Source organism: Engystomops pustulosus, chromosome 2, assembly GCF_040894005.1.
Source record: "Engystomops pustulosus chromosome 2, aEngPut4.maternal, whole genome shotgun sequence".
NCBI classification, from domain to species: Eukaryota; Metazoa; Chordata; class Amphibia; order Anura; family Leptodactylidae; genus Engystomops; species Engystomops pustulosus.
This window is the reverse complement of record NC_092412.1, coordinates 63,156,623-63,300,801: the sequence shown is the minus strand read 5'-3', so window position 1 is coordinate 63,300,801 and position 144,179 is coordinate 63,156,623. Positions and strand designations below refer to the sequence as shown.

The 144,179-nt window shown below is 41.7% G+C and overlaps 2 protein-coding genes across 2 annotated transcripts; one reads left to right on the top strand and one right to left on the bottom strand.

The window, feature by feature from the left end:
- The first annotated feature begins 59,622 nt into the window (after positions 1–59,622).
- Positions 59,623–71,665, top strand: CCDC89 (coiled-coil domain containing 89). Its single transcript, XM_072134925.1, has 2 exons — positions 59,623–60,371; positions 70,968–71,665. Exons 1-2 carry the CDS (start codon positions 59,706–59,708, stop codon positions 71,388–71,390), a joined length of 1,089 nt encoding a protein of 362 aa, XP_071991026.1. The 5' UTR covers positions 59,623–59,705; the 3' UTR covers positions 71,391–71,665.
- An 11,035-nt stretch (positions 71,666–82,700) lies between these two features.
- Positions 82,701–143,519, bottom strand: MYO1A (myosin IA). The gene is made up of 29 exons (XM_072134924.1): positions 143,382–143,519; positions 131,711–131,857; positions 128,195–128,310; positions 125,298–125,392; positions 122,875–122,979; positions 122,451–122,497; positions 122,025–122,088; positions 108,031–108,129; positions 106,742–106,845; positions 106,106–106,253; positions 104,717–104,835; positions 104,379–104,465; positions 103,252–103,317; positions 101,169–101,273; positions 100,908–100,970; positions 100,467–100,667; positions 96,493–96,719; positions 95,415–95,615; positions 95,046–95,145; positions 93,926–94,075; positions 91,878–91,946; positions 91,639–91,725; positions 90,803–90,877; positions 89,835–89,969; positions 88,195–88,301; positions 87,927–88,059; positions 86,201–86,350; positions 85,082–85,221; positions 82,701–84,098 (listed from the first exon to the last, which is right to left on the bottom strand). The coding sequence occupies exons 2-29, from the start codon at positions 131,834–131,836 to the stop codon at positions 83,978–83,980; spliced, it is 3,240 nt and encodes a 1,079-aa protein (XP_071991025.1). The 5' UTR covers positions 131,837–131,857; positions 143,382–143,519; the 3' UTR covers positions 82,701–83,977.
- Between the last annotated feature and the right edge of the window lie 660 nt (positions 143,520–144,179).

Sequence of the window (144,179 nt, the reverse complement as noted above, 5' to 3'; positions counted from 1 at the left end):
AAACCCTTACTTCTCAGAAATGCTGCACTTCTTATACATACTCAAAGAAGATAACTGCACATTGGCATGGGAAATGGAGGTGAGTATAAGCATCTACTATGAGTTATTTGGATGATAGATGTCCTTTAACATACAGATTAAAATGGGAATTACTCAAAAACAGCATAATGAGGCTATTTGGAAATCACATTCAATTCCTTTCCAACCTAATGCTAATAGATTATAATACTTGGGGAGGTTGTAGACTTTAAATAGTGAGCATGGGACCTGACCTATTTGAAACTTAACACTTAACAATTCATCATTTTACACAAGGGACTTAAGTTCGGTTTATTTGATTCTCAGTTAGACATTAAATGGAAACCTCTAATGCTGAATTGTCTATTATTGTCAATTATATATTATTTTCCTTAACAAATACAGCTCATGTACAACCAAGTAATATCTCATGCCTGGGGTAAAGCAGTCTAACCGTTTAATGCAGAGAATCTAGATACTGGAACACAATAGTCGCATGCATTATTCATAACTCCTCTACTTTGTGGTCTGGTCACCTTATCCTCAGAAAATAATGACATGTATAACATGCATCTCCGTCATTTCTATAGTCCTGCTCATTGATTCTCATACATGCAAAAGTGGTTAATGTTATATGTGTTTCTAAAATGATCTAGAGGTGATAAGGTCATATAGTTAGCATAAATGATAAGACACTCAACATTTACATGAAATCCCATTGACACTGAATACTGATGAGGTTAATGAGAAATATATGATATGATATATAACTGTACTGATAACATGGATAACATAAATGATTTCCAATAATTCCACATTAAATGGTCCTTCTAATTCTCTGTATAAAATATAATTTCTCTATTCTGGCAGATTGACAATCACATATGTAAATTTCTATAAGACCCACATGAAGTTATTTTTAGTTTAAGGTTCCTTGGGAAATTTTGCTGCTGAACATTTGAGTTACATACATGAAAAGAAAGATATCTGACTTTAAAATATTTCTTCCTTTTGAAATGATAATTGAACTTCAGAAAAGACACCTTTAAAGAGAATGCTTCTACAAAGGACAATCTATTTGCTCTGTATCATTGGATATATTTGGCAAAGGGTGAGTCCAAGATGGTTAAAGAGAACCTGTCAGCAACCTGGTCATATAAAAACGAAATATACTGGGCCAGATTTATTAAAGCATTTGCGCCAGTTTTCTGTCTGACTTAGCACTGAAAATGAAGTGTAAACAGCTATTTATAAAGTGTCTGCGCCAGTTTTGTGTCACAAAATTGTGCACCTAAAGGGGCGTTCCTGTGCTGATTCAGGCCGTGCTCCACATTTATTACAGCAACTCCTCAGAATTGTGTTGTGTTGCGTTAAAGGTGAATCAACAAAAAGTTGGTGTAGACTTCCCGAGCGGTGTATGGTGTAGGATGCACCAGGTTAATAAAGACTGTGTGCCAGTATTCAATAATCTACCGCACTCTGCACACTCACGCATAGGGGCATATTTATCAGGGTCTCTGCGCCACGTCAGGAATAATCGCAAATGTTAGTTTATTGCTATTCCTTGGGATTATTTAACCCAATCCGCCACCTTCACACCAGTAGGGCATGAAGGGGGAGCCAACGGTCGGGATTGGGCCTTCGTATGGTGTTACTGTCCCCACGCCCACGCACTCGCTGCAGCTGACGACTTTTCACATGTGAAACTTTGCCATCTCCCCGGGGTAGAAATAAATGCTGCGCATTTACTCTACTTTTGATAAACGGGGGCCATGGTCTTGTAAATGAAGCACCCTGCACTAAAAACAAAAAAATTTACTTCCTCATGACTCCATTGACTATTCCATGCAATCTACTGGGAATCTGGTAAAAATTCCAAAAATAGTGCAAATCTCACGCTTGCCTTTTACGGCTTTCACATTGTGGTCCAAATGACACTTCCTTTATTTTATAAGTCAGTACAAATCACTAAGATACCAAATTTATATTGATTTTGTATGTTTTAATACCTTAAAAAACTTCAATAATATTTAAAAAAATATTTTTATCAGATTCTAATACCCAGACCTTTTTTTATACTGCAGTGTACAGAGCTGTATAAGGGATCATTTTTTGCGTAGGAACTGACATTTTTATTACCATTTTGGAAACTTTTGATTAATGGACTTTTGATCACTTTTTATAAAATTTTTTGTAAGTGGTTAAATAACAAAAAAGTTATTAAAGGCATTTGGCGGTTATGGGGTTCACTGCATGGGGTAATCATTTTTATATTTTCATAGACAAGGCATCTCAGGATTTTGGTGATACCTAAAGTGTTTATGATTATTTCTTTTTATTTATTTCACCCCCTTTGTGCTGTGGTTGTATTCTATTAAAGCCTTGGGAGATTCAGAGAGGCTTTCGGTTGTCATACAAACAGCATGTCAACCACTCAACAGGACCAATATGAAGGTGCACATGCGTTGGCAAACCTCATTTGACTGTGTCATAAAAAAAATTAACACCTGTGATTGATGCCAAAACCGATTGCAGGTGTGTGCACAGGGTGTCTGCTGGACAATTCAGCATTCACCAACCCTATATGGAGTGGACTCAGTTTGTGAGCATGTCCAAACACCCTTAGAACTCATGCACAAGACCATGTGCAGAAACGGACCCATTTCACCCCTCTCATCTCCATAGGAGGTGAGTGCCATGCCGCAAAAAATAGAGCAGGTCCTATTCCTGCCCGTATTGCAGTGCACTAATCCAGCTCGATCATGGTGACCATGCACAATAGAGCTCTATGGGGATTGTAAGCTAAACAACGTTTGTGTGTGGGTAGTTCACAGCATCAATTATAATCGGGTACATGAGGCGCTAATCAGATCACTTCACTATTACCGTACATGTCATTAAAGGGTTAAAAGTTCCCTTTAACACAGACAAAGACCTGAACTGCTACAACTGTGATGTAACTAGTTATGTAAATGTCAATTTACCCCAGTAAATGAGTTAACACGGCGTGTCACCAAGAAAGAAATATGGATAGCTGTGTATGTCAGTGTGAGAAGACATAATTGCCTAGAGGGGGCGAGGTCACTTATGTATCTGGTGAAAAGAGGACAATCTGAAAAAGGCCAATCACTTCTTGATTATTGTGCTAAACCACATACCCAGATATGAGAATATGGCATCATACACAGCCACATCCTCTCTAGAGAGTGCTGTAGAATTGCTATTGAGTTATATCTGAAACGTCAAAAGGTTGAATGTCTCATATCTGAATCATATGCTTCTCGGTGCACAAGTCACCTTTACCACCTTCACACAGTATTTCATCAGTGCATGCTCCTTATTACGATGTCTAAGATCCAACCAGACGTACAGCATGACATGTACCCAGCGTGATGTATGTGAAGAATAACATAAGAGGGTGCATGACATAATGGTTACACTATGTTTTCTGTTCAGTGAGAACAGAGGGGCTTCCAAGCAGAATAACTACACATCTCTGACATTAGAAAGAACATGTCATTAGTGGAAGGGATGTTATTGAGTTTACCATTAACCCTGACACATCCTAATTTCATGCTGCACAGAAAATTTGTTTATTTGTGGTCCTCTAAATTTAAAGCTAATAAATCTTTTTTACACCATAATGACATCATCACTTTAGGTAAGTAAGAAATAAGTCTGAACAATAAAGGATAAAAATATTGATAAAAATAAAGTAATGTATATTTAACTCTCCAGTACCGGGTTCTGTATAAGATAGGTTCCATAGGTTTGTTCTTAAGTAGAATTTGTATGTAAGTCAAAACTGTATATTTTATAATTGTAGTTCCAAACTAAATTATTTTTTTGTCCCAGTGACAATTTGAGTTTCATCATTTTTAACTCTAATTGCACCAAGGTTTATCAGTAAAACTTCATTACAGACACCTTACAGCTGATCATTGGAGCCTGGGACTAAAGTAAAGCATGCAGAGAGCTTTACCAAAGGTGACAGTGGGCAGAGGGGTCCGTCTTAAACTAGGGGTCGTCTGTAAGTCGGGTGTTCTTAAGTAGCGGACCGCCTGTACAGGTCAGTGAAACCACGAGAGACACTGGAGAAGATTCATTATGCCTTCTTCATATGGATTTCCCCTTCCCTGATAGTTTCCAGGCTTCTCCATCCCGCATGCCACTTCGGGCAGGTCAAGGTGGAGAGGGGACGGGGAGTTGGGCGGGCAGATGGTTGGCATGGGCGAGAACACCATGCCTGCCACAATTGCTATAGTCTCTGACAGAAATCAGGGGAAGACTATAGTAAAAAAAATTCTGCATAAAACACAGAAGTAATACTGGTATTTTTAAAATTAAAGTGGATTTCTCTACAACATGCTGCCGACAGATTATAATCCTGGGGGAGGTGGTAGACTCCCTTAAATAATCTACCCACTCTACTAGACATTAAGTAACCGGACCTATTTGTTAATGGGCCGTCTTTTTTTATGACCATTGCTGAACATTTTATTATTTTCCCTCCACTGAGAACATCACAGAATATAACCTTCCGTCAGTCACTCCTCTTAGATAATTTAATACCCAAAAGCCAGCCACAAATAAAAGAGTTTGATCATCTAGAATTGACTCATCAATCATCCAAAAAATAGTTTTTAATTTGTTTTCTAGAATACATTTTCTAAAGACAGAGGGGAAGATTTATCATAAGTGTCTGAGAACTATTCTAGTTGCCCATGGCAACCTATCAGAGCTCAGGTTTCATAGTCCCACTGTTGGTTATGAAATGAAAGCTGAGCTCTGATTGGTTGCCAGAGTAAACTAGAAAAGTTCTACTCTCAGACACTTCTGATAAATCTCTAGACGAAGCTTCTTTACTCTTCAATGCATTGGATGAAGAAAACTGTTGTGAAGTATTTTTATATGTTTAATGAAAATGATTTTTATTTTATATACTTGCTGAATGCTGCTACAGATGATACCAGACTATGGATGAAGATTGATAACACTCTGCTGAGAATGTGAGGCTGCCTGGACTGATTTATGATACTAGTTATTCCAGGGAAAGAGATGTCTTTTGTTCCTGCGATATTATAATTTACTAACCAATGAACTATGGACATTACATCTTATCTTTAACAAACCAAGCCCGGTCCTGCCCACTGAGGGCTTCTGTAAAATCCTTTGTGATGTGAATAAAGTACACACATCTGCATAACCTTGCAGAGATTTAGATATTTTACCATACGTTGTCTTGGTCTGATTTCTTCTGAGCTCAACTCTGTGACTTTTATCAGTTATTAAAGAACCTGAGGTTGGCAAAACTTGACACTGCTAATGGATGGGAATAACTACCAGAACTAATAATTAATCCTTCTGAATCTATGTCAGCAGGACTTTGGGGGTGAATTTATCAGACGCATGCGCCGTGTATGATAAGGGCCATGTCCCCTCCGTCGCTACAGATATGCCTCTTGATGTAACCATTGGAAAGCAGTGCTGGCATAGTTTTGCATACAAACCTGCAAACATTTGCTTGCAGGTTTTAAAAAAGTATTCAGAGATGGAGCAGAACCACTCCATGCTGGTCCACTCCCCCCATGGCAGTGCCAATCCAAGCCCACATAGTATGGATGTGTGATAGCCGCATAAATAATCACAATTTCCCACAGTGCGCAAGAAATTGCAATTATTTCAGTGCTTCTATGCCAGATACTGGTGTAGTTAATTAGTATAAATTATCAATCCCTCACTAGTAATATCTCCATCATCCTACAAATTCCCATTGACCCCCTTACTAATACTATATGAAAACAAACTTGTATTTAAATAATGATTATAAGTAACTCTGAATATAAAGATAAAAATGAGATGTCTCCTAAGTATCTACTCTCTTAACATAACCTATTTTTTATGTCTTAAGGACCTGTTTGCCTTTCTACTCCCCTTAGTCCTATGAAATATTCAAGCTTCCTTTTCTGCAAATGAAACAGACAGTCACGACAGGGAGTCAGTAACTCAAGCACATCTGGAAGAAATGAGAATATTAATGTAGCTGTGTGTGGAAGGCAGGAGAGAGAGGATTACGCACCTGGGCTTTATATATTACCTTGGAGTGAGTAAACTATGTACCTTACTAAATCTGAGCACTCTCCATGAACATACTGTCACCTCATAACATTTATTAAAATGTCTTCAACATTGTTTTTAGGCACAAGCTGCTTCTGCCAAGGTAATGTAATATGCATGATCCAATAAACACTTGAACACCATCTAAGGGGAGGGCAAATTAAAGGATTCTCCTTCAGCTTGTGATATGTAATGTAATTACACTAGATTTTTTATAATATTATTTCCATCATTTGGGTGGGCTGTAACCTAATTATTACTTCAACTACCGTGACATGGCATGAAAAACTGGAAAATTCTGGAATCTGCCTACAAAAATGGTCAAAAGTTGGCATGTACTTTTTAACCAAACCTGTAAAAAGTAAAAAGATGTATATACATGGTAACATAGGGGTACATTTATCATACGCCGGCACTCATGCACATCATATCATACCAGACACATCAGGAAGCCTCTGGCAGCCACAGCCTCCTTTAAGCCCCACCACGCCAACTTGGTTTGAGGAGGCGTAAAGGGGGAAATAATCGCAATTATTTCAGGGCTTATACACCAGAAAACTGGCATACAAATCTCCCCAAAGTTTGTTACAACACACATTTGTTGGCTTAATATTCCTATTAACATAAGGCAATGTGCTGATAAATCACAGGACCACCCAATAAACTGGGCAGCAGATCACTGACACATTTCTATAATAAAATTACCCTAGACCCAATATTACTCCTGTATTTAGTCTTGCTAATGGCTACTGAGAATCAGATGAAACCATATATTACTTGTGTCATTAACCCTACATAGGCACATAGCAACCTGATGATTTAATAACTCATAAAATATTGGTGAAACTCTTAACAATAACATTTCTACTAGACATTTCTGCAGTCAGAAATCCTTTGACAGATTGTCAGTGACAGCTGTACCCTAGAGAGAAAGCATGAGAGGTGTCTGTCTGGTTCTAACTCCTTAATTCCAACATATACCTGTCTTAGTCAGATCCAATATTGACTTCAACAGCAAAATAAAAAAGGAAAGACTATGCAAACTATCTCTTTTAAATATGGCATAAACCACATTCTAAAAATCCATTATGGTAATACAATTATACTGTTTTAGGCTACATTCACACTGCCGTATGGGGGGGGGCATATATACAGCCGATATACGCCCCCCATAGATGAAAATGGGGGCACGGCGCCCTACGAGAGCGGTATGATGCCGCACACGTGCGACACCGTACCGCTCCGTACCCCGTGAAAAGTTAGGACATGTGAGGTAGCAGAGCTGAGTGTGTCAATGTGTCTTATATCCATCTCATGACTATTAAGTGTCTTATACTAGTAGAATCTTCAAGAGCTAAATGAAAGTGCAGCTAAATCCTGCACCCTGATAATCTAAGAACACAGCATCTGATAGCACATAGGAATCATGAAGTGACTTCTCAGCTAGTGCCTACCTACACTACTGAATTTACAATGACCATCTTTGAGTGATAGAACCAAAAATTGCAATAAAACTCAGTACAATTTAATTAAAAATTATCTTTATTTTGTAAATATCACTAATGGATTAAAATTTGAGAACTTTCTTTCATTGGCAAACCCCTTTAAAGAGAACCTGTCAGGCAAATTAAACACCCAAAACTAAATATAATTTCATAAACTGCCATTTATTTATGTCGACGGTTGCATTTATTTCTACGACAGGCCTTGCCTAAACTAAGGTTCTATACTGCTTTGTACAAGTTGTTAACACTGCAATGTTGAAAGTAACACCTATAGAAAGAGTGGATAAACCTAAAAGGGCGGGGATTGGACTAAGAAACTACGAGCCAGAGAAGCTTATCGTTTAGATCTGAAACGCGTCAGTTTTGCTTATTTTTTGTCATGGCATATGCTTTTAATAGTATGGAATAAATAGTGTTTTAAAAAGCATTATGGTATGGACTTGGCTGAGTGCTGGATAACTCCCTTTCTATCTCAACAACTTGTTGATGTCTGTGTGCCCGAGCCTCACATTCCATAGACTTTTCAGAAATAAAACTTTGTACTCTATCCATGTTCTGCAGATTTATGGATTGAGCTAAAAAGGATATTTCATAAATCACTGCATAAGTATATACGAGTTGGGCTCAGTGTTCTTTTGCAAGCGCTGCATGTCAGCTACAAAATAAAAAATTTTTATTAAAATGACCCAAAAGTCTATCATGTTATCCTCTAAAGAGACTCAACAAAGACCAAAGCACAATCCTATCATTACAATACGTTATACAAAGACGACAGCCGAAGAGACTCAGGCTGAATAAACCAGTTCTGAGACATATAAATCACTACGGTAATCCTGTAATAGTGTAAAGAAACATCAGATATATTAAAGGTGCTACACAGAATTAACATTCATTATATGTTACGTTTAGTTGGTGCCCTCTTATATAGTGTACTCTAATATAATATAAAAAGAACCATACAGCAAATAGGACACTATGAGGCTTATTTACTAAGGGTCCCGTGGCCGCATTTCCATCGGGTTTTCCAACGTTTTGTGGGGATTGCGCCGCTGGGACAGGGATTTAGGAGGGGAGCACCGGCTTTCATGCAACACAAATCAGAACACCGGGAAGAAGATGGTGAACTCAAACGGACCTGAGCGGGGAAGCGACACATGCAGGATATCGGGCGGACGATGTAAGTGAATCGCGGCAGAGTGCATGAGAGTCGGACACTCCAGATTGGGGAACGTGCAGGACTGGGTAAGTAAATGTGCCCCTATGTATAATAGGCACAATTTCTGGTGCAATTTCCCACTCACAACATTTCTAATTAAAGAAGAGTATATATTCCTAATGAATTGAAGGAGAACTATAGGAAGGCGGCAACTGAATATAATACAAATCCCAATATTGTAAATAGATATAGAATATTTGACTGTAGAACAATATTAGAACATTATTTGGACTCTGTCCATAGAGAATCTAAGTTCTGTAGGAAAAAGAAGTTCTTTTGGAATGGTAATAAGAGTTGTTAGTTATTAGTTAATATGGTAGGGAAAAAAGGGTATAGGACATATAGAGGCACTTAAAACTGAGCAGGGCGAAAAAGGTAAGTATGCTAAAACTATAAATTCTGTAATGGCTTACTATCACACTAAATTATATGAGAGGAAAACTGTAGATATGGAAGCATTGTTGGAGGAGATAGATTTACCAATGATTACTAGCCAGCAGCAGGAAAAGCTGTCCTCTCCTATAACTAATGATGAGCTGGGAAAAGTGAAAAAAATCTAGCTAAGAATAAAGTGCCAGGACCAGATGGATATACTTCAGAATTTTAGAAAGAAACATAAAGAAATATAGGAGTAGCCCATATAAAAGTACATTCACACGGCGGTCTGGGGCCGCATATACGTCCCCATAGATGTTAATGGCGGCCTGGCGGTGGTACGGTGCCGCATGCTCTATCTTTCCCCGTGCGTGCGAACCGTGCAGAAATGTTCTCTATGGAGAGAGAAGGGGTCAACTCTCCGGCGCACAGCGGTGTGCCTGCCCAGCTGCGGCCAGGTGGCATATGGCTGTGTGGATGTACCGTTAAAGTGATATGAAAATGGGAGCTTTATTAGAGCCTTCTTCGTGTGTTATACATCAGACTCAAAATGGTTTTGTTAAAAGAAAGACATGGGGTTAAGAACATAAGAGCGGTCTTGTCTGTCCTCTATTGGGCCAGGGCAGGGCCACAACAGACACAGGATAATGCAATTCTGTCTTTTGACACTGAAAAAGCCTTTGATAGTATTTAACTTTGAAATTGTGTCGCACACCCTATGTCAAAGATGCACCACAAAAAAAGATGGCGAATTCTGCCGGGCCTGAGCAGCGAAGCAACACATTCATGATTTCAGGCACACGATCTTAATAGATTGCCGCACGCAGCATTATACATGGACAATACACGTTCAGTGAATTCCAGCGGCAATATAAGTAAATGTGCCCCAATGTACAAGAATCCACAAGCACACGTGGTCATGGCATTATTTCAGAAAGGTTTAGATAACACAGGGGAACTAGACATTTATTTAATTTAGCCATTGACCCACTGATAAAAAAATATCATAATGAAATAGAAGGCATTAAAGTGGGAAAAAAATAGTTGTAGGATATGCACTTGATATGTATGTTATATATAAAAACGAATAAAATAAAAAAGAGAGAAAATCTTAGATCACTCACATTCTCCTTTATGTACATATTTCATTAAGACTTAATATACCCCCTGGTGATTCTGCCCCCATATCCACTAAGGCCCATTCCACATTTGCGAGTGTGATGCGATGAACTCGCATCACACTCGCAACGCATGCTGCTGGGAACGCGCGGCCCGAACGTTGCACCGCGGGAGTGAACTGACATTCTGAGTTCACTCCCGCGGTGCAGCGTTCGGGCCGCGCGTTCCCGGCAGCATGCGTTGCGAGTGTGATGCGAGTTCATCGCATCACACTCGCAAGTGTGGAACGGGCCTAAGAGGCTCTTGGCCAGTTCGGACCTGTAGACCAGGTCTGCACTGGTGAAGTTTTTTGCTATAGTCTCTGCCACTTCTCCGTTTCCCTCCGCCCGCCAAAATGGTGTGTGGGTAATGGAAAAAGCTGAAAACTGGTGGAGAAGGTATAATGAATCTCCCCCAGTGTCTTAGCTACATAGTGTCCTCCTGCTCCATTGTGTTGAGTACTTCATAGTTAAGGTGTCAGGCTCCTTTACATTTTAGAAATCTCAAACTCTGCTCACATAAATTATGACTAATGGGAGTAGTAACCATCACTGTGGTGACACAATAATCTTGTTTGCTCAATAACAAAGTTAATTATGTATAAGCTTATGCTGGAGAAACACTTACCAATTACAATGAAATCCATATGTTTTCCTTTGGGTCCCTGTATCACACTGTTTAAGGTGGCCTTATAACAGATGTGCTGCAAATGGATATAGACAAAGTCATTCAATAACTATACTGCCTATAATGTTTTTATTTGCATGTATATTCTGATGACTTTATAGTTATTTTATTTCGGTTTGGCAATATTTAATAACAATAAAAGAAAAAAAGCGGATTGTATTTCTGAATGTGGGACTTCTTAAGTACCAAATAGGCTGATTGAGCATCCCTTCACATTCGGGGATACACTAGGGGCCACAAGAGACCAATAACTCCAAAATGGGCATGTACTTAATAACATTTGGCAGATATTCCAAATGAATAACAATGGTGCATGCTGTGTGATTTGATGTTAAATTGAACTAGTTACTTTTTTCTTTTATATTTTATCCTAGTTGTTGTTTTTACAGGCTATTAATTTGTAAAACTGGTGCACACTAACAATCTGGTAATTTTGCAAGATTTGATAAAACCACAACATTTTGCCTATATATTTCTGAATGTCCAGGTTTTTTCTGGAGCAGTCACCAGTTTTAAGCCAATTAGAAGTTGAAAAGTGTGCCAGATTTTAGCTTAGTGAAATTGGGCAAATACTTTATTTGGGGCATTTTTGTGGAAATCAATAGGAAAACAGATTTTCACCAATTAGAAGCTAAAAAAAAACCTCTGCCTTTTTGCTGGTTAGTAAATCTGGGCCATTTTTTTGCATGTCCAGACTGGTAGAGATATCAGTAATGGTTAGATGATAAAATAGGCATCAATAACTATTTATCTTTATCATTGAATGTAAATTCAGCATGCTGTACCACAAAGCAAAAAAATCCCTTTTACTCACTGGGGGTTATTTTTCACTAGGCAGGCTCCTTGGGACAGTTCTACTGTATGTAAATTTTTAGAGTTTGGCTGCCCATCAGATTCATTAAAATGGCTTTGGCCCTTAAATAAATGTTCTCTGTCTGAGATTTTTTTTTTCAAAAAGTCCCAAAAAAGTCTCAAATTGGATAAAAGGTCCCAGCACATACACCAGCAGGGGAATGGAGTAACTATGAGACTTTGTATGAGACTTTTTACAAGTGTCCCAAGTCATGAATCTGGCTTTGCACGGTGTTGCACTAGCAGTAGTTCTATGTTTACACCAGATTAATGAAGAAGTGGAAATATCCTGGTGAGACTTTTTAGCCGTGAAAAGGCTCAAAAAACCTCAATGAAACTATTTTGATACTTTTTTATGCCAAATATTCCAGGAAAAAACTATGATAAACCTGCTCCATTGTTCGTATCTAGTCACAGGGTACAAAATCAGATTTTTTTTGCATGGTAATCATATCACCACTCAAAATTTAGGATAGATAATTCTAGTCATAATTCTCCTAATATTTTATTCATAGGTTGAAAACTTCCCTTTACTTGCTCTGTCCTCTTAGTATATGTAACGTCTGTGCTTAAACATTGCACTATCCGCAGTTGGCAGAATAGATGGTGTTTATTTGTGTGTGAACTGTGACTAAGTGTTTGTGTTTGGATTAACTGAGCCACACCCTGCTCCTTGCATTTCAGTCCTGACCAGCAAGGGTTACTAGCCTGATGGACAGTTCCCCCAGTGTGCTGCTGGAGGCGTGTCCGGGTACTGCCTTATATACCTGCCTACTCCCATCAGACCTTGCTGATTATTTCAAGTCATACCTGTGTATCTAGTGCTCTTGCTATCTGGTTTGGTATTTTGTTTTTTTTATCTGATTCTGTACCTTTGCAGCCATCTTGGTTCTGACCCAGTTTGTTTGTCTCCGCTTGTCTGTATCTGTTGTTTGTCCCTCAGTATCGTTTACCTCCTAGTGTTATTCTGCTTTCCCTGTCTCAGTCCTGTGTTAGTATTCTGTGCGCCAGTGTGAACACTGGTCTATACCTGTATTTCCGCTCCACCATCCAGCAGCTGCCAGACGAAGTAAGTTTTCCTGTCATCTTGTAGGGTTGCTCAGGGGCCGTCAGTTAGGTTTCTGATAGTGGGTTCGCCCTTATCAGGCAGGACCATAGCCCGCAGGGACGTCGCAGGGTGAGTTCGCCACCACTTACCTAGTCTGACAGCTAGCGCCAAGCCTGGTTGTGGTTGCGCGGTTTGCTGGACAGGTGCAGACAGTGTATTTGGAAGACTTCGCTACCAGGCTGGACCTGTTAAAAGAATTTAGAATAACAAAAAACAAACCATACATACTCACCCCCGGTCCCCTTTATTCCAACCCCGACACTGGTCTTCTTTAATATTGACACGCCGGGATCACCTAGAAAAAAGACTAATAATTAGCAGCACAGAGCGTGTGAACAAGAATTATGAGTCTGATAATTATAAGTCTTTTTTCTAGGCTTTCCTGGAGTGTCAACATTAAAGAAGACTACCGCAAGGATCGGAATGAAGAAGAGCGGCGGTGAGTAAGTCTGGTTTGTTTTTTGTTATTCAAATGTTTGTTTTCCTTTAAAGAACATTTACCACCAGGATGAAGCATTGTAAACCAAGTACACTTACATGCAGAAGTGTGCTCCCTCTAGCAGGATTCAATTTTCTTTAAGCTTTTTATGCCCTTGTTTTTAGGAATAAAAGGCTTTAAAGTTATGCAAATGAGCCTGAGCGGCTCCAGGCTCTATTAAAACCTATGGAATCCAGAGCCCCTCAGGCTCTATTGCATAATTTTAAAATCCTTTTTTAGGAAAAAACAGGGAAGTAGATTAAAGAAGAGCAGATCCTGCCATTGGGGTGCACACCAGTATGTCAATCTGCTTGGTTTACAATCCTTCATCCTTGTGGTAGATGTCCTTTAAGACCAGGTTTGACCTGGTATAGATTTCAGCTATACCAATGTGCGAGGTGGAAAACTCAAAACTGGTAGGTATGGGGCATTAAATAAATACCCTTACTACCAGAAAACAGGAATAGTAAATACCCCCAATGAGTCCTGAAAAACGTAGCCTTCATATTTCGACTGTAAAATAAAAAGAATGATGGTGCCTAGAAGATGAGGAAGAAAAATAGCTCAGGCTGCAGTTTGAATTCTGTATAAATTGATGGTGACCCTTAAAAGGATCTTATGGTCCCAAAGTACCCCTTGTCTGACATTGGATGGAAGAAGTTAACTAATAATAGACTTGTTCATAATCCAGGAAGGACTTTTTCATACTGTCACTCTTTGAACACCTCACTGGGATTGAGTGCTCATAAAGCATAAAACAGTAGGACATGGTCAATGTAGATCAGTAACTACAGCGTCCTTCATCTACTGATATAGTCTTGCATACAATAGCGATAATATCATTTCACTGCTCACTTGCTGGAAAGTGACTGCAAAGTACTTTCTGCTTTTCATAAAGTGTCATAAATTGAAAATTGTGATTTCAGCTGCCTATGATGCATCCTTGAATAAAGCCATTTTCAATTTATGGTAAGTACTTCCTATTACTTCAAATTCTTGTTGGATACTGTGTAAGCCATTTTCTTTGTAACTACATTTTTCATTCCTTATTATAAAATATCATCACATAATATGTCTATTCTGACGAAATAGTAAATTGTCAAACTGATTGTGAAGGAAAACATAACTATCTCTTCCAGGTACGATTATAAGTTTATATTCCAATACATTTATGTAGAATTATAACTCTGAAAATAGATAACACAATGCCCCAGTGCATTTTTGGAGTAGTAGTCTAACCTCTGAAGTGAGGTCAATGGGGCACATTTACTTACCTGTTCGAGTCGCGATCCCCAAGGTGCGTTCCCCGACGATCCTGCACTGTGCCGCAATCCACATAGATCCTGCGCCCGATATCCTGCATGTGTCGCTTCCCCGCTCTGGTCCGCCGGAGCTTACCTTCTTCTTCCCGGTGCATGTAAGTGCTTGGCTAGTGACACAAATTTGAATGTTAAATCCCGCGCTTAGTCCGAATCCATTGGAACGTCCAACGGCCCGCCCTCCCGATTTCTGTCACATGAAAGCTGGCGCTGATGCGCCAAAATCCGATCGTGTATGCCAAAAAACCCTTCTAAATGCGGCGCACATCGGAAATTGCTGGATATTCTGAAGGTAGTGTGGTCCGCGGACCCTCAGTAATTGAGCCCCAATGTGCGACATGTGATGAATTTAGAGGTCACAGCTGAGACCACTTACTGGCTCACTTGCAATATTGAAATATGTGCTCAGTAATATCCATTCAGTAGATATAGTTACTCTTGTGATTTGTTTGTGTTGCAGAAGAAATATTACATAACTATGCTGCTCACTGGTGGTCCACAGATGGAGCAAAGCTTGCCTATCTCATGAACAACAATACACTTGTACCTCGGATGGAGCTGCCTCACTTTGTTGGTGCTGACTATCCAATATGTGCGCGATATGTGGAGTTGTGGTTTAGGCCTCATGCACACAAAACAGACCGCAAACAGGGAAAGTTTGCAGCCCATATCAGCCAGAAGGAGAAGGGAAGTGGGTTGTATGCTGCTCTCTTATCCCATCTCCAATGGAGCTGAGTGGCCCAATGTACTTACCGCACCCTTACCCTGCAATATAGACCTCTACGGGTGCCATGAGCTAGGCACAATGTGTGACCTTCATACAATAAACCAATCCTTTATATTTACTGAGAGCAGAGACATGGCGAATCAGAGTGATCTCTGGAGCTCTCTGTGCCTACCCGCTGATTCAAAGAAGCCAATGTAGTACGGCACATGTGTTGTGAAGCTGGGGTCTACTATACCGCTTCATTACATCATTGCACAGGGGCCGAGTGCTCTGGACTGGGTTACATATATAAGTTATTTTTTTTTTATTCCTGACACAAAGAGAAAAAAGTATTTGGAACACTAAAACACCAGTCCATAAGATCCTGTAATTGGTTTTGTGTGTCAAGTTGTCCTGACAGGTTCCTTAAAATGTCTTTTTCTTCCAAAAAAAACTTCTTATATAATGTAAAGGTTGACAACATGCATGCCGTGTGCAGACAAGACAACTTAAGTAGCTAGTTATTAAATAATACTTCCAGATCATTGACATTTTACAATTTTAAAGTAATCTTAAGCTAGATCCTTGTTCACAAATTATGCCAAAATAATATTATGTGTCCAATTATCTCACATGGAATGTGTGATCTGAAAAACATTTTTTTTTGGATCTAGTTACTATGAGAAACATCATGAGAAAATAAAAAAAATAGAAAAATGAATATGTATAAAGGTTTGATACTTTCCCTTTAAGTGTAGACGGACAAGTCAGATATTGCTGTCGGGAGAGAATCAAGGACTGATTCATTGTATACATTACTGACTAATGCTTAAGTACTATATACATTAGGTGACAAACATGGGAATATCAATGTCAGTGTAACACGTCTGTCTGGAGGTGGTGGGTGTCAGATACTGCACAGTGCCATACTCCTGCTCCATAAAATCCTGTGTGATTTAGAAACAATTTGGAGCATCGCAGACTGACGTAAAAGTTAAGTGTGCTTATTCAGCTCACGGTCACGGAGGCTCCCGGAAGAGATGGGATGTGTAATAGCCCTATTATTAGAGAAAGCGCTGAAGCTCAAATTCTGTGTCTCCTGCTTATAATATGAACAGAAGAGACTCTTATTAAATTCTCTTCCAGTGTGTGAGCAGTTTTCCATCTTAAATATCTGCTCAGCTTGACCTGACAAGTATGGCTGCAGGACCATGTCATGGCAAAGTCATATGTGATAATATACCGTAATTGTTTCTTGTACACAGATGGAATATCTTGCAGCAAATTACCTATAGTGCAACCTATGGAAGACATCAAAAAGTCAATCTAAAAATCATTTAACACCATCTTTAAATGCTGTCACATCATCAGAGGGCACCGATTGTGGTGACATCTGGGAGCCTGTTTAAAGGGAACCTGTCGCCAGCAGTGGCATAACCAGGCCCAGCCCTAGTAAAGTCCCGCATCTGACGGGTGGAAGGTGCGGGCCCAAGAGAAGGAATAGAGACCCGATTCTATGCGCGCCCTTGAGAATTGATTCAGCGGCACACAGGAAGGCACGTCCATTTACTTTTCCAGTGTTCACTGTAAGGCGCCGCTATGATGACATCATCGTGCAGTATATTATTAGGACAGTATGTCATTAGGAGGAAGAGGGGCAATAAATCCTAGACAGTATGTGGGGTGCCGTGTGCCCATTGCCGTCTATGGGGGACGTACTGTATATAGGCCATATATAGATTGCCCGTATATACGTCCCCCATACAGCAGTGTGAATGCAGCCTTATTCTGCGAGTCAGTATCATTTGGACCATACCTAGTTTATAAACGTATGTTTTGCTAGTATTAAAAAAAAAATTTTGTTTTTACATTCACCAAAACTAATGCTTAAGGGCTTTTTTTGCGGGACATGCTGTAATTTTCATTGGTACCATTAAAGGAATTGTACAACCTTTTGTTCACATTTTGTATAATGTTTTTTGAAACAAGGGGATTTTGGGGGGATTTTTATACAGTGCTCACTTATTAGATTAAATTGTATTACATTATATATTGGGACATTATGAATTGCATCAAAACCAAATATGGGGGGTTTTAACAATTTTTTATAATAAAATGATTTGAATGTATTTTAGTTTTTTAGATTTTTAATTTTTTTTCCTATTTTTGCTTTTTATGTCCCAGGAGTGGACTCCTTGACTGTACCTTCAAACAATGGCAATAGTATGGTATTTCAGTGTGTTTTGGCTGTTATCATATAGCTAACAGCCAGTATATTAGGTTCTGCCTTGGGCAAGACCTAATACAGTTAACTTGCCCAAGGCAGTTAACTTGCTTTTACTAGGCCCCTGGCTGCCATGGCAGTGCACCTGCAAAACTGTAACAAATCTGCTGCATGTTGATGTCTATTCAAGGATTTTATAGTTTATATTGTTTAGTATAAATAAGATATCTAGGGGTGACATCCATCCAAGTCACCCTGGTTTCAGACAGCCAGCTTTCAAATCATGATTGGCTGGCCGAGGCAGGTCGAATCAGGGCGACAAGTCAGCTCCCACCCCTTGCTTGCTGCAGCAGAGCAGGGAAGCTTTTAGGTTCAGTTCTCCGCTACTCTCCTTCCATCACACAGGCCATCAGCATGCGGCCCATGTGATTGCGAATGCGGTGCAGCCGACATGTGGTGATGCTTCTGCCTGGTCAAAGGCTTGTAGCTGAAAATGACCCAGTACAGGTGGACATGTGAGGTCACCACGCCACTGGCTGCTGTGGCCTTATTGTGGCTACAGGGGGCTTCACTGTGATTAATGGCTACTTGGGACATCACTGTGACTACTGGTGGCATCACTGTGACTACTGGAGGCAGGCACTGTGGCTACTGGGGCAGGCACTAGGGCTACTGGCTACAGGCACAATGACAATTGGCTACTATAAGTGCTGGCTACTAGGAACAGGCACTGTGACCAATGGCTGCCAAGGACTGCTGGTGTGACTATTGGCTACAGTGGATGGCTGTGACTGTGCAGAGACAATGTGACTACTGGCTTCTGTGTGGGGGCCACTGTGATCAATTTCAGACATTGTGACTAGATTAGCTACTATGTGGGGGTACCACTTCTATTTTGGCGACTCTGGGGGCACTGTTAATATATTGGCTACTGTGTGGGGGCACCATTACTATATTGGCTACTGTGAGGGGAATGTTACTATATTGATTTCTGTGAGATTTTCTTCCAATCTGAGTTCTGGTTCTGTTTATATGTACTGAATTTGGTTCTGGTATTGTAAATACCTACAAAATTGGTTTTAGTGCTGTATTTATGATATTTTATGTATTTATGATTTTTTTCGTTCTACAATCTGGATCCATGCAGTTAACACAACATTTTTGCATTTATGGGTTGGTAAAGGGGCTTTATATGTCTCAAAGTAGAGAGCCTGTTGTTAAAAATTCTAATCCCACCCCTGAGGGTATCATTAATTTCATGATACTTTACAGATAAATTCAATGGGTATTAAATTGTATTCTAAGGCTGTGTTTTAGCCACATTTTGTCATATACTTTTGCTTTTTCGCTGCAGTTTACCAGAACTTTGTGGCAAAACTACGACACAAAATAGAAACTATGTGGTAATAAGGAAAACCACTATAACAGTGATGGCGAACCTATGGCACGGGTGCCAGAGGTGGCACTCGGAGCCCTCTTTGTGGGCACCCAGGCCATCACCCAGCACAGAGTTCACGATTCAGGACTCAAGACCTCGTCCTGCAGTCACAGACTGCCCAGGATGTGCCACGTTCAGCGTTATTTTAAAGTGACTTAAAGTGCAGGAGTAGCCAACTTGGTGAGAAACTACAATAATAATCCGAATTTCTCCTTCTTTCTGCTGTATTGGTGTCCTCAGGACGGCAATACGTTTGAAAACTGTGAAACTGTGGCACTTTGTGAAAAATATGTGGCTTTTGGTTGTAGTTTCGGCACTCAGTCCCTAAAAGGTTTGCCATCACTGCACTATAATATTGCAATAATACAACAGCTTGAAAACTGTTCAATCCCAACAAAATTACAGTAGCAAATAAAAGTCTGAAAAACAATTATTTTAAAGTTACAAAAGCTAAAAGTACAAATACATTTCTCTCACTTAAATATCATTTATAGACTCCCCAGCACAAACACTCAAGAGTTTTCATGTCCCCCTGAGTTCTAACCTTTTTTAACCTTTATGGGAAAGTTTTCTGCCGTAACACAGACTTCCTATTCCTCATCTGTTGTGTAGCTGTGGCTTAGTCTGGATTGCTGGGTGTTACTGAGTGTCGTGAGGCATGAATTGCTCGGTATCTCAGCAAATGACTTCCCTAGGGGTGAGATGTTTTTTTTATGAAACTCAATTTATGCTGAGATGCTGCTTTAAATTTTGACATTTTATTTACCTCCTACAAGGTAATGTCATTTATATACCCTGTCATTAGTATTTAAAGATACCTTTAATGATATAAAATATTAGATTATTCTTCCATAGAAATTCATTGTTTTCATTTGTAAAAGGTGTTAACCAAGAACATTGAAGTGATATATCCGAAGCAGGGATGTGGAGGCGGCAAGCCAAACTTCTGTCTCCACCTCCGACTTTTCTATTTCCCCAACTTCCACTCAACTCCACCAAAATAGTCATGACGCCAAATAGAGATGGTCGAAATGATTCTAACAAAGTGGAATTCGTTTAGAATTTCAGGAAATGTTTTACATGGGGCAGAGAACTCTGGAAAGAAGAAAGGAACACTCTCAATCACATGTGCAGACCTGTAAGCCAATCAGCGACCGGCAGGCTTATGTGATGTCACAGCCCTATAAAAACAGACGGCCATTTGGAATCCGGTCATTTCACACTGCATGTGCTGTCTCTAGCATCTTGCTGCTTGTTCTCAGTAGCTGATGGAGTGATTTTTGCTTAAAGTTCAGGGTGTCCGTTTTGGGGGATCTGTATATCCCAAATTTAAATTCTTTTTGCTGCTAAAGTAGATATCAAGAAATCTGTGTCAAATCAACATAGTTGATGGAGTGATTTTTTTCTCAAAGTCCACGGTGTCAGTTTTTGGGGTTCTGTATTCCCCAAATTTCAATTCTTTTTTGTTGCTAAAGTTGATATCAGGAAATCTGTGTCAAATGAACATAGTTGATTAACCAATATGTCAGACAGAGAGGTGGCAGGTGGAGTGGGCACAGGTCACAGCACAGTAAGGGGCGTCGCAGCAGGGATGACTCTGTGAGGCTGGGACTGCTGGTGTCATCTAGCGGTTGTGTGTTGATGAACAACCCAAAGGTTCTCGATTGGTTGACTAAATCATCCACTTCCTCCCAAATGACTGGAATTGTCACCCACCTCCACACTCTGTGGCCTACCATGTTGCTGCCACCACCAGAATTTGTCATTCCCTTTACATGCCTAATAAAGTACAAAAAACACAAAATCATGAAGAAATGCACATATTTGGTATCGCTGCATCCGTAACAATCTGTACAAAAAATCTGTAACATTATTGGACCCGCTTGGTGAACGCTGTTAAAACAAAACCCAAAAAACTTGCCAAAAATGTAAAATCCATTCACAAAAATGTTCCAAAAAGTGATTAAAAAAAATTATGTGCGCCAAAATGGTATCACTGAAAAGGACAACTCAATACCTCAAAAATAAGTCCTAAACAAGCTCTGTCAACTAAAAAATATATGTCTCCGAAAACATGGCGATACGAAAATAAATGAGTATTTCTCTATAATAAGTTTTCTTCAGTAAAATTGCAAAAATATATGAAAATCTAAATGAGGTATCACCGTAACTGTAGTGATCCATAGATTCACGCTTTCCCGACGTGTTACCCGAATATTTCCAATCTGCACCAATTTTCCCTGTATTGCCCCGGGATTTTGGTGCACGCGATCAGATTGTGGCGCATCGGCGCTGGCATGCATGCAATGGAAATCGGGGGGCGTGGCCAAACAAAAACGCGACGGATTCGGAAAAACCACCGCATTTGAAAAGAAAAAGTGTCGCGGAGCTTTCACTTACCTTCACTAGGAATAGGCGGTGAACTTGAGTGCATTCCGGGGAACTTCAGCGCAGCAGCGCCACCTGGTGGACGTAGGAGGAACTGCCTTAATGAATCCCGGCCGGACCCGAATCCACCGCAGAGAACGCGCCGCTGGATCGCGAATGGACCGGGTAAGTAAATCTGCCCCAATATGTTATTTTTATGGTACGGCATGCGGCTCCCAAAAAATACAAGAAGAAACGAAACCAGAATTTACGATTTTCTTAAACTAATGACCAACTAAATTGCCAAAAAAATTAAGACTGTATAGCCGTGATAAAGGGACAATGTATAATCTGCTCTGAATGGCGCAGCTTCCCTTGCATGCCCTGGCGTGTGCCTATATAACAGGTTACCACCACATATGGGGTATTATTATACGCAGGAGAAACTGGGGATCAAAGTTTGTGGAGTTTTTTGGTATTTTATCCACAGAAAATTTGTACATTTTTTGAAAAACACATTCATTTAGCCAAAAAATTAAAAAATTCTAAATTGCACACAATTTAGTTTTATCCCCTGTAAAACAATTAAAGGGTTAACAAACTTCATGAAAGTTGTTTTACATTCGTTAAGGGGCTGAGTTTCTATAATGGGGTAATATATGGGTTTTTACTTTTATTTAGGCCTCTTAAAGTGACTTAAAATCTGAGCAGGTCCCTCAAAATGTTTTTATGAAAATGGGAAAAATCGCACCTAAAGTTCAAAGCCCCATAACGTCCTACAAAAATGAGAGGATGCAAAAAAAACCATGTCCACATAAAGCAGACATTCTGCTAATGTTAGTTATAAAGTTTATTTGCTGTTATGACTGTGTGTGGAAAAAGTAGAACATTTTGAATTTTTGAGAATTTTTCCAAATTTTCACCAAATATCGTTTTTTTTCATAAATAAATGCAAAACATACCACCAATATTTTTCAACTAACATGAAGTACAAAGTATCAAGAGAAAACAATTTCAAAATCACTTGGATATGTTAAAGCGTTCCAAAGTAATACAGGCGGTCCCCTACTTAAGAACACTCGACTTACATACGACCCCTAGTTACAAACGGACCACTGGATATTGGTAATTTATTGTACGTTAGTCCTAGGCTACAATGATCAGCTGTAACAGTTATTACAGGTGTCTGTAATGAAGCTTTAGTGTTAATCTTGATTCTTATGACAACCCAACATTTTTAAAATCCAATTGTCACAGAGACCAAAAAAATTTGTCTGGATCTACAATTATAAAGTATACGGTTCCGACTTACATACAAATTCAACTTAAGAACAAACCTACAGACCCTATCTTGTACGTAACCCGGGGACCGCCTATAATCATTTATAGTGACACAGAGAAGATTTGAAAAAATTAGCTGTGTCAGGAAGATGAAAAGTGGCTTTGGCATTAAGGGGTTAACATGGGACTTGCTACACATTTCTGTCCGACTCTGCATGATAAATGTGTCGCATGCACAGGAACACCTCTTTATGTGCAGAACACCTTATAAATACACTAAAAAGAATGTGCAAAGTCAGACAGAAAACTGGCACAAAGGCTTTCAGAAATCTGGGCCAATGACTTGGTTTTTCCTTGGTTATAGGCCATAATCATCAACATTAAGACAAATAAACCGTTGAAAAAAATTCACTTTGTTTGTAATAATATCTGAGTTTCACTTTCTGAATTTAGTTACTTAAAAAAATATTTTTTTTTCTAATATACTAAAGAAGCTCCTGTATCTGTTCCCTGTCTTCATAATAGTATGAACAGGTCCATTCTCCACTCTGTGGATCTGAACATTCTTCATATCATGGGTATAGCAAGTTTGTTTAACTTTCAAGACTTTATATATTGCCTGTAAGGAAGTGTATCTGAAAAAGTCTGAGAAATATCTGGTTCATGGGGTTTACTGTAAAATTGCTGAGTTTCTTTTGAATATTTTGTCTTCCTTGTATTGTTTTATCTGTTGCCTTAGAAGACAGTCCCTGATAGGTACATAATCTAGACAACTTTATGAAGCACGATTGTCAGAATGTAAAAGTCTCATTTCCAGATGAGAAGGGAGCAGTAAGGTTTTAAATGTGAAATTTATTTACGAGGTTTAGTAGAGCATTTTACTAAGTAAAAGTGACAGTAAATGGCAAAAAAGAGAAAATACATTTAAAATGCTACAACTTCTATAACCTTTAAAAGGGTTGTCCACTGTTTGTATAATGAAAATTTATACAATTTACAAAATATACTTTCTGCATAGATTCCTTGCAGCTTTCTAGACCTCAGCTTGCTGTCATTCTATAGAAAGCTTCAGTGTTTACTTTCAGTGAATACAAACAGGCAGATTCACAAGCGGCTGGTATCAAACAGCTCTGATGATAATACTCTCTGTGATAAGGGGTTGTGCATCATGACCATGGACTGATTTCTATCCACCTGAAGTAAACATAGAAGTGGTGGTCGTGTACTCTGCCGGCCGGCTCACTGTACATGCGCGGCTTCCAGTTTAACACTAATTTTTGGAAACAGTGATACAGGTTCCCTTAAAGTTTACCTGGCTCCCTGCCAGCAAGTGTCTGGTGTCCCTGGGGAGTGTTCAGCACGGAGCAGAGTTACCCTTCCTCCCTCCTCTGGAAAATGCTGATCTGGGGGTTTGAAGTAAAAACCCCACCTACTCCCACTCACCTCAGCACGTCTCCCATATCTGCATGAGGAGGAAGCAGGGGTGGGGCAAGGAGTGACTGGGAGGAGGATTTTGCTCACAGATGAGCATTTTCTATAGGAGAGAGGGGGAACTGTGCACGCAGGATCCTACATTACAGGGGTTGACTCTTAAAAATTAGCAGACGGGCTTGGGAGGTAAGTTTAAAAAAAAAAAGGGTGTGTACAAACTATAAATGATTGGCTACATCATGTAGATGTTTTTTAGAATGGGGTTTCTTGCTTTAGTGGATGTCATAAAAACAGGACGCTCCAGCTGCAGAACATTGCTAAGGCCAGTGATAGGCTGTGGCAGCGATGGGGCTGTCAATATTATGGCCCACATTTATTAAAGCCCCTTTACCAGTTTTTGTCAGACTTTACACCTTATTTTTAGTGCATACTGCTTGCACATGTATTTATATTGTGTCCACGTAAATACCCAAATGTGTCCACTGCACTATACCCAACGCAACACAAAATTTGGCACATAAAGGGGCGTTCTGGTGCTCAGTTGGCCTGTGCCCAACATTTATCATGCAGTGTGTGACAGAATTGTGTTGCACGCCCCAGGTTAACACTGCACAAAAAAAAGTTAGTTCTCTTGGTCGGAGCAGTGCAGGGGGTACAAGATTCATGAAGACCGTGTGGCACATTTCATGAATCGGGCGCACCCTGCACACTCCACACACTGTTTTTGATATGCTGGACTGTGGAGGGGTACAAAGATGAAAGTAGAGGATTGTTTGTTATTTTATATGAGTCCTGTCTCCTGGCACAAAACTGGCACGCAAGCCTCAAAATAAGAAAGCTGGACAATCCCTTTTATAGTGGATACACACTAAGCTATGCAAAAAATATTTCAGACAAGCAATGTCTCTTGAATGAGCCCACCGTCTACCTCTACATGTTGTGTATTCATCTGATGCCCTCTTTCATCTGTTTCTATCTAAGTGCAAGTGAAATTTTCATTTAAAATGTAATGTGTGAACTCAGCCTAAAACATGCAGGTCTCTATCCTTTTCTCATCACTTTCTTCATTAAATTTGTGTATTGATCTTGCTGTTTTTGTCTCTTTCGGCTTAGCACTCAGATGTGACCTGATTAATTATCTTCAGATGGAATGAAATGTGAATTTTCTCTAATTCACATGTGAAGATGTAAGGAGATGGCGGACTCCTGTCTCAGAATTTAATAGAGTCTAATTCTTTCTTATTTCTTATATGAATAGCAAATAATTTTAAGAAGGGGTATGTCTACCCGATCAATGTCTTATTTGTACCATCCATGTTATTTTAAAAGTACCTGTATATTGAAGCAACATCTAAAATATATTCCAAGTTTGAATTACTTAACTTTGTGGAAAACTATTAAAGGGTTAATACTTAAAATAAAAACATATTTGAGTCCTGATAACCCTGTGTATCAAAATAAAAAGTATCCCCTAGTATCCCCTGATTGTCTATTGCATTACATTTCTTGGTTCAGAAAAAAGTTGAAGGGTTTGTAAACACTACTTGTAATGGTGATCAGCAAAGGATTGCAGCGATAACAATTCCCTGTCTTGGGACTTCATTACTGAAGCAGGTAAACCAGATGGTTGAGGACAAAGCAGTCTAGGGTAGGGCTAAAGGGGGTTCTTCCAGGATTCAAGTTAGACCCTATCCAGAGGATAGGACCTAACTTGCTGATGTGTGGGGGTCAGTGATGAGACCCCACAGATCACAAGAACAGGGTGGGGTCCATTAGGGTACCTCTGTCCAACCTCTTGTTGGTCAGACGGCCGCACATGTCCGTTCTGCTCCATTCATCTCTATGGAGCTGACGGAGATTGCTGAGCGTGGCCAATCTGCTTTATTAGGTTGGTCACCGATGAGCCTCTGTATTCAAAGGCCAGAGGCCAGTGGATATGAACAGCATCACGCTGACCAGGAGCATCAAAGAGAGGTGAGTGCAACTTATCTGTTAATTTTATAGTTAAAATGTTAATTAGTATTCTGCATCACATAATGCCCAATCTGCCAAAATAGAGAACTCATTTTCCAGTAACAGAAAATAGCATGCAAATGTACAAATTGATACTTTTTTGACACCCATAAAAATTTTAATCAAATGTGATCAAAAGGTTCCCAAAATGTCCTCAAAATGGTATAAATGAAAACGTCAGCTTTCCCACAAAAATAACGCATTAAACATCTCTGTATACAGAAGTATACAAAAGTGAAGGGTGTCAGAATTCTATTTCCCCCTTCACTGACCACAATGTGCATTTACAGCAGGTGTCGGTACGGTGGTTGAGTGGGTAGCACTTCTGCCTTGCAACGCTGGGGTCCTGGGTTCAAATCCCACCCAAGTTTGTATGTTCTCTCTGTGTTTGCGTGGGTTTCCTCTGGTTTCCTCCCACACTCCAAAACATACTGGTAGGTTGTTTAGATTGTGAGCCCCATGGGGTCAGGGACCAATTCGGCTTTGTTCAGCGCTGTGTAATCTGTAGGTGCTATATAAATAAAGAATTATAATGGCACTGATCATGACAGTTAACCTGTTAAGTCTTAGAAGTATTTGCATTAGTGTTAACTTATATTAATTGTATACCTATTTACATTCATGTTACTTCACACTACCAGACTTGCATCAGTGTTATCTTACACTATCAATCAGACCTATTTGTATCAGTGTACTTTACACACATAAGATACGATACCAGCTCACCTTCCCATATCATGCCTCTTGTGTCGGATGCGGCACGGACCACCTTGCTGCCAAGGTATATATAACATAACAAATACGATCACGGTTCAGCCAGGTTTCCCGACATCAATAAGTTTTATTTCGGTTGTATCATAACCAATCCATGAAAGCACAAACTGTTTCATGGATTGGTTATGATACAACCAAAATAAAGCTTATTGATGTTGGGAAACCTGGCTGGCCGTGATCATATTTGTTATATTACTTTACACACCCAGTATTTGCATAAAATTTAGCAGTACCTGAATTTTAACTTGAAATGGTCAAATACTGCAGTAACTGGATTTTAACCACAGTGAGAGGAAGGGAGTGTGGTTTTTCTAGTGCTTCGTTAACTCCTTAACACTCAATGATGTACCTGTGCACGGGGTGAGCCCTTGTCATAGAGACATGGGGTTTGCTGGATACTGCAGATATTAACCCTTCAATTGCCGCTGACCGCATTTAAAAGACGGTGGCACATATGCCATGCCAATTGCACATTGTAATAGATGATGTGAAAAGTCTATAGTATGGCATGGCAGTATACGGTAGGATCATTCAGACAACCTAGGGTTAAAGGGTTACGGGGTCTGAAAAATAATAAAAAAGTTTAAAAAGTACAAATCGCCTCCTTTCCCTACAACTGATACAAAAAGAAACAAGTTAAATCTTAAACATATAAGGTATCACCGCGCCCCCAGTCTGGGCTATCAAATTATAATATAACATATAAAAAGTTTTACAAAAAGTGAACAAAAGGTTGTATAGTCCTCAAATGGAAGTAATGAAAACGTCAGCTTATTTCACAAAAAATGACACTTTACACTGCACCATATGCAGAAGTATGAAAAAGTTATTAGTGTTAGAATATGGCGAAACCTTGTGAACATTTTGTACACAAGGTTTAATTCTTTAAATTGTATTAAAACACAATAAAACCAGTTAAAATGTAGCTACCGCCTTGATTGTACCAAACCAAAGAATAAAGTAGACATGGAGCGCACAGTGAAAGTTGTAAAACTAAGGTCACAAGAAAATAGTCCAAATGGGGTTTTTCACCCATTACACCGCATTTGGAAATTTTTTTTCTGCTTTCCAGTACAAGGTATGGAATAATAAATACCACCACTGCAAAGTGCAATTTGTTACGCAGAATAAAAGCTATCATACAGCTCTGTACACAGATAAATGAAAAAGTTATGTGGGGAGTGAAAAATGATCAAAAAAGGCTGCATCCTTAAGGAGTTAATCCTCTATGTAAATAACTGGATCTGAACACCAAGAGCACCATTAACTGCTGTGGCATTAGCAGCATTTTTTAAATGATTATTTCTTGTTCATTTGTTTGTTTTTATGCTATGTTCTTGCCCTTCCTACCTCATTTTACAGCCATTTTTGGGTGTTAAAAATTTGGGTCCCCAAGGGGTTCATGTTTCAGTTCAACTTAGTGCTGAATTTTAGATCCCAAACTGGATTTTCCCCCTCCTCAAAAACAAATTTCACCCAAAACATAAATCACCATTTACAAATACAAACTACATAAAAAAGCAAACATATCCAAGCCTAAATTATCCATTGTCGGGCAACAACAAATGGTTTACAGCAATACTTTTAAACACTATAAAATATAAGCTTGTTGTATAATCTGAAAACAAAAGGAATAAACAATAAATTACAATTAAAATAATAATAATTCATGAAAGCAGACTCGACATCCATTAACGTACGCTACGTCTCTTTTTGCCTCTGACATAGCACTAATAGGTTGACACAAAGATCTCAACACATTTCAGTTCCAAGTGGACTGCTGATAGCTATTGATTGCTTGGGTCTTTACGTGAAATTGACTTTAGCCGTCAATCTCAACTTGTAGCAAGGCTGAAATAATAGAAGAGAAGAAGACTGAGAAGACAAATCTGTTTCGTCTCTTTGTGCTTGGAATACAACACAGATAAAAAACACAATGAAATTTCCCCCATGGTCAACATGGCATCAATTAAGCAAAGCCACATAAACTTTGATGCTGAAAATGAAAGCATACATACATAATAGAAATCTATCACCTATTGATGAAGGGAATCATTTTGATAACAATAAGGTTTTCTTTAGTGATGTGAAGTTTTTTTTGGACTGCTATGGGTTACTGCATTATATAATATATAAAGGATATATTCATAAACCTGAGGCAAGGTGCACAGGAGGCATTTTTGGTGAATGTCTTAATGCCATTGAAAATCACATTAACCAAAAATACTCATGACACTGATTACACTAATATGATTAAAAAGGTAAAATTATATACTACAAATATTACGGTACATGTTTTCTAAGGTGTTTCTTAATTACAAACACATCATGTGAACCCAAATTAAACCTTATCCCTGGATCATGTGCTGGTTGGATTCCATGGACCGACCTCCATGCAGGCAACGAGAGTCCTTCCATCATAGTGAAATATGATGCAAGGAGTCCCTGCCCAGCATCATTGCATCCTTGCATCATATTTCACTATTATAAGCTCAGTCCATGGAATATGATCAGAACATGGTCTGGTTTTCACTTAGCAATTTCTAGACTGGCTTCAGAAAAAGCTTATTCAGTCTGTGATATATAAACCATATTATCGGCTATTTATTTAGGACCACCACCCCAAAATCTTGCGCTAAAGCATCCTGGACATCTATGATGCATTGAGTGCCTGGAGTTAAGCCCGGAAACACGGCTGGCATTTGTTCTGTATTTCATGGACTGAAAAATTGTATCGGAAACAGGGCTGTTAGTAAAATATAAATTACAATTCGGGCAGTCGGATCATATAATTAGGCTGTGAAATCTACAACCTTGGGCATGAGCCCATAGAAGTAAATGGGTTTTGACCAAAGTTCATTGCATGGTCTTAATGTGAAGCTAACCACAGACCATAAGATTGCTTGTGTTTGAGAGGAGAAGGATACTGCCAGAATGGAAGATATAGGCCTTTGTTGTTGGCAGTTGTATAGGGTTAGTAAAAGGACAGTGCTACTCATGGAGAGGTATTTTGTTCTGCATTGTTATATTGGTGGCATCTGGGTTGATGCTTTGTGCAGTTCAGTTAAAAATGTATATAAAAGTATATACAGCTGCTTCTAAACATAAAGAAATATATCATACTGCTATGCAGGGCCCTTCCTACCAACTAATAATAGGTCTTAGCACAATTACATCAATAAGACACATGTGGACAAGACTGTATACAAAACTCTAGATATTTCTATCCCCTATCTAGTCATTAAGGTTCTGTAAATCATAATTTTATGCAATGTTGCAACATCTATATCAGCAATCATCTCAGTTCAAGCTGTTGGACTGAGGATACACTGATTTTCTGAATGACTCTTAGTCAGAAGTCTGAACTATGTTCTAGTGCCTGGCTCTTTGCAGCCTGGTTCTGGACTGGCAGGGGTTAACTCACTCTGAATGAATATCTTGTGTGTGCTATGTGCTTTGCTGTTTAAAGTCATTTTGCCACTTCTATTATTTGTATTACTGTTTAAGCTTTCTCTGTATTTCTGGTTATCGATTCTTAGCTATTATTCTGTGACTATCCTTTTGTGTATGTGGTTTTGTACATTATATGCCATCTCAGTTCTGACCTGGATTATTCAACACCCTTATTGTGTTTGTTTGTTTTCTGTCTGCACTTTGGTGAAGGGAGGGACTTTCCTGTTGTTCTGTATGGCCTAGGAAATGCAGAGCCAAGCATGCAGGGCTGTTGGGCAGCTGGAGTTTTTATAGTGCACTGTTCTTTCTAGTGTCCATGCGTCGTGTCCCCATTACATTTTAACCAGCCCAACCCATTTGCTGTGTTTGTAAATGCAGGCAATAGCCTACATTTACTAAAAACAGTGCAAACTGAACTATGTGTGCCAGATTTAGGATTTCTGGAGCATGTTCTTCATGAATCTGGCACCCTCTGCCCTGCTGATAGAGTGCAACACTTTTTTTTTGGTGCATCTATAACATAGGGCGTGTGACACATTTCTGTTGGACTTTACATTATAAATGTGGAGCACGGTCCAACTGAGCACCGGAATGCCCATTTCAGTACAGAGATTTGTGTTGCATGAAGAATAGTGCTCCCGTGCCACAAAATGGTTGCATGTGACAAAAATGGCACTTCTTAAATACCTGTGCAATTGGTTTGCACCTTAAAGAATGTGCAAAGTCCGACAGAAAACTGGTGCAAGGCCATTAGTAAATGTAGGCCAATAGGTATTCACGTGGTACAGAATCTCACAGCGTTCCCTTCCTCCTTCGAGTCAGTCTGTTTCAGAGCCCAAGGATAATTATATCCATCCTACATGGAAGTCCTTAGGAATGGGTATTTTCCTAAGCCTCAGAATCCCCTCGTTGTCCTCTATGGATTCATTTTTTTTTAACATTTTATGCGAACCTGACAAAACTGGTGTCAGAACTCATAAATTGTTCTGATGGGATCTGGTTTCAGGCTTCTTGCTGGAAAACCACACCCAGAGCTGCCTGTGATTGACAGCTCCATTTCTGATCTTGGGAAAGCTGGGTGTGTCTTTGTACTCGGTTTATCTGCAGCTGCGGTTTAAGTGATGGACGGCTGAGCCAGTCAGTGCTGGAGGTAGTGTCCATTTCTGCCTTATATTCTGCCCAGCCCCTTCATTGGCTGCTGGTTATTCAGTCTTTTCTGTGTATCTAGTGCTCTTGCCATTGCGTTTCTTGCTATTCTGTGTATTGACTTCTGATTTGCCTACTGACCGTTCTATTGCTGTACGATTCTGTACCTTTGCCGCCATCTTGGTTTTTTCTGTATCTGTTGTTTGTCCCTTAGTATCGTTATCTCCTAGTGTGACCCCACTTTCCTGTCTCAGTCTTGTGTCGGTTTCTGTGCACCAGTGTGAACACTGGTCTATATTTATATTCCGGTTACCTGTCCGCTCCACCATCCAGCAGCTGTCAGACGAAGTGAGTTTTCCTGTCATCTTGTAGGGTAACTCAGGGACCCTTAGTTAGGTTCCAGATAGCGGGTTCGCCCTTGTCAAGGGCGTTTATCTGCTGCAGGCAGGGCCGTAGCCCGCAGGGATGTCGCAGGGTGAGTATGCCACCACCTACCTAGTCTGACAGCTAGCTCCAAGCCTGGTTGTGGTTGCGAGGTTGTTGGACAGGTACTGACAACTGGGTATAATAAAGGTCCTTCAAGTTGGAACGTTTGTGCTCTTGGGAACCAGTTCAGACTGGGATTGTCTCATGCACTTAAAGCTATGTCATTGGCATAAAGTTTAGACAGATGTTTTAGGTAATGCTAGCATGAACATATGTCTGCGATGATCAGAGATTATTTTCCAGGCAGGCTTATTGAGCATAGTTTTTTAATTGTTTTGTCATCACATTACAGGCTTGCACTAAAAATGCCTTTTCTCACAGTTTTTCAAGCAATGCTCCGAAAGGAGTAATCCGAGTATGTCCTGGCAAATTTGTGGAAGTTGGCAAGTAACTTGACCACTTGGTTCATCAACGCACATTTGATTTTGATTGATATTACCCATTACTGTATTTGATTTCAAAATTCACAGCTTTTTTTTTTCAAATTTTTAAAACATTGTCAGGCTGTTAACCCTTAAGGGTCTACAAAGAAAGCATTTCCGATTCACTTATTCAAGCCGATCTGACCTTTTAGGTGTTACGCAGATTATATAAAGAAACAAAAAGATCAATGATGGTGACACCCCACTTCACAAACAAAGCAGATAGTGTCCATCCCATTCAATTAGTCTGCAGATGAGATTCTCTGCAACCAATCTCTACTGAAAATGAGAGTGAAAAGAGATTGGGAAGAACATAAAAGGTTCTAGTTAATATACTTGTTGAAGATATTAACTCTATGTGTGCCAAGACAAGGAATAATCCTTATGGTCTTCGTGTATAGGGTTATTAAATAGACTTTAATGAGTACATTCAATACAAACAATCCTATGAGAAGTATTACATTGCTTATTTATATAAAAAAATTGTATGGCAAATTTATTTACCATCTGTACAGTATTTCTATGATGTTGTGTAGTAGATTTATTAAGAGCATTGATTTCTTCTGCAATAAAAACTTTAGTTCCGAAGAGGTATCTTGTGAAATTTAGTGTATTGGTGTGTGTACTCAAAAGTCTAAATCAACTGTACTAGACTAAGACATAATAATTGATCAATTTTGTACATATGGCTGTTACGCTTCAAGAATTGGGCTTTTTAAGTAGTTGCCTACTGTTTTCTGTAGATTATACAGAACTATGAAAGATGAATAGCCATAAGAGGCTGCCAAAATATAGCAAACTTTAAATTAAGGTTGGTGAAACCAACCTATTTCAGTGGGACCAGTCAACCGGTAATTTATGGCTTCCAAGCCAAGCACGTAGGATAGCTGACAACTGAATATGTATTTGATTGATGGTTGTCTCCCTGTATGTTTATGGTATGCCCATAAGATTTTTTAATGCATTCAACATATAAGGGGAAAGGGTGAAAAAAGCCATGCACCAGTGTCATGAAACCAGCTGAAATGTATCAGTAATTGGAAAGTAGCCTATGGTCCATTATGTTGTCTCATTACTCAGGTGCCACAGACAAAACATCTCATGATGGGTAAAACCATTGAGCTGTCTCAGGACCTCCACAGCCTTATTGTTGCACAACATCCTAATGGCATTCGCTACAAATTAATTTCAAAATTAGGCACCTTAATCCAGAAGTTCTCACAAGATTTCAGGTGGAAGAGGGAAAATAATTATTAGAAGAGTTGTAAAAGAGCCAAGGACAATCTGAGTACAAAAAAGACCTGGAATCAGCAGGTACAATTATTTAAAGGAAAGAAAATAAGTTATTTCCCCAGTGCCCATGGCCGGTGTGCCTGCTCAACCATGCAAGACTCTATTGCGGAATAGAAGGCATATTCAAGAATGTTTAAAGTTTTCTTAACAAGATTTAGACAAACTGTGAAATACTGGGAGAAAATAGTTAAAATTTAACTCTTTGGTGGCCGTAATACCACGTTTGGAGGTCTAGAGGGACTGCATATCACCGAATAACACCATACCAAGAGTTGACAGTCATTGCAATGATGACAGCAGTTGCCATGTTGTCAACCATGATAGCAAAGATTGCCAACACAGTAGGAACAGCACAGGTTGCCATGATGGCAGCCGTGACAATAGTCATTACCATGGTGACAGCCATGACTTCGCCATAACGATAACTCTGAAATAGCTATGACGACAGCTGTAACATTGCAATGATGAACATGTAATAATGACAGCCATGATGACAGCCTTCGTTATGATAACAGATGTTGTTATGATGACTACAATAAATACAGCCGTCACAATGACGTCAACCGTTTCCATGACTACAGTCATTGGTATGATGACAACCATGAAGTTGCCATGACCACAGCCGATATGACCATGGTTTCCATGTCAACAACCATGACAAAAGTTATTATCATGGCAGCCATTTCTATGACAACGGTTGTTGACTGGATGACAGCCCTTGCCATGATGACAGCCATAATGTTGCCATGACAACAGCTTTCCATGGATACAGTCATCACCATGACAAAAGGCCGTTGGCATGACAATTGACACAGCTTTTACAACAGCTGTGAAATTTCTATGACAACAACCTTAAGTTGCTATGACAAAAAGCTTAAAGTTGCCATGATGACAGCCATTGTCTTGGTGACAACCGTCATTAGTATGACTACACAAGAAGTCGTTTCCATGACTACAGCTGTTGCTATGATGGCAGCCTTGATGACAGCCATTGCCATGACGACAGCTATGACAACCCATTACAGCCCTGAAGAAAGTTGTTGCCATGATGACCGCGATTGCCATGACAACATCAATGACAACAGCCATGTCCATGAAAACATCCCTTACCTTGACAACAGCTGTTTCCATGATGACAGATAATAATTAGACAGATGTTGCTATAACGACTGCTAATATAAGAGCTGTGACGTAGCCTTGAGGACAGTCATTACTGTTCTATAACAGAGATGACATCAGTTGCCATGATGACAGTCTGGAGGCCACTGCTGTTACAGCCATTGCCATAATGACAGCTGTTATCATGACAACAGCCATAATGATGTAATTTTGCCATAATGACAACTGTGACTAAATTGTTTGCCATGATGATAGCCCTTGCCATGGGGAAAGCCATGACAGCCATTGCCATGACGACAGCTGTGATGACAGCCATTACCATAAGTACAGCCATTTCCATGACTACAGCCATTGCCTTGACGACAGCCATTGCGATGACCACAGCTGTGATGTTGCTGTGACGACAGCCATGACCTTGCCATGATGACCGCCAAGACAACAGCCGTTGCTGTGACGTTGCCATGACGAGCATGGTTGGCACTATGACAGCCACATTGGCGGAAATCGTTAGAATAATAAAAAAAGGGTGTTAATGTCACCGCGCTAGAGGATGGTATGGGTAGTAATGAGTAGACCCGACCAGCACTGTTTGTGGGAGAGGAGGCAGCTGTGTATTCCCAGAATGAAGAGGCCAGAAGAAGTCCCCTGTCCATGCCATCACAGGGAAGTGTTCTGCTTTCTATTACTTAAATGGATGAACCATGTGTGAGCACTTTTTGTGTGCACACCCTGCTGCTGCCTGTGTATCTGCAATGCAGAGGAACTTTGACCTTCCCACCCATGTGTCAACCATGTGTAATTCCACTTTACATTTGCTGAAAAGGGTGTGTGAGCATCAGCAGGCAATAGTTGGGTTACAGTTACAGAATGCCCTGGAGAGTCAAAGTACCAACCATCAACACTTCACCACTAACATATGGGCCTTCACGAGAGAACTGTGCAGTGCTGCAGTGGTTCCAAAATTACACCAATATGGTTCTTCTAGACAAAACTCTTAAGGCCCTGATGGAAGATGTAATAGTGGCACAGGAGGAAGAGGTGTCAGGCTAGTCCATACATGGCTTGTAGGGTGGGTTTGCTGGTCCAACAGAGGCCAGGTACTCCAATGTCCAGGCAGGGAACAGTTTCAATGAGGAGTAGGAAAAGGAAGAGGAGTTTTCCTCACAGCAAGGTGAAAACCAGTGTAGGCCCAGGCATACCTGGAGTGTGGCTTGGGGGATGTGGAGGGGCAGGAGGCACCTCCCAATGATAACAGCTTGCCCTGGCTATGCGTCCTGTAGCAGTTAAAACCTTCTGCAAAACCAATTTTTCATATTCTTATTTTATGTCATATAAATTTTATTTTGTTTCATAGATTTAAAACCCCAAGTTACATTGATTTCAACTTACATTGATCATTCCGATGCAACCTAAAATTGTAACTTGAGGTACTACTTCTAAGTCATTCCTACTCCCTCTAGTGGATCAACTAACACTTACACCTGAAACAAGCCAATTCAAAACTCAGTCTTTAAAAAAACAGAAAGTATCTTTATTTAATATTTTACAAAATAAAAATCAATAAAAGATCAATGTCAGGGGAACATGAGGACACTACATAGGGACACACAATTCATCTTAGGGACAAAATACATACATTGGAATTTGGCTCAATATACAGCTGGATCATTCAAATTCATTGCTTATCCATGTAGTACAGTGGAAAAACACAGTGGCAAGACACCTCAATGCACGTTTTCGGAGCTAGCCTTCGGCAGGGAATGATGTCCCTCTAGTGGATAAGAGAAACTTTCCAAGTTGTCAGTGGGCATGAAAAGCACATCATTGTATGATTTGGTAGTTTAAGAAAAAAAATATGGACATTGAGTAAAGGTAGGTCCACACAACAGTGAAAATTGTGCATGTGCTGTCAGTTTTCACTCAGCTTCACCAAGTGCAATACATTTTTTATATATATATATATTTTTATTGAGTCCTTAAAATCACATACATATGTCAGCAGTATACATAGGCTTGAGTTTTTGTTTGTTACAGAGAAAAGACAAAACATTTTTAACATTCACTAATGAATTGAACAATTTTAAACACCCCTTCTTATTATTAGGCTGTAGCCATTGAGGTACCATTTATCTCAGAAAGCACAAAGAAAAAAATGTAATTATCAGTGAGTTTCCGAGCACTGTATTATGAACAAAATGGCACAAGTCACTTATGCAGTTAAGTTGGTCTACGGACCACAGGCCAAGGGTACAAGAAAGGAAGAGCACTTATCTAACCGGTTGTAGTCCACCTTGCACACATGTCCCAAGGGTTTCAGCACGTGGGGGGAAGGGATTTCTGCTCTGACATTATCAGAAGCTGATAGCAAGGGACCCCAAGTTAAGATAAAGGCTGGAAGGGATTTCTTTCTGGGAGCCAGAATTTTCTCATAAACACAGTGTTGACCCAACATTTCCCTTAAGGTCGGTAACTTGGGAGGGGAAGAAGACTTCCATGATCTAGCAATCAATAGTTTGGCTGCTTTAAGGGTACGGTATTTTCTGTATTTGTAAAGAAATTCAATGATCCTTAGCATGAGTAGAGCTAGTGGGGGGTCAGACTGGAAAACCCAAGATGGATGGCAGCATTTCAAAGGTTTCGACCCAAAAGGGTTGCAGTATTGGACAGTACCAGAATAGGAGAGACTGAACCCCCTGTGCCCACAATTTCTCCAAAGCCTACCTGATGTACCTGGAAAGATCCTAGATAGGTGAGATACAACCTGGTTAAAATTATTTGTTGGACCTCAGTCAAATTGGTGCATTGTGAGGATTTGTTAGCCCAAACAAAGGCCTTGTTCCATTGAGTAGCAGAAAACTCCCTGCCTAGGTCTTTTTCCCAATCGAGAATATGCGCTTTCTTGGATGTCTCCTTCCCTCCTGCCAATGACTCATACACCTGCTTAGTGGTTTTAAATCTCTGAGATTCTTCTTTAAACAGGTAGAAGTACGGGTCTTTTGGCAGCGTTGATGTGTGTAGGTAAAGCGTGGACACTGTTTCTCTCATCTGTGCTGTGTAGAGGACCTGAGAACTTGGTATAGCAAACTCCCGCATAAAGGCATTAAAGGGGTTTTTCCATGAAAGGAAATTCTTACATCTTAATCCCCTAGTGATATTATCATTGGGGCCACTCTTGTACACACATTATATTCCATCTAGTTCTGTGGGGTGACAATGTGGTTACATTATCAGGGTGCAGGTGCATATGCACTTTCATCTGACTTCTGACATTGTAGTAACACACAGATAGAGATGAGACAGATCAGAGATGCATGTGATCCATTAGATGCCTATTACAGAGTCAGCTCTGCTAAATCTCTGTTCTCAGTCTCACAGCTATGTGCCTGCATTCCCCTTCCCCCGGATCACTATATCCGAAGTGAATCAGTGTCTGTGAGCTCTGGTGCTAGAACTGCAGGGGGCGTGGCTACAGGCATAAGACACAGTAATCTAAGCAGCACGATCTCATCCAAGATGGCGTTCCCAACCCTAAGTCGGAAATTACAGGGTCGGAAACCAGGGGCAACTGAAATTGTGTACACCAGGACTAATAGAGACAGGTTGGACTTATATCTGTGAAATGCTGCATTTTTATTAATAACAGTGAATTAGAGAATGTGCTATTTTGTTATCCTGAGTACATTTAAGAAACTTGTCTTCATGGGAATACCTCTTTAACTGCTTTAACCATTCTCTCTGATGTTATATCTGCTAATGTGGAGATTCCCCTATCTTTTCATACTCTTGATTGCAGAGTAGGTAGAAAATATTCCACACTCTTAATAGGCATATTTAAATGAATTTGGTTGCAATCCCTACTTAATTTTGTAGTCTCTTTCCATGGTGTATGCCCTACAACATGAAACTTCCAGACTTTTCTGTGCTTTATGGAAATCTTTTTGGGAGTTCGGGCAAGGGTGGCAAAAAAAAGAAATTGTACTTACCCTGGCTCCATTACGGCTCCAACAAGTATTTCTGTTTTTGCTGTGCAGCAATGAGCGCACAACATACATCAAAGTTATGGAATTCGAAAGTAGGGGAGCAAAAAAGTAAAACGTGGAAATGGCATAGGTGGCAAATGGTTAAAAGTGAACAAAGCGTCAAAAGAGACAAAGATGCCAGCAGATATTCATTCAATTGATTGTGTTTAGATATTACATTATTCAGAATATGTTATTCCAGGTCTTTCGGGCCTTCCTAATGAATTGGGAAATGCCATAACCCCTTACTGGTATGTTACATAATAGTACATCACACGTCGGGTGCGGGTACATGGAGAGAGCTCACGCGCTGAGCCCTCTCTATAGCCGGTAAGTTTTTGCAGCATAACACACCAAACCTCAAACCTGCCGGAGGCTTCAAAAAAAATCTTAGTGAGGATCGTCGCTCCCCATGACGTCAACGGGGGGAGGGAGGAGGCGGCGATCGGTCGCCATGACCACCTATATGCTAGGATCGATCAGACAACCTAGGGTTAAAGTACCCTAGGGAGTCTGAAAAATAGTACAAAAAAAGTTTTTAAAACAAATTATAAAAAGACCTAAAAATTCAAATCATCCCCTTTCCCTAGAACGGATATAAATAAACAGTAAAAATCATAAACACATTAGGTATCGCCACATTCAAAAATGCGCAATCAAAATATAATAATGGTTTTTCACTACATTTAACCCCGTGACAGAAAATAGCGCCCAAAAATGAAAATGGCACTTTTTTACCATTTTGAAAAATATTAAAAAAAACAATAAAAAGTGATCAAAAGGTTGTACAGTTTTAAAAATGGTAGCATTAAAAGTGAAGATGTACAGGAGGTTCTAATTTTTAGAAGCGTATGTAAACATTATAAAACCTATAGAAATTTGTTATCTCCGTGATCGCACCGACCCAAATAATAAAGTAGACATGTCATTTGGGGCGTACAGTGAAATACGTAAAATCCACGCCCACAAAAAAAACATCACAAATGCGTTTTTTCATCAATTTCACTGCATTTGGAATTTTTTCCAGCTTCCCAGTACATGGAATATTAAATACGGTCATTATGAAGTGCAATTTTTTAACAAGCCCTGACCCAGCTCTGTAAATGGAAAAATAAAACAGTTATAGATTTTTGAAGGTTGGAAGTGAAAAATTATATATTTAGATGTCTTTCAGTCCATGTATGATGTAAGATGCACCACACAAAACCAAGCACAATGGGCACAGAACCCCATCTGGACTCAATTATTTTTGTCAATAAAAGCTCCTTAAGTACATGTCCTGTCTAATTAGAGCCTCCTTGTCAATGACAGTAGAAGGGGCTGGTGTAGATGACTCGAGATGCTTTGTCATTGTGTAGCCTATGGTCAATTGAATGCAGATCTTAAATGAAGGACTAGTTGTTGTGTCAAGATTGTAATTACATTGCCCCTAAACAATAACTGAGGCCACAGATGTATGGAAAGAAAACATCAGATACCTCTACAATATAATCATTTATTTGTGTAATTTCTTCCTCTGGAAAATATTGAGCCACACTAGTGAAACCATTCACCTTGTCAATATGGAGTTTCCCTGGATGTCTTCACTATTGAATGAGGGATGCTGCATCCCATTGATGAGGGTGTTGGTGATACCAGTTTGATAATTTAGGTCTACATTTATTCCTTATGTAGTAAAGCAATGATATAATGCACAGATCTAAGAAAATAGGCCATTGTTATTTTATGGGGAATTTTAATTTAGCAAACATATCAAAAGAGAAAAAAGGTTCTAACTAATGCGGTTGTACCATCGTTGATTGTTATCAGGATAAGCATTTGATCAGATTTCGAGAATGGACTTCTAACAGATCAGGAGGGGTCCTGTGCCCACTAATTGATGGACCGGCATGTTAAGCATGTGACCTGCTGCTCTATGGGTGTCAGGTAAATGCTGAGTACAGCGCTAGCTATCTTTGGCACCCTCATAGACAGTGCTCAGCGATTTTCAATGCTCTCCTATCATTGAATGGAGTAGCAGGACACATGTTCATTCTGTCTCTCGTTCGTTCATGAGACCAGGACCCTTTGGATATGGGATGACAATCAAAAACCTTTAAAAAGTGCTTCTCCCTATTGTTCTTATAGTTGCAACACAATTATGGTATGTGATAAACTTACCGCAAATGATGGGTTAGCAGCTTTAACTATGTGCCCCTTGGAAGAGTAAGAGTGAATGCTAATTCCATGTTCACATGTCTTGTTGGCATCCATGTTAAAAATGATACCTAACGCGGCAAGTTTTGTAGATCCTGTGGGAGTGCTGGTTATTTGGCTTCTTGCTTTTTACGTTAGTCGCTCTTTGTGGACTGAGCTGTGGACCATGAACCGTAGGTGATCTGAACCTCTCTGCTTAGTTTATCCAGTCCCTATAAAGCTATTCACAATGACAAATTTTCTCACACACCAATGGTCTGGAATACATTTTTCTGCTTTTGGGAAACATATTTTTCAAAATACACAGAAAAGGCGCAGAAAAAATCCCTACAGTCAGATATACAACAGATCAATGTGTGATCATCCATGGACAATTAATCCATTTGTTTATGCCCACCTTCCAGGTTATTCTGAAACGATAATTTTTTTTTAATAAGCATACATCACATACAGTATATTCATGGGAGGTTAAGTACATTTGTCAATTTTTAACCATATTACGTTGAAAATTAGAACAAGACACAGGTGTACTTGATGAGCCAAATTATACTGTCATTGTTCTAATGTCAAGTTCGACGCGGTAGTTCAATCGTAAGGCCATTATATCAATTTGCATATTGACTGTGAGGTGTCAGTGGGAGCTGTAACTTATGTAAAATAATTATGTTCTTACTGTAATAGCTCCAGGCATGTCAGGATGCGCTCATTATTGACACAGGGCCAGAGTCTACTTCTCTAGCAATTGCTAAACTCCAGCTTGGAAAAAGCCAAAATAACAACAAATATTTATCCCCATAATAATATTAAATTTCACATTGGCTTTACAACTGAATGTATAGGATTTTTATGAAGCTTAATGGTAGTGACTGGCTGACCATCTAATACTCCAATAATCCAAGCTTGGTTATTTTTTGCACTTTTATACGTCTGAGCAGAGAGTGGCTGCACATGCCCAACAAACTCTCCATTCAATTGGACTAAGGGAATGAGTCCTATGTAAAATGGAGCATGGTTGTCTAATTTTGTGCTTATATACATGGCATCAGAAATGTTGACAATTGTTGTATATTAAGGAAAAATAAGAAAGAAAGTTTTAAAACAAAAAAAAACAGTTGGACTAAGGGAAAGGAATCAGTGGACTCCCGTTCCCAAAATAGTTGCAGGTTCCAGAGGTGGGACTCCTACCTGTGTGTATTTATGACATTTCTTGTGGAGATGTTAAAGGAAGACTGAAATGAATGGAGCTACTAGGGTTGATGATGTTGAATTTCACAGTGAAGTGATTGGCGCTACTCCACCAAAGTATTAGATATTGGGTGACCATGGGTTTTATATGGGAAATACACAGATTCAGCACTTTTAAATGTTTTTGAGCCGAGGGCAAATAAGTGGCCCACTCTCATATGTGGGTCACCCAGTACCTACCCTTGCTGCACTTAAGGAGAGGCATAGCACCTTTTCAAGATAAAGGTTGACAGACATTAAAAGGGAAATCAGGGCCTTGATTATTAACCTGTACAGTATGTACAGTATGTGGCTGAACTAATTTTAATTGTGATAAATATAATAAATTTATATTTAAAGGGAACTTGTCATCAGGCTTACACCAATGGCAAGTCTTCTTACTGTTTCCCATTCAGTTTTTATTATAAAAATCCATAGCTATTAAGTAATTGGGGCACATTTACTAAGGGTCTGCGGACAGCATTTCCGTAGGGTTTCCCGACTATTTTTGTTTTGCAACGCATTTAACAGGGTTTTTTGCTGCACGTGATCGGATTTTGGCGCAATCATGCCGAGCTGTACAGTATGTACAGTTATCACATAATTGTATCTTAGTAGACAAGATTAAAAATGTGCAGGGCCACCAAGACTAGTCTATACTAAAAGGTAGATACAATTTGGCCCATAATAGGGCATAATCTTTCCTAACTCCAATATAGTGGTCATAAATCCCTGGATCAACATCCCATCAGAATAAATTGAAATTATTTTTGATAAATCATTACAGCTACAGTAAATCACTTTATACTATATTTGTTCATTGTAAGCTAACATACCAATTTGGAGCAATTTGACATACTATGTATAGAAAACCTGTATTTGACAACTTGTGAAGAATAAGATAAGTATCACAGGAGGAGCAGTTCACAGATGCAGCCTCCTGCCAAACTAATGCACTCTGTTTCCAGCTATCTGTCAGTCTCCTTCCTGTAATTAACAGGAAAATACACCTATGAGTGCTGGGAAGGATGTAGCAAGTTCTATTTAAAGTTTGATCCACAGGTAGCCAGGAAGAAACCATGTGTTTTATGTCTTTTCCAATTCTGACAAAACTCTTATAAACTTTCTCTTAGTTTCATTGATAAAACTCTATTATTGACTATATCATAAAAACTGATATAACTAAGCCAAAACTGAATTTATATAGGTAAAGTGGTTTTCTGACATTGCAAAAAAATGTAAATGTAATGTCCACAGCAGAGTGCTCCCATTTGCGTAATGTCCACAGCAGAGTGCCCACTTAATGTTATGTCCACTGCAGAGTGCCCACTTAATGTTATGTCCACTGCAGAGTACCCCTTTAATGTTATGTTTACATCAGAATACCCTGTTAATATTATGTCCACTGCAGAGTGCCCGATCAAAAAAGAAAGTTAGTACTCACTCTCCTGCCCTGTCCCCCGGCGTCCTCTTCTCCCTGTAGCACGTCTGCATAGACGTCTGCATAGTGTTGCATAGACGTGTATCTGCCGGCCCAGCAGGGAACCCAAATAAATGCTGCGGGGAGAAGAGGATGCCGGGAGACAGCGCCAGAGAGTGAGTAGAAAGTATATTTTTTAAATACTCGAGTATGAGCACAAAAATTGTGCTGAAAAACTCAGTTTATACTTTAGTATGTGCCACTTAATGTTATGTCCACTGCAGAGTGCCGACTTAATGTTATGTCCACTGCAGAGTGCCCACTTAATGTTATGTCCACTGCAGAGTACCCCTTTAATGTTATGTTTACATCAGAATACCCTGTTAATATTATGTCCACTGTCAGGGCTCGGGGTCGGTGAGCAAAGCAGGTTGGTCTTGCTGCATCGTGGTAACAAAATCATGTGGTCAGGGACAGGCAGTAGGTCAATGCAGGTGGCAGAAGTTCAAGGTCAGAGACGAAGCAAGAGGTCAGGGCAGGCAGCAGAGGAGCGTAATCAGAACCGGAGTCACAACAGCAAATCACAATAACACCGCAGGGCATCAGACAAAGCTTTCTCTAAGCACAAGGCATGAAGATCCGGTGGGGAATACTGGGAGAGGCCAGCATTATATCAGTTTTCTGGAAATGGCCAGCACAATTAGTGGTGCACTGGCCCTTTAAATCCTCAAGTGCTGGCGCGTGTGCACCCTAGGATGCAGGGAAGCACGCGGCTGGCTGCCGGAGTAGGAAAGTGGACAGGTGAGGTATGGAGGGGAGCTGGGGGCTGCAGGGAGGCACGGGTGCGCCTGCGACCCAGAACGTAGGTCCCGGGGACACCTGTGACACCTACACAGACTATTTAGTTAAATATAGACAAATACAGCCCCTTTATTACTCTATTAATACACAAATACACACATTAATACACACAGGGACCAAACTGTTTAAACAATACAACATGTATGTGGGTGCGCAGACCCATTACATTTCATCTTCTTTCAGCAATGACTCATCTCTGAAGATTTTGCCATGCAAAAATTTAAGGTTTCTCACTTCATTATCATCGTCTCCACCTTTTTATCACAAACTTAAAGCTGTCTTAGTCCCTGCACCTGGACCAAAGTAGCCAATACTTATAATACCCCCACAATAACCCATAGTCACAGTTCTCCAGAACAGTAGCCAATAGTCACACTGCCCCACATGGTAGCTAGTCACAGCATCTGGCCCACGATAGCCAATAGTCATGATGCGTGCCCTCGCAGTAGCCATTACACATAGGGTTGCCTCCAGTATTTGCTTCCAGTAGGCAGGGAGAGCTGGATCCCATCCTTGGAGCAAAATAATGTGCATAGTAAGAAAAAAAATCCTGAAATTATTTTCTCTTTAACTTTGTTTAGTCCTAACTTTCCCATAGGATATAAGCACTGTCCCCTCCCTTCTCCTTACAGCCCAGACACTTGCCCACATTTATTAAAGGGTGCAAAGGGTGTCAGTTTTCTGTCTGACTTTGCACTGAAAAGAACATGCAAACTCCTTGTTGTATTTATAAAGTGTCTGTGCCAGTTTTGCTTCTCGGCTGCACTTCCAGTGCAGTGTCGGGGGCACCAGATTAATGAGGTCTCTCCTCCACCAGACCTCGAATTGGATTTGCACATGTTACAGATCTAGCTTGACAAATGTCAGGATGACTGAAACGTCGCAACTATTTCTATTGTGATCTGTTTTTTTCATATATTCACTCAATGGTGGAGATGTATATAAAACATTTGTACATAAAATACTTAAATTAAAATAAAAGCAAAAGTCTACAACGGATGAGTGCTATATTTTTTCTATACTGAAATAACACCTTCTTGACAACTGATTGTGCCATCCTCCCATCCTCTGGTGATCAGTGATGACCATGCACCGCTGTTATTAAATGCCACAGTGATCTTTTTTTATTTTTTTATTTTGTAATTAGAGAGGTGTTAGAAAAATTTGCACTTTCAAACATATGTGGGGTATTGCTCAGGTATAAGCTAGGTAGCGGTCGCAGACAGAGGGAAAGAGACAGTTCTCAGTTCAGTTCAGTGTTTATTCACACCGCAAAACAAATGGAACAAAAATCCAGCATTGTCTTCATGCTTGTTTAAAACATAAACATACAGACCAGGCTTGGCCTTCTCACCCAGTAGCAGGGTCTTCACAAATAGTCCAAATTGTTGGTGTATGTTCACACCTTGCAGAAGCTGCTGCATAGCACTTAGTCCATTTAAAGTCCAAAACAGCCAACCTGTCCTCCTAGACAGGACACGTGTTTGCTCTTGGAACAAGCTTCTCCCTCTGAGACTAGAGCTCACTCCACTCTCTTGTGCACACTTCCAGCTCAGCTTTGTTAGCTGGAACACCCTGAAAACCCGGTTTGGACCGGTGCTTGAAGTTTGGTCCGGTGCTTGATTTCAGCTTGCTGCATTACTCTGAGCAACACAAGCTGAGAGGATAATACCTCCCATCCAGCAACAAACCCCTGACTGTGTCACATACCCCCTCCCTTTGTTCAACCTTGAGGGGATGAACACTCGCCAGACAGTGCACCCGGGACAGGGCATCTGCATTCCCCTGTAGCCGGCCTGCTCTGTGTTCCACTGTGAATTTGAAGTTCTGTAGAGACAAGAACCATCTGGTGACCCGAGCATTCCTCTCCTTGGCCTGGCTCATCCACTTGAGAGGTGAATGGTCAGTCACCAGTCGGAACTTCCTCCCCAACAGATAATAGCGGAGAGACTCGAGTGCCCACTTGATGGCTAGGCACTCCCTCTCCACTATACTGTACCTGGTTTCGGCTGGGGTGAGCTTGCGACTCAGGAACCCAACAGGATGCTCTTCCCCATTAATTTCCTGAGATAGTACAGCACCGAGGCCCACTTCAGAGGCATCGGTCTGTACTACAAACTCCCTCTTGAAGTCGGGTGTCACCAGGACTGGTGACCCGCACAAGGCCGACTTCAAAGCGGAAAAAGCCTTCTCCGCTTGGTCATTCCAGCGAACCATCACTGTCTTACGTCCCTTCAGGAGCCCTGTCAATGGAGCCGCTACAGTAGCAAAATGGGGAATAAATCTCATATAATACCCCACCATCCCCAGGAATGACTTTATTTGCCTGGTGGTGACAGGCCGTGGCCAACTCCGTATTGCCTCTACCTTATTCATCTGGGGTTTGATGACTCCACGCCCAATGATATAGCCTAAGTACCGTGCCTCCTCTAGCCCTATGGCACATTTCTTTGGGTTAGCAGTTAGCCCGGCCCTACGGAGGGAGTCTACTACAGCCTGCACTTTTGCCAGATGACTCTCCCAGTCAGCACTGAAAATGACAATATCATCGAGGTACGCTGACGCGTAACGCCGATGTGGACGAAGCACAATGTCCATTAAACGCTGGAACGTGGCCGGGGCGCCATGCAGGCCAAAGGGTAACACTTTATACTGAAATAGTCCCTCAGGTGTGATAAAGGCAGTTTTCTCCTTGGCAGCCTCCGTCAAGGGCACTTGCCAGTACCCTTTAGTGAGGTCCAAGGTAGAAAAATACCTGGCCTGTCCTAAGCGCTCAATTAGCTCGTCCACCCGGGGCATGGGATAAGCATCAAATTTGGACACTTCGTTCAGTTTACGAAAATCGTTACAGAAACGTAGCGTCCCATCTGGTTTGGGTATCAAAACTATTGGGCTTGCCCACTCACTTCTTGACTCTTCAATTACGTCCAGCCGCAGCATCAACTGTACTTCCTCCGTGATGGCTTGTCGCCGAGCTTCGGGCACCCGGTACGGCTTTAGCCGGACTTTTGCCTGGGGCTCCGTGACAATGTCATGTTGGATTACGGAAGTACGTCCAGGGAGGTCAGAGAACACGTCCGTGTTCCGACTAATGAACTCCTTGGCCTCTTGAGCCTGTTTAGGGGAAAGGCTGTCAGCAATGCGCACTGTGGCAGCCGCTTCCCCGGGAACAGTTGGAGGTACTGGTTTCCCTTCCCCTAAACATACCGGCTGCGGGGTGCTCCCAACGCAGGTCTCCCTATCTCTCCAAGGCTTTAGCAAATTGACATGGTAGACCTGCTCTGGCTTCCGCCGCCCTGGCTGATGTACCTTGTAATTTACATTGCTTACCTTTTCCAGAATTTCGTAAGGGCCTTGCCACCTTGCGAGGAACTTACTGTCTACCGTTGGTACTAAAACCAAGACTCTGTCTCCTGGGTTAAAGCTCCGCACCTTAGCTACTCTATTGTAGACCTGACTCTGGGCTCGCTGAGCCGCCTCCATATGTTCCCTGACAAGGGGCAACACTGTCTCCATCCGCTCCTGCATCTTAGTGACATATTCAATGACACTCTTATGCGGAGTGGGCTGTTGCTCCCATGCCTCTTTGGCCACGTCCAGCAAACCTCGGGGATGTCTGCCATATAGTAATTCAAAGGGCGAGAACCCAGTAGAGGCCTGGGGCACCTCTCGCACTGCGAACATAAGATAGGGCAGAAGCAGATCCCAGTCCCTTCCATCCTTGGACACTGCTCTTTTCAGCATATTTTTCAAAGTTTGATTACATCTCTCCACCAGGCCGTCTGTTTGGGGGTGGTAAACTGAAGTCCTTAACTGTTTAATCCCCAGCAACTTGCAGAGTTCCTTCATGACCTTCGACATGAAGGGAGTCCCCTGGTCTGTCAGAATCTCCTTAGGTATCCCAACCCTTGAAAACATCTCCATTAACTCCTTAGCTATAAGTTTGGCAGAGGTATGACGCAGTGGCACTGCTTCTGGATACCGGGTTGCGTAGTCAAGGACAACTAAAATATGTTGGTGACCCCTAGCAGATTTAGGTACTGGACCCACAAGGTCCATGGCAATTCTCTCAAAAGGTACCTCGATAATTGGGAGGGGTACTAGGGGACTGCGGAAGTGCTGCTGGGGGCTAGTTATTTGACAGGTCGGACAGGACTTACAAAACTCTTCCACCTCTTTGAACACACTGGGCCAGTAAAATCGCTGCAGTATACGGTCCTGGGTTTTCTGCGGCCCAAGGTGTCCACCTAAAACATGTTGGTGAGCAAGATCCAGTACCATCCTACGATATGCCTGAGGCACTATTAATTGTTCAACATTCTCACCCCGTAGTTGGGTGACCCGATACAGTAAATTATGGTGAACCACAAAACGAGGAAAAACTGCCTCAGCTCCTGGTTGTTGTGGCTCACCTTCAACCATTAACACATTCCCCCAGGCTCGGGACAGAGTCTGGTCCCGGAGTTGCGCCGTACCAAAATTGTCACCAGAGACGTTTAAGTCTGACAATTCAGGGCCTGGCGGCAAGTCCTCTACTTCCCCAACCATTACATTCATTGGTAGTGTCTCCCCATCATCCACCGAAGTGGCGGTCACCCCTACCGCTGGCCCTTCCGCCTCGGGTTCCCAAGGTTCTGGTTCTAGGTCTGGAACATGACCTTCAGCTATTGCTCTCCCTGACCCCTGGGGACTGACATGCAGTAACGATGGCCATAGTGCAGAGAATAATGGAAAGTCTCTTCCTATAATTAGGTCATAGGGCAGATTTGATGCTACTGCCACCTCGTGGACTTTCCTCCCAGCAGGTGTTTTTATGACCACCAGTGCGGTTGGATAATCTTTTAAGTCTCCATGAATACACAATACTCGAACCTTGCGACTAGTGAACTGAGAGGGTAGCGCCAGGGTATCCCGTACTATGGTCACTAGGCTCCCTGAGTCAAGTAGTGCATTAGCCCTGCACCCATCAACGGACACTGGGCACATGGGAGGTGCCCTATCTGCATCCAGGACGTCAGCGGTACATACAGGCCGTGTATAGAAGGAAGTACAGCGAGCGTACCCACAGTCCATAGGTTCGGAGGCCAAGGGGCAATTTGCAGCCACATGTCCCAGGACATGACAGCGCCAACAGCGGAGTGTGGGGACCTCACGAATCTTTGTGGAACGTTGTTTGGACATCGTTGGGGAGCTACTCCCAGCAGAAGGTCGGGGCTTTTCCTCAGTCACTGCAAGTGGGGGTGAGGGACGGGGTGGCTTACGTGTAGGGGTACAGTCCCGCACAAAGTCCTGGGTGGCTATGTAACGTTCCACCAGACCAACCAGCTGGTCTAAATTACCTGGGTCACCTTGACCTACCCAGCGCTGAATGGCAACCGGCAGAGTGCGCACAAAACGGTCTACCACCACCCTCTCCACTATTTGGGCTGGGGTTAAAGTCTCAGGCTGAAGCCACCTTTTTACCAGGTGCAGTAGGTCATAAGCTTGAGACCTGGCAGCTCGGGATTCCACAAACCCCCACTGATATACACGTTGGGCCCGCACATAAACATTGACCCCCATGCGTGCCAGGATCTCACCTTTCAACTTCTTGTAGTCCAGGGCATCCTCCTGAGTGAGGTCAAAATATGCCTTTAACGCATCGCCAGTCAGGAACGGGGCCACCACTTCAGCCCACTGGTCAGGCTGCAGCCCCTCACGCTCTGCCGTTCTCTCGAACACCGCCAGGAAGGCCTCTACGTCATCCTCCGCTGTCAGCTTTCTCAGCGCAGTTCGGACTCTCTCTCTGGCCGCAGGCTGTAGCTGGGTCACCACTGTTGGAGTCTCACGCAGCGCCTTTATTTGTTGTAGCAGTAAGTCGTTAGTCTGTTGCTGGGCCTGCATAGCCTCAGAGTGTGCCATCTGCTGTTGAACATTAGCTTGCACAAGTTGTTTAATCAGCTCCTCCATCTTGTCCGGTGATGCTAGCTGAAACTTTGCAGGTTTAATCCACGACATGCAATGGTGCCCAGAAAAAAAACTCCGGTTTTGCACCACCCTCACTGCGTTTTGCCCGCATCCTCCACCAATTGTGGGGTATTGCTCAGGTATAAGCTAGGTAGCGGTCGCAGACAGAGGGAAAGAGACAGTTCTCAGTTCAGTTCAGTGTTTATTCACACCGCAAAACAAATGGAACAAAAATCCAGCATTGTCTTCATGCTTGTTTAAAACATAAACATACAGACCAGGCTTGGCCTTCTCACCCAGTAGCAGGGTCTTCACAAATAGTCCAAATTGTTGGTGTATGTTCACACCTTGCAGAAGCTGCTGCATAGCACTTAGTCCATTTAAAGTCCAAAACAGCCAACCTGTCCTCCTAGACAGGACACGTGTTTGCTCTTGGAACAAGCTTCTCCCTCTGAGACTAGAGCTCACTCCACTCTCTTGTGCACACTTCCAGCTCAGCTTTGTTAGCTGGAACACCCTGAAAACCCGGTTTGGACCGGTGCTTGAAGTTTGGTCCGGTGCTTGATTTCAGCTTGCTGCATTACTCTGAGCAACACAAGCTGAGAGGATAATACCTCCCATCCAGCAACAAACCCCTGACTGTGTCACACATAACAGAAAAAAATTTGCCACTAACGTTGAGTGCAAGTCAAAAATAAAATCTCAATCTCTTTGGTAAGTGTCTTTAAATCGTTACCCATAAAGTGACACACGAGATATTTGAAAAATTGGTCATTAAAGGAAACCTACCACTTGTAGTGGCAGGTTTCCGATGGCAATACCGAGCACCAGCTCAGGGTGAGCTGGTGCCGGAGCTTATTTTAGTTAGTGTTTTAAACCGCGGTATCGCGGTTTAAAACACTTTTTAAACTTTATAGCCTGCGCAGGCAGGTACGCGCTCGGCGCTTACCGTGCGCGCGGCTACATAGGAAGTGAATGAGAGCCGCGCGCATGGTAAGCGCCGAGCGCGTACCTCCCTGCGCCGGCTATAAAGTTTAAAAAGTGTTTTAAACCGCGATACCGCGGTTTAAAACACTAACTAAAATAAGCTCCGGCACCAGCTCACCCTGAGCTGGTGCTCGGTATTGCCATCGGAAACCTGCCACTTCAAGTAGTAGGTTTCCTTTAAAGTGAAAATGAGCTTCGGCCTTATGATTTGACATTGTAGATAAATACATCCATTACATTCTGGAAGATGTTACTGAATACTACATCTTTTTACTATGCCCTCCACAACTATGCAAACATTCCATTATACTACTTAACCCGGGGGTAGTACAACACTCATCATAGTCTTTGACCTGTCTCAATGTCATGCTATAGACCCAAAGGCGATAATTACTTTTCATTTAAGCCAAGCAGGATCTGTAGCCATAGCATTTAACGCTCAGCTTGAAGTGACAGATCCCTCTGGTCACATTTGAAGTTGTTGTCTTTTCTAATTAGCAAATGCAATTAATATAAAAAACACACACATGAAGAAGACTGTCCAACTCTGAGTCATAACTTATACACTGTAACCCATTTTAGTCACGCAATCATTTACAGATACCCATTTTCTCCATAATTAATCATATCCTATTTTAACACAATGACAGGTGAAAGCAGCTCATCTAAATGCTCCAAAAATAAAGAGAACACTTAAAGAAAATCTTCCATTAAAATCCATCAAAATAAATCAGGGGCACCTACTCATTAATTCCAGGTACCGTGACTCTGGTAATATTTGTTATTCGTGGCCTCCTTCCTTCCAAAATCAACTTTATGCTAATAAGCCTTAAGAGCTCTGGCGGTGTTACTACCCCCGCAGGGAAGCAGATTCCCAGGCTGTTACAATGAGCAGGAAGGATGTCATGGATAATAAATATAAGAAGATCATCACAGTCACGGTGCCTTGATCGATTTCCTTTAAACAACACAATGTAACTCCAAGTTAATCACACTACTCTGAAATTTACCTGCCCAGTTATGAATCAACACTGATTGTAAATCAATTCTCCTGCTGTTGTGCAAAAGGAACAGACAACAGGTAGAAATTATAGTGTATTGTCACAGAGTTGGGGGATCACTTATTTAAAAGCCAAATGGACCTAGTAAGACTTAGAGAATCAAACTCCTCTTTCCTGGGTACAGAAATATTGTAAAACTCTCTTGTTGCATTGCACTGCGCTATGGTATAACAGCACCACTTAAATGAGGTATTTATGATGTGCTAAGTATACACTCACCGGCCACTTTATTAGGTACACCTGTTCAACTGCTCGTTAACACTTAATTTCTAATCAGCCAATCACATGGCGGCAACTCAGTGCATTTACATGGTCAAGACAATGGGGCAGATTTATCAAGTGTCTGAAAGTCAGAATATTTTCAGTTGCCCATGGCAACCAATCACAGCTGCCCTTTAAAATATTCATGAGCACTGGTAAAATGAAAGCTGAGCAGTGATTGGTTGCCATGGGCAACTGGAAATATTCTGACTTTCAGACACTTGATAAATCTGCCAAAATCTCCTGCAGTTCAAACCGAGCATCAGTATGGGGAAGAAAGGTGATTTGAGTGCCTTTGAACGTGGCATGGTTGTTGGTGCCAGAAGGGCTGGTCTGAGTATTTCAGAAACTGCTGATCTACTGGGATTTTCACGCACAACCATCTCTAAGGTTTACAGAGAATGGTCCAAAAAAGAAAAAACATCCAGTGAGCAGCAGTTCTGTGGGCGGAAATGCCTTGCTGATGCCAGAGGTCAGAGGAGAATGGGCAGACTGGTTCGAGCTGATAGAAAGGCAACAGTGACTCAAATCGCCACCCGTTACAACCAAGGTAGGAAGAAGAGCATCTCTGAACGCACAGTACGTCGAACTTTGAGGCAGATGGGCTACAGCAGCAGAAGACCACACCGGGTGCCACTCCTTTCAGCAAAGAACAGGAAACTGAGGCTACAATTTGCACAAGCTCATCGAAATTGGACAGAAGATTGGAAAAACGTTGTCTGGTCTGATGAGTCTCGATTTCTGCTGCAACATTCGGATGGTAGGGTCAGAATTTGGCGTCAACAACATGAAAACATGGATCCATCCTGCCTTGTAACGGTTCAGGCTGGTGGTGGTGGTGTCATGGTGTGGGGAATATTTTCTTGGCACTCTTTGGGCCCCTTGGTACCAATTGAGCATTGTTGCAGCGCCACAGCCTACCTGAGTATTGTTGCTGACCATGTCCATACCTTTATGACCACAATGTACCCAACATCTGATGGCTACTTTCAGCAGGATAATGCGCCATGTCATAAAGCTGGAATGATCTCAGACTGGTTTCTTGAACATGACAATGAGTTCACTGTACTCAAATGGCCTCCACAGTCACCAGATCTCAATAGAGCATCTTTGGGATGTGGTGGAACGGGAGATTCGCATCATGGATGTGCAGCCGACAAATCTGCGGCAACTGTGTGATGCCATCATGTCAATATGGACCAAAATCTCTGAGGAATGCTTCCAGCACCTTGTTGAATCTATGCCATGAAGAATTGAGGCAGTTCTGAAGGCAAAAGGGGGTCCAACCCGTTACTAGCATGGTGTACCTAATAAAGTGGCCGGTGAGTGTATGTTAATGCTTATTTATGTTAAATATATCTTTTTAGAGGTAAAGCAGGCTATGATTGTCTGGCATGCTTTCCAGAGCTGAGCAAAAGTCTATAAATTTAGGCTCAGTTCTTCAGTTACTGAATCCAATCACTACAGATGTTGCTGATTGTATGCTGTTAATGCAGAAGAGTCAAACCAGCTCCATCTTCACCAGCCGAGCCTGAAGTTACTACCAGGCTGTGAGCAACCTTCCTGAGGACCAGCTATCTCCATTAACCTTCCAGCTTGCTGAATCTTCTGCTACTGTTTGGCCGATGCCTGCTGTTTGAAGTTGAATAAAGAACTGTAATTTGATTTGCACAATGTGCACAATTCCTGGATGAGGCTGCTTCAACATTGCGAGCTCCCCAACCTCCATCATCCAGAGACTCCTACATACACCTCAAGGGTTGCCCCAGGTAGAAACCTATTGCATCAGCCTCTCCCTCCATATTTCTTGCACACACCACCTGCTGGAGACCTGCCAGGCTGTAGACCCGTCCTCCGGTCCCCATACCAAGCACGTGCCAATAGTGTACCCAAGGCCGCATAAGCCAGCCACTCTGGTATTCTGGGCCCCGGCTACCGAAGAAAGGCTAGGCCCTGGTTGGGGACGTTGCACATACATATATAGCACTGTTCAGAGTAACTCTCTGTTGCAGCTTTAAGCTGCCATGTGTGACAACCACCTAGGCACAGCATACAGGCCCACATTTATTAAAGCCCCTTCACCAGTTTTTTGCCTAACTTTGAACGTTCTTTTCAGTGCAAATTAGTTGCACATTTGTATCACAGCTGCACTATACCTGATTCGACATAAAATTCTGCATAAAATTAGAAAGGGGTATTCCAGTGCACAGTGGGACTGTGCGCCACATTTATCATGCCTCATTTATCGTGTCTGACAGAAATGTGTCACACGCTCTTTGTTGTACCAAAAAAAGTTGGTGCACACTGTTGGAGCAGTGCAGGGGGTGTCAGATTCATAAAGAATGGATGCCATAATTTCAGAATCTAGCACCCCCTGCGCACCCCACAGACAAACTGCATCTAGTACTGTTTGCACTGTTTTTGATAAATGCAGGACAATGAATTCATCCCAATTCCAGCACTACTACACTGGTGGCTAGAAACATAACACTAACAGTTGCCATGTACAAAGGTCCTAGAATTGGGGTACGTGGGTGAGGGGTCGGGGGGGTTGTGGTAAGGTTCTTTTGCTGGTACCAGAACTTACTTATGTCAGCGGCTGGTTCAACTGCAGTGTGCAGCAAGGTACTGGCGCTCTATCACACCTGACTAGCGCTCTGATGTAATCCAGTGTCATTGACTTAAGTGCTGGTCTCATCATGGGTACCTCTTTCAAAAGGGGCAGCATCGTACTGGGAATTCCCCCTGGGTTGGTGGGGGCAATCATAACCTCAGGTATAAGTGCTGAAGGGGGCAGTAAAATCTTCATTATGTAGCCCACATGGGTCTCATTACTTAGCCTACTGGTCCTCATACGGGTCCACTACCTCTAGTGCTGCGGATTAGGAGGTGGTGGAGAGTCCTCAGAAGCGGTGCCATTTATGGGGTGGAACGTCCCCAGCAGAGCGGCATTCAGCAAGGGGCGGGAATCACGCCATCCCGCTGACATCTAGAGCGGGCTGTTGGTGGGTATGCTGCTGGTCTTCTGGAACCAACACACCTCTGGCGCAGGTCAGGCTGTACTCTCCAGCCTCAAAACCACATGGTCGTGGGAGCGTGGGGTTCATATTCTTTTAATTGTTATAGTAAGGTCATGTGATCAGATCAATTAGATATTCCCAGCTCTGTTCACTATATCATGGCTGCAACTTCGATTTAACGAACAAGAATTTAGCTCCAGTTCCCCAGTGTCGGCAGCTAAACAAGAGGTGGAGCAGTAGTTCCTGGTTGTTCATTGCTTTTCTCAGCAGATTTTTCTATCTAATATTGATGACATTTCCAGAGGACAGGATCGAAACTATTATCCCATAAAACATCTTAAAGAGGACCAGGTGGAATTGGGACCATAAACGAACTACAGATCTTTATGTTCTCGTGGTTTAGGGTCCCAAATCGACCCAAATGACAGCTGTATGTGGAGAAAAATGTTAAAATAATCTTTTATACTTATCTAGATGTGAGCCTGATGAGGCACATCGAACTGACATCTGAGGAACCCCCCGCATAATGGCTTCACTTGCCGCAACGTGCAGGTGTAAAATGAAAACGAGGTGCGTATAAAGAAAATCATACAGGGCTATTGGGACACTAAACCACTGGTACATAAGTTTCGTGGTTCATGTTCCCAAATCGCCATGAAAGGTTCCCATTAAACGAAGATTACAGTAGGCTTGTGCTGTGTCTGCAGCATTTAAGAGTCCTCATCAACAACACACACCTTGCCCGAACCCTGGATTAATATAGTAAGAATCATCAATTATTACTATAAAGCCTGGAATTTGGAAATATCCAAAACAGCTAATCCCTACACTGTACTGAAGAGATGCAGCCACATTGAAACAGTGCTGGGAATCTCCTTCTTCAGGAATAGATATACGGATTGGCTTTAATTAGGCTTCCTGAAAGTCATGCTTGATGTTATGGGGACTGTCTTACAAGGTAGCTAAAGAGGCATTGTTTTCCTTATCCCAAACTGGAAAACTTATTTGCATATTTCCTGGAATTCCCCAGTGGAGTGACGATGCCCATAAGTCTCCACTTGCCTACAAGGCGCCTTAACTGGCATAGTCTCTGTAAGAGAACTGTTACTCCCTGACTCTAAAATCCAGTGGAACATAAGCTACACTATTGCACCATCTAGTGGCATCACAGGAGAATGACCTCTACAATTATACTCTATGTCAGTGATTTTCAACCTTTTTTGAGCCGCGGCACACTTTTTATACTTAGAAAATCCTGGGGCACACCACCAACCAAAATAGCACAAAATGACACTAAAACAGTCATATTAAACATATAGTTAATAATATAGATTCTAAATTTATTTTACTCATTCAGTGTGAAACCTGGGCCTGTTTCGATAAACACAGGAATGGTGGAAAGACACACACGAAGCTCTTCCTCAAGAGTTCTCAGTTTCTCCCTGTTTTTAGTATATGGTGCTGATTATTATGTGGCTCATATACTGCAAAATAAAGGGGTACAATGAGAAGTACTATGGCCATGAGGCCAGAGTACAAGTGCCAGCTCATATATCAGCATATGAGCTGGTACTTGTAGTACTCCAGCCTCATGACTATAGTATTTCCCATTGTTATATGCAGTATACTGCTGGAGTACTAAAAGTACCAGCTCATATGCTGAGTATTCTGCCAACAGTTCATAAAGCTCATATAGTCAGCATTATTGGTGGGCATTATCTTGGCGGTGGGCAAATGCGAGAGTCTCTCCGCTCTCAGGATGATGCGCCGGCCTTGGTGACGTCATTTTGTCGCGCGAGGTTCAAAGCTTGCGCATGTGTTATTATACACGTCTCCTACATTGTAAGAAGCCGTGACTGTGCATAGCTGCGAATTGCCAGGAAACAAAACACAGAGGGCACCCTAGTTTGGGGAACTTTGCCCGCGGCACACCCGACCATGTGTCGCAGCACACTAGTGTGCCACGGCACACTGGTTCAAAATCACTGCTCTATGTTATGCTAAGCAGCAAGTGTGTGTCTGTTTTAAATGACACATTTTGGTGATATATTTGGAGCACTGTATAGCCCAGGTGATCCTAACAGACAGCAAAGGCGCTCAGCACAATCACATATTGTCTTTCTATAAGCTATAAGTATCTGGTCTGGATACATTGAAACACAATGACCTGAATGACCAGCAGCGTACGTATTATCCAACACACATGAGTATGGACTACATCAAAGCCTTCCTAAACAGAGGGGGTTGACCTCCGGTGATGAGCAGTGTAACGTCACTTTATGTTTAGTTTTAGTTCTTTAGGTAAGATTTCATTATATGTCCTCTTGTGCTATAACTCCCTAATACACCCCTTCCCTCTGAATACCATAGAACTAAACCATGACACTAATAATATAAGGACATTCATCATACTAAATCACTAAAGCTCCTGAACTTAGACCGGTCATGTGGCCCAATAATCACACTGAGCCCGGCCCCAAGACGTATCACATGGGTATCGAGTATCGTGATACTTTTTCAGGCATTGTATCGCACTCAAAATTTTTGTATCGGTGCAACCGTATTTGGACAAGAAAACATCCCAGACTGGGAAGGACTATATCCAGGCCCATCAGCACCAGAGTGAATTCTAACTTTCCTTCTTCCATTCAAGAAATGAATGCAAAGGTTTTGATGGCCAAAAAAGGAGCAAATCCAAACAAACCCATCTGCTTCACTGTGATAAATATGGCAGACCCGAGAGCCCACATCTTCTCTAAATTTTTACATCCAATTAGATGCAAAGAAAAAACAAGAATAGACCCAAAAAAACTAAGATAAATTACCTCCATGTGTTGCAATTGCCGCCCTAGTTAGTAATGTTCACTCACCAGGGACTCATAGGGACACATCCCGACCAGCACCAGGGAGATCAGTACCCTGACCTGGAGACTGCAAGCAAGTCACACCCTGGGCAGCCCATAGGGGCCGCTACCTCTGATGGCGTCACTAACTGTTCATGTTTCTTACAATCCTCGGCTGCTGTGCCTGCCCAGAAGTTTTGGTGGACAGGGGCCCTGCTTGGGCCAACCCATAGAACCCCCTAGTGGAGCGTCCATGGCTATAAGACTCCACTTGCCTACACGGTGGCCTTAATTGTCAGTCTCTGTAAGGAGAACTCTTACTTCCTAGCCCCAGTCACAAGCCTCTCGCTCACCAAACCAGTTCCCTAAGCTGTACTGATGAGACCTAACCAGGTAGAAGCAGTTGTGTCTATAGTTTGGAGTCTGTTCCTTCTAGAATAGATATACTGGTTTGGCTTAATCCCGCATCATGTCATAAGGCTTCTTGTAGGTCATGCTTGATATCAAGGGAGCTGCTATACAAGGTAGCTAATAGGCGTGTTTTTCCTTATCCCATCCTGGAAAACTTTGCATATTGGGCCAACCAATGACCTTCAATGGAAAAGTGCCCCATGTCATGCCAGTACTTCCTATCATCATCTACTGAACCTGGACAGAAGTCACAGAGACTTTTCCAAAAATTCCTAGAATACCTTTTTGACTTAATCACTTCAGTGAATTAGATGTTGCCCCCGCACCCTCTCCCAGTGTGTGGACATTGTGATATCCTGAGTATATAAGGGGGGAAACACCTTACAGTCTGGCCCTCTGCCTACATTGATGCCAGGAAGCGCTCCGGGCCTGGAGACGGAGCAGAAGTTGATATGTGACAATATGATCGCATGCGGTTGCAATGTGTTTTGGTTCCTATAGGTTTGGCCCCGCCCCTGACAACCAGGCACGCGGTGATCGTGGAGACGCGCCCGGGCTGCGCTGGTGCCGTTGCGGCGGGCAGGATGCCGGGGGAGGCCGGGGACGCTCCGGGCGATGTCTCGGTGCAGAGTGTCGGCTCCCCGGTGTGGGATGAGAGCACGGAGCTGGCGATGCTGCGCTCCCGGCTGGACGAGCAGTCTCAGCTCATCTGCCTGCTGAAGCGGCGGGCGGACGACTCCCTGCTCCGCTGCCAGGGCCTGGAGACGGACAAGCGGGAGCTGGAGGGGCAGCTGCAGGCGGAGCGGCGCCGGGGGCAGCAGCTAGAAGACAGGTTCGGGCTCCTGGCCGCCAACCACCAGGACATGATCCGCTTCAAGGACGAGTACAAGCGGCAGAACGAGGAGCTGCGGGCGGAGAGGCAGCGGATGCGGGAGGGCACGGACCCGGAGCTGCGGGACCTGCGGGAGCAGCTGGAGGCGGCCTGTGCCCGGGAGAGGGAGCAGCTGGAGGCGGCCTGTGCCCGGGAAAGGGAGCGGCGGGCGGAAGCAGAAGAACTACGGGGGCAGGTGGCCGAGCTCCGGGGACACATCCAGAGCAGCACCGGGGAGATCAGCGCACTCACCCGGAGACTGCAGGCGAGTCACACCCGGGGGGCCGCTCTCCTCCGCCTATGATTGACGTCACTAGCTAACTTTACACCTCACTTACTAGCTCTACATCTCACTTACTAGCCCTACACGTCACTTACTAGCTCTACACGTCACTTACTAGCTCTACACGTCACTTACTAGCTCTACACGTCACTTACTAGCTCTACAGGTCACTTACTAGCTCTACATCTCACTTACTAGCTCTACATCTCACTTACTAGCTCTACATCTCACTTACTAGCTCTACAGGTCACTTACTAGCTCTACAGGTCACTTACTAGCTGGGCACGTCACTTAATAGCTGGGCACGTCACTTACTAGCTGGGCACGTCACTTACTAGCTGGGCACGTCACTTAATAGCTGGGCACGTCACTTAATAGCTGGGCACGTCACTTACTAGCTCTACACGTCACTTACTAGCTGGGCACCTCACTGACTAGCTCTACACGTCACTTACTAGCTGGGCACGTCACTTACTAGCTCTACACGTCACTTACTAGCTGGGCACCTCTTACTAGTTGGGCACCTCGCTTACTAATTGGGCACCTCTCTTACTAGCTGGGCACCTCTCTTACTAGCTGGGCACCTCACTTACTAGCTCTACAGGTCACTTACTAGCTCTACAGGTCACTTACTAGCTCTACAGGTCACTTACTAGCTGGGCACCTCACTTACTAGCTGGGCACCTCACTTACTAGCTGGGCACCTCACTTACTAGCTGGGCACCTCACTTAGTAGTTGGGCACCTCTTACTAGTTGGGCACCTCTCTTACTAGCTGGGCACCTCTCTTACTAGCTGGGCACCTCTCTTACTAGCTGGGCACCTCTCTTACTAGCTCTACAGGTCACTTAATAGCTGGGCACGTCACTTAGTAGTTGGGCACGTCACTTAGTAGCTGGGCACCTCTCTTACTAGCTGGGCACCTCTCTTACTAGCTGGGCCCCTCACTTACTAGCTGGGCCCCTCACTTACTAGCTCTACAGGTCACTTAGTAGCTGGGCACGTCACTTAGTAGCTGGGCACGTCACTTAGTAGCTGGGCACGTCACTTAGTAGCTGGGCACGTCACTTAGTAGCTGGGCACGTCACTTACTAGCTGGGCACCTCTCTTACTAGCTGGGCACCTCTCTTACTAGCTGGGCACCTCTCTTTCTAGCTAGGCCCCTCACTTACTAGCTGGGCCCATCACTTACTAGCTCTACAGGTCACTTAGTAGCTGGGCACCTCTCTTACTAGCTGGGCACCTCTCTTACTGGCTGGGCACCTCTCTTACTGGCTGGGCACCTCTCTTACTGGCTGGGCACCTCTCTTACTAGCTGGGCAGCTCTCTTACTAGCTGGGCAGCTCTCTTACTAGCTGGGCCCCTCACTTACTAGCTGGGCCCCTCACTTACTAGCTGGGCCCCTCACTTACTAGCTGGGCCCCTCACTTACTAGCTGGGCCCCTCACTTACTAGCTCTACAGGTCACTTACTAGCTCTACAGGTCACTTAGTAGCTGGGCACCTCTCATACTAGCTGGGCACCTCTCATACTAGCTGGGCACCTCTCATACTAGCTGGGCCCCTCACTTACTAGCTGGGCCCCTCACTTACTAGCTGGGCCCCTCACTTACTAGCTGGGCCCCTCACTTACTAGCTGGGCCCCTCACTTACTAGCTGGGCCCCTCACTTACTAGCTGGGCCCCTCACTTACTAGCTGGGCCCCTCACTTACTAGCTGGGCCCCTCACTTACTAGCTGGGCCCCTCACATATTAGCTCTACAGGTCACTTACTAGCTCTACAGGTCACTTAGTAGCTGGGCACCTCTCATACTAGCTGGGCACCTCTCATACTAGCTGGGCACCTCTCATACTAGCTGGGCACCTCTCATACTAGCTGGGCACCTCACTTACTAGCTGGGCACCTCACTTAGTAGCTGGGCACCTCACTTAGTAGCTGGGCACCTCACTTAGTAGCTGGGCACCTCACTTAGTAGCTGGGCACCTCACTTACTAGCTCTACAGGTCACTTAGTAGCTGGGCACCTTTCTTACTAGCTGGGCACCTCTCTTACTGGCTGGGCACCTCTCTTACTGGCTGGGCACCTCACTTACTGGCTGGGCACCTCACTTACTAGCTGGGCACCTCACTTACTAGCTGGGCACCTCACTTACTAGCTGGGCACCTCACTTACTAGCTCTACAGGTCACTTAGTAGCTGGGCACCTCACTTACTAGCTCTACAGGTCACTTAGTAGCTGGGCACATCACTTAGTAGCTGGGCACGTCACTTAGTAGCTGGGCACCTCTTACTGGCTGGGCACCTCACTTACTGGCTGGGCACCTCACTTACTAGCTGGGCACCTCACTTACTAGCTGGGCACCTCACTTACTAGCTGGGCACCTCACTTACTAGCTCTACAGGTCACTTACTAGCTGGGCACCTCTCTTACTAGCTGGGCTCCTCACTTACTAGCTGGGCTCCTCACTTACTAGCTGGGCTCCTCACTTACTAGCTCTACAGGTCACTTACTAGCTGGGCACCTCTCTTACTAGCTGGGCTCCTCACTTACTAGCTGGGCTCCTCACTTACTAGCTGGGCTCCTCACTTACTAGCTGGGCTCCTCACTTACTAGCTCTACAGGTCACTTAGTAGCTGGGCACCTCTCTTACTAGCTGGGCACCTCTCTTACTAGCTCTACAGGTCACTTAGTAGCTGGGCACCTCTCTGATTAGCTGGGCACCTCTCTGACTAGCTGGGCACCTCTCTTACTAGCTGGGCACCTTTCTTACTAGCTGGGCACCTCTCTTACTGGCTGGGCACCTCTCTTACTGGCTGGGCACCTCACTTACTAGCTGGGCACCTCACTTACTAGCTGGGCACCTCACTTACTAGCTGGGCACCTCACTTACTAGCTCTACAGGTCACTTACTAGCTGGGCACCTCACTTACTAGCTCTACAGGTCACTTAGTAGCTGGGCACTTCACTTAGTAGCTGGGCACGTCACTTAGTAGCTGGGCACGTCACTTAGTAGCTGGGCACGTCACTTAGTAGCTGGGCACGTCACTTAGTAGCTGGGCACGTCACTTAGTAGCTGGGCACGTCACTTAGTAGCTGGGCACCTCTCTTACTAGCTGGGCTCCTCACTTACTAGCTGGGCTCCTCACTTACTAGCTGGGCTCCTCACTTACTAGCTGGGCACCTCTCTTACTAGCTGGGCACCTCTCTTACTAGCTCTACAGGTCACTTAGTAGCCCTACACGTCACTTAGTAGCCCTACGCGTCACTTAGTAGCTCTACAGGTCACTTACCAGCTCTACAGGTCACTTACTAGCTCTACTCGTCACTTACTAGCTCTACACGTCACTTAGTAGCTGGGCACCTCACTTACTAGCTGGGCACCTCACTTACTAGCTGGGCACCTCACTTACTAGCTGGGCACCTCAATTACTAGCTCTACAGGTCACTTAGTAGCCGTACACGTCACTTAGTAGCTGTATATTCCATGAAATAGCCATATACATTTCACTTACTAGTTGTCCATTTCCCTTACTTTCCATACACATTACTAACTAGCCTTACAAGTCATTTAATATCTGTACACATCACTTAAAAGCCATACAAGTCACGAACCAGTGGTACATGTCACTTACTTACCGTACATGTCAATACTAGTCATATTTGCCACTTAACCCCTTAAGGATGCAGCCATTTTATAGCATAAGGCTCAGCCCCATTTTTTGGATTCTGACTTGCGTCGCTTTATATGGTTATAACTTTTCAACACTGTTACTTATCTAAATGATTCTGAGATTGTTTTTGTACTTCATTTTAGTGGTAAATTTTGGCTGATAGGTTTTGCGTTTATTTAAAAAAAAAAAGAAAAAATGATGAATTTCTTGAAAAATTTGCCATTTTCCAAATTCAAAATCACGGCGTTTTCAGGCAGATCGATTTACCAACTAAATAAGTTACTGAATAAAATTTCCCATGAGTCTACTTTACATTTTCATAATTTTTGAAATGTCTGGATAATTTATTTTGACGTTCACAATTTAGCCTAATAATCCTGTTATCTTTATTCTATGGGACGATACGATTACGGGGATACCAGACATGAATATTCTTTTTCTTACGTTTTACTAAATTTGTCAAATAAAACCCTAATGTGGGAAAAATCCATAATTTTTGCATCGCCGTCTTCCAAGTGGCATAACATTGTTACTTTTTTGGCTACGGAGCTGGTTGATGGCTTGTTTTTTGTGGGAGATGTTGTACTTTGCAACAGTATCATTCTGGAGTACGTATGTTTTTTTTATCACTTTTTATTGCATTTTTTGTGTGATTGAATAAATAAAAATCATAATGTTTGGAGGGTTTATAACAGTTTATTTAAGGGCGTTCATTGTACGGGTTCAATAATTATTTACTGTTATTCTACGGGTTGTTACGGACGCAGGGATACTATATATGTGGGGTTTGTGTTATGATTTAGACTTTTTTTTAGAGTTATATATCTCTTTATATGTTATGTGGCTTATGGGCATTTTTATTGATTTCTTACTTTATTGTTTATTAAATAACCTTTTTTTTAACTTATTTACTATTTTCACCATGGGACATGGACAAGCAATCATCTGATTGCTTGTTCATTTGTTCATGATAATACTCTGCAATACTGATGTATTGCAGGGTATTAGCAGTGTCAGCCTATGCACATGCAGTTCTTACAGGCAACTCTATAGCTATAGCAATGATTGGGGCCCCCGAAAACGGCTCGGGGGGGGGGGGGGGAGCGATCGTGGGGAAAAGACCCCCCAAAGCCAAATTAAATGCCGCGGTTGCACTGACAGTGGCATTTAACGGGTTAAACACCCGTGATCGGAGCCCACTCCGACCGCGGGGGTTACACTGGGGTGCCGGCTATATGTTACAGCCGGCACCCCATGTTTCCTGATGCCGGTTCGGCTCAGATCTTGAGCTGAACCGGCAACGGCTCTGCGTCGGATATATCGGACGCTAAGCGCTAAGTCACTGCATTCAGCGTCCGATATATCGGACACAGACCTGGAAGGGGTTAATAACTAACTAGCTGTACATGTTGTTGACTAACCATGCATCCTGCACATCACTTGTCACTTACTAGTTATATATAGTTATATATGCCACTTACTAGCTGTACATTACATTACTAGCCATATTAGCACGTGGCTGTTTTGTGGCGCGACTGTAGTTTTCTTCATGCGACACAAATTTCTGCAGTAAAGTGGACGTTCTGTTGCTCATTCGGACTGTGCGCCTGATTTATCATCCAAAGTTCAACAGAAGTGTCGCACACCCCATGGTATAGGTGCACCAAAAAAAAAATGTGTGCATTCTGTCGGAGCAGTGCAGGGAGCACCAAATTCATGAAGAACGGGCGCCAGAAATCCTGAATCCTGGCGCACCCTGCACACTACACAGGCACATAGTACAGTTTGTACACCAAAAAAGGGGGGGGAAACTTTTTGTACCCCAAAACCAACATTAGGAAGACTTTGGCTCCTGATAATGCCTGGACAAAAAAAATCTTCGTAGACTACACAGCCCTTCCCCAAAGACTGTGGGAAAAATGCATATAATACTTAGAACAAGGCAGACGGTGAGCAGAGAATGATCACTACACAGGTAATGGGGCCATGATACAGAAAATGTAAGCAATACACAACACTTACCAGCGTTTATGTCACTAACTGTACTCTTCTCTTAATAGCCATTATTTTAACGGATCGGCACTATAACTATAAGCCTTGTGTCGACCAATTTCACTGTGCTGTATCGCTGGCCTAAACTTACCCCTTTCTACCTGTAAATGAACACTGAGGCATGTGCCCTGCTTTGACATATGTAGATGGCTGCAGTAGTAGATATGGATTGGAGGCTGAGGATGCGTGTTACCGGGATCACTGTGCATCCGACTGGAAATAACAAGCAAATTATTTTTTCCGTCTTCTGCCACCAGCAATTATCATCTTAGCTTGTCGTGTGATTTCTAGATGGTGCAATGGCTTAGTAATCCGGAGGGAAGGATATTGTTACCAATTCTTAGGGATAATATTTGACAATTTGTCAAATGGGTCTTGGGTTATGCAATTATTTAATGCAATTATTTAAACATGTGTTTAATGTCAGTGAATGGAAACCTTCATATGCATGAAATGTTTTTATGTATTAAACTTGGGCTATACATCCAGAGGCGGGTGATTCCTCACAGTACTAGGGATGGAGGGCACCCATGTAAGGGGTGGGGAAGGAGAGTATACATGTAAGGGGTAGGGAAGGAGGGTGTACATGTAAGGGGTAGGGAAGGAGGAGAGCACACATGCAAGGGGTAGGGAAGAAGGGAGGCACACATGTAAGGGGTAGGGAAGGAGGGTGCACATGTAAGGGGTAGGGAAGGAGAGTATACATGTAAGGGGTAGGGAAGGAGAGTATACATGTAAGGGGTAGGGAAGGAGGGTGTACATGCAAGGGGTAGGGAAGGAGGAGAGCACACATGCAAGGGGTAGGGAAGAAGGGAGGCACACATGTAAGGGGTAGGGAAGGAGGGTGCACATGTAAGGGGTAGGGAAGGAGGAGAGCACACATGTAAGGGGTAGGGAAGGAAGAGGGCACACATGTAAGGGGTAGGGAAGAAGGGGGGCACACATGTAAAGGGTAGGGAAGGAGGAGGGAACATGTAAGGGGTAAGGACAGAAGAGGGCACACATGTAAGGGATAGGGAAGAAGGGAGGCACACATGTAAGGGATAGGGAAGAAGGGAGGCACACATGTAAGGGGTAGGGAAGGAGGAGGGAACAGGTAAGGGGCAAGGACAGAGGAGGGCACACATGGAAGGGAGACACACATGTAACGGGTGAGTAAGGAGGGTACACATGTAAGGGGTAGGGAAGGTGGAGGGCACACATGGAAGGGGTGGGGAAGGAGGAGGGCACACGTGTAAGAGGTGGGGAAGGAGGAGGGCACACATGGAAGGGGTAGAGGAAGAGGACACCCAGGAAGGAAAGGATTGAAGGGGGTGGGAAAAAAACGTAGAAACCAGCGTGTGGTTCTGTCACATGTAAGAGGTGCGGAAGGACGAGGGAAGGGGTAAGGATGGTGGAGGGAACACATAAGTGGTAAGGACGGTGGAGGGCACACATGAAAGGAAAGAGGGAACACAAGGGGTAGGGAAGAGTAGAAGGGAAGGTAGGCACACAAGTAAAGGGGAGGAGGAGGGCACACGTAAGGGGTACGGAAGGAGGAGGACACCCAGGAAGGAAAGAAGTGAAGGGGGCGAGTGAAACGCGCGGTTCGGTCAGTAGTAGATGACCAAGCGTTCAGTGGCTCAAGTGACCCAGCTGTCCATACTGCGGGAGGTTCAAAATTGTATCTCCAGCCCCAAATTTGTAATAAAGTTGTACCTTGTATTCTGAGGCTGTGAGCTCCTCCATCCACATAATATTATGTAAGTCTGTTACCCATTTTCCCCTGGAGGAGGGAGCATTTGATTGCCAAAGTCTCACAATGGAGAGACGCACATCTATCAGAAAATGTCATAAAAGTCCAGGTCTCCAAGAGAGTAAAGAGGAGAGGTCTATGGGACTGTCTTATGGCAGCCTTTACCTGTAAAGAAAAAAGTAATTTGTGGGAACGGTTGATGGCAAATTTTACTGTGCAGATCCATACATACTCAGCACTTTCTAAACCCACTGAGCAGAACCTAACATTAGAGAAAGTAGGGGGACCAGAGATTTTACACTTGGTGGGAGTCTCCCCATAATGCATTGTTGTGGTTTACAGTCTCCTTCCACCTTGCTGCTTCTATTCCTGCAGTATAAAGCATTGTCCTACATACCGTGATCCCTCGATCAGGCTTCAGTACCCCTCTGACTCTAGGCTTCACTTACTGCTGATACAAAGAAGGGGTTATTATTTTATATATATTTCATATCCCAAATATGAATGTGTTACCTTTCTTTGGACAAAAGGGGGGACAGTGTGACGTGAAAAAATGTTGGGGCACATTTACTAAAAACAGTGCAGTCTGTACTATGTGCAGTTTGCCTGTGTATAGAGCATAGTGCGCCACATTCAGGATTATTGGCGCATGTTCTACATAAATCCGGTGCCCCCTGCCCTGCTCCGATAGAGTGCACCAGGTTTTTTTTGTGCACGTTTAGCATGGGGTGTGCGACACACTTCAGTCGGACTTTGTATGTTAAATCTGGTGCACGGTCCAACTGAACACCGCAACGCTCCCCTTCAGTGCAGAAATTTGCGTAAAGCATAGTGCAGCGGTGCCACAAAACGGTCACATGCATCAAATGTGATGCAGACACTTCTTTAATATGCGTGCAAGCAGTTTGCACCGATAGGAAACTTGTGCACGGCCCTTAGTAAGTGTGCCTCGTTGTGTCCACTTAATTTTATTCTCCATTTCTGTTCTTACTGTGACTCCCTCTACTTTTGGTACCCCACTTAATGAGCTCTATTAGTTACACCTCTACACACTTATGATGCCCTAGCTTTCTATACTCCTACTCCCCTCACATTTGGGCCCTTCTCTTCCTCCTCACATTGTGGCCCCTTTCTTCCTTCTTACATTGTGTCCCCTCTCTTCCTCCTTCTCACATTGTGGCCCCTCTCTTCCTCCTTCTCACATTGTGGCCCCTCTCTTCCTCCTCCTCACATTGTGGCCCCTCTCTTCCTCCTCCTCACATTGTGGCCCCTCTCTTCCTCCTCCTCACATTGTGGCCCCTCTCTTCCTCCTCCTCTCATTGTGGCCCCTCTCTTCCTCCTCCTCACATTGTGGCCCCTCTCTTCCTCCTCCTCTCATTGTGGCCCCTCTCTTCCTCCTCCTCACATTGTGGCCCCTCTCTTCCTCCTCCTCACATTGTGGCCCCTCTCTTCCTCCTCCTAACATTGTGGCCCCTCTCTTCCTCCTCCTCACATTGTGGCCCCTCTCTTCCTCCTTCTTACATTGTGGCCCCTCTCTTCCTCCTCCTCACATTGTGGCCCCTGTCTTCCTCCTCCTCACATTGTGGCCCCTCTCTTCCTCCTCCTCTCATTGTGGCCCCTCTCTTCCTCCTCCTCACATTGTGGCCCCTCTCTTCCTCCTCCTCTCATTGTGGCCCCTCTCTTCCTCCTCCTCACATTGTGGCCCCTCTCTTCCTCCTCCTCACATTGTGGCCCCTCTCTTCCTCCTCCTCACATTGTGGCCCCTCTCTTCCTCCTCCTCACATTGTGGCCCCTCTCTTCCTCCTCCTCACATTGTGGCCCCTCTCTTCCTCCTCCTCACATTGTGGCCCCTCTCTTCCTCCTCCTCAAATTGTGGCCCCTCTCTTCCTCCTCCTCACATTGTGGCCCCTCTCTTCCTCCTCCTCACATTGTGGCCCCTCTCTTCCTCCTCCTCACATTGTGGCCCCTTTCTTCCTCCTTCTTACATTATGACCCCTCTCTTCCTCCTCCTCACATTGTGGCCCCTCTCTTCCTCCTCCTCACATTGTGGCCCCTCTCTTCCTCCTCCTCACATTGTGGCCCCTCTCTTCCTCCTCCTCACATTGTGGCCCCTCTCTTCCTCCTCCTCACATTGTGGCCCCTCTCTTCCTCCTCCTCACATTGTGGCCCCTCTCTTCCTCCTCCTCACATTGTGGCCCCTCTCTTCCTCCTCCTCACATTGTGGACCCTCTCTTCCTCCTCCTCACATTGTGGACCCTCTCTTCCTCCTCCTCACATTGTGGCCCCTCTCTTCCTCCTTCTTACATTGTGACCCCTCTCTTCCTCCTCCTCACATTGTGGCCCCTCTCTTCCTCCTTCTTACATTGTGACCCCTCTCTTCCTCCTCCTCACATTGTGGACCCTCTCTTCCTCCTCCTCACATTGTGGACCCTCTCTTCCTCCTCCTCACATTGTGGACCCTCTCTTCCTCCTTCTCACATTGTGGACCCTCTCTTCCTCCTCCTCACATTGTGGACCCTCTCTTCCTCCTTCTTACATTGTGGCCCCTCTCTTCCTCCTCCTCACATTGTGGCCCCTCTCTTCCTCCTCCTCACATTGTGGACCCTCTCTTCCTCCTCCTCACATTGTGGACCCTCTCTTCCTCCTCCTCACATTGTGGACCCTCTCTTCCTCCTCCTCACATTGTGGACCCTCTCTTCCTCCTCCTCACATTGTGGACCCTCTCTTCCTCCTCCTCACATTGTGGACCCTCTCTTCCTCCTCCTCACATTGTGGCCCCTCTCTTCCTCCTTCTCACATTGTGGCCCCTCTCTTCCTCCTCCTCACATTGTGGCCCCTCTCTTCCTCCTCCTCACATTGTGGCCCCTCTCTTCCTCCTTCTCACATTGTGGCCCCTCTCTTCCTCCTTCTCACATTGTGGCCCCTCTCTTCCTCCTCCTCACATTGTGGCCCCTCTCTTCCTCCTTCTCACATTGTGGCCCCTCTCTTCCTCCTTCTCACATTGTGGGCTGACTGTGACATTGTATATACACATCCATTAGAGGATCCTAGTAAGATCTTAATATACTATTCAGAGTAAAAATCCCTTGGCACTTATTTGTCTGCAACTTCTGACTTTCAGCTTTCAGAGGAGACGTGTCACCAGTTACAAGAGAAGTTACGCCACATAGAACAAATGCAGAATAATGCGCAAAAAGAAGCTGAAAGGAAGATGGCTGAATTAAATAAGGAAAAGCAAGAGCTCCTCAACTTGTGCATGGAGCGTGGCCGTTCTCTACAAGAGCGACAAAAAGAAGCTGCGGACATGAGTCAGCGCCTACAGAGTGCGGAGAAAGAGCGGCGAGAGGCAGAGGAGCGCTATCAGAGAGACGTATCTGCTGTAGACGCAGATGCCCGAGTAGTGCAGCTGAATGCAAGTCTGGCACAGAGTGAAAAGGACTTGGCCCAAATGAAGAGAGAGTTTGAGGCCTATAAAAAGCACAGCGGTGAGCTGCTCGCCAAGGAGAGGGAGCTGAACGCCAAGCTCAGGCATCTGATTGGCTGACCACCATTGAAAACCAATCAATGCCCAGCGCAGCCAATGAGAAAACTGCTCCCCTTTTTCACCATGCCTTAGAAAAATTAAAGTTCAGTTTAGCTTTGGGTAACCTCACGATTTATATTTTCTTTCTTGGTTTGCCCTCACTAGTTATACACATGGAGATGTTCTTCACTTTCTATAGTTTTATATGTTTAGAAATTGCCAAAATTCCTACTATAAAGCGTTTTTTAGGGATATTTTTATTCTTTTGTTAAAAATTAAACATTTTTCTAACAAAATCATTGCTGATTGATGATTTATTTCTTATCTTGTGCTGTCATAAACTGCCAAAGTTGCTGTTTTCAGTCTCCTGAATAAAAAATCTGATACATTCACATTTGCATCTCTATTAGGAAATATACCACTCAGCAAATGAGAAAGCAGAATAGTAATATATTACCAAAGCTTCTTGTATATATAATATTTTACTATGAATGTTACTTGAATGTCAGAACCCAGTGATCTGATATTGGTGATGTGCCCTCAATACCCCTCAGGGGGATGTTCACACAAACTATTTGAGGGATACTCCAATCAGACAATGCTGCTAGCAGAAAAAAATAAGAAGCTGATATCACCTGAGTGAAGTTGGCCCCCCCCACCTTGTCCAAATCAAACAAAATTGGTGTCAAACGTTTGTGCAGCAGAAATTTTCATTTGTGCCGCTATCATTTTTAATATATTCATAAATGTTTCCAGAGGTCAACCAGCCCACCCCCCCCACATTGCCCAAACCAAACTGGTGCCGAACAATTCTGCTACGTTTGTGCTGCTCAATTTTTTGTTTGTGCTGCTTTTGTTTTGAATAAATGAACAAAAAATGAAAGGTCAAAAGTTCAAGCAGCCCCCCCCCCCACATTAACCGAATCAAACAAAACTGGTGTCAAACATTAGTGCTACGTTTGTGCTGGTTTGTGCAGCAAAATCTTTCATTTGTGCAGCTATCATTTTTAAGGTGTGTTCAGGTGTTTACATAGGTTAAAGGTGTTTAGGCTGAACTGGTTAAAAACAAACCTAGTGACACTTCCCTGGTTTGATCACCAGGGGGAGCTAGCAAACACATTGTACTTTGGAAGAAATGAACTCTGATGACCTCTGGAAAAAATTATGAATATATTAAAAATGATAGCGGCACAAACAAAAATTTTTGCTGCACAAACGTAGCACTAATGTTTGACACCAGTTTTGTTTGATTCGGTTTATGTGGGGGGGCTGCTTGAACTTTTGACCTTTCATTTTTTGTTCACATATTCAAAACAAAAGCAGCACAAACAAAAATTTGAGCAGCACAAACCAGCAGAAATGTAGCAGAATTGATTGGCACCAGCTTTGTTTGGTTTGGGCAATGTGGGGGGGGGCTGGTTGACCTATGATGACCTCTGGAAACTTTCATTAAAATCTTAAAAACAATAGTGGCACAAACGAAAATTTTTGCTGCACAAACGTTTGACACCAATTTTGTTTGATTTGAACAAGGTGGGGGGGCCAACTTCACTCAGGTGCTGATATCAATATCTGTCGAGTGAACAAGGCTTTGTAAGAAACAGATGTATAAAATAGATCTTCAGCTCACCTATCTGGCAAAATGTTTCTATTCCAATATCCCACATCCAGAGCTGGTGTGAACGGTGCCCGAGTCTCAATGTAGAAAATCCTGTGCCGTTCCAGGTATGATGCTTCAGAAAAAAGTGAATTCGATCCAGCACTCGATCCAGTATCAAATAATTAAAAGCTTCATATTCTTTATTTTAATCCGTGGTAATAAGAAACAAAAAAAGAAAAAATTCAAGTGCATCTCATGTATAGAGCTGACATGCTCACTGTTAAAAAGTGCGTGCGGCAGACCTACACGTTTCGGACATAACTTGGTATGTTGAGACCATGACTAAGGACAACATACCAAGTTATGTCCGAAACGTGTAGGTCTGCCACACGCACCTTTTAACAGTGAGCATGTCAGCTCTATACATGTGATGTACTTGAATTTTTTCTTTTTTGTTTCTTATTACCATGGATTAAAATAAAGAATATGAAGCTTTTAATTATTTGATCTTTGTAAGAAATGTCACTGATAAGTGAGCTCACTTATATTCCAATATCCATTTGATTCTTATGTTGTGGCCAAATATTCTTATAACTGGTTAGAAAACACAACTAAAATCTTCTGTGCGAATAAGACGCCATTCAGACACGGAACTGCTAGACATATTCCTCTTCTAATATCCACCATTACAGTTTTATAATACATTTTAGTTTTATAGAAAATTGTTGTCAAGTATAACAAAAACAGCTCTAAAATAAGTTGGCAAAATATAAAAGACAGAAAAGGGGAAAAAGTCTGTCAGCTCATTGCTCAGAAAAGCCACAGGTATAATGTATTTAATGATGTTCATATCACTTTTCTTCTTATATGTGTATGGGACGCAAAACATTTTTCTAATATAGTTTATTAGAGGATTTTGGGAGTTTTTATTAAAAACGTACCTTGAAAATTTCCCCTGCCCTGTTTCTCCGCCGTGAAGTCAGTATGTAGCACACAGAGAAGGTTCCAGCACTAGTCGTAGATTAAACTACAAACTTTTAGAATTGCAATCCATTAAAAACAGAAAATCTTATCCTTTGTATGTGTACAGTCATCATTTTCTAATCCAAACAAAGTACACGAGGTATGGTCAGCTCACCTGGGACGTGTTCGACACAAGGAGGGCAGTCCCGAGCACGGCTACCTCCAGCTTCCGTGGAGCAATCAATGCAAGTCCAAAACACCGGCTCAAGGGAAAAAGCGCTTCACTCCATGTATGTAGTAAAATATAAATTCTTTATTCCAATCTTCATGATATCGTACAAAAAATGTAAAAAACAGTGGACACACAAAAAGGCACTGAGTCAAGACGAACAAGCCTACGCGTTTCGGATGAACACTACATCCTTATTCATGGCTAACAAAAACCGCAATGATCCTAGACTTATATTGTTGCTCGTTAGGTTGTCAGCTGGTGATCAGCCAATGACATTCGAGCCACATTTAACCAATACGTTCTCTAACAATTTAGGAAACAAAGCGAGTAACAATAAAACAAGAAATAATGTATTATATACAAAAAGTCTGTCAGATAAAATGAGAACATGCAATACTTTTATATTGATATACATAATTACCAGGTGGTACTATACTATTTTTTATAGCTGGCATATAACGTCTAGTCGTTTATTTAACCCCTTAGGGGTCCGAGTTTCCAAACAGAAAATCCAATAGGTCTCTCTATTGAACATTTTTTTCTTTCGGTCCCCTCCTCGTATTGGGTTAAAAATCCTCTCAATTCCCGTACAGGAGAATGACTTGCAATCCCCACCATGGGTCAACTGAAAATGTCTCGAGGCCATAGAAATGTTAACTGCATCTGCATTTTTTGCATCCGAGAGATGTCTCCTGATGCGGTTTTTGAGGGGGCCACTAGTACAGCCGACATACTGGAGCTTGCAACTTTCGCAAGTGATTAAATAAACCACATAAGATGTGTTACAATTAATGTAACTCGCTATAGTATGTCGTTGTTCTATATGAGTAGATTGGAAACATTTTTGTGGACCCGCATGATTGCAACATATACATCGATTATGTCCGCACTTAAAAAAGCCCTTTGTCGATAACCACGTATTTTTGTGAGGGGGTAGTGAGGAGTATAAACTAGGTGATAATATGTTGCCTAGTGTTGGGGCTTTCCTGGATACGAATTTGACTTTGTTTGCCAAAGAGCCGGAGATGGTGCTATCCATGTGTAGCAATGGTAAGAATTTTTTAATAATACGTACCACATCATAATATTGTTCACTATAAGATGTTGAAAAAGTTAATGTGCCTAAAGAGTTATCTGTATTGGAAGTTGCTCTAAGACTCTTATCCTTAATGAGATCTACCCTAGGTATCTTGTCCACTATATTGGTAGCTCTATTTAACATCCATGTAGGGTAGCTTCTCCGGCTCAAGCCACTATGTATTTTCTGATTGACAATGTCAAATTCTTGAGGATTGGAGCAATTGCGCTTGAGTCGGATGAGCTCACCCACCGGGACATTTTTAATTACATGTGTCGGATGACACGACGTGGCATCCAAGATAGAATTCACTGCTGTAGGTTTGATGTATGGAGAAATATGGACAGTGTGGTTTGCTGTCAAGGAAATATCCAGAAAGTGTATGGTATGTAAATGTGAGCAAGATGTAAATTTGAGATTCATGTCATTGCTCCCCAAGTATTGAACAAATTCCCTCTCCTCAACCTCGGTCCCCTCCCATATCAAGAGCAGGTCGTCAATATAACGGCCATACCACTTGATATGGGAGAGGAACGGGTTATTAGAGGAGAAAAGAAAATTTTCCTCCCATACAGCCATGTAGATGTTGGCCATGGAGGGCGAACATTTGCCCCCCATGGCCGCACCACACCGCTGCAGGAAGAAAATACCATCAAAAGAAAAATAATTTTTCGACAGCAAGAATTCCATTGATAAATAAATGAATTCCTTCACTGAATCATCATATTTACTGTAAGAGGTCAAAAAATAAGTGAGACATTTTAAGGCAACGCTGTGAACAAGTGAGGGATACAAGCCCACAACATCACACGACAGCCATCGGTATGTCTTCTTCCATTTGAAACCATCTAATAAAGACACTACATGTTTTGTGTCTCGAATGTATCCTGGAAGAGACTTTACCAATGGTTGAAGATGATGGTCAACCCATTCGCTGAGTTTTTCCGTGAGTGACCCTATTCCAGAAACTATGGGTCTCAAGGGGGGCGGGAAAGTACCCTTATGGATTTTAGGGAGAGAATGATATATCGGTATAACCGGATTTTCAACATAAATATATTCCCCAATTTTTTCACTTATAGCCCCCATATAGATACCTTGCTGTACTAAATTTTTTAGACATGTTTGGAAAGTTTTTGTTGGGTCAGACATGAGCTCCCTGTAAACTACAGTATCACGTAACATGCATAAATTAAGTTCTCTATATAGACCTCCATCCAAAAGAACTACCGCACCACCTTTATCCGCCTGGCGGACTATTAAATCATTATACAAATAGAGCTACCAATATAGTGGACAAGATACCTAGGGTAGATCTCATTAAGGATAAGAGTCTTAGAGCAACTTCCAATACAGATAACTCTTTAGGCACATTAACTTTTTCAACATCTTATAGTGAACAATATTATGATGTGGTACGTATTATTAAAAAATTCTTACCATTGCTACACATGGATAGCACCATCTCCGGCTCTTTGGCAAACAAAGTCAAATTCGTATCCAGGAAAGCCCCAACACTAGGCAACATATTATCACCTAGTTTATACTCCTCACTACCCCCTCACAAAAATACGTGGTTATCGACAAAGGGCTTTTTTAAGTGCGGACATAATCGATGTATATGTTGCAATCATGCGGGTCCACAAAAATGTTTCCAATCTACTCATATAGAACAACGACATACTATAGCGAGTTACATTAATTGTAACACATCTTATGTGGTTTATTTAATCACTTGCGAAAGTTGCAAGCTCCAGTATGTCGGCTGTACTAGTGGCCCCCTCAAAAACCGCATCAGGAGACATCTCTCGGATGCAAAAAATGCAGATGCAGTTAACATTTCTATGGCCTCGAGACATTTTCAGTTGACCCATGGTGGGGATTGCAAGTCATTCTCCTGTACGGGAATTGAGAGGATTTTTAACCCAATACGAGGAGGGGACCGAAAGAAAAAAATGTTCAATAGAGAGACCTATTGGATTTTCTGTTTGGAAACCCGGACCCCTAAGGGGTTAAATAAACGACTAGACGTTATATGCCAGCTATAAAAAATAGTATAGTACCACCTGGTAATTATGTATATCAATATAAAAGTATTGCATGTTCTCATTTTATCTGACAGACTTTTTGTATATAATACATTATTTCTTGTTTTATTGTTACTCGCTTTGTTTCCTAAATTGTTAGAGAACGTATTGGTTAAATGTGGCTCGAATGTCATTGGCTGATCACCAGCTGACAACCTAACGAGCAACAATATAAGTCTAGGATCATTGCGGTTTTTGTTAGCCATGAATAAGGATGTAGTGTTCATCCGAAACGCGTAGGCTTGTTCGTCTTGACTCAGTGCCTTTTTGTGTGTCCACTGTTTTTTACATTTTTTGTACGATATCATGAAGATTGGAATAAAGAATTTATATTTTACTACATACATGGAGTGAAGCGCTTTTTCCCTTGAGCCGGTGTTTTGGACTTGCATTGATTGCTCCACGGAAGCTGGAGGTAGCCGTGCTCGGGACTGCCCTCCTTGTGTCGAACACGTCCCAGGTGAGCTGACCATACCTCGTGTACTTTGTTTGGATTATCTTATGCTTCAGGTCATGCTTGCTGAAAGGACGGTGCTCTGACTTATGAACATGGACACAGAGGCCAATAATGGAGCAAGTTGCTTGGCGGACTTCCACAATATGCATGAAAGGATGAATAGAGCCGCCAGCATATTCGATGTTAACATTGCTGCTCCTGAGTCTAACGATGTTTTTAACTTGAGAACATGCATGCACCAGGTGGAGGATTTGTTGACCAAAGAACTAAAGATTTGGTGGGATTCTGTTACATTAAAATCCTATATTGACAAAAACATGGTGCCAAGAGGCTTACGCATCAAAAAATTGCCGACTACTATATACTCAACAGAGTTTTTGAAACAATGGAATTTTATCTTGTCTGAATGCTCCCTTAGATTAATGCGTCTAATAATAGACTATGAGGAGAAAGAGATGGCTATTGTAGGCTCACAGATTCAAAGCATGAAATCACACATGCAGAAGTTTGTTACTTGCAATGAATTTGAAAATTTGGACAGTAAAGTCAAGGACAATATTAAAAAATTGGAACAAACCATAATGGATGTAAAGAAGTCTAAATTCCATCGGGACACACAGGACTATGCATTGGATTGTGTCTACGATTGGAAAAGAAACAACAAAAAAACAAATGGTAACATAAAAACAAAATCCATATTGAAAAATAAAAATGACAAGAAACAGTCAAAAAAGGAGCAAAAAGTAAGCTTTTCGGATACAGAACAAGATACCTCGTTTGGAGTTACGTCTGATGATACTTCCGATTCCTCTGTAAATTCAACGGTGGATAAATCTAAGAATAAAAAGAAGAAACAAAAACAACAATCAAAAAACGACGAAGAGCCGGACGCAAACATAAAAAAACGGTATCCTTTAAGGCAGGGGAAATAATGGATAACCCCGTTATAAATATGTCAAGCTACATTGTCTCTGATGAACAAACCGCGGTCCTATCCAAAGGACTTGGTTTTTCACCCTCCCACTCGTTTAATTTGTTTCAAACATTGTTGGATGTAAATAAGTTTGCAAGGAACATCACATTGAAAAAACATTTCTCTAATTTGAATGAAGATAGTGTAACATATGAACACCAGGTTAACGATACGGACATACCTAACAAAAATGTATTGTGTTTGAATAACACTATGAATTCTTTTCAAGACCAAGTAAATATCTCAATGTGCAGGCAATTATCATATGAATCTGAGAATCATGAATGTGTTAATCTTAATGACAGCTTTAAGATGCGCAATTCCTCGTTCTACCCGATACAGTCGCGCCCAGCTATTTTGGACACGTTCCAGGATCGGGTCGAGCAGGAATTGGTCGCACTAAATAAGGATATCTCAAAAAGGGAACGTTCATCCAGAGGTAACCTTACTGCCCACCAAAGAAAAGCTATTCAAGAATTAAAAAACAATAATGATTTAATAGTCCGCCAGGCGGATAAAGGTGGTGCGGTAGTTCTTTTGGATGGAGGTCTATATAGAGAACTTAATTTATGCATGTTACGTGATACTGTAGTTTACAGGGAGCTCATGTCTGACCCAACAAAAACTTTCCAAACATGTCTAAAAAATTTAGTACAGCAAGGTATCTATATGGGGGCTATAAGTGAAAAAATTGGGGAATATATTTATGTTGAAAATCCGGTTATACCGATATATCATTCTCTCCCTAAAATCCATAAGGGTACTTTCCCGCCCCCCTTGAGACCCATAGTTTCTGGAATAGGGTCACTCACGGAAAAACTCAGCGAATGGGTTGACCATCATCTTCAACCATTGGTAAAGTCTCTTCCAGGATACATTCGAGACACAAAACATGTAGTGTCTTTATTAGATGGTTTCAAATGGAAGAAGACATACCGATGGCTGTCGTGTGATGTTGTGGGCTTGTATCCCTCACTTGTTCACAGCGTTGCCTTAAAATGTCTCACTTATTTTTTGACCTCTTACAGTAAATATGATGATTCAGTGAAGGAATTCATTTATTTATCAATGGAATTCTTGCTGTCGAAAAATTATTTTTCTTTTGATGGTATTTTCTTCCTGCAGCGGTGTGGTGCGGCCATGGGGGGCAAATGTTCGCCCTCCATGGCCAACATCTACATGGCTGTATGGGAGGAAAATTTTCTTTTCTCCTCTAATAACCCGTTCCTCTCCCATATCAAGTGGTATGGCCGTTATATTGACGACCTGCTCTTGATATGGGAGGGGACCGAGGTTGAGGAGAGGGAATTTGTTCAATACTTGGGGAGCAATGACATGAATCTCAAATTTACATCTTGCTCACATTTACATACCATACACTTTCTGGATATTTCCTTGACAGCAAACCACACTGTCCATATTTCTCCATACATCAAACCTACAGCAGTGAATTCTATCTTGGATGCCACGTCGTGTCATCCGACACATGTAATTAAAAATGTCCCGGTGGGTGAGCTCATCCGACTCAAGCGCAATTGCTCCAATCCTCAAGAATTTGACATTGTCAATCAGAAAATACATAGTGGCTTGAGCCGGAGAAGCTACCCTACATGGATGTTAAATAGAGCTACCAATATAGTGGACAAGATACCTAGGGTAGATCTCATTAAGGATAAGAGTCTTAGAGCAACTTCCAATACAGATAACTCTTTAGGCACATTAACTTTTTCAACATCTTATAGTGAACAATATTATGATGTGGTACGTATTATTAAAAAATTCTTACCATTGCTACACATGGATAGCACCATCTCCGGCTCTTTGGCAAACAAAGTCAAATTCGTATCCAGGAAAGCCCCAACACTAGGCAACATATTATCACCTAGTTTATACTCCTCACTACCCCCTCACAAAAATACGTGGTTATCGACAAAGGGCTTTTTTAAGTGCGGACATAATCGATGTATATGTTGCAATCATGCGGGTCCACAAAAATGTTTCCAATCTACTCATATAGAACAACGACATACTATAGCGAGTTACATTAATTGTAACACATCTTATGTGGTTTATTTAATCACTTGCGAAAGTTGCAAGCTCCAGTATGTCGGCTGTACTAGTGGCCCCCTCAAAAACCGCATCAGGAGACATCTCTCGGATGCAAAAAATGCAGATGCAGTTAACATTTCTATGGCCTCGAGACATTTTCAGTTGACCCATGGTGGGGATTGCAAGTCATTCTCCTGTACGGGAATTGAGAGGATTTTTAACCCAATACGAGGAGGGGACCGAAAGAAAAAAATGTTCAATAGAGAGACCTATTGGATTTTCTGTTTGGAAACCCGGACCCCTAAGGGGTTAAATAAACGACTAGACGTTATATGCCAGCTATAAAAAATAGTATAGTACCACCTGGTAATTATGTATATCAATATAAAAGTATTGCATGTTCTCATTTTATCTGACAGACTTTTTGTATATAATACATTATTTCTTGTTTTATTGTTACTCGCTTTGTTTCCTAAATTGTTAGAGAACGTATTGGTTAAATGTGGCTCGAATGTCATTGGCTGATCACCAGCTGACAACCTAACGAGCAACAATATAAGTCTAGGATCATTGTGGTTTTTGTTAGCCATGAATAAGGATGTAGTGTTCATCCGAAACGCGTAGGCTTGTTCGTCTTGACTCAGTGCCTTTTTGTGTGTCCACTGTTTTTTACATTTTTTGTACGATATCATGAAGATTGGAATAAAGAATTTATATTTTACTACATACATGGAGTGAAGCGCTTTTTCCCTTGAGCCGGTGTTTTGGACTATCATTTTCTAATGGTTGATCAAATAAAGGTTTGATCTATAATTCATGGTTGGACCTTCTGTTTGCTCCTCAGATATCTACTATAATAAACGCATACAAGAAAATGAGCAGCACTCCAGTGGCAGTGGTAAACCAAGTGTAGTCTTCTTCATTCCATAATAAGAGACCATAGCAATGTTTCAGCTTGAAAAAGTCTCTTTTTGAGCCTAAATGTTGCAATTGTCACTTATTATGCAATAAAGAAAACTACACTTGGTTTACCACTACCACTGGAGTGCTGCTCATTTTCTTGTATGCATTTCTGGAGGACTTGAGGCCCAGTCCTGGGATGCCCACCTGGATATTTTATTGTGTGTTGTTTGGACTTTCCTACGGTACTATATAAATGGTTATGAACACTTCACTGAAAGCCACATGTTGCTAGCATATTTCATGAAAACATATTTAGACCATAAAGGGAACCTGACAATAAACCACCCACAGCTCTTTATTGACTGGTGTTTAGTGTCCCCATTCGCTTGGTTTGATTTTTGGGAATTCAGGTAGAAAACTTTATACTTACCTTGTCCTTTTTTCCCCTAAGCAAGCGAAGCCGGCGTAATACTTCACTGTGCTAGCGCTGTAGGACGACGCATGTGCAGTGAAGCTGGGATACTATCCAGCGCCAGTGCAGGATTTTCTGACGTGAGTCTGATGTGCCTCATCGGAATTACATCTAGGTAAGTATAAAAGTTTTACTTTTTAAGAATAAAAGTATATTTTGTTTTACATATGAAGACTTAAAAAAAGGTCAATTTGGGACCCTATACCACAGGACCATAAGGACTTGTAGTTGGTTTAGGATTCCAAAACGTTTTTTAAAAAATTGTTTTCGGAGAATTTTTTGAGGAACCACAGTGTAGTGAGGTTCTGGGGGTGCTTAGTCTTTGTTTTTCATGCCTAGTATTGAAGTTGAATAGAGCAGCGTTCGGTAAAGACTGTACACCACGTCTCAGACCTCTTATCAGCAGGCACGCTGGGAAATGGACCCCCACCTGTTTGTAGTTTTATTTCATTCAGTTATGTCCAATATATATATAACAAACATAATATAGACCTTTAAAAACAAAGAAGAGTCAAAGTAAAACTTTCCATGAGACACATTTTAGGTTTATTAACGCCATTTCATGAAAATCTCGATGAGATATTTTATTGATAATAAGAGCACATTCAGTGTTTCTCCATCCATGAATTCAAAGAAATATTCCTCCCTTGGAAGTTTTCTGGATGATTCATAGAAAACAATAAGAGATATGTTCCGGAATATTCACTGCACTCCTCAAAAATGCTGTCATCATTATTTCTGACTATGGGTACGTTCACACAATGGAATTCTGTGTCAAATTCATCTGTCGTGCTTCCCGATGCCCAGTTTCTTGATCATGAGAAAAAGAAACCCAATGGCCTCCCATTGATTTCAGTATGAGAAGGAACATACCCTAACAGGGCCCTGGTGAAATACATTACAGAGTGTAAAGTCCTATATGCCCATATGTCAATCTTTGAAGCTGGGACCTCCAATAAACTTGTTTAATCAAATGAAATTACATATTAATAAGTGATCCTAATGTGTGTCAGTGCTGAACATCATCATCTGATCTATGAGCTTATGTACATTAATTATATATATAATTCAATGTCTATATTTATAAGATATTATTTTAATCCGAGTTAACAGGGGATATGGTGAGACTGTAGAGTATATGCAGTTGATGATATTAAGATATCTTCAAGGTTTTGTCCAGGATTTTACAAAATAAAATGTCTAGGAAGGAATAGAATAACCAAATAACTTATATTCACCTACTAAATCCCTTGTCGGTCCAGGACTACTCTGAGGGTCCCATCCTTCTGTATTAGGTGTCCGGTAGTTATTAACGCAGCTAATCACTGGCTTTAGCAGTAATGACATCACATGGAAGTATTAAGTATGTGGCTACTGTAGGGCAGCAGAGCACAGTGGGACCATCAGGGCAGTGGTGCTAGAATGACAGAGAATTTACCAGAGGAGTATAAGTATAAGGGTAAAAGTTTTTGTGCTTCTCACAGTGATCAGTAAGGTATCTAGTTTTCATAAGATGTCCTGGGTGTGCATGAAATCAAAGCAGAAAGGGATATCACTTTCTTCCAAATAATTTTTTCCTCAGTCTTAAGGCACAACCAAGTGTTCCAGGCGCCAATGACAGCACAAGTTTGAAGGTAATACCTCAGTGTTACAAGCAAGCGTGTGCTGTCTGGTCATACCCTTAGGATAATGTTAATGAGCCCACAATGGAAGCCTTTACTTATTTACGTCTACACATCTGCTTCTCACGAAGGCGACCTCTGGGACAAAGCTCCTTCCTGCAGACCTTTGTGACTACAAGAAGACCTCTAGTCGTTGACTTCCTCTCTTCTTGAACACGGGGCCTTTTCCATTCTGTCCTGGTGTTTCAATTAATTTGACAACCACTGGATCTTTCTTGAACTTCACTGAGAACCTGGAGTAGGAAAATATGGTGTATGTGTAAATATACCGAAATAAAATAAAAGATTGCCAAAATACTGAAAATATCATATGATATAAGGAATAAAAAATCCATTGTAAAAGAAGGTAAAACTAGATTCTCAGGAAAGGACATCAATCTCTGATTGGTGAGGACATGACAACTGGCCCATGAAACAATCTACTGTGTTCACAAAACATCAAAATGGAGTTGGAAGGAGTTGTGTCCATTCGTTTAACAGCAAAAAATAGACAAATGGAGGCAGATTTACTTACCCGGTCCCTTCGCGATCCAGCGGCGCATTCTCTGCAGTGGATTCGGGTCCGGCCGGGATTCACTAAGGCAGTTCATCCGATGTCCACCAGGTGTCGATGCTGCGCTGAAGTCCGCCAAGGCCCGCCGGAATGCACTGAAGTTCACCGACCTATTACTGGTGAAGGTAAGTGCGAGTCCAGCGACACTTTTTTTTTAAAAATGCAGTGGTTTTTCCGAATCCGTTGGGTTTTTGTTCGGCCACACCCCCGATTTCTGTCGCGTGCATGCCAGCGCTGATGCGGCACAATCCAATCGCGTGCGTCAAAATCCCGGGGGCAATTCAGGGAAAAGCAAATTGGAAATATTCGGGTAACACGTCGGGAAAATGCGAATCGGGCCCTTAGTAAATGACCCCCAGTATGTTCTCGACACACAGGCCCAACCACCCTATTCTATTTGTAAGAACCAGACTCCCAATTCAGAGAACTGTGAAGGTTAGTTCTCGTGATCAGTGGGGGTCCCAGCAATAAGACCCCCACCGATCAGATTATATCCTATGGATAGGGGATAACATTAGCATTTGGAACAATCCCTAGACAATGTTTTACATTCCTAGACAACCCTTTTAAAAAGAGATTGTTTGAAGGGATTATTGGAGAATAGTAACAAACACAGATATACAATAATAGTAATATAATGTACAATAACTCATAGATACATACTCGTCAGTAATCTGAATGTTCAATGCCTTTTGTGTTTTTTCTAGTACAGTCTTATGAAGTTTTGTCACAATCTCGATGACATTGTCACTGTTTAGAAGAATATCTCCTACCGCTCCTCCCTTTGCTCCTGGTGTGGCTGTCTGCAACATAAAGAACAATGTTATGGCTATGGAAAGCACTAGACATACCACACATTAGTAACCTGGATGGACCAGGATGATGTGTATTGTCATCTTTGTACTACAATTCAGCTCAGGTTTAGAGTCCAGTGCATGAATTGAAGTCTGACAGCCTCCCAACAGAAGGAACAAACTGGATTGGGCATGCTGAAATCCAACATGCCCAATCCCTTCTGCCATCAAGATCTGCTTGTAGAATATATAGATAGAATACATAGAATGTATAGATGTATTTACTGTTTATGTATATACTTTTACAGTATCAAAAAACAAAATGGGAAGATTGTTGAAATTGATGGGAAGATGGATAAAGCCAAATACAGGACCATACTGGAAGAAAACCTGTTGGAGTCCGCAAAAGACCTGAGATGGAAATTTCTTCAAACAAGACAATGATCCCAAACATAAAGCAGAATCTACAATGGAAGGTTCACAAATAAATGTATCCAAGTGTTAGAATGGCCAAGTCAAAGTCCAGACCTGAATCTAATGGAGAATCTGTGGAAAGAGCTGAAAACTGCTGTTCACAAACACTCTCCATCCAACCTCACTGAGCTCCAGCTGTTTTCCAATGGGCAAGAATTTCAGTCTCTTGATGTGCAAAACAGATATAGACCTGATACCCCAAGCAACCTGCAGCTGTAAACGCAGTAAAAAGTGGCGCTACAAAGTATTATCTTAAGGGGGGCGAATAATATTGCATGCCCCACTATTCAATTTATTATTTTTTTTACAAAAGTTTAAAATATCCAATACATTTTGTTCCACTTCACAATTGTGTCCCACTTGCTGTTGATTCTACACCAAAAACTTACAATTTTATATCTTTATGTTTGAAGCCTGGAATGTGGCAAAAGGTAGAAAAAGGGGGCAAATACTTTTCAAGGCAATGTAAATACCAAAATAATTCTGAAAATGTTAGTGTTTTTAAGATGAGTACCTGGGTCAGCTGAATGAGAAACAGTCCATCACTGAACTTGCTTACAGAAACAGCAGCAATCTCTTCCATTTTCACTATTGCCTTCATCTGACCTTTTGAGTCCGCAAGGCTAAACTGTGTTTTTGTTAGTAAAAATAGCATGGCTGTTTCCTGGAAGAAAATTAAATTAAATGTAAGCACATTTTCCTATACTCTTTTAAGGGGTTTTGGGGTTTTAGGTCCTGTGTTTAACATTGGTCTGACTAGAAAGTTGTTACAAACAGACAATCTTACTCTGGAGGACCTGTCTGGTCCTGCATTAGACAACCTAAGAGTCTGAATGTAAGAGAGCGAAAGACAATAATACAAACTTGAATAAAAAATAAATTGTGAAACTTCTTCCCATTAACATTTATCATTGATCCACGGGATGGCATATGTCATCTACAGGTCTCAAGTACAAATAAAGAAAAATACAGTAGCCCACTATCCTATACATTATACTAACGTGCAGGATGAAATAAGATCACTCTTTTGCCCTCTATTGGATCTCTTTGGCAGTGCCGGGATGAGGCATAGGCGAGGGTAGGCGATCGCCTAGGACGCCACCCTCGCCTCCCACTCAGGGGCGCTGTCCTGACTTCTGGCCCTCAATGGTGATCAGCGCTATGAGTATATATTGTAAAGCACATTTAATGCTGGTATATATCTATCTGTGGTTATTTACTCAGGATATACATTTATGTGTGCGGTGTATTCATTATTTGATAAATATTTATATACACTATGCGGCATAGTCATTGGTTTCTATGTGTTTGGTACATTCATTGCTGTTATATAGCTATGCCACGTGTTTGCTACAAAATTACGGCGCCAGGGGGAGGGGCAAAAATTTTCGTGCTGCCTAGGGCACCAAAAATGACCCTTCCTGGCCCTGTTCTCGGGGTCAACATAGAACATTTCATTGAAACAGAACATAGTATAAAGGGCAGCCTCATTCTCATGTGGCCAGCATGTCTTCCATCTACCATACAGACCCAGTAATCGTGGGGTCCTAGTGCCAAAGATTTTTCACCTGTTTCCTAAAAGATAGGAGTGCTGGACACAGTTTTCATTATCACAAAGCATGGATTATATAAGGCTACTCTCCGCATGGGAATGTAGCTGAGCAATGTTACCCTGTGTTCTGCAAAGGTTTCCACTGTAGGGCTATCTGTAATACCCAAGTATGACCTCTGCTTGTGTTACCTGACTTTGAACCTATTTCTAACCTGTGGCAGACTATTCTATTGGTTCTTTGGAGCTTGCCCTGACCTTGGCATCTCAGCTAGTCCCTTTAGAAATGTGTGTCTGTGCCTGTCCAGGGTTTTTGGGTGAATGCCAGGGAAACACCTAAATAATGTCCTTAGGACAAGTAGAATCTGTTCAGTGGCACAGAGAGTCAGCAGTGAATATGCTGCTTTAGGTGATATTCGTTATACAGGTCTAACTTATCCTTCATTTCTATTAGATTCCCCTCTGAATGTAAGGTGTGTTGCATTTCCTTTCTACTAGTGAAAAAAACTGCTCACAAGGAAAAGACCTATTAATTTCAACAGGAAGGGCACAAATTTTCCTGGTGGAAAAATCAATTAGCCATGTGACCCAGCCCACTGTAGATATCATTTATCATAATGCTTTTATATACATAAACATTTAATATCTCGCTCCTGCAATGTTCTCAGCTCTGTAAGTTAGGATACCATACCTTGCCATCAGTTTTGCTAATTCTTCGCACATTGGCTGCTACTTCTAATCTTTCTGCAATAGAAGACATCATTTTTTGATATTTAGGGTTTTTCTGTAAACCCACAGCGTCACCTAGGAATGGTCTTGGAACACTAGAAAGAAGAAAAATATTTGACTTAAAGAAGAATTTCTAGAAATAACCGTACATCCTTACATCCTTTTACTCAATTACCCGCCTGATCATTTTATACATAGGTCCCTCTCTTCGCTATTTTAGAAAAACTCACCTGGCTGGGTAGGATTTCTTTTTACCCTTGAAGAGTTCACTAGCGGAAAGTTTATCTTGGAGCATTGCCTTACGTTGAGGGGTTAGAGTCTGTCTGTATCTTTTGCACTATTCAAAAACAAAATGATTGATAATAAAATGTGCATTGTGGTTGCATATTATAGCATATATTTATATTAAAGACCTATCTTTTATACATTACTGTATGTATTTTTTAAAGTAAAATAATTAAATACTAAAAATATAGAAAAAAATTATATTGTAAAATATAAAAATACATTTTAGGGCACTTTCATACTGCCAATATGAAACATACCGTAGTCAACACAATATCCACAAAAGAAATTCAAGGCTTTACAGTATATATGAGACATATGTTAGACAAACACGGACCCCCGCGTGTTATGATTATGGTTGCTTCTGCATGTGCAACTAATGGAGAAAGCCACAGCCAGACACCTTCGGCAGTGGCTTATTTCCAAACCACAAAGGGTTCAGACAAGTGAATTCCAACTTGCCTGATCCTCATCTCCCCCTACATCTGCAACCAGAGGAAAGCCAGGAGTCCCATAATCATCAGAAGGTTGTCCGATCCCACTGAAATCTAACGTCTAATGTTTCATCCATAGGTCTGTTGCAGGTGGGCAGCAGATTGGCACAGAATTAAGACACTTGCTCTTTCATGCAAGTAAAATATCATATATTTACTGCTGATTTTTCTATTTCAAGCAGCAAAAATCTGTCTTGGAAATTTGCTCTTGTATATGGGCAGGGTTACCAAAATCCCATACATGGGCTGGGGAATTTACCAATGTGACACAAGGTACCCCAGTGCAGAGTTAGATAGGACTATTTTTTTGTTGTGCCAGAAATATCACTGAGATGAAAATTCTGGCACCTTGTACGACAGTTGAGTTCTGTTTTTAGTCTAGTGCCTAGTGTGTACTACATGTGGTGTACTGTCTTTTTTTTGACACACAGACTATTTGACTCCCCATTTCAGAGAGCACGTCCGTTGGTCGTGGCCTTGCAAAATAAAAAGTGTTAAAGCTTTGATAAATGTATTCAAGGAATTTTTCATTCGAATGATACCAGAAGTCATGGAACAAGTACAGTAGATTATTAACTTCCACCCATGGTATCTAGCGGTTTATACTTTTATTTCAAATAGGATTTTGATCAGGTCTAAATGAATGATGTATTTAACAATATAACGTGTTTGCATAGTGAATTCTAGTGTTCTGACTACGAAGATGTGAGCATTGGGAACTTCCTCTTTCTCAGTGGGCGTCACACCACAATCCCCTAATGTCAGATTCTTGGTATTACAACTAGCAATGAGCGGATCCATTCAGCTTTGGTTTCACTGAGTTTGGTAAAAAATTTGGTTGGGGAGAGCCTGAATACTGAACCCGCAGTTCTGGCTGAAGTCCGGATTCCAACCTGCAATGTTTGGCACGGACCCATTGCAGTTTAAGTCCACTCATCCCTTATTACAATGCAAGTCAGCCCGGGCCATAGGACTGCTCCCTGCATTATTTCTGGTGTTTTGGTGGGGTGCCCAAGTGTGACTTGATTTTATATAGTTGTACTGGAAAACTGATTAAAAATATTATAACTTAAAACACTTTACTATCTCACCTTCCAAATCTGGAACATTTTCAATAATTCTTGATTTGTATTGGTAAGAAACTTATATTTTGGAGGTGCCCATGTTTTGTCTATAGGGGACATTGATGGAAGGTTGTTCTTCAGTCCCAGGAAATACTTTTGAAGCTGAAAAATAACACAATACAATAAAGAAAATCAATATTTAAACTCTATGTGTAGCTCAAACCTACCACAACTACTTGAGAAAAATGTGGACAAAGATAACATTATTTAGCTTAATTAGCCAATTTGAGCTCTTTTTATACCCATTCCTATAGCGTTGTACTCTTGTCCAGCAGAAGAGTATTCCTCTCTACTATTCCTACATATACATATATATTCAGCTTTCCAAGTGTGTGAGCATCGTCAGTAAGGATAATGGTAAGTCACTGCAACACCTTAATTGTTACATTATTTCCCAAAAATAAAAGGATCAGACCTTGAAGTTAACCCTCCAATGACCAGAATTGAAAAGGTCATAAGAATCAGATACTTTTTAGAGTTTTGGGGGACATGGTGGTTTAATAGGCATTTTTTGATCTGGTGGGCTACCCAATAAACATTTATGTTGTTTTTTGGGGGGCTGACATTAATGAACAAGGGGACTAAGGGAATGTTTACTTTAGTGTCAGCAGGTTTTCTCTGGCTCTTTTTAACACTTTTTTTTGTCTAGTACTTGTGCTTTGTGTCTGTTTTTAATACATTTAATATGTCCCGCATAAGTTTATAGAAGACCACATAGGCAAATGTATATGTCAAAACACAGCAGACAAATCAGGAGAGACTCAGGAGGCACAATACAGTTTTCTTGTTTTTTTGAAAAAGTCATCTTTTCTAATCCTGGACAACCCACTTAAAAGAACAGCTACATAAATTCATTTCAAGGTAATGTTTGGATTTTCTACTTTTTTGAAGCAGCCCTACATGATAAAACAATGTCACTCCCCCCTAAGACTTACAATCCTCAAGTAGATAAAGTTGGACAGCTTCTTTAATGCACTGGATCGGAAATATTTCCTGTATTCTTTTCTCACCTGTAGAAAGAAATGTATATATGAGATGCAACAGTTTCAATTTTTTGGTGTTCAAACGTGTAGACAGATGATGGATAGATAGAAAAACATGAGATAGATAGATAGTTTCCACCTCATGTGACCAGAGGACTTGGAGGTACCTTTTAACACCTCCCAGTATCAGGTAATTGCAGTGGCATCACTGCAAAGGGCCGGTTACATTATAATGGCACCCCCTTGCAGTTCTACTTCACTTGGTATCTCATTGCAAGAGGCTAGTTTTTGGCTTTCTGTGCCATCGCTAACCTTTCCCCTTGCAAGCATGTGCCATATGGATGGAAAGGGACTGAATGCAATGATGGAGAGAGCAACTGAAGTATAGAGCTACCAGATACCTTAAAAAAAATTGGGCTCCCGAAATGAGTATTTATGGCTTGGAAATAATCAGGCTGCATAAACAACCTCTGTTCAATCTTTCTTAAGGTAAGGAAGAGGTTTTGTTATTATTTTATAAGTATCCCGGATAACGCCTTTAAAGGGAACCTGTCACCACATTTGCTCATATACAGCCAGTGACAGGTTCCTATAGAGCTCTATTATCTAACTGACACCCCACTGGCAGCTAATTTTACGGGAGGACTGTTAGTAAGGGGAGTCAAAATCTGGTGACAGGTCTTCTTTAAACCTTTTAAACAACAATTTCCCTTTTGCAACAGTTTCCCTTTTTTGGATAAAAAAGTGAATCTAATCTAATCTTCTAGAAGCTAAGAACAAAGCGTTACCTTGTATCCCCTCCAATAAGCACAAATAACGGATGATGCGTCTGACTGACGGTTTTGCAGTTTTATTTTCCTCAGTAACACACGTGCCTAGAAGCAAATTAACACTAATCAAAAGTGCAACAGATTAAATTAATTATATCCAACAAGAAGACATGCTTTCTATTCACCATAATCAGCCATGACATGATCCAGTTTATTATTTTTCTTGGCATAAAACTGTGCATATCATGAGTCATTACCTTCCAGCCTCGGACATAGGCTTGTAAGAGTAAGGCAGAAAACCGGATTTTCTGATATTGTTTCTTTTGCTGCAAAAGAAAAAACATACATAAAACATGCAGTACACACAAAGAATTGTATCTCATACATGAGCAGTAGCTATGCTTACTACAGTTTTTGTATCTCCAGTATAGTCTAGTCTAAAAGCAAACAATAGCTTATTCTAAAGAGCTCAATAAATTCAGTTGTGATACTGAAATATGATGCTATTGCTGCTGGACAGTGAATGTCTTCCCTTGTATATTTTCCATGACAAACTCTGATTGGTAAAGTTTGGTGGAATAATATTAGGACAACTTTTTTTAGGTGTTGTCATAATGTGCAATTTTATACTTCCAGCTTTGTGAAAACAGTTTGGAAAGACTTCATGACTGTGCCTCAGTGAACAAAGCAAGTTCCATAAGTCATGGAAAGTAGGTAATAGGAGGTAGATGAGGGTTCACAAAAATGATACTCCTTCAAAAATGCTGAATAAGAGCTATAAGAAGAAAAATGTTCGTTATGATGGCTGACTGAGGGACCTGGAGAAGAGACCTCAACCTGGAGGAGCTCTTCATAAAATGAAACTCGTCAAAAAAGGAGTGACCTTCAAAGGGACCTAGTGACATACTGTCAACAACAGAATAAAGTTGTTACCTCAGATTATAACCCAGAAAAAAATACATATTGCAGAATAAATAAAGACCCAAAAATAAAAATTGCAACCTAAAGCCCCAAATAGGGACCAGCCACCTAAATAAGAAGAGATCACCAGCCCGACCCGCTAAATATAGTCCCTAGACTAGGTCTCCAAATAACAGGGACCCAAACTATTTAATTATCAACTTCACAGCTAACCACGGGCCTTCTTAATACACACCCTATACTAGACTTTATTACATTTCTACTGCTGCAACTCAACAAAGCTGTTGACTGCGTCCCCAATCAGTATTTAGATACATAAAAACCCCAAGATTCACACTTTTTAATTCAACTGACATGTCTGCGAAAATTGTTCATGGTGGAAGCAGTTCCCACATCTAAATCTAAACTGCAAAAGAGAAAGTTGATCCTACCTATTTTAAGTAAAGAAGGCCTAGGTCCAAGGTAGAACGGTCCAGTAGTTTTTCTGTTGTATAGGTGTTTAGCCTAAGTGAAGCTGCCTTGTTGTTCCAGATTGTTTTACAAAGTTTAATGAAAATGTTCTCAAAGAACATCAAATTTGTAAAACAGATTACAGGGTTCTGCTTCTTCTATGTTTCTTCAGCTGAGGAGATGACTTACTTTTTCTATTGCACTGCTATAAGGACACCATTTGGCCAGGCAAATTATTCTTGATGCTTGGAACCAGGGGCATAATTAGGAGAGGCAGAGCCGCAAAGCAGACTTCTGAATGGGACCCCCTTTCACACACATTTATACACTCAAATATATACATGTTTATATACTTATATACATACAGCATATACACACCATATATACACATACAACATAAACATACATACAGTATATACCCACCATATATGCATACATACATCATATACACACATACAAACAGTACTATACACACCCATGCAGCATATACACACATATAGAGGATATACACACCACCATATACAGACATACAGCAGACACTCTAACAAATACATACACAAACCCACACATGCAGCATATAAACACCCAATACCCCATATTTTAGGGCCCCCTGACACTGTGGGCCCCATAACAGCTACTGTGGCTACTACCCCTGCTCGGAATATATTGGCAGGAGCAGTGTGGGAACCAGCCATTCAAAAAGCCAGAGCACATTTTGGCACATACCTCCTTTGTGCAAATGTTAGCAACCTAATGTCATATTTCTTTCACTTTTGCCACTCTCCAAAATGTGTGTGTTTCAAAGGGAGGGTTCCTAGTTGACATAGATTTGAATTATTTGCACATGGACAAGCGGAAAAATGTGACAGCCATAAATTAGGTAGGTTGATGAATCTGCTTCATCTTCAGATTTTGACATGATCTTAAAACTTACAGTGTGACCACGGTAAAATGCAGAAATGACGATCTGACTCTTCCGCATAAGCAAATAGTGAGCCCGGAGCCTCCATCCACGGAACACCTTCTGTATAAGGATGGCCAATTCATTCATTTTCTGCCTACGCTTTTCCTCCAAGTCAAAAAGCTACAAATAAATACAGTAATGTTTGCGTAAGAACATCTGAATTACAACTTGAAGGTAAAATTAATTGAAAACAATTATAGATATAATTTATAAGGAATTTGCCAGTTTAAATGATGAACTACTAGGCTTAAAATTTGACAAGATGTGTACCAAATCCAATTCCAGTAGTTTCTTTAAAAGGAACTTGTCAGCAGAAATTGACAAAATAGACCACTATCAGTATGTTGCTAAACACGTTAGCACCTTAAATGTTTCTTGAATGCCCCAGAGTGGTTGCATCAACTAGAAGTGATAACCTGACTATTGCCACTGTCAGACACTGCATATATGTCTAAGAAGTACACACTGTGGCAGATTTATCAAGCTGGATAAAAGTCAGAATGTTCTTAGTTGCCCATGGCAACCAATCACAGCTCCTCTTTAAAATACTCACCAGCACTGGTAAAAAGAAAGCAGAGCTGTAATTGGTTGCCTTGGGCAACTAAGAACATTCTGACTTTTAGACAGCTTGATACATCTGCCCCATTGCGTAGTTCAGGTGAGTTTCCCTTTCTGTGCAGGTACAGATAGTAGCAGAGATGAGTCTGAAGAGATTAGTATTAAGGTTCTAACAGACAAAGGATAGTTGACCATTGGTCACCAGCGTTGGATTCGCCTAATAGAGGAACTTAGGATACTCTAGTGAGCCCTCTGCATCAAGCTGTGACAGATTCAGAGCATGTTGAAACAGATTCCTGTGATCAGAACAGAGTCCAGTCCAAGGTCACCTCAAAAAAGTATGTATGAGTGTTGGGCCACTGCGTGGTCTCAGACTGGTAATCTGGTTCCCAATGGGCTGCTCAAGTGGGGGACTATCAATCCTCCACTGACCAGATATGTTGGTAGTTAAGTGTCACAAAAGCCTAAGACAGGTTCACCTTATATAACAGTGAAGAGAAGGGACATACAGTTACTGAAATGAAATACATACTGTGCTTGGGGTCCTGATAAATAGTTTGGTTCTTCCATATGCAACTTCATCAGATGAAATATTGACTTCTGGGTCATTTAGCATAACCTCTACCCCATCCCTGTCACAATAACAGGACACATTTGAGTAAAACTCAAAAAGAAATTCTGCTCCTAATTGAAATGAATCAACAGAATAGATGTAGAACAGTAGAAAGTGTCATCTTGAAAAAAAAAAGTCACTACTTGTTATAGTTAAAAATAATAACACTTATGTAACATATGTAAAAATGAGATTTTCATACTTTAACTACCATCTGCAATCTACATGTTTTTTTAAATTCTAGATGCCCCGCTAGATGCAGTTAGTTCTGGTTCCATATAACCTTACCGTGGGTCTCCTCTCCACATAGGCCACGTCTGTTTACTCAGCATCTTGTACCGATTCAGGAAAGAGCCATACTCCTGTCTGTAAGCATATCCGGCACGACGTACTCTTACATTCTCAAGCAGGCCTAGGTAGCGGACCTGTATCTCCATAAGCTTATCATCAAACAAGGATGGCTTCTTTGTGCCATTAGGCTTCAAACACCTGTTTTTTCATGCAAAATAGAACAAGTTACTATAAAAAAAACAATGTAAATAAACTATAATTATATTACAATATATATAGAGAAATTAAATATGCAGTATAGGTAATACCAGAAAATAATGGTCCTACTGGTGTTATGTTTTCTACAGTTCTTTAAGGAATCCGTAGCCAACAAGACTGAATGTTGCTCATCATAATACACTGAATCACTACACAAATATATAATGGTGTAAGTGCTGCTCAAATTGGGGGAAACCCAATGCGTTCCATAATACGTTGATGGGGACCATTAGACAGGGTTTTTAACTAAATGACGGATCTGTCAAAAATCTAAGAATGGAGTACAGAATATAGAAAAGTATCTATTAGAAGAAGGGTCTTTTGGGGTGGCTGTCTCATAGCTCCATGTATTGCTAAAGAGACTAGTGCCCTTGAGGAAAACCCAGAGCATGTCCTATTCTAAGCTGTGTTTTCTGGCTTAGACTTACATGGCCCACAAATACCGTTATTACAGCCGCAGACAGCGGGCATAGATAAACGAAAATCATGTGCAGTTAGCTTAATTCCGATAAATGCTGAGCTGTTTCATCCCAGCAGCACCCAGCGCTAAGGATCCTTACCTCCCTTTATGTCGACAGCAGATTCTATGAAGGAAGTGGCTGATTCAGTTAGTTCAGTAACTAAGCCAGGGTCTTCAGCTAAATCTAAGAATTATGTGCCGACACAGAGGGAGGTGGGGAAACTCAGTGCTGTTTCATATATAATATGAGTGTTACGGGATGTTGCAACTTTTCTCCGAAGCATATTCTTATGCTCATGAGATTATTGTAATATGTGATAACGGCGTCTTATTAATTTATTATAGCTAATATGTCACCTGATGTAATTGGGATTCTTAGCATACAGATTCTTCATAAGTGTTGACACTGAGCCTTTGAACTGGAAGCCAACAGTGGGTGGACGTTTAAGAGAACTATTTTTTGGATCTCCCTCTGGGAAAATAGATTTGAGCAGTTCATGCTTTGCCTTGAACATGGCCTGGGAGAGGTCTCTGAAGAGCAGATCATTGTTCTTGTCCAAAAATCCATTTGTGTTGTAGGTAACCTGCAGATAACAGATATTTTTTCATGATCACTACTTTTTTTCAGCCAATATTAAAAATGTCAGAAACTAACATGCAAAGGAGGTTGCAAACAAAAACAACTTATCTACAGGAAAAGAGAGAAGTTGTAAATTGCAGGTAGATTTATCACATGTGGTGACTCTCCATATGTTAGATCTATATGATTTGTAGGTGAAAAAAGTGTGTGGCTATTATTTATTAATATATTTCTATAGTTATCAGAGATGTTTACCCTGAGAGCTCGCTTATAAAGTACATCAGACACATCACTCATTCCTGGACCAAACAGGACTTTATTAAGCTCAGAAATCCAAAATCCTGGAGTCAAAAAGGTGTAAAAATTGATTTTTGGCAAGACAATTTGGTCTTTTGTGCACAAAAATGGCTACATTGTATATGTTTACCTCCTTATTCCCTCTTTATTTTTAAATAAACACCAATATACAAGTATCGGGAGTCGAACTTCAGCAGATTTCCTCACTACTTAAATAACTGGTCACCAATCCTACCTTATTCATACTATACTGAAACAAGAAAAGGGCCACACTTTAGTGGAAATCAAACTTTAGCAAACAGACAATAAAAATCTTAGACTTCACAATAAAAATGGCACCAAAATTTCTTATAGATAATATCTTATTTGGGTATTTGAATTGTTCTAAGAGAAGCCTTGGGTATTACAATGAATAAAAGGCAATTATTTGAAATAACAGACTTGGACACTAAAAACAAGTCCAAATTGGCGACCACACCCGGAAGATACTATCAACATCACAGACCCCAAACTCATTAGCACAGATACCAAAGTCATGTAGAAACATATTATTCACATCAAAATTATCAACGGGATCGCACACCCAGTCACCAACACTAACAGTCTCATTACCAACAATCTCCACCCCATTACACACAAACCACTGCAAGACAATTGGAGTAATTGGAGAAATTGTAATAAGGGACCTAAAGACAGCAATACAAGATATCACATCAGAGACACCAACTACTGAATACACAAGTCTCAGCACCAAACCAAAAGAAAAAAGAGGGAGGAAAAATAGGACAACCATCCGTAGTCAATCTCAGTAATATCTCAAACAGCTAAACCTATCCCAGTGATATAAAGGACTAAAATCCTCTTCCACACAAACTATTGTCAAGTTTCAGACCTTTATTGGTATTGGAAAATACATTTGTAATCTCTGCCTACAAAATTCTATATTGAAAACCCTATTAGAAAACACATTCTTAAAACTGATAGATATTTTCACACAGATCTGAAACTAAAGTCCAAATGGTAGCCTAAAAAAGAAGCTAGTAAAGAAATGGGAGCATTCAAACCAGCAGTAGTACGAAGCAATATTTAACCCCTTAAGGACGCAGGGTTTTTCGGCTCATTTCTCGCTCTCCAACTTCAAAAATCCATAACTTTTTCATTTTTACGTGTACAGACCTGTGTGAGGGCTTATTTTGTGCGTAACAAATTTTACTTTCCCGTAATGTTATTTATTTTAACATGCCGTGTACTGCGAAGCTGAAAAAAAATTCCAAATGTGGAAAAATTAAAAAAAAAAAACGTCACGTTCTTGTGGGCTCAGTTTTTTCTAATTTGACTGTGCACTCAAAATAACACCTCAGTTTTATTCTTTGGTTCGGTGCGATCGCGGTGATACCAAATTTATATAGGTTTTATTGTGTTTTAACACATTTTCAAAAATTAAACGAATGTGTACAAAAAAGAAAAAAAAATTTGCCATCTTCTGACGCTAATAACTTTTTCATACTTTAGTGCACGGAAATGTGTGAGGGGTCATTTTTTGCAAAATGAGCCATCGTTTTCATTGCTACCATTTTGAGGTCTGTGCGACATTTTGATCATTTTTTATTTCATTTTTTATGTGATGTAAAAAGGTGTAAAAGTCGCATTTCGGACATTTGGGCGCCATTTCCCGCCTCGGAGGTCACCGCCGGCCGTAACTGTTTTTATATTTTGATAGATCGGGCATTTTGGGACGTGGCGATACCTAATATGTTTGTGATTTTTACTGTTTATTATGTTGTATATCAGTTCTAGGGAAAGGGGGGTGATTTGAATTTTTAATATTTTATTATTTTTTTTTATTTTTTAAACTTTTTTTTTCCTTTTTTTCCCCACTATTTTTTAGACCATCTAGGGTACATTAACCCTAGATGGTCAGATCGCTCCTACCATATACTGCAGTACTTCTGTATTGCAATATATGGCATTTTTGCCGGTCATTCATTACAATGAGCCACTGGCTCATTGTAACAAATCTCCAGAAGCCATGTAGCCTCGTGTCAAAAGAAGAGCGGCGGCAATGACAGGGTTAATAGCCGCGATCGGTGCAAGCACCGACCACGGTTATTAGCAGTGGGGGTTTTCTGCAAAAACCCCCACCTTTGTATGAAGAGGACTCAGCCCGTGAGCCCTCTTCATACACTCCTTATACCTCTGCGCCGTAGAGCTAGCTCTACGGCGCAGTTAAGGGGTTAAGTAGCGCCTAAGTTTAAATCTATAAAAGACAAGAAAGTATACAAATTACTATATACCCTGCAGATAATGGAGGAGGTACTGTAGTGATGGACACCAATACGTATACAGAAGAATGTTTACGACAGGTAAATGACAACTATTCATACACTAAACTCACTAAAGACCCAATAGAAGAATATACCACGCAGCTAAAGCAACTGACACAGCGTTTGATGAAGGAATTTTAAATAAATCAGAGTACAGACGGACCCGTATTTAAGGAGACTAACAGATGACCCCTAGTTACAGACAGACCCCTCTGCTCACTGTGACCTCTGGTGAAGCTCTCTGAATGCTTTACTTTAGTCCCAGGCTGCAATGATCAGCTGTAAGGTGTCTGTAATGAAGCTTTATTGAGTCATCAGTTGTCTGCTCCATAACCCCATGTGCTTCAGGATTTCATGCACTCTGGAAGCCCCCTGGTTTGATTAGTCAGTGTGCTGCTGCAGAGTAGTGTGCCCGCACCAAGCTTCTTAGCTGATGTTCACTTCGATAGAAAGAGGTTCCCCCGAAATGTACAAGGGAAATATGCAATTAAGTTAAGGACAACATTGCCTCTTTTGACTAGCTTGTAAGGCAGCAATGGAGCATCAATGGCTGTAAGTCTCCCCATGCCTGAAAGGCGGCCTTAAAGGAAATCTACCACCAGGATCAAGGATTGTAAACCAAGAAGACTCAGATGCTGGTTTGTGCCCCTCTGGCAGGATTTGCTCTTCTTTTAACTTTTTTTGCCATTGTTTTTTTACAAAAATATATTTAAAAGCCCATCAGGATTATTTGCATAATTTTTAAAGCCTTTTTCTTAAACACAACAGTACAAGAAGCTAAACGAAGAGCAGATCCTGCCAGAGGATACACACACTAGTATGTCATTGTGCTTGGTTTACAGTCCTTTATCCTGGTGGTAGATGTCCTTTAAGTCTTCATAAGGAGAGCTCTTAGTTTCCAACCCAAAATTTACATAATAGGTAGTTATCATGTTTACTTCCTACAATTTAACCTCAGCAACCCTTGGGCAGTTCACAAATTGAGATTTTTCTGAAATACTGCCACCTGATGATCATGCAAAAATCACAAATTTTGCTATACATGTTGCGGTGTGTGTATTCTAACAGAATAAAACTCAGTTACAATGCATGGATATTTTTAGTATTATGGTATATTAATAGATTCTTACCTGACCAGCATAATGTTCTATTCGGAAAGAATTATCGGGCAGAGTCACATCCGTAATATTTTTGGCATTCTGGGTAATCTTACTCTTGAAGTGCTTATGGTTTCCAAGCTGCCTTCCAAGCTTTGTTAGGAAGGTGGCATCAGAGACATTTCCTGGGAGCAGGCACTCCTCATCCAGTATCGCTAGTATTCCCTTTGTGTTCTGCCGCAGGGAGACACCAAGGGTTCATGTAGAAGTATTAGTACAAGTGAACATTCTTTCCATACATTTTATAAAATTTAAAGGAACATCCAGCACATTGTGCAGTGCATAATAATAAATAATACAGGCAGAGTATTTGAGATATCCGGGATAGTTATATGTCTGTGCATCCAAATTATATGTACTATACTACGTATAGGAACCACCATTGAGAACTATTACTCTTGATTTGCTACTTACATCCTCTATTAGTTTGCAGATAATTTCGTTGTCAAAAAATTCAATCTGGGTCCATTCAATTCCCTTAAATAACAGAATAAAGAGATTTATGAAGTAATGGCGACTGATACATTGTGAAATGTAATTATAAATTTTGGTTTTGCACTAAAACTAACAGTGGTCACATATTGCTTTTATTTTCTCACCAGCTGCAGACAAATAAAACCACAAGATTTTTATACCAGCAGCACAAATGAATGGAAGTGGAAAGGCAAATGTTACCTCTCTACGGTATTCTTCCTGTTCTTCTTTCAGAGTCATTTGGATGAAGATCTGCTGTAGTTTTTCATTACAGTAATTAATAATGAATTGCTCAAAGCTGTTTTCCTGTTGAGAAAAAAACACAGTTGTTACACCGACAAGTTTTTTCATTTGCACACATCTACAAAATGTGAAAGGGTTTATCATAAGGTAATTAGTATTTGTGGGAACAAATAGCCTCAGGATAGCATTAGAGTATACTCATTGTACAATCAGTGTTGGTGTGACCCTCAAGGACCCCCTCATCAGTAGAACAAGGGTTCCTTCAGGGGTAATGGTTGTGTATCTACCCTTTACTACAGATTAGACCATGTACATGGAGCTGCAGTCTCTTCATTTTAATCAGTGAGACATTTAATAGTCAGACCCAGTAGTAAAAACTCATATGTTAATGTTATAACCTTGGTTTTCAAAATGATTTATATACTGAGAATACCCCAATCCATCCCTGATCTAGACTTCTATGCTGTTGAAAGGTTTAGCCTTAGTACATGATATTTGTGGTACTTATTTTTTCCGACAGTGTATGGGCACCACATCTTCAATGGGGTCTGTTCCTGTTTCTCAAGGACTCCACATATTAGGAAAATGAGGAAACCTTCATGGATAATGGGTGTATACAGATGTAAATGTATAGGTTAGTACTGTAGCTTAGCTTAAGCACACAAATAAGGCTTAGTTGTCTCTTCTTCTTAATAAGTTGGAAAACTAGTTGTCAGACCCTAAACCCAGTGGTCAGATCCATATAAATATCCTTGGTTTTCCAAATCACTTATTTGCGGACATCACAAAAAAACTCATCTCTGCTTAGTGCTTATGTTTCTGGCACTCTGGATTTAGAGTTAAGCCACCATAACACACCATTTCCAGGATTCCCCAAGCATAGCAGACACAAATGTCGTTCACTAGTAACTTGCGTTCTAACCCTTCTCTCAAGTTGTTATGGTCCTGGGGGCCCTAACAAGCAAGTTGCTGACTGGCTCTTGTCTTCCCCTTAGACCTTCTTATTCCTGTGAGATGACATAGCAGAAGGCCTCAGGTCCCAGCAAGATGCTGCAAGGTGACTGGTTCTCACAGAATGATTGAGAAGGGGGAGCCAGGGGGTAAGGATACCGGTAGGGTATATGTTCATCTAAGATACCCTCTCACAATATCATCAATGCATCTAAATTATAGAAAAATAAACTGCGGCCCCCAACCTGCTCACATTACAATCTTAATATATAAGATGATTGTAATAATGTATACTGCATATCCTTTCATTGACTACAAAGGGACTGGGGGCCAACCTAGCTCACCGGTAGATCCACCTGTTCAACAGTCCAAGTCTGCAGCAACTAACATATGAATAAACCCTGTTGTGAGGAAACCATAGAGTATGTCCACAAGGGACATATTCATAGTGAGTAACTTCGGCAGACTTACAGGATGCTATTCTGTTAAAATGCATAGTCGATTATATTGTACCCAATATCATAGAATTGCTAATAAACTGAACTGCAATAGAGGTTCAGCAATATGTGAACTGAACTGCAATAGAGGTTTTAACTTTCAAACATAGTAAGGCTAAATTCATACGTACACGTCGTTGCCCAGGAGAGGGGTAGGGAGTTAGCGCTGCTCGCCCCCACCCCACTCCATAGAGAAACATGGTGCATGGCGCTGTATTACAGGGAAAGATAGGACATGTCCGCCCGTTGCCAGCCTATGGGGGACGTATAGACGATGTTATATGTCGGCCGTATATATGAGTCCCCCAACGGTCATGTGAATGAAGCCTAATAGAAATTGATCATGATTCCAGTTGGAATGTAGGGATTTTTTTTCAGTGGTTGCTATCAAACTAATACCCTTCTAAATTTCTATGAATTAAATTCAGCAGTGGAATAATTTTATGTGACTATACCCTAATGGGTAATAAAGTACAGATCTTGTTAATTAAAAGTATGGTTTTCCAAAAAAATAAATATTATAGTTACTTATTAATATATTAATTATTCATTAATGACCCAGCTCCATTACAGTAAAATGTAGCAAAATTTACCTCTAAAATCTCAAATCCATAAATATCCAGCACTCCCATCACCTTCTTTCCCTGGAACTCAGAGACCTGGCAGAAGAGATCAGATTAATGTAGCTAAAACTAGTCTAGCAAACTATGGCTTATACATTAATATTGACAAATTCAATAATATGCATTCAAGAAGTAGTAAAATACAAATGTAGCAATGACCTATTATATGACATCTTGCCCTTCCCAGCAGTCTCTTACAGTGGTGGGTCACTACCCCCTCCCCCCAGGGACAAAAAAAAACTTTCACGAATAGGAAGGTCCTTAAGGTCCGTAGTTTGTGAGTGTCCTGCAATGGAGTCCTGAATGCTGACCTATTCCCTTGTTCTGATTTTTGACTGATTGGGGGAGATTTATCACTACTTCTACACCAGTTTCTGGCATAGTAGCAGTGAAAAAATAGCAAATTCTTGTGCGAATACACCAACTCCACAACATGTGGGCGTGCAGGGAGGCATAGAGGGGCGCGGCGGCATCCTTTTGAAAAACCAGCGGACCTGGTGTTATTTTGCCCAGCAGCCACGTCGTCCGCTAGATACATCAAGAGGCTTAGGTGTTTCTGGCGCAACACTGGCAAAACTCTGTGAGCGCTATATAAATAAAGGAATTATTAATTAACAAGGGGCTGTGAGGCCGGTATGATATACTGGGACAGGGGCCATTAATTCAGGAGTATCCCAATGCAAAGCCTATTATAATGGGATGCCATCTCTCTGTCCATTACATGCAGTATTATAAATGAGGGTAAAATCATACTAAATAAATAGGAAAAATACTTGACTAAAAACTTATATAAAATATTGTTGTATTTTTGTATAAAATATCAATAGTTTTTTGCTGCATAGGGTGAAAGCATCACAAAGTATTTATGTGTAATATCCTTTATATCTGCATAAATGACTCTAACAATCAGTCAACAATAAAGGGTTAAAATGTCTTTAAACATCTAGAAACAGACCCAAAAGTCTAGAAGTAGGATGTAAATGAGCTAATGAAATGATCATTTACCAATATATCAATAATACAATATCCAAGTAAAATACTATGTATGTACTGTAATTGGAGGTGTCTCTTTTTGGTAGAAAAGCATTAGGACTAACCTTTATACTTTCATTAATCCTCTGCACCAGCCAGCTAAAGAGTCGGTCATACATATTCTTTGCCAAGGCATCTCTCGCATAAGCTCCCTGAAACAGTACAAGTAATATATCAAGGAAAAGGCAGAGACAACACAGCAGAATACAGTAATGCAACGTCATAAATAGAAATTTTAAGCTGCTCATAGACACTACAGAGAAGATGGTTAAGAAGAAAAGGGGATGTAAAGAGAAAACATTTGTAATACCCAATAGTTTGCCAAAAAACAAGGAAAAAGACACCCCAGCTCTATCTTTCTATCATCGCTCTAACCCTAGCAGGATATGGTACTTTTTTTTACCTGTGAAGCATTGAGTGTTGTCACTACTCGCTCTTGTTTTGCTTCTACAGTGCGGACACTGAATGCATTCTCCAACGTAGCAGCATCAAGACCAATTAATGAGCTGATCTCCTTTATTTCTGGTAGTAGAAATAATAGAGTAAAACAGGGAAGTAAGAAACTGCTTGAAGATTTTCGTAAAAAAAAATCCAATTTTTAACCTCCACCAGGCAGTATAATCTGTGAGCAGCACGTTGTATAGAATTGTAAAACTTTATTATTTCAGTCTGTTTCCAAGATATTCCTGGTTTAATCCAAATGCTAATGAGGCAGTTGGCAGTTGGTGTACCCAGGTTGTGACCTCAGCACCTGAAGAACTATTTTTATATAAGAGTCTTCTTCCAGTGTCATAAATAAAATGCAATACAAACCTAAATGCAATGAGTTATTATCATGTAAACCCATGCATTGATTTCTGTGGTATGAGATCAATCCGATCCCAGCCATATACAGAAACCTATTACTACTCCCTAGGATGTAACCCTAAATTTAAACCAGCCAAATAAGTGAAAGTCACACCCCAGCCTAAGCGCACTGCAAATTAAAAGTAGAGGTAGAGATTAGCCCCCCGACATGTTTCGCCAGTGACCTGGCTTCATCAGGGGTCGGGCTAATACTAATCGTCGGCGCTATCACGCCGGGTATATAACAGTCAAAACCCCTCCCATCAGGGAGTAATTTACCCAATGGATGGAGCTGCTGGTGACCACCGCCTACAGCCCCAATTAAACTGACATGTTCAGGGGGCGGGCGAAGCAGAAACATTAGCCAATGGTGAGCAAAGAAAGGTGGAGAGGCGTTGAGCAGCTGGTAATGATACTCACCAATCATAGTGGGCGCCGTGGCTACCGTCGAGTTGGTGTGCGCATGTCAGTCAGTCACATGTTAACTCGGTCACAGAGGTGTCTGCGCATGCCCAGGCACTTCGCTTTGAAAAGCGACTTTACAGACAAACCGATGTACGCATGTCCACCAAATTGGGTAAGTGTGCGGCAAGACGGTTTTTGTAATTATATTAAAAAAACCCTGCCTGACAATTGGTCCAAGCCTGCGCACTTTGTGCAGACGCTGAACTGGCCCCTGCCAGATACATCAGGAGGCCAGAGACTTGAGTGCCGAGTGCCGGAATATGATAAATGACCCCAATAAATGTATGCTGGAAAACACTGTGCATTTCTCTACAATAATTGACTCACTTTGAGGCAAATCAATGCTTTTATTGTAGATAAAAGTAACAATAAAAGTAATAATAACAATCCAAATACAGTATTTATACCTGAACTTATAATGCTGCAATGTTACATATTAACAGACATCTACAGATAACAGGTGAATCTTGTTTCATCTTACCCTTTAAATCTGGGATGTAGCAAGAGGCCATTCCATTGGCCTGAAACTGTCCTTTTATTTCAATATTACCCAGCTTCAGGACAACTGCAACAATTTGCAGGATTGAGGTCACCTCAGAATCTGAAAATCCAATAATTTTCATGGCTGACTGTAAAGAACATAAATACATTTAGCATCTGATCTCCCTTGTTTTATGCAAAGATAGCTAAATTATGCCAGAACAGAAAGAATATCATGATGCAGCAATTGGTGGAGGTATAGTTCTGCAGGCTTTGTAGCTTTATAGACCTTGAAGAACCCCCCAGTTGTCATTTTAATCCTTGCTATGTTCTTAGGCACAAGGTCATGTGAACCTGGCCTTAGATTCTGTCTACCATTGCTGTGCTTTATTAAAGAAGCAGTGAAACAGAAGTCATTCATGTTGAAAATGTATCATTATGGAGTCTCTGAGCCATATACTATGAATGAGGTATCAAAATATATATGGAGATATTCTGTATATTATGAGATTAAGTTCAAATGGTTCCGCAAGAAGGGAAGGAATTAGAAAGTGAAGCAGAATAACAGCAAATGGCTGAGAACTTGCTAATACTTGTGCACGTTTACCAAGTGTAGAAGAAGTCATAGAACTTGTACCTTTACAGTTTTGAAGTTCTCATTATCGTTCATGCCATTTAAGCTGCTTGCATCCTTGTTCAGATAGGCATACTTAGCACAATCGGGAGATAGCTTCAGTTGTCCTAAGCAAGTGAAAACACATTATGTCATATATTAGGTAATTTGTCAGGCTAACATATCTACAGTATATTCTCCAAAGAGAATCTGATTTGCAAAATGTGCAAAGCTTCCCTTATTGGATTTCAGTGCGATGTCCATTACATTACATCCAACAAGAAATAAATCTGTTTTTGGTTAAAAAGGGACATGTATAAGGGATGTGTAGGATAGACAATAGTGATGTGACACAGGAACAGAATGTAGCATGATGAGAGGGTCCTGTGTGGGTAGGTCTTAGTGTGGTCAAGGTCCATATAAAGAAACTGAACACTGAAAATATTTCAGCAGAAATTTGTATTGATAATGAGTTATATCTAGTAACCACCGTGGACCACAGAGTGGAGGTTAAGGTTAACAGAAGGAAAATGTGGAAAATTAGTTAATATCAAACACCAACATGTATTAACCCATTATCAAACAGGAGATCAGGTCAATATTTAGATGTATCATCATTCCATCAATCACTAAAGTATATACATTACATTATGTTAGCTATTTTGGTGGAATTGGTGGATTACAGTGTTGTGCATTAGACACCAATGTTCTTTTGGTTAATATCAGAAAGAAAAGACTAAATTTCAACATCTCTGTTAAACAGCATCTCTGAAAAATACACCCAGGTTCTGCATGAGACTTTAGAAGAACATTTTACAAGCCATCTTACTATATTACAATATTACAGCTCTATACACAGAGGCACCCACTGTCCTTAGTGGGAAACCCCATTTAAGGTCTCTTATTGTTATTTGTCTGCCAACTTTATCATTTTTCTTCAATCTCCCCATATATGGTTTTATGATGTTATCTGCTTTGTATAATTCATACTGTGACTAAAAATATTAAAGGACATCTACCAGCAGTTTACTGATGGTAAATGTGTCCTAATAAGAAGTTCCTCAGGACTTCTTTTATTAAAACTCTATATACAGCGATTGTGGAAATATAGAGTTATAAAAGTTATGCTTATTACCCTGGGGTGCTCAGGCTATGTCACCCAAGCGCCTCAGGGAGCCTCGTATTTTAATTTTTGAACTCCTCTGTTGCACTAGCCTTAGGGCATAGAGCAGGTGATGAGCGGGACCGCTAGCACAATGGTAGATGTCCCCTAAAAAATATAAATATATATAATAATGGGTGGACAGTCTCACCTAGCAGCTCAGCTCCTCCGCCAGCCAGCAATTGGTAGAATATATGGAAGTTCCTTTCTGCTTTGACATGTTTTACCACTCGTGACTTCTCCAGGAGATCTATACAGAAAAGAAAGGTGAACTGTGGTGTGACAGTATTTAATCCAATTTATCTAGATATGACTTCTTAATAACACACTAAAGGGAATTTATCAAGAATCTGGTATCCAACCGTCAAGTTTTGAGGACATTTTGGGCTTAGTTGTAAAAAATTTTTAGACAGCAGCCAGTCTACTTTTAGTGTGGTTCAAGTGTATGTATAACTGCAATATAAAAAAGCCATATAGACTGCCACAATCTAATCTAATTCCAGTAGGGGATTATTTACTTTTTACTTAAAATATGGCTCTTAAAATTTATATTAGGACATTTTTGAAATAATACTGATTAAGTACGGTAAAATAATGAACTGAAATTTGAGTAGGAAAATCCATGTCCTGCTTTGAAACAGGATGTGGCTGTGAGCTCTGGGATCCATCCTTCCTCTCAGTGTGTGTTCTTTTAGGCATTTTATGCTGCATCAATTGCCATAGCAATGAGACATTACATATATGTAAGAAAATGTCATCCCATTGAGCAGGAAGTTTAAGATTTCCTGCTGTTAACCATCCTAGAATAATAATATTTTTAATGGGAACAGGAAAACAACATTTTGTACATGCAGTAAGAGCAGAGATTGCATACAACTAATTACATGTTATACTCACTTTTTGGATATTGGGTTTTTTATTATTTTTCAGATTGGGTTTATTTTATTTGTTAGAATTAATTGAAATTTTGACCATAGCATAAAACAAAGCACAGATAAAAAGGAAATACAGGGGGATGCAGATAAATCGATATTGAATGTATAGATAAATAGATAAAATAAGGGAAAGTTCGGAGCAGCACAGCAACTTCGGTGGGTGCACAGACCGTGAGTCCCCAGGCCAGGGGACTAAAGTATAAGATCAGGAAAAGGCAGCACTCCGTAAATAGTGTCAAATAAAGTGGGTGTCTTTATTCCATAAGCGACGTTTCAGCTCCTTACATGCTTGATAAAGGCTTGTAAGGAGCTGAAACATCGCTTATGGAATAAAGACACCCACTTTATTTGACACTATTTACGGAGTGCTGCCTTTTCCTGATCTTAGATAAATAGATAGATAGATAGATATGGATGGATAGATAGATTCCGAGGCGCATTTGCCATGATGAAAATCTAGCCTCAGGCGGCAGATGCCCAAGGCCTGAGGCAAGCGGCAAAATGTGGGTGCTGTAAGGTGAGCGATTCATGTGACCTTTGCCCCCACATGAAAAATCAATCGTGTCTGTATCTTTATGATACATTCGCGGATTATGTACAGAGCAGCACATATCCTACTGTCTGTGGTGCTCTACTGCTCTGGAGGACTCCGGCAGCATGCAATGACGTCAAGCTGCCTGCGTCCCTTCACAGAGCACAAGGCAGCAGATTAGCCGGGAAGATGCAGAGGACGCGAGCGCCGGAGGGGATCATGATTTGAGTTGAGGTGAGTAATTGCTTTATTATTTTTATAAAAAGAGGGGCCGTATATATTGAAAAAAAGGGGCTGTATATAAAGAAAGAGGGGGCTGTATGTAATAGAAAAGAGGGCTGTATATAATAAAGTAAGATGGGCTGTAAATCATGCAAGGGGGCTACATATTATATAATAAGGGGGGCTGTATATCATAATATGAGGGCTGTATATTATATAATAAGGGGGCTGTATATTATAGAAAAAGGCTCTATGTATAATATAATAATGGGGGGCTATAAATCATATAATAAGGGGCTACACACTATATAATATGAGGGGCTGTAAATTATATAATATGGGATGTGAGCTGGACATTATATAACCTGGGGGTTGGCTTTTAACCATAATTTAACTACATATTATATAATTAAGGTGGGCTGTATATAATGTAACTTGAGGGTAAAGCATTATGTCAATATGGGAGGGGGCTCTATATACCATATATACTCGAGTATAAGCCGAATTTTTCTGCTGAAAATTCCCCACTCGGCTTATATCCGAGTATATAAAAAAAAATAAACTCCGTACTCACCATTTCGACAGCCAAGGCAGCTCCTCTTCCATCTTCATGTTCGCGGCTGGTCCTGGCCGGCGCACAACTGTGATGTCAGCCGCTGTTGACGTCACAGAGTGCGCTGGCCGGGCCGTGCGCACGGAGATGTGGTGGACCCTGCAGCCAGCAGGAAGAAAGAAGAGGTTCTGCCCAGGGAGCTGTGGCAGACCTGCTGCAAACACGAAGATGGAAGAGGAGCTGCCCGGGCCATCGGAATGGTGAGTACTGACTTTATTTCTTTGGGGGCTGGTAGTCTATATACTAAAGGGGCAGGCAGGCTATATACTGCTGGGGATGGCTAGCTATATACTACAGGGGGCTGGCAGGCTATATACTACAGGGGGCTGCGGGCTATATACTACAGGAGGCTGGCTCAGGGCCGGCTCCAGGTTTCAGTAGACCCCTGGGCGACAGAGCCTCAGCGGGCCCCTTTGCAGAGAACTCACGTGCCTGCATTAAAAATTCAAAAACTAAAAAACTGTCTCCTGTTCCCTGAAATATTCCCCAGTGTCACGGTCAGGGCAGTTTTGAGGTAATTTAACCAACAGAGCGAACCTAAAAATGTGTGCCCCTCCACTCTGCCAAGTAATAAAACTGAAACTTCAACTCAGCTTCTGCGGAACCTCATAATACACACCAGAGCTGCTGCGGAACCTCATAATACACACCAGAACTGCTGCGGAACCTCATAATACACACCTGAGCTGCTGCGGAACCTCATAATACACACCTGAGCTGCTGCGGAACCTCCTAATACACACCTGAGCTGCTGCGGAACCTCCTAATACACACCTGAGCTGCTGCGGAACCTCCAAATACACACCAGAGCTGCTGCGGAACCTCATAATAAACACCTGAGCTGCTGCGGAACCTCATAATACACATCACTGCTTACACTGAACCCTCTCTGCTTCTCATGTACATTTGAGATGATTAATATCATTCACACATCCACACATGCAGCAAGACATATATACAGGCAGATAGATACATGCATACAGCTATAGAGACATGCATAAAGATAGATAAGCATGGAGGCAAACACACACACACACTGACAGTCAGATACAGATACACATGCAGGCAAAGACATACACTCACTATATACACATCCATACATGTCACATACCATCACACACGCTGTGGTGTCTGCAGCAGCCCTGGTGTCACACAGAGGAGTCTTCAGGCATCTCCTCCTCCTCCACCTCTTCGTCCCGATCTCTGAGCTGCCGGAGTTCAGCTGTACTGCAGCTCCGTGTGAAGAGGTGATAGGGGGGGAGGTTAACCCATAATGTGCTGCACCACACAGGCAGCTCAGTAGCCTCTACCTGTGCTGTGTCTGTCCGAGTGGGGGAGGAACAGTGCAGGGCACAGCTCCTCATCACAGGAAGTGAAGATGTGCACAGCGTGTGTGGGCCGCCGGCAGCTCTCTGGGCCCTGGCACTTGCCCTGGTATGCCAGGTGCTGGAGCCGGGCCTGGGCTGGCTGTATACTACAGGGGGCTGGCAGGCTATATACTACAGGGGGCTGGAAGGCTATATACTACAGGGGGCTGGAAGGCTATATACCACAAGGGGCTGGCTGGCTATATATTACAGGGGGCTGGCTATATTCTATGGGGGCTGGCAAGCTATATACAACAGAGGGCTAGCAGGCCATACATTACTGGGGGCTGGCTGTATACTACAGTGGCTGGCGCGCTATATACTGGAGAGGCTGTGACCAATGCATTTCCCACCCTCGGCTTATACTGTTTTTTTGTGTTAGAATTAGGGGTCTTGGCTTGGTAATGGTAATATAAATATAGAAGGGTTTATTTAAAAGGGAGCACTGTTAGGAGCACTGTTATTTAGGTGACTTTATACTGTAAGTGACTTTGGTATTTTATTGGTGCAGTGCGGAGATGTGGGGCCGGGAGCTGAAGACATCTGGGAGCAAATTCAACAGTCATGGGTGGGAGAAGACATAATTATGTCCTCTTCCTGATGGAGCAGATCGTGATCGTCATCTGTGAGGCACTAACGTCTGTGTCACTGACTGGCTACAGGCTTTTAGAATTTGTGGTGTCACAGAGGGTCAGTTACTTATTTTAAGTAATGTTGTCAGCAATTTTTTTATGAGGTTGTAAATGCTTTTTAAAAATTTGGAAATTCAGTGGGGCGTCATTTAAATTTTTGCCTCTGGCAGAAAATACCCTAGAATCGGATAGATAGATAGATAGATAGGAGTGCAGCACTCCAGTATATTGAAAGTTAATTGAGTATATAGTATATTGAGCCTTTAAAAAGGCTCATGTTGAGCCGAAACTTCGATTTCAGGTATTTTGCTATGGAATAAAGAGGACCACCAATCGCTTTGAACTTTCAACATACTGGAAAGTGCTGCTCTGTTTCTTTAAACATACTTATTGCAGGATCTGAGGTCTGGTCCTGTTGGGCGTGCACCTGCTACATACTACCTCTGTGTGCTGTTGGGATTTCCTTTTGTAGAGAGATAGATAGATGGCAATGCTAACTTGCATTTGGTCCTGCCAATAAAGCTTCTCTAAATTGAATTGAATATGCAACACCCTCGCCGATGCAATGGCGAGGTAGTGCTTGCGAATACGTCCCACCTGTAGGTAACACCACATTACACTACATGGTCCTTATAGGATCAAGGGGAAATTGCAGTGGTTAATCCTGCCTGGCAAGGCAGATGTTAATGTATGATGTAATTATGTCAACCAATGTCTGTGTTACATCCTGTGCTCTGTAGCTGAGATGTGATTGGAGGAGCAGCCACCACCTGACCAAAGGGAGGTAATAAAACCTCTGGCCCAGAATGTTCTGGAGTTCTTTCAGCAAGGATTCTAGTTGAGAGAGATCTTGTAGACTTAGTGAGTGAGTGTGTGCGTATCTCAGTCTGGCCCATACCAGAGCAGGAAGAGCCTAGCCCCTGCCTCTGAAGAGTGGAGCTATTAGACTAGAGTAGTGTAGTGAGGAAAGGGGTATCATCTTACCTTTGAAGGTGATGCCTGAAGCTCTACAGGACAAGCTGAAGCTTCCTATAAGGACACAGCTGCCACCCAGCCTGCCCTCTACCATCCAGGCTGGTGAACTATCTCCTGAGGCTCCCTCCAACTCACATCTCGGCACTCCATCTACCTGTTAAAGGCACGTTTTCTGCAGTTCCTGCCGGTTGCAATAAACTGTAAGTTGTTTGCTTCAACTTCTGCCTCCGTCTGGTCCCTGCTAATACGGCTGCCTTCATCACCGGCACCCTGTCCATCACCCAGAGACTCACACTCGGGACATTAAGGGGTTGCCCCAGGGAGATCCGCTATAGCAGCCGCTCCCTCATCTTCTCTTGCCAACACCACCCTGCTGGAGACCTGCCAGGCTGTAGGACAGCCCTCCGGTTCCCCCGTACCAAGCACCGTGACAATAGCGTGCTTAGGCCGCAACCGCCAGCCACTCCGGTACCGCGGGCCCCGGCTGACTCCAGGCCTCACCTTTAAGGCTAGGCCCCGGTGGGGGATGTTGCAAGTGGCGTCACGAATCACAGGATATTTACTTCTGTGCCTTATCCTGGCACTAAAGACTGTACTTTATTAAGAAAAAGACTGTGCTGCCTAACCCTGCTGCCATCCGGGTTTAGGCCCAAGTATTTGTGTGTTTCTACATTGAACTTTATACTGCTGCCACGTGCTGTCGAGCATGCTCCAGCACTCAAGAGGTTAATTCCTGCAAGAACTGTTTCAGCTCTGCTACATCCGGCGCTGCTGCGCCTGAAGCATTTACCTCAGAGGCGTGTGGCGCAGCAAGTATTTCCAGCCCGCCAAATCCTTACTGGCGGGAACTCCAGAGGCGTCACTAGGCTCCGCCCCCTGCGCGAGTGGCGCGAACTACCGTGGAGGAGGAGCTGGAGCGAGTGCGGCCGGCAACAAAGAGGGTTAATCGGCCATCTTGGATTTCGGCGCAGGCCGCGCCTGAAGCCTGCCAACAGTGTGCGCCTCATCCGGAGCTCCGGCGCACGTGTCCTGCGACTGGAGAACACCGCTGAGCATCACCGAGCCCTGCTGCCTGCCGGACATCGGGAACGGAGACCTTCGTGCACCGGAGCTGTCCTGTCACCGCGGCTGATCCTGAGTGAGTACCGCTGGGGAAGTTAAAGGGGGGTAGAGATTGTTTCCGACGCTAGGTTATTGGCTCACCTCCCAGGGAATAGTGACTGTGTCTTAAAGTGCCCACGTCCCATTCTAGCCATTGCCCATAGCAACGGACATTGTGTAACCCTACAGACTTCCCTCAGCTAGGCCAGTCATGTCCGCCCAGGACGAAGATACGGGACTGGCGCAAGTCCCGTCCTCTGGTCCCTCCTCAGGGTACCGGAGCATGTTAAGTCCTCCAGAGAGTCCCTTCAGCCCTGCTACAGCTAGTGTCCCTGGGACTCCCACCATGATGCCTCTGACTATGCCCTACTATCCGGGGGCCCCCTGGTTACCCCACTACGAGGGAGAATCACACACTCTCTCTGAATTCAGAGACAAATTGTTAGCCACCTTCGCCCTGTGTCCGTTTACAGAGGAACAGAAAGTGGGCATCCTCATCGGGCAGTTGAAAGGACCCGCTCTCCGGGAAGTCAAGTCTTGGCCCCGAGAACAGTGTCAGAATGTGGTCCAGATTCTTGATAGGCTACGTAACACCTTTGACAAGTGTACTGTCTCCGAGTTGAAGCAGAAATTCTTCGGGAAAAGACAGAAGCCCCAAGAGTCCCTCCGAGACTTTGCTCTCTCCCTACAGGAGACATGGAAGGCCATCACCTGCCTTGAGCCCAAAGACGCTGAAACCTCTGATCAAACCTTAAGGGAACAATTTATTAATGGACTTGTTGATAGAAATCAAAGGTGTCAACTAAAGATCATCTCTTCTCAACATGCCCAGGCCTCCTTCCTTGAGTTTAAGGAAATTGCCATTGACATATTAGGGGACCGACCGCCTACTGGACCGCAGAAAGAGCCTGAATCCGTGGAAATGGAGGAATCTGCTCTAGCTTGCTATCCAATGCAGTCGACATCACCTACTCCTGCGGCTACGGAAGTTGCTGACTTAGCAGGACAGGTCTCTAATCTGGCGGACACCCTGCATCAAATCCTCGATCGGTTGACCCAGTTGGAAGTAACTGTCTCCGCTAGGAGGAGGAAACCTCCAGAGAACCCGGTACGGTCAGCTACTCCTCGTGAATCTCCGACTAAACAGCGCCCAAAAGAAGCGAAGTCGTTAAGCACCTGGAGTCAGAAGAAACCCCGTCAGCGGTGCAGCTACTGCCATAAATATGGGCATGAAGAGAATGATTGCCGTCAGTTAAACGACAAACCCTTGGAGCTAAGGGACGACCTCCAAGGGAAGAACTTGTAAGTCCCCGAGATGCCAACTGGATGCCCAGGTTCGTGGGGACTCGCCCCATGGTTCATGTAACCATCAATGGAGTTACCCTACCGGCCTTAATTGATACCGGATCTCAAGTGACCACCCTCCGGAGTGCTGCCTTCGAGAAGTGCCGAGGAAAAGCATCCTTAATCCAGCCTCCCAAGGCTTACTTGAACATTATTGCTACGAACGGAAAACCCGTACCCATCCGCGGCTACTGGGAGCCCACGCTAACCATTGGAGACACTGAGTTAACCAGACAGGGCGTAGTGGTGACACGTGTGCCCGAAAACGGTAACTTCTCCCTGGTACTGGGTACCAATGTCCTCCGCAACTGCTACCCTGAAGTGCTGCAGGCTCTCCACGACTCCCTGCCAACAGTGCCCAACGGTTCCCGGAAGGTAATTCAGGAGACTATGCAGGTTCTAGCGGCGCAACAGAAGTTCGCTGGCCCTAATGGGGAAATCTGCAGAGCCCGGATCAAGGATCCCCAACCTGTCCGCCTTCAACCTGGGACTGAGACGTTAGTATGGTGTCGAGCCTGCATGGGCGTTCAAGGTCAAGACTACCAGGCGATAGTAGAACCTCTACCAGCTGATGAAGACCTGCCCATTCTAGCCGCCAGGAGCCTAGTCACTGTGTCCCGAGGACAAGTACCCATTCGACTACTAAATGTGGGAGACTCCCCAGTGGATCTGAGAAAGTACCAAGCCGTAGCCACTCTCTTCAGCGTGCATCCTGAAGACTTGGTGGAAACCGCTCTGTCTGCCTCCCAACAGTTGGAAGTGAAGCAAAGTGCTGAAGGTGAGCCTGCCGAGCAATCCTGGTGGCTTGAGCTCAATATTGGAGACGACGATTTTACTCCTGCAGACCAAGTACAAGGTGTCCTGGATGTCGTTATGAAGCACCACCAGGCCTTCAGCAAACACCCACTGGATTTTGGGCAGACTACTCTGATCCAACACACCATCCCTACTGGCTCTCATCCTCCTATCAAGGAACGATATCGGCCCATACCTCCAGCCCGTTACCAAGAGGTGAAGAAGCTGGTACAAGAGATGAAGACAGCCAACGTTATCCGGGAGAGTCGCAGCCCATGGGCTGCCCCGCTGGTCCTTGTGAAGAAGAAGGATGGAACCCTTCGATTCTGTGTTGACTATAGGAAAATCAACAATATCACCCACAAGGACGCCTATCCTCTGCCTCGAATCGAGGAATCCCTCGCAGCCCTAGGGTCAGCTGCCTACTTCTCTACCCTGGACCTGACCAGTGGCTACTGGCAAGTGGCCATGGCGCCGGAAGACAGAGAGAAGACGGCTTTCACCACCCCAATGGGCCTGTTCGAGTTCAACAACATGCCGTTCGGGCTATGCAACGCCCCAGGCACATTTCAACGGCTGATGGAGAGATGTTTGGGTCATCGCAACTTCGAGACCGTCCTGCTATATTTGGACGACATCATCATCTACTCCAAGACTTATGAAGACCACCTCCACCACCTGGCTGAAGTCTTCCAAATCCTGACCCAACATGGGTTGAAGGTCAAGCCATCCAAGTGCCACCTGCTACAACCTAGTGTCAAGTACTTGGGACATGTGGTGAGCGCTCATGGAATTGAGCCAGATCCAGAGAAGATTGCAGCTGTCTACGACTGGCCTACCCCATCAACCGTACGGGACATCAAAAGCTTCCTGGGATTTGCCAGTTATTACAGGCGTTTCATCCCGAAGTTTGCCCAGCTGGCGGCTCCCCTGCAAGAGCTTCTAAGGGGCCTGCCAAAAGAGAGCCAACGTTCCCGAGTAGCCATTGAGTGGACGGCCGAACGAGAAGCTGCCTTCCAGATGCTCAAGCAACGGTTGACTGAGCCCCCGGTGTTGGGATATCCAGACTATAGTCTGCCTTTCACCCTATACACTGATGCCAGCAAGCAAGGTCTAGGGGCGGTATTATCCCAGCTCCAAAACGGAACTGAAAGGGTCATAGCCTACGCCAGCCGTTCCCTCCGAGAACCGGAGCAAAACGACCAGAACTATAGTTCCTTCAAGTTGGAGTTTCTGGCGTTAGTCTGGGCTGTGACCGAAAAGTTCAAGGACTACCTAGCTGCATCATCTTTCACTGTCTTCACAGACAATAATCCTTTGGCGCATCTGAACACCGCACGTCTTGGAGCACTGGAACAACGGTGGGCCTCCAGACTTGCCAATTTCAGCTTTACCATCAAGTACCGGGCTGGTAAGACCAATGACAACGCCGACGCTCTGTCCCGTCTCCCTGACCAGTGGGAGGGACCCTCCACGGATGCTCAGTGGGAAGATGTCGAGATGCCAGCGTTCTATGCCCGGTTTGTGCGTCAAGATGCCCAGAGAGTTTACTCCCTACCGACAGAGGCAGCGCCAGCTACTCCTCAAGAAGAGTCAGAGCCCCCTGCGGAAAAGGACCTCTGGATGAGTCTTCAGGCTGATAGCCGTGCCATAGGAGAAGTAATGGACTATCTCTCTAGTGGGCGAGTGCCTGAAAGAATCCGGCGCAGAAGAGCTGATGGAGAACTGTCTCAATTGTGGCGCCAGAGAAAGACTCTGAGCATGCACCAGGGGCTGCTAAAGAGAAGACTTCTGGACCCTATCACTTATGACCGGCTATACCAGATTGTGATTCCCAGGAGGGACGCCAAGATAGTACTGGAAATGTACCATGACCAGTCCGGACACTTTGGCGCTCAGAAGACTGAAGCCACCCTCCGAAGGCGATTCTTCTGGGTCAACATGAAGTCTGACATTGAAGCCTGGTGTCGAGAATGCCCAGCCTGCGCCATCGCTCGAGGAGAGCGACACAATCAAAGGGCCCCTCTCCGTCCCATTGTGAGCCAACGGCCCTTGGAGATCCTGGCATTGGACCACGTGAAGTTGGAGCCCAGCAGATCCGGTCACAGTTATGCCCTTACGATCATCGACCACTATACCAAATTTGTGGTTGCAGTACCTGTCAGAGATCTGTCTGCAAGGACCACCGCAGCGGCCCTGTGGAAGAGCTTCATCCTCCCCTATGGCTGTCCGGACCAGATCCTTACAGACCAAGGAACAGCATTTGAGTCCCAAGTCTTCCAGGAGCTGTGCACCCTATATGGCTGCAAGAAGCTGAGGACCACAGCCTATCATCCCCAAGGCAACGGGCTGTGTGAAAAGATGAACCAGACTCTAATCAATATGCTGAGGACTCTGACCCCTGCAAAAAGGGCTGACTGGCCAAAGCTGTTGCCCGAATTGGTGTACCTGTACAACAATACCAATCATTGCTCCACAGGGTACACCCCGTACTATCTGATGTTCGGGAGACACGGACATCTCCCTGCGGATATGACCTGGGACATGGAGTCCCCTGATTCCCAGTCTTTACTCCCCCAGACTGACTGGGTTCACGAACACCAGAGGCGCCTGGCGGATGCCAGAGAAGTTGTGGATCTGCGGTTGGAAGAGGCCCGAGAGAAACAAAAAAGGGACTTTGATCGTAATGCCTGTGCTGAGCCTTTTGCCCCAGGAGATCGAGTGTGGCTGCGCAACAACCATCCTACCAGTAAGCTAGATGGGCGTTGGGAGCGTGAGCCATACCTAGTTAGGGACAGTCTCTCCCCTGAAGTCTACGAGATTTCAAGAGGAGACCGTCCATCACTCCGGGTACATAGGAACCGGCTGAAGAGATGTCTTCGTCCTTTTGCCCCTATGTCTACACCTCTCACTTCGACCCCCGACTTACAGACCTCCTTGTGTTCGCCTACCCCCAGTTTCTTGGAACTTGTGACTGTGCCTCAATTCTGTTTTGTTTCCACTCCAGTAAGAGGTACCCCAGAGAGACCATCATCCCCACCGCAGTCTCCAATACTGCTGCCTGTGGAGGATGATCCGGCTCCAGTGTCTGCAACCCCTGAAGCATCAGAGGCAGCTGAGACTTCGACTCCAGCGCCTGAATCAGAGGACGACGATGAGGAGATTGTTATCTTCTCCAGGCCGGAACTTCGAAGGTCTCAAAGGGAGACAAAAGGTAAAGCTCCTGCGTACCTGCAGGAGTACCAGCTGGTGACACGCAGAAGCAGGAGGCAGGTACGTTTTTCTGACACCGAAGTACTTACCACCGAGGAAGATGCAGAGTAACCCCTGAAGGGCTGTAGCCCACTTCAGGTACTGTACATATTGTATATTTCTGTCCTTACCCCAAAGAGCCAGAGACTTTCCTGAGACTCTTACCCTTATTTATCTCAGTCAAGAGACATACCTTGAACTGATTATTGTCTTGTGCTATGATAGCACCCTTCCTCTGCCACAGCAGAGATTTCTTCAAAGGACTCTGTCCCTCTCCAAAAAGAGGAGACCCTTTGCTTCTTCATTGCACTTTTCCCCCACATCAAGGGCTGTACCCAGAAGATGGACTTTGTCAGTAGAGACCTTCTGAGAGACTTTTGCCAGATACTACAAGGGAAAAGTGGCCATTGACTACTATTTTGCACTTAATGCCTTCCTTTTAGGTACGGACATTCTGTTTGCACTTTTTATGCCTTTCCTTTGCAGGAAAAGAGACATTTACTACCGTGCTACCCTGAGTAGCCTATCCACCTCTGTAACGTTTGTAACGTTCAAGATGTGTACCCATTGGGCTCCTAAGCCAATGTGAATTAACCTGTTTGCACACTGTCATATATGCCAGTAGTCTGCATTAACCCTTTCATAGGCTTTTCAGGTTGTAGTGTGGCTGTGTCGGACCGTCTTTTTGTAAAACACTGACCGCTACCTGATCCCTCAAACTGAGGTTTGCACATGGGGGTAGTCCGTAAACTGCGGGTCCTTCGGGGACCGGGGGTGTTACAGAGTTAGCACCTGGATGCCACTCATACATGGGTAAGGATGCCAGTCAGAAGGTACTTGTGTCGCATATGCTAACGCAATGCAGATAGACACCTTATATAATTGCCGCCAGGGAAGAAGTGTTGATACAACAAATATACAGGCCTTGGTGCAAGGAGTGGATTACAGGACATGACACCACACCTTTCCTACTGTACAGTTCGGTTTAATGGCGTCAGCGACCAACTGTCATACAGCTACATATATTTTTGTCTTAGTCCGACACCAACCCAGGTGCCTGTCTCCAGGACCATGGGCGGTTTGTCCCTACACCTCACATAGCCTGCACTTCCCAGAAGTGCCTTAGCCCCCTCTGTGCCCCAAAACAACTGTAGTCGAGCCGAGGGCGGCTCTTTCAATTGCCCCCGGGGTATGCAACACCCTCGCCGATGCAATGGCGAGGTAGTGCTTGCGAATACGTCCCACCTGTAGGTAACACCACATTACACTACATGGTCCTTATAGGATCAAGGGGAAATTGCAGTGGTTAATCCTGCCTGGCAAGGCAGATGTTAATGTATGATGTAATTATGTCAACCAATGTCTGTGTTACATCCTGTGCTCTGTAGCTGAGATGTGATTGGAGGAGCAGCCACCACCTGACCAAAGGGAGGTAATAAAACCTCTGGCCCAGAATGTTCTGGAGTTCTTTCAGCAAGGATTCTAGTTGAGAGAGATCTTGTAGACTTAGTGAGTGAGTGTGTGCGTATCTCAGTCTGGCCCATACCAGAGCAGGAAGAGCCTAGCCCCTGCCTCTGAAGAGTGGAGCTATTAGACTAGAGTAGTGTAGTGAGGAAAGGGGTATCATCTTACCTTTGAAGGTGATGCCTGAAGCTCTACAGGACAAGCTGAAGCTTCCTATAAGGACACAGCTGCCACCCAGCCTGCCCTCTACCATCCAGGCTGGTGAACTATCTCCTGAGGCTCCCTCCAACTCACATCTCGGCACTCCATCTACCTGTTAAAGGCACGTTTTCTGCAGTTCCTGCCGGTTGCAATAAACTGTAAGTTGTTTGCTTCAACTTCTGCCTCCGTCTGGTCCCTGCTAATACGGCTGCCTTCATCACCGGCACCCTGTCCATCACCCAGAGACTCACACTCGGGACATTAAGGGGTTGCCCCAGGGAGATCCGCTATAGCAGCCGCTCCCTCATCTTCTCTTGCCAACACCACCCTGCTGGAGACCTGCCAGGCTGTAGGACAGCCCTCCGGTTCCCCCGTACCAAGCACCGTGACAATAGCGTGCTTAGGCCGCAACCGCCAGCCACTCCGGTACCGCGGGCCCCGGCTGACTCCAGGCCTCACCTTTAAGGCTAGGCCCCGGTGGGGGATGTTGCAAATATATATGGAATAAATGGCTAGATAGATAGATAGATAGATAGATAGATAGATAGATAGGTAATAAGTCCAGAGTTACACCATCTATGGTAAGAGTATGGGAATTGCCCAAGGGCCTGGAACCAAAATGTAGCACAATGGAAAGAACATAAATTTTTTAAAGCACTTGCTGCATCATTTTCTTATATAGATGGATAGGGTAGATACAGCAGATACTTACAATTACTGATAACACCTCCCACTGGATCACCTTTAAAATCAAATTCAATATCCATATATTTCCCCTGTAAAGATGGACAAAGTAAGTCAGGTTGTGCTTTGTTTTACCGTCTTCTAGAAAAAAAGTATGTATGTTAATAACAATGTCATGTTATGTTCCTTGCTTTGGTTATCCTCCCTCCATGTCCACTTCTTCTACAAGCAACTTTCATTTCAATCTTTTATCACATACTCATCTCACTTTAATCTGAACACTAGCACATTCATCTGTGATCTGTCCATATAAAAAGTCCGACCAATAATCTGGAGTATTTTACAAGGATAGAAAGCCATTAGTTGGTCTGAAAATATCTGCTTATTTCTAGAAATATTTTTACCCTCATCATCAGGCAATTAATATTTCTCATATTCTAAAGGAAGAACTTACAAATCTGGAAGAGTTGTCATTTCGAATGGTCTTGGCATTTCCAAAAGCTAAAGAAAAGAAAAAAACCCTCATCATGTCTGTACCTTTCACTGGAATAAATGACCTGCAAGCAATGTAGCCACAAAGATATAAACATACAATATAAGAGCCCCCTGGGGTACAGCGTTCCGAATATCTACACAAGCTTAATGGAAACAATGTGCTTAATAAGGATCTAATAGGCAGCACAGTGCACTGATATGGATAATAGTATATATAGTCTATGCTAGGAAGGATTAAAAGGAACATTTGATATGATGATATTCTTTTCATCATAAATTTCCATCACATCCACCTATTATTAGTGATCCATAAAATCTCCACAACACTAAATATAGGCCTGTGGCTGATAAAGATCAGTGTACATTTACTTTTCCCTACTCACCCTCCAGGACAGGATTGGACTGTAAGAGCTGCTCCTTTACTTGGTTGACTTCTGCTCCCTTCCCGCATACAGCAGCCACATATGACATCACCAGCTTACTGGCCTCTGAGAACAGCAGGAAAGAACAGTCAGCCATGTGTCTAAGAAATCAGGTCTAAAAGATTTGTACGGATGTAGCAGTGCTCATTGTGTCGATAGTCTCATTTGGCAGCATATATGGTAAGATATGTCATTTGGATGCAAATAAAAAAATTGTTATAAAAATTCAGAAATTCCTGTAGATGGGTAATCAAAAAAAATAGATGTATAGATTTTGTTAGCATATGCAAAAAAAATTATTTGTGCCATGTTGCCCAGCATTTAAATCAATGAAAGTTGAGAGACCTTTTATTGGCTAACTAAAAAGAATGACTACGACTTTCGAGACTATCGAGGTCTCTGATGCCTAATGAAAGACCTACGTAGTCTCGAACGCTTGTAATTAGCATAATCCTTTTTAGTCTGCCAATAAAAGGTATCAACAACTGAGGACTCAACTTTCTATTTAGCGAATGCATTCATTTTTCTTCTTTTTCTTTAACACACATTGGTGTCAGACAACTAGCGCATGGAAGACCAGTCCAAATGATTGGCATACCCAGCTCACAAGATGTCAGAATTTCTAAGAGGTTCATAATTGAAATCTGTGCCGGACTTGAAATTGTAACTATAACCTGGGCCAGATTTTTGGTGCACGTTGGCTCTGCTCTAGCTCACCTTCCTCTCCTTATTTTTTAATAATTGGCTTCTATGGTGCAAAAAAGTAATAAAAGTTGCACCAGTAATTTTAAGACTTTTAATTGCCCTTTATTTTAACCAAATTATTAAACAATAATTATTATTATTATTAAACAAAGGCGTGATACATGGGTCTACGTTATGGTTTAATAGAATATATTACAATTTGATATCTTCCCTGATTAAATAAACTTTATTTACCAGTAGACTTTAGGGTGGGGCTTCACAGCAATTTTGGTTTAATCTCTTGTTATGCATCAGATTAACTTGTATAAAAGATTGTAGTGTAAGTGGATATAGTCAATTTGCGGTCATGACCCTCAATCCCAAAAAACTCAATCAAAGTTATTTTAACTAATAGTTGCAGTTGTGGCAATTCGTTTACCTTACCTCTTGTCGCATGTACCTTAGAAACATTTTAAGAATTTGCCCATTTCTTACAATTAAAACCTCTAAAATCCTTTTTTTTTGCTCTGATTAATCTCACCTAGACTATTGTAACTCCCTGCTAATCGGTCTTCCACTCACTAAACTCTCTCCTCTACAATCTATTCTTTATGCAATAGCCAAGCTTGTCTTTCAGACCAAAATCTACACGGATGCCTCCAGTCTGTGCCAGTCGCTGCACTTGTTGCCGTCTCCTTCCAGATACAGTTTACAATAATAACCCTCATTCACAAAGCTCTGCACAGTGCTGCACCTTCCTATCTCTCTTCTCTCATTTCAGTCTGTTGTTAGATTATCCTCTACATTAATTTAACCTCTCACTCACGTCTCCGGGATTTTTCCAGAGGTGTACTAATTCTCTGGAATTTTCTGCCCTGGACTATCAGACTAATACCCAACCTCCAAAGGTTCAAACATGATCTTTAACCCCATTTCTTTAGCCAAGCCAATAACGCTTGTTCACTGCATGAACCTTTAACTATCTTTACTAACCCATCCTTTGTCCTCCTCTTGCCTGTTATCCGGCAAACACCAGATAGATACCAGGCTCCAAGCTTCTCTGCAGTCCCATTGACCTTGGACGTGGTATACAAGATGGTTTCTGATGTCTGGTTCCAGCAGCAGCACCTTTATGTATTATACTATATTATTTTGATCTATTCCCTTATAAAGAATGGCTGGACCATTATACAAGCTCTTATACCTCTTGTGTCAACCCCTTCATCCTCATAGACTGTAAGCTCTTGTGTCCTTCCTCATCCTCATAGACTGTAAGCTCTTGTGTCCCCCCTCATCCTCATAGACTGTAAGCTCTTGTGCCACCCTCTCATCCTCATAGACTGTAAGCTCTTGTGTCACCCTCCTCCCCCTCATAGACTGTAAACTCTTGTGAGCAGGGCCCTTACTCCTATTGTTCCATATGACTGTTTGTTCTGTGTAATGCAATATTATATTTGTATATGTCCCCTATGAATTGTAAAGCGCTACGGAATATGATGGCGCTATATAAATAAAGACTATTATTATTTATTATTACCTACTTTAGGCTGAAACAGCAATCCTTCATCACACAAACAAAATTGCTATGTAGCCATAACCTTACTTCTCCTTTTGTTATCGCTGACTTCCTGTTGAATTAGATAAGACTCCAGGCTTCACAGGGTAATACTAAGGAATGGTAACCACAGAGGTACATTTACCAGTTTTTCCAGCACCGCTCTCCCCAGTTATTAGGATACATTGGTCCCTGTCCCGATCCCGCAAAGACTGGTACGCACCATCTGCCACTGCATAGCTACAAAGTAAGGAATAGGTAAAATAACATCAGCACATTGCACTATTACCAGCATGGTAAAATAAAACAGTATCCCTAGTATTGATATCACTAAAGCAGAAGCACAGAGCAATATCAAAAGAATCCTAGATGTGGGTTCTCTTATATGTTGGTGACCACTGGTACCCCAAATATCAGCAGCTATCAAAAGCAACCGGTGTATCCACTCTGTTATATCATCATAGAACATGGTTTAGGTATTTGCTCCACAAAGATATCCATCTGTAGCATGGTCTGTTTTATCTCATTCAGCCTCATCAGCACAGACATAAAAAATTAAGAAAAAATATAAAACATTTTGATAAATGAAAACCTGTACAAATTACATTAATTTTATAGCAAAATCATATAGCTGTGGCTTCCCATCTAAGGATTGGGGAGATCAACGAAGCCATGCAGACATCACAATGCAATTATGTGCAGAGTATTATAGATTAACATGACTGTTATGAGCACTTAGTCTCTGCATGATGGCTGGTAATGGAAACTGTAATGCTCTCAGCTAGTAGCTGATGTATTGAAAGTTTACTAGAAGGCCTTATATAACCGGTGAAAATTCCTAAATCTAATAATATTGGAACTATAATATCATAGTGATATGAAGACTGCTTACAAAAAATAAGAATTTCAGATATATCTCAATCTAAAAACCCATTCCAATGGCTTCCCTTTACACCCTAAAATACAGTTCTTGCTTTGACATTTTTTTTATTTCTTATAATCTCTATCTATATTTTTAAGGACATTTCCACATGTTTGGTATCTGATAACTACTGTATATTCCACTAACCTCTCTGTACTTGTAAATTATTATTATACTCCTCCTAGAGCAGTGGTGGCGAACCTATGGCACGGGTGCCATAGGTGGCACTCGGAGCCCTCTCTTTGGGCACCCAGGCCATCACCCAGCACAAAGGTCACCATTCAGGTCTCAAGACCTAAATCAAAGAGGTGTGGGCAGAGCTTGATTATCATTGTAGCCCCTTCCCTGGACCCTTAATTCATCCTGTTTAGAGGACATAATAATAATAATACAAATTTCTCCTTCTTTCTCCTGTGTTGGTGTCCTCAGGGTGCCAATACGTTTGAAACCTGTTACTTTAAATTGGCATTTGGCCCTTTGTGAAAAATATGTGGTTTTCGCTTGTAGTTTTGGCACTTGGTCCCTAAAAGATTTGCCATCACTGTCCTAGAGCATAATGAATGTACAGCTAGAGATGAATTTTTCATTTAGAACTGTAGTCATTATAGATTAGAGGTTCAATGTGGTTAAATGTGCATTCTCACCATTTATTCATATACTAAAGACGTCATATTGGTATAAAATATAAATCAGCATCTTTAGGTGGTTCTGTATATGTTCTGTAAATGTTAACTAGTCTGCCAGAGACATAACCTGAAGCTTCTAGGCAACAATACAAAATCCATCCCTTGCGCCCCATTAATATTATTTTGTTAATAGAACTGGTGTTAATATTTGTAAAAAGTCACTTTCTGGGCCCCCTGTGACACCTAGGCCCAGGTACGACTACACTCTCTGAAACCCCTAAGACTGGTTTAGAAGTCTAAAGAAGTATCAAAAAGACAGAATACCATTATTTTAAGACCACGTGGGGAAAAGTGGGGAAAAATAGCATCTACTTGGAATATTTTTGTATGATGTATATTAATATATATAAATGAAGCAAAAAATTAAAGAAATCCAACAAGCAAATAAAGTTGGTGTGTGAGACCCGCTTTATGCAATGAGTGCCCTCCATGGACAACACAAGTGAAGTTCCCGAGAAAACTGGACTGACATCCCGTGTCTGAGGAGGCCACTCATTGGATGAAGCAGGTCCTGTGACCGCCTGGAGATTCCAGTGAATTCACAAGGCCCAAGACCAGAAGTACCGTTTGCAGCCCCCCAACATAGGGATTACACTTCGATGTGAACACATGCTGATCACTGCATCATAAGATATGATAATTCTAGTGGTGAGACATAATAAAAGTAATATTTAGAATTGCCATTTCCTTTCTATTCTGTAGGACACATGTGAAGTATATTGCTCATCGCATTGTGATAACCCTGGATGGTGTTGCAGCCTCCTCTTGTGAATCATTTTTCCTATGTCACTGCTATATGACGGCTGTGCAGATATAAATAGCTTGTGTTAAGGATCCCTTGAGAATGTCAAGTTAAGAAAAACTAATTATATTTACTATACCATTGGTGACACTGTATTACATATACTATACTCTACAACCTTCTATCCAGATCTCCTGTCACTTAGACATTCAGACAGTCTTTGTACTAAGCATAGGCTGCCCACCCTCTTTCATATCATTCACCCTGTCTGGTCTGATAAGAATCTGAATCTTGTCAAACTTCACACTAATCATGTAGCATGAAGTATGCATCTTGGCGCTCCATTCAATCCTATGGAAGTGTCAGAAATTGCTGAGCACAGCGCTCGGCTATCTTTAAAACGCCCATAGACTCTCATTGATATTGAATGGAAGTCCCATAGCATTTATTAAATAAAAATGACTTGTAATTGATATTCGTGGTTATGCATCATCAATAGATGTCCTGCAGTCTACAGCACTGTCTACCTTTGTACTTTGAGATCTATGCTTACTGCCACACCTACACTATATTGATTCAGTTTCTTGACATTTCTTTGGTAAGGCATTTATTTACTTATGACTTTTTTTCTGCAAGTTCCTGGATCAATATATGTAATCTATAACCGTTAGAATTCCCTTTATTATACGTACATGTGTGGCTTCAGCTGGTACAGATTGCTGTTTCTATACTCTTCCACTTTCTCAGGAGTATAGATGGAAAGTTGCTTGTAGGGGTTCACTGATATGACTACATTACCTATGTAAGTCTGGAAGACAGAAGAGGACATGGGAGATACATGTATATAACAATATTTATTATAGCAATTATAGAACTTTAAATATTCTGTGATTCATTGGGGGACATTTAGCATGTATGACATGTATGTCAGTTTTCTGGCGTATAAGTCATGGAAAAAAAACACAGTGCCTAGAAAACCACTAGACATTGCAATTATTTTCCCCTTTAAGCCCCCACAACGCCAAGTGGAGCCTCATGATGTACCGGCGGCAATGGAAGGGCAGAGAATACATCATACACCAGACAGAAAAGCACCGGCAGATGATAAATATCCTCCATTGAGTCATATTAATTACATTAATGAGTACACCAACTGTAAAGGGTACATCAAACTGTGCATAACTCAATAGGCCAGTGTGTGTATGTGAACACTTTCTGATCATAATCTTCATTTTTTCAGCAGTTCTTCTATTTAAAGTCTCTTTCTGTGAAGTTGCTGTTGTATCATAGCTGTTGGGAAGAGACCTAGATCCTGTGACTACCGCTCCTTCCTGCAGAATACTTACATGTTATCTAAAACCTTAGTGAGCAGAGATTTTCAACTTTAAAGCATATTAAGGACAAAAGAAGGAGTATAATAATAGCCAAAGTAAGTAAATAATAGAAATATGTACTATATATTATCAAGCTTAGTAGTTCAACATTCATGTATCATCTCCCTCTTTCTCTTTGAATCTATTTTTCATGCTGGAATTTCTACTGAATTCTGTCTTACTAGTAACAAGACAGAAGCTTACTGAGGTGTCAGATAAGGTAGAAACTCTATAAAAAATTGAGAAGGGAACAAGAGCAACTACAGTAGGTCTCCATCCAGCAGCATAGACTGGATTGTAAATGTACACACAGGGAATGCATAAGAAAAAGATGATGGAAAGGAAGATTATAAGTCACATAATGACCAGAAGAAGTGATATTTTACATGTAACCACACTTGACTACTGATTTCTGCAGGATTAGTTGGTACACCATGACTATTTTACGGTTATAGAAGCAAACTGCATTAAAGGGGTTAGCCACTTTACTTCAAGTTATAATAATAATAATTCCTTTATTTATATAGCACACACAGATTACGCAGCGCTGCACAGAGTTTACCAAATCAGTCCCTGTCCCCAATGGGGCTCACAATCTAATCAACCTACCAGTAAGTTATCTATAATTTTTGGGGCCAGGCTATATATAACAGTTTTGCACCGCTTTCCTGATATGTGAAGTAAAGCCTCCTCTCTTTTACCTTATCAGGCATGGCATCCCTGTCCATAAAATGGCTGCAGATGGAGGGTCATGTGATCTCTATCTGTCCATGAGCAAACTACCTTTCAGGACCTTATGATGATACTCTTGAATGCAAGCTTAAGTTCCTGGAAGGTATACTGCCTCCACCTCCCCCCTGCTTCCTCTACACTTGTGCGGTGAGCACACCCGGCTGTATACTCAGTGCTGTGGGAGCAGGGGGAGGGTGGGAGAGTGCAACAGTTTGTAAAGCCAGGGTTAGCCCCTCAGGCTCATTAGCATAATATTAAAAGTTGATTTTTAGAAGGCAGGAGGATAACACATATAAGAAGATTACCACAGTCACGGTGACTGGATCTATGAGTAAGTGGTTGGTTTATCATGCTGGAATTTGATGGTAGATTTCTTTTAAATGAGCAAACTTTTCCGGTATACGGTTGTCATAAAAAGGCAATTGGTGCAAAAAATATAAAATCTAGTAAGTTATAATATTTTTAAATTCCCAAATACTGCCTTTTTTGGTATGGATGGAATGTCTGGATTTTCTCCTATCTATGGTCACAGCTCATGCTATTCTGTTATCTAATTCTATTTCTTATCTTATCTTGGTATGCAGGACCTGGTACAAGGTTACAGTTTGTAAGCGATGGGATTATGTTTTGTCCTCATTGGCTCTTGTTATGCAGTGAAATCCTGTAAAGTCTCTCTTTATTTGGTGTTGTATTTATTTTACTTGTCTTTACTCAGAAATATAAACTAATAGAGCACATAAATAATGCAGATTTCCTATAAATGAAAAGAATACAACTTTCCACTTAAGTACTGTTTATTGATCTTTTTTCAGTCTCTACTTGGAGTACAATACAGAAAACACAAGGTTGTACTTTTGCCAGTTTTTGTGTTTAGCCAAGGATCTTTGTGACTCAGAACTGAATATGATAATACTTATGCTGATGTGGTGAATGCAGGCAGACTATATTAGGCATCAACTCAATACGGGCAGTACAAAAGAAAATGGGGCTTATTTAGTAAGGGACGCGGATCACACTTTCGTCGGATTTTACAATGTTTTCAGGGATTGCATGGCTGTGACAGGTATTTGACAGGGGTTTGCACCAGGATTGTGTTGCACGTGATTGGATTGTGGTGCGGCTGCGCTGGCTTTTATGTAACAGAAATCGGGAGGCGGGATTTAACTTTCAAATTGTGTCACAATCCAATGTACTTATATGCACCAGGAAGAAGAAGGTGAACCCCGGCGGACCTGAGCGGGGAAGCGACACATGCAGGATATCGCACAATCTTAGTGAATCGCAGCACAGTGCATAATCTTCGGACAATGCACTTTCAGTCAACTCCGCGGACCAGGTAAGTAAATGTGCCCCATAGTGCAGAGTCAGCGAGAGATGGTCCGCTTTCTTACCTGCTCTTTCTAAATCATTTGCTATGTTTTGTACAAACAGGTTTGGATAACATAAGAAGGAGGGTAGATACTTGCAGACACATATCATTACAGTTCTGTGACCACATTTAATTCGTCAATTATAAACATATTTGCATAAACTGCACCGCAAACTGTTCAGTGACTCTTAGTTTTCTGATAGAATAAATATCCAGAAAGGAGACTGTTTTAAAGCTTTCAAGGAAAAATAGGTTATATGCTGTTATAGCAGTGGGAGGTGGAGAACAGAAGCAGAGACATATAGAAACGCTGCAGAAGTCTCTAGTAAGTTTTCTATCTCACCACAATTCCAGGTTCTCAGTAAGGTTAACAAGCACTGATAAATAATGCCCTTTGTTTATCACTTAGATTTCTTACTAAACCTTTAAGGTAGCATGTAACATGGTCTTTTTGTTAACTTAAAGAGCAAACTCCTTTCTGGATAAGGAATCTATCAGTGAATTGAAAATAGGTGAACCATTAAGAAACCTTAACATTCTGCAGTGGTATATTCGATTTATTTATTTTTTTGTAATTGGAGGTATATACTTAAACTTGTGAACAAGTATCTATAAGTTAACACAGATGTTTTTACATTAAAATTTGCACCCAACTTTCAGATATTTCCATTTGATTTAACATAAAAAGCCGTATATATTTTCAATTCACTTAGATGAAAAATAATATTACTTACATATATCTCATCATGTTTGAAACGTTCCTTTAGGTTTTCCAGTACAGATTTCTCAGAAAGAGATTCAAGAAGAATCATGTCCCCTATGCCAACCATTCCATCCAGGAAAGATGAATTGAGAGCCATGTTTTAGCTCTAATTAGAAATCTGAAGGAAAAAAGAGATACTTTATGCTTTAAACAATAAATTACATACCAATAACACCCCCTGCTACTATCTTAACTCATAGAAATTGAGTATAAAATAAATTTTCTAGCTACTGAATGGAAATGGTATTGTTTTCTACAATATGGAGGTATAGGTTAATGATTCTGGACTAATGTAAAATATTAAGTGCATATGAATGTATACAAATCTATGTGGTGACATAGCCACCGCAGCAGAATTGTCCGGTACAGAGATTATGAACTAAATGTAGCCAGGATATGATGAAAAGAAAATCTACTATAAAATAAAAAGCCTGTGAAGCTACAGCATGGAGGGCCTTTGGTAACATCTTGCAGAGTATTTCTGACTCATTAGCATAATATTAAAAGGTTAATTTTAGAAGGAAGGAGGTCATGGCTGACAAATACAAGAAGATTATCACATGAGTGGGTGCCCCTTGTTTATTGTGCTTGATTTTGATGGTAGATTTCCTTTAAAGGAAATCTACCATTTGATTTCATGCATTATGAAGCAAACATACCTTTAGTGTAGCTAAACTGATGCAGGAGCATATCTTGTTTAATCCCCGTGCTTAAACAAGAGCTTCCTGAACTGTCTACACAGGCCTAATCAACCTTAGCTGGATCACTCATACACAGCAGCTGGAAGATGGTGCAGCGATTGATTACTTCTGCCTGTCAGGCACAACACAGTGATTACATCATTCTCTGAGCAGTGCATACTTAATGTGAGAGGAGAAGCACCCACCCCCAGCACTGTAGTGACAGAGACTCATTATCATAATTGTATAATTGTTTTTTCAGAAAAACCACTCGGAACAGGGATTAAAAAAGATATTTTTCTGGATCAGTATAGCTACAGCATTCTCAAGGTATGTTTGCTTCATAATGCATGAAATCAAATGGTAGATTTCCTATCATCTCAAATCTACCTATTAAGGTTGATCCAGTGGCAGGTTCATCTAATGAATAGCATCAAAGATTTCAAAAGATAAAAGATTTCACAAGTTAGAAGGCACTGAAAGATTAGCCCGAAAAAAGGCTCTGATGCTATTTGTTAGATGTGCCTGCCACCTGAACTACCTTAATAGGTAGATCCGAAGTGGTAGGTTTCCTTTACGCCCACAAACATAGGCTCTCTAAATCCTTTAATAGGTCTTGCTTCACACATTCCAGCACATGTGGAATTGTAACTCTAACCTACACTGTTTACGGTATCCGGCTTATCTAAGTGTTTAGTAGAATCTAAGAAAAAAGTTTCTTTTATTTATGCAAATCATTGGTGGCGGCTACTTGTGAAGCCAGAATTCTGTGCATGCACCGAACTCCGGCTTCACAATGAGAATGCTGAGATTAGGATAGGAGAACGTCGGGGACGCGCTGATAGGTGGGATTGACTGCCGGTACAGGGGTGTGGAGTAGCCATGGCTCCCACACCACGACCCGGCTATGCTCAAGTAGTTGCATAAATAAAAGATACACTTTTCTTAGATTCTACTAAACTGTTAGATAAGCCGCATACCAAATAGGGCTGAGGCCGATAGGGATCTACCATCAAATCTACCTTGTTAGGTAGATCCCTATTGGTAGGTTTCCTTTAAAGGCATGCAAAGAGTGAAAGGGGTTAAAGATCCTCTTTAGAACGATCTTTTAGCATCTATTTCTACTTGAAGCTCAATATTTGGTACTATGTCCCTTAAAAGTCAGTAACTTTTCCAGTCTGGGAAAAAGAAATTTATCCCAAGTGCTGGCAGTAATTTTACTAGTAATATTATTTTTATAACCGCCAATTTACAGACAGCACCAAGAGTTTATGGTTGTGCACTTAGCAACATGACATTTTATGATGAAGATCTGAGCTGCACATACATGGAATTGCACTGACACCAAACATGTGAACTCTGCTCTGCAATAAAGGTAATAAAATAGATAAATCATTACTTCTCCGAGTGTTTCAATGTCAGCCTGGTATGAAGTAGAATCCAGATGGATATGATGACACCGTATTCTCAGGTTATGCTTAATCAGCATATTTTTTAGAGCAAGTTTGAAGAAATAATAAAGAAATATGTAAGGAAACCAATAGAGTATGGAAAGATGAACAAAGGTTTAGTTCATTGTACTGAGTTATTGTTGTAAGTGTTGTGACCATCTTGTGATGATATTTTATCTGCACACATACTAGGATTGTAGGATTGTTGTATTAAGCTTTTAACAACTGTCTCTTATGCATTTTCCTGTATCTATACAGGCTATAATGTAAAATCTATGCAGATTTAGAGAGTTTGCTGGTTTAAATTCTCCCAAATGTATAAAAAAAAGTAAAAAGTAAGTAAAAAAGCAGAGTAAATCCTGGTGGGCCTCTACAGGGGAGATTGAGAGTCCTGATTACTCTACCATCTCTCTACATACAGTTATACAGAGGGAGCTATCAGTCAATGTGTGGTGATTAGGACTCTCACAGGATTTACTCTGCTTTTTATTCATAAATTCTGCTCAAAATCATATCAATCTATAAATAAATATATAAACATGTGATCAGTTTTTTACATTAAACAAGTCTGACCCCAGCAATAAATGCTGATCATTGTAGACAAAGAAGAAGAAAACCCCATTTAACAGGGTGAAATAGTCATTTTTGGATGTTTATTGATCCAGGCACTTAACTGTGAATACCATAAGGTGTCAATTACTAGAAGACTAGTACTATATACCAAACATATAGTCGGAGGGCCTTGCACAGACTTTGCACTGGGGACCATCAGCTTCAAGTTACGCTACTGCATATACACATCACATATATACACACAAACAACAAATACACATACATAAAACTCCATATATAGTATATACACACATACATATACAGCATATTCATACCCAATACACAGATGCCGGGGCCTCCCTGATACTGTGGGCCCCATAGAACCTGCTATGGCTGCTTCCCCAGCAGTTATGCCCCTGGTTTAAAGAGTGATTACTCCCCAACAGAAAGAGGCTAGCAGTGACAGGCGGCATCGTGCTGGACTGGCCTGCCCGAGAGAGTGAGCATTCCCCTTGTATCTTATAATATATACTCTGGGGTCGAAAAATAAATTCATCTTGGAAAACCACTGTAAGTTTATTCACTTATTAAATGGGTTTTTTTAAACTAAAATTTAGTTAACCCGTACGGGACCAGAATTTTTTTGGGGTTTACAAAGCTATATCAGAGATTGTTATCTGTGAGACAAATTGTAGTTTGTCACTGTGAATGGAGCTGTATGATTCCTATTCCATTCTTTGTGGATCAGTTGCTAAGAGTTGATAAATGAGGGGGTTGGGTGTCTGACTCCAACCAATCTGATAGGTCATCAATATTTTAAGACTGGAAAATCATTTATATTTTTATTATACTATTTGAGGTAAGAAGTACAGGATGGCTCTCCAATGGGATTTTTTATTATTATTTTATATACATAGACTATCTCTTTTTTGGGGGTCATGTTACTTTACCATTTTATATATAAATAATGTCATAATTTTAACATTACACTCAGTCATGTCCTACACTTCTCATATTGTATTCGGTAGACAAGTACCATATATACTTGAGTATAAGCCTAGTTTTTCAGCACAAAAAAATGTGCTGAAAACCCAAACTCGGCTTATACTCAAGTCATAAAATATATCAAAAATCACCTTTCTGGCTTCCCCCATTGTCTTAAATGTGCTATATTTCACATAGTTATAGAGACTTGGTGTTTTCTTGCAGAGTATAGCAGCATTTCTTAGAATTTTGCAAATATTTAGCTTTTATTAAAAATTTACCTTTTTCTGAGATTATAGAGACATTTTTCACTTTCTTAAAACCTTTCCATAGCTTGTAACTTAGATATGAAGTATTTTATCCATCAATGAATTTCCTATCTTGTGCAGAAATATGTTTCACTGGGACATTAGTGCATCCTTTTCACGTGGTAAGGAGGAGAATCTGCATGTTGTTAGACTATTGTGTAATAACTGACGTGCCCATTTTTGGTCATTCTGAGACATGTTTTCTTCTACCATATGAATGTACATTCCACTCTGTATTTCTGGAAAATGCACAATAGTATCAAGTCAGGTTCATTTACTATACAGCTGACATCCGGAATAGCAACTTCAATACACAGGAGAGGAAGGATGTGAAATCCAGGATACAAAGCACTGAATGAATTGTCACAGGCACACTACTAGCAAGGAACAAATAAAGCCATGCGGAAACCTCATGAGTTAACCTGGTAAACATCCTGATATGAAGAAAGACTCCACAGCTCTGATACATAATAACACTGATTAGTAAATATGTATTTTTACCGTCCACATCAGCTAACACAAAGGGTACTTGTCATATTTAAAATGTCAAAATGTAGTCCTTCTTATAGTACAGGGGTAGCTGAGCAGATTGTACAAAGGTCTTCTCTACAGCATGTTATAGAGCAGGAAGAGCGGAGTAGATTGTATATATGTCCGCCTTACAGTGATCATGTTATAGAGCAGGGAGAGCTTAGTAGATTGTTCATAGTATTCTATCTGCAGGCAGGATTTTATAGAGCAGGAGGAGCTGAGTAAATTACATCTAGTGTCCTTTCTGCAGGCAGCATGTTATATAACAGGAAGAGCTGAACAGATGGTATATAGTATCCTAGCTTAAGGGCAGCATGTTATAGAGCAGGAAGAGCGGAGCAGATTGTATATATGTCCGCTTTACAGTGATCATGTTATAGAGCAGGGAGAGCTTAGTAGATTGTTCATAGTTTTCTATCTGCAGGCAGCGTTTTATAAAGCAGGCGGAGCTGAGTAAATTATGTATAGTGTCCTCTCTGCAGGTAGCATGTTATATAACAAGAAGAGCTGAGCAGTTTGTATAGAGTATCCTAGCTGAAGGGCAACATGTAATAGAGCAGCAGGAGTAGAGAAGATTGTACATAGTATTCTATCTGCAGGCAGGATTTTATAGAGCAAGAGGAGCTAAATAAATTTTATATATATATATATATATATATATATATATATATATATATATATAGTGTCCTTTCTGCAGGTAGCATGTTATATAACAGGAAAAGCTGAGCACATTGTATATATGTATCCAAGCTTAAAGGCAGCATGTTATAGAGCAGGAGGAGCTGAGCTAAGCAAGAAAAATACTTATGCGTTTTTTTAACAGTTAGTACTGCAATGTTAACTCAGAGTCTGCAGCAAAGTCTTTTTCAGTGTTGCTGCAGTTTCTCCTGCTTCTGCATTGTTCACGGGGGAAGGACTGCTACCATTTCTGCCTTCTCCTTTCTTCCCTGCATTATGCTGTAGCTCTAGTGACTAGCAGAGCGACACTGCCCTGAGCTCTCTATACTCGCCGGTCATGTTATTGTTGGTCTGCAATAGTTAAGCATCACGTCGTCATCAATGGGTTAACAAGCATGAAGAACTGCTTGAAATATGATGGGGGAATGTCAGTTCTGATCAAACTCTGCAATTCTCGTATTAATGGGTCCTAAATGACTCTAATGAGATTGCCTGATGTGAAGACTATTTCTAGCAATGTAAACTCCCAAGAGTTTCTATATCACCAGCCCTGACTCATACAAACTTCCCTGCAATATCTGAGATTGTCCAGTAATATCAAACTTTTATGGCTAAAATAGCAACTGGTCCTCCACAACCATTGCAATAAAATTTCCATCCACACTAATGTTTATTGGTGGTTTCACATATTTGGACTGTACATTTCATAATAATGGAAGTTCAATTGACGACATAGGAAAGGCATGGATAATATGAATGGAAGAATTGCCACCTAAACCTCTAAGTACTATAGTTTCAATATCTCTCCACTGATAATGCTTTCAACTCATTTAGACTCTATGGAGAAAAGCCACGCTGTTATGGCCAGAAGATGAGCATGAGGGCATCCAGTGTTTTATGATCGCATTACTGGAAGTGATAATATGGAATTTATTGGCATTGCAGTACAGCAGAATGACCAGCGGTGTCGCTATTGAGAGCATATTTGTAGCAGTTCTACCTGTTCCCTGATGTCAGTGGTGGCGCAAATAATCCTGTACAATATTAGAAACTTCAAATACTGCCCATGAGAATAACCCAAAGAATATCTGTATCCATCTTCCAAGGACATAGAAGTCCAGCACCTTGCACAGGACAGCAATTGATTAGCTAACAATATTTGTTACAGTGTGTTAAATAGAACTTCATTAATAGTAAAATAGCACCTCTATGGTCCATTGGATTTGTCTGCAGCAGAGCTGACGCCAGTATCGGGGATATCAGGACAAGGGGGGGATTCCACATATGGCTGTACATTAGGAATCCATAGGGGGTGAGGGGGCCTTTATATAAAATAACCATAAGCAGGCTGTATATAAAATAACCATATGCAGGCTGTATATAAAATAACCATATGCAGGCTGTATATAAAATAACCATAAGCAGGCTGTATATAAAATAACCATATGCAGGCTGTATATAAAATAACCATAAGCAGGCTGTATATAAAATGTACATGAGAAGGATGTTTGGTATGATAAACTAGGGAATATTTTAGGGAACAGGAGACTGTTTTAGTTTCAGAATTTTTAATGCCACCATGTGAGTTCACTGCAAAGGGGCCCACTGAGGCCCTATCACCCAGGGGCCTATTGATACCTGGAGCGGACGCTGGTCTGCAGCATAGGTCTATGCATTTTAAGGGCTGTAACGATGTACAAATCAACAGACACTGACGTAAAGGGTTGTCTCATCAAATGCATTCATCCCTCTATCCACAGTGATTGGGAGAGGACCAAAAGTTTTGCATAGTCACACCTCTAAATCAAGCACAGGTGTGCATGTATAATCACCATTTCTACATTCTATGAACAGTGTCCAATACAATGACCACACCAGCAGTTTCGCAGAATAAATTATTTTTACTTCAAAAATGTAGCTTTATGCATTCTTTGTTTAAAACATTTGTCTGTCCCATAGTTTAATAGTTGTATGATAATTTGCACATATCCTGTTTAGCTTGCGTGAGTCTATTTTCGTTCTAATGCTTCATTAAAAGATTTTCAATCCGGCAGGATATATCTGGTTATAGCATAATGAACTAGGACTCACGTTTACTTGATCCTTAGGGCAGAGACTCAGACTCACTTAGACGCCAAGCCACAATTTAGCGAGCACCATGTTTGCTGTGACGTTTCGAGGGACACGCCCCCTTCCGCTCCCCCCTGAGGAAGGGGGCGTGTCCCTTGAAACTTCACAGTGGTGTAAATAGTCCTGTGTGACTTTTTAGCAGTGAAAAGTCCCCAAAAAAAACCCTGTCTGTGGGACTGTTGCAGACAAAGGCTAGTCGCAGTATTGACCCCTGCAGGAAAATGGCATATGACCTATGCCCTCAGCAGTCACATGCATTTATACTGCCTATGGTCTCCTGGCCACAATGGCAACATGTGTAATAGTCCAATAGCAGAGGTATGAGACATAATTAAAGAAAGATTGTGGATTGTACGAATTTCCTGACCTGGATATATATATATATATATATATATATATATTCTTTTTTTTGTAACACATGGCAAACGAAGAACAATAACGCATTTTCTCTCGTCCTTTAAGATCCTCTCTTTGTTGCAGAGAAACAATGAAATATTTACCAACCTCATCTGCGCCCTCCCTTAAGCTTTTAACTTCCATTAAGTATAAGCATCATTAGATAATCTCAGAAATGTGATCAGTCGAATCTCTTTAAAGACGTTAGACATACAGCAAGTAAAATGCTCATGTAAAGGGCTCTGTACTGCACTCCTAGTATAAATCATGTACATTCATCTAAAGCCATGGGCAATACTAATGTACACTTTATACTATCAACAAAGCCCTTGTGGCTGCATTAGGGGCCCTAGTGAGAGTAGAGTCATCATTTCATTGAAATAAGTCAAAAAACATGTCATATTAAAAATAAGAATCTTAGATTTCAGATTGCATGAGGCTTGTGGTTTTCAGAGCTACAGAAGTGGAAGTAGAGATAGTTAAAGACATAGCTGGAAATGTGAGCTTCAGATAAAGATCTGATTCCTGTCTTATTTCTTTACCTGTCTGTATCTCATATTGTGTAGCTCACAGAACCACAAGCCTGATGATATCTGAAAGATGAGATTCTGTGATATGACACCAGCATGTTTCTAGGTACCATAGAACCAACGATAGGGGTGTCTGAATTCACACTCCCCCTGCAGCCTCTAAACTTCACTCATCTTGGGCAAAATATGACCCTTCTCTGCTTATTTTTACATTTTATAGGTAAATCCAGTAGATTCTGTTTGTTCCCTACCACTTCTTCCTTCCAGTTCTGAGAGAGATATTTAGCTGTTCCCTTTTTTTTAACAAAAATGTACTTTTTTCCCCCAATAAACTATTTCCAGGAGTCAAATAATCTTTATATATGTCCCTAAATCCATGTCCCACAGTATAAGCCATGCTGGAGATTTTGAGTATTCTGCAGAGAAGTAGTAGTAGCTCTTTAGACTTTATATTCACCTTTGACTTCCAAGCAAGAGTAATAAATCTAATCTTATCTTTCCCCTGAAATAAAAAGTCAAAATAATCTGCCATTTCCATGTCATAAATACATAAAACGACATAAGCGAACAAAGATCAGCCCAGAGGCAGGAATACGCTTTCCACATTATGGTGGATTGTGAGAACACCCCAGCTATGCTGTTACCGTATTATCTAGGACACTGATAGATCAATGGGAAAAGTCCAGCACACCCTGAACACACCATGGAATAGTGATACTGACTGAGCTGACACATCATCTCGAGACCTTACAGCTACCTCCTACCAGGACCACAACTGGAAAGTTTGGGGCCCCTGACTGGTATATTTTGTGGGCCCTGCACAGAATGATAATCCAGCTCTGTGTACACAGTGAGTTACCTGCACCAGGTAAGGGAGGAGGGTTTTCTGTGATTTGGGGCCCCTTCTCCTCCTCGGGACCCCTGAACACAGTCACACTAAACCCCCCCCTGATGGTGGCCCTGCTTCCTACTTCAAAGGAAGCCATGGCAGGCATGAGGACACCTATATGACAGTTTAATGTTACCTTACTAACTAACTGCTAAGGGGGCATATAATACATGTTTCAATTTAAAGAGTATAGATTAGTAGATGAGAAAGAGGATGGGAAGTTAAACATGAGTATACAGAAGAGGGTACTTTGTAGTCTCTAACCGTGTAGATTCATAGTTGTGCATTGGAGCTGTATACACTATAAAACTGTCTTCAAACATATATATTTTAGCAATTAAATAGGAATTAGTCCTAATTTTGGATTGGATCAAAAAGCCCCAATGTTCAGAGATAGTTGGACTGATTGTTAGGGGCAGGATTGATTTTGACCTTTGGGAGCTTAGGGGATAGAGTTTTGGCGGAATTCCATGACTTGATGATAGCAAACTCAAGAAAACCTTAGTGAACCATAGCAACACCCTTATTTATTACACAATAGTGTATTTTCATGAGTACCCTTGTATCATTACGGTTTACACTATGGAAATTACATAGTAAAGGTAAGATGGCCCTCTGCATGCTGGGTTATCAGGTTGTTAACAGTTTTATGACATTGAAGGCTATGAAAATGCAGTTTAGGAATGCCTCCATGTATTATATTACTAAGAAGATACAGAACAAGTAGTCCCCGACTTAAGAACACCCAACTTACAAATGACACCTAGTGCCCAGGCTGCAATGGTCAACTGTAAGAGCTATCAAAAGTGACTGCAATGAAGCCTCGGTGTTAATTTTTCTTCCCTTCAAATCCCAAATGTTTTGAAAATCCAACTGATACAGGGACAAAGTATTTTTGTCTGGAGTTACACTTACACAAAATATACCTATTCTGACTTACATACAAATTCAACTTTGTAAACTAACCGATATGATACAAAGAGCTATGGCAGCACATATTTCCAAGCCGTTCATTCTATAGCAAAAGTTAACTTTAGAAATATGCAAATTAGACTAAAGTGCTTTGGGGGCGTTAGCAGAGCAGCTCAGAGCTCCAGCTCCACAGTTCGACTTCCACCTCCCAGTGCCTTCCTTTGCCCTTAAAGGGTCCAGCTGGATGTGGAGTCCAGTGCTCTGAGGTGCTCTCCCAATGCACTTCAGCTTAATTTGCCACTAGATAATAAAAACAATGCTATGGAGGCATTAGTGGGCACAGTCCTACATAACATAGTAGTTCGTTCAGGTAGGTAAATTGTAGTGATAGGTTCTGTATGTTTGTTCTTAAAGGGAATCTATCTTATTATTTGTAACCTGGGGACTGTCTGTGCTACTAACAATATTGTACAGTATTGTTTGCATTAATAGTAGCATGTAAGGTTAGCTAGCAAAAATCTGAATAGAGCAAGTTTTATATTGGCCAGTAGTACAATCAAGTGACTGCAGAAGGTTTAAAGGGATTGGCCACTTTCAGTAAATAACTGATATTATTTGTGTAATGAAAGGTTATACAATTTTTCAATATACTTTCTGTATCAATTCTTCCTGGTTTTCTAGATCTCTGCTTGCTGTACGTCTATAGAAAGCTTCTCGTGGATACTTCTACTGTTTAGAAATCTGTTCATGGTGATGTGATGGACATGCAGATGCACAAGCCGGTAGTATCACTGAAAGTAATAGGAGTTATGTAATAACAACGGGATTCACCTGCATGTCCATCACATGACCATGGACAGATTATATCCAATGGAAGTAAACTTAGAAGCTTCCTATAGAAGTAAAGCTGAGATCTAGAAAACGGCGAGGAATTGATACAGAAAGTATATTGGAAAATTGTATAACTTTTCCTTACACAAAGCATACCGATTATTTGCTGAAAGTGGACAACCCCTTTAACTACATGTAATGCATTTACTCAATACATTAACCTTTACCAGAAATCCTTGTTCCATCATCATTATTAATGTCATTACTCATTGCTGGGAACATTGATCCTAAAGTATATATCTTAACAGATAGAAATAGATGTAATGGATGTATAGCATGACATGCAGATCTGTGTCTGTATACATGGAAGAGCTGAGCTCAGAGGGAAACTAGATAGAGATAGATAGATAGATAGATAGATAGATAGATAGATAGATAGATAGATAGATAGATTTTTGGAATTATAACATAGCTCTAAAAAAAAAAAAAAACTTTCATGACAATGTGAAATACTCGGCTCTGCCACATTAACAATTCACATTGCATTCCAGTAAGTAGTAAACCACATGTAATACACATTATAACTATAAAAAAAAAGTTTTGTTGTGATTTTTCTAAGCAAATCTATGGAGCAGTATGAGAAGTCTTAGATTGAAGATCCTGTGCTCCCGGAAAGAGGAAGCAATGTCACTTTTCTGTATGAACTATGCAGATTTTCACTTAGTTGTTGTCATTTGCCAACTGAAGAATTAGAGCAAAAGTGCACCTACCTGTCTACTAGGGGTAAGTGTATTCACAGGCAGACAGCGAGTAGCCCCTCTATATAAATAAGTCTCCCAGGAGCCTTGGAACCAGGTTAGTGGAGCAGAATCTGTGTGTGTGCTCACTTGGAGCTGTCCATGGTGTCTGGCAACTGTGGTTAGTGACTGTCCGCACTTACTGCTGAGCACAGCCCTTTACTCACCACACCTATTTCCTTAAGAAGATAACACAGGATCACCCCCTACCTGAGAGAGTGCAACACTGCACACACAAGCTGGATGCACATTCATGCTGTATTAAATCCTATATATACTATAAATGTATTGCTAAATGATGTATGTATGAAGCAGGGGAGAAATCTGCAACCAAATACAGGCAGTCCCCGGGTTACGCACCAAATAGATTGTTTAGGTCTGTTCTTAAGTTGAATTTGTATGTTATTCAGAACTGGAATATTTTATAATTGGAGCTTCAGACGAAAAAAACATTTTTCTCCCTCTGACAATTTGATTTTCAAAATTTTGTGCTGTCGTGTCACCTGATTATTGCAGTCTCCAGAGGTCACAGTGGGTAAAGGGGTCTGCCTGTCACTAGAGGTCTGTAAATCCAGAGATCGCCTATAGTACTTCGATGTTTGTAAAAAGATTATATACATAAAAAAGAAAGAAAATATAATAACATATTTAGATTAGTACAATTCTAAATTCAATTGCCCATATTTCATAAAAAATATAGTACTGTTTATCCATCAGCAGCTTGTTTCTATGTAAATACAGATATGCATATAGTATAAGGGCTCATTCCCA

Excerpts from the sequence above, each read along its gene's own strand:
- CCDC89 (XM_072134925.1), top strand. The coding sequence starts at position 59,706 with ATGCGGTTGCAATGTGTTTTGGTTCCTATAGGTTTGGCCCCGCCCCTG. Across the intron at positions 60,372-70,967 it reads CACTCACCCGGAGACTGCAG|CTTTCAGAGGAGACGTGTCA; the intron begins GCGAGTCACACC and ends TCTGACTTTCAG.
- MYO1A (XM_072134924.1), bottom strand. The coding sequence starts at position 131,836 with ATGGCTCTCAATTCATCTTTCCTGGATGGAATGGTTGGCATAGGGGAC. Across the intron at positions 104,466-104,716 it reads CAACACTCAATGCTTCACAG|GGAGCTTATGCGAGAGATGC; the intron begins GTAAAAAAAAGT and ends GTACTGTTTCAG. Across the intron at positions 100,971-101,168 it reads AGGAAGAATACCGTAGAGAG|GGAATTGAATGGACCCAGAT; the intron begins GTAACATTTGCC and ends CTGTTATTTAAG.